Raw genomic sequence first — 144179 nt, forward strand, 5'->3', positions numbered from 1 at the left:
TGACCTGAACGTCCCCCTTCTCCTGCAGCTGCAGTTACCCCAGTGCCTCGCCGCTCCCCAGGACTTGGGCTTGGATTGGGGGTCTTTTGCATTCAGATTGGAATGACACCACTGGGTCCCCTGGAGCAAAAGTCATCATCAGTGTGGGAGAGCGACTAGACGGTACAGGGCAAAAGCATTTCAGTGACAACCAGGTTCCTCCAAGTCCCACCCCAGACATCACACCTTCAGTGGGGCTTCTCTGACTCTCTCCTCAGTGCGGCCACACCCTGTTCCCATCTTGAACTCCATCACTGGTTTCGTATTGTCATGTATTTTAATGCTCTATTGACTCATCTTATTTTCTCTCATAGATGCCTTCCCACAAGGCAGAAAATATTCTATTTATCTCTGTTTTGCTGCTTATATTTCAGTGTCTGGAAGATGTTAGGTTCTGGATAAATGTTTGAAGAATGAATGCAAGAACAGGAAGAGAAGAAGGCAGGAAGAGAGGCTGGGGGAAAGCCTATGAGAGATTTCTAAACAGAGAAATTTCTCAATAAATAGGAACTTTTATTTTTAGAAGACTAATGATTGGTATTGTTTGGGGAATTAATTATTTTTTTCTGATTAAACCAGCAGTTCTCTCATCGCTTAGTTTTGCCAAATGATGCACATTGAGAGATAAGAGGGTTCCGAGACCTAAAGTGGTATTTTTCAGAAGATATGACCCTGAACTTCAAGAGCGCTGGGCCGGCTTCAAGGCTGCCCGGAAATGTGGTCGGTTGAGTATCCGATTAGCCTGGGCTCTCCTTTTCATTTGTGAATATCTGGCAGGCTGCAGAGAAAGGGGAACTAAAAACATCCCCAGAAAGCTTGAGAACCTACTGGAAGTGGCAGCCCTGCAGCTCTGTATAGGCACTGGCTTTAAAATATTTGACATTATTTTCCCAGACGATCATCGTGGTTTGGCAGAGCGTCCCACCTCCGAGGTTGATGACTAAAGAAATGGATGATGTAAAATGCAGATGGTGGGAGCAGGGAAAGGGCGCTACTAACTTCTACGGACAGTGTGGTGTGGCAGAGAGAACCCTGAAAGTCGAGGCTTGTGCCCCATGTGGGATCTACGAGTGATTAGCTGTGGCCTTTTGTGCCCATCTCCTAAGGAAACTTAACCCTACTCTGTAATATCAAGGCTAAAATGAGAGGAGAGAGTTGCATACAAGATCTGTAGCATCTCTTCCAGCCTGGTTTTAGAATCCCAGAGAGCAGTCTCTCCTCTCCACGGGGATGGGTCCTAAATCCCCACCGATGTCCTAAACCACAATCAGTACTGAGCCCTCTGCACAAGCACTGTGATGGAGTAACTGTGGGTCCGATAGTTGTGACTGAGGGGTGGGTAGTGCACACAGCACTGATAACCTGGGCAAAGAGGCGATGCATCCCGGACAGGACAGGACAGGAGGAGAGAGACCTCCTCAGAGTGGTGTGCAGTTTTAGATTTAAGAATGATTTCTGGCATTTTCTGCTTATTATTTTCAGACCACAGATGACCACGGGTAACTGAAATGGTAGAAAGAGAAACCACGGATTAGGGAGTACTGCTGTATGCAAAATTTGTAGAGCTAAACCATAGAAAATGTGGGAAATAGCTGCAATTTATTTCTGAAAGCTGCTCAGTAGTCCCAGTGCACAATCCTCTTCTATTCCTGCAGGTTCTCCCTGTGTCTTTTGCCTCCTGCTCAAACTGTGGACTAAAGTTCCCATCGCGGGTTCCATCCAGACTAGCCCTCATTTAATGTTTCTTTCTCATGCTCCAAATTATCTCTCAGATCTCATTTTACCCCATGAAATCCCCTACTACCTCAGTTTACCTTATCTTAGTGAGGAACAGATGGTAGTTTGCAGTACAACAGGCAGGACTGGTCAGCAGTACTCTCAAGAAGAGTCCAATCTTCCGTAGAGACCATGTGAGGACTTGAATGGAAAGGAAAACCAGTGAAAATCAAGTGCAGATATTTGTCAGCACACTGTATTTGGAAATTTGGGGAATAGAAGTTTTCTGTGTCCCTTAAAATTTTGCCCCGCGTACCCATCACCTCTTGCATTGCTACACATTAGACTCAGGGAGAGACTCAAAATCAACTTCTCTGCCAAACTGCAATTCTCCCTTAGCTTCAGCAGTGAGCTCTCACAGGACTTGGGGCTCACTCCCTGGGGACCGACATTTCCTTCTTTAATAACTGAAGCTCAACCAACCAACCGCCGCACATCCAAGTTCCATGCCAGCCCCTCTCCCAGGACGTTTATTCTCTGTGTTTTAGATAAGCCTAAACCTGCCAAAACAGTAATCTTCTTGCTAATTAGTCAACTCATTTTCAGTTTTCAATGCACTTATTCATTAACTACTCTCCTCTCCCCCACGTCTCATTAGTGTGTTCAAGAAACGTGTCTTGGACTCAATTCCACCCTCTCGACATTTGGTGCATTAGCACATTCTCTCAACAAGCTTCGCAGGTGTCACAGATGACATTCTCTCTGTGGGAAGAGAACAGACCCTCGATAATCCGGGTACATTCTTTCTACTTCTTCACATATGATTTTATGAATAGGTTTCCTGAGAGTGGATTGAGTTGGTCATCACAGAGTCAGAAAGAGCTTTTTAATGCTTACATCTTACCACAACTATGAAATCTTTACTGGACTCCCGAAGGATAGACAGATTTATTCACTAGTGCCTCCGATTCCCAAATGCCTGCGTCTTTTTTAGAGCCATCACTAAGAAATTAAACAATCATGATTTAGTTCTGTGTTTCCTGTCAAGGTGCACAGCAAATGCCTTATGACTGATGTTCTAATTGGGTGGATCCCTGCCTTGAAGCCCCGCACCATTCACAGGATATTTTAGCAGTTTATCATGTCCAGATGGCATTAAGCGCACTTCGTCATAGGAGGAGGCTTTTCCGCTGCAGAGACCTAAGACTGTTCTCCTTGAAGTTGCTGCTGTCAAACTTCCAGTGGAGATGTTGACAGGACCTCAGTGACATTTCCTCATTATTGATTTGATGGGAACACCTGGGCTATGTCTATGGGACACAGAAATAGGTTGTAATTGATTTCTGATGAGCAGCATAGGTCTGGAAGATTATTGCTTATATTTAGGTTCATTAACTCATTCCTTCTCTGTGAATGAATTTTTATTATTAACCTTGCTCTGGAAGGGAATTCTCATCCTAAACCCATATAGCATTTAATGTTTTGACTAAGCAGGTTTTGTTAGGTTCTCTATTATTGCAATGTTGCTAGGTGATAATACATTTTCATAAATTCTTTGTTTGCATGAAATAACATTTCAGACACATGTAGCACTTCCAAATGTCCAGAAGTCTTGAAATGCTCTCATTCAGCATCTCGAAGAAAATCAGTCCAAAAATTTTTTGGCCTGTTAGAAGTCAACCAGCAGCGATACACCTAACACGGACTGAGGCAGGGCCTGTGCTGAGAGTACCTTACAGGTGTGATCTGGTGGAATACTATAACCTCATGGGAAAATCAATAATGGTAGAGATTATTTCAGAGATTGAGACATTGAAGCAGAGAGAGATTATTAAATGGCTTGCCCAAGAAACAAGCTATGGAGCCCACATCTGGGCAGAGTTCCGATTAACAACCTGGGTGTCCAATGATTACACCACATGAACTTTGCACAAGGCCAAATGCCCGATGAGCAAGGACAGAGTCATAACACACAACAGCTGGGCTGAAAGGACAGAGGTGTCTTTAACAAGCAGTGGGTTGTAGAGCCCACCAGTGGGGCATCCTCAGAAACAACTACATGATTTATATACACTGTATACACTTCTATACAATGTATCATAAACTATGTGAATCATATGTTAATTATATGTATTATTCCAAAGAAAGAAAGAAAGAAATGAACTAGTAAACCACAAAAAGATATGGAGGGAACATAAGTATATGTTACCAAGTAAAGGAAGCCCATTCAGAAGGACAAATTCTGTATTTTTTTCCAGAAATTCAACATTATGGAACTGGCAAAACTATGGGAATAATAACAAGAGCAGGAATTTCCAGGATTAGTGGAAAGGGAAGTATAAATAGGCAGAGTATAGAGAACTTTAAGGGCGGTGGATCTATTTCCATATAGAGTACATGTCGTCTAACATTGACCAGCTGCCCTGGAGTGAGCCCTTACGTAAGCCCTGGACTTCGGGTGGTACCCACGTGTCCATGGAGTACTCTCGGGTGCAGGATGTGGCTAGTGGAGGAGGCACACAAGTGCACATGTGGTGTAGGGGGTTCATGGGAAGACTGAATCTTCTGCTTAATTTTGCTGTGAACCTAAAACTGTCCTGAGAATTAGCCTTTTAATTTTTTTTAAAGGAACTTAGTACAGTGCTTAGTACTCAGCAAGGACTATATAGAAGTTTGTAAAATAAAAGACATTTTAGTAGTTAATACCAAAAGAGGGGAAAAGGCATCAGGATGAGGAGAACAAGAGAAACAACAAGAGATCTAAACCTAGAGGCAGGAGAGGAACCTGAGAGCAGGAGTATGGGCAGCCATGGGCGCATATGGTGGGCTGTCTGGTCCTTCCCCCGCCCTTTCCCCAGATGTTTTCATTATGCACAACTTGGTTGCCGCTGCTGGGACACTAGATTAAAGCGGAGCCTTTTCCACCTCATCTACCTCCTGTGCTCATAGCTCAGCTTTCCCCAGAGTAGGCAGAGGCATCCTGAACTCTTCCTGTCACCTCAGGAGGAACGCAGGTGACCTCCCAGCACCACCAGACACACACAGACTAGGGCTCTGCTCTCTCCAGTGATGTAGGGCCTGGGGGCGCCATCTCAAGTCCAGAGGGGTGAAGTCCCTGCAGCAGCTCCCTAGAGTTGCTGTAACAAAGTGCGGTTTCACCAACTGGCTGGCTCAGAGCTGGAGAAGTCTGTCCTCTCACTTTCTGGAGGCTGGAAATCCAAACAAGTAACCAGCAGGGCCATCCTCCCTGTGAAGTTCCAGGGAAGAGTCCTTCTCCACTGCTCCCTGGATTCTTTCTAGGTTCTTCTCAGCAATCCCTGGCCTTCCTTGACTCGCAGACTTGGGTGCCAATGTTTGCCTCCATCCTTGCCTTGTGTGTCTCTGTGTGTCTGTGTCTCTGTTTTCTTTCCTTACAAGGTCACCAGTCATATTGAATCATGACCTCATTTTAATGGGGTTACACCTGCTAAGCCAAATATAGTCACATAGGCCTTAGGGGTCAGGACTTCAACCTATTGGTGGTGGTGGGGGCTGCAGTAAGAGAGACTCAGTTCAACCTAAAAGAGTCCCATAGGGGTAACCTTGATCAGACTCTTCCCACAGTGGTTCTGGCTTCTGTAGTAGTCAGAGGAATAAGGAAAAGATAAATATAAGCCAAGTTCAAATATTGTTCTTGGGACTCACCTGCAAATAATCCTGCATCTTTGTTAGTGAGAAACTTGAATCAGTTACTTATTCTTCAGCAGGAAATTCGACCATTACATTGACGTGAGCCATGGTTTCTGTGGAGGTTAATTAACCTTTGTTAATTAGGTTTCAGCCTTACAGTTGGAGATTGTGATATAAAGTTACCTGTATCAATGTCAATCGTGCTGCCTTTAGATTTCCCTGGTTTAGAGAATCCTCTCAGCCATAAATTCTTTCCCTTGTTCATTGTCATCATCTTTCTCCTCTTGAGGTGTAGAAGAATGCTTTGAAAAGGAGTGTGCCTTTAACTACTCCTTAATTTTAACAAAGTGGAGAATAGCGTTTTGTTCAGCAAGCACTTTCATCGAAGGCTGCACAGTAGCAATTGTGGGAAGAAAGTTCTTTGACCTGTCATTTCATAAACACAGCTTCTGGATTTCATGCCAACCATTGCTCAAACAATGTTGCAAAAGGGGATGAGTCTGCTCACTGAGATTCACATGGGTTTGCACCTGTTCCGCTTGGAGACTGCAAATTATTTTATTTTTTCACCTAAACCAAGACTTTGACTTTTATTTCAAGATATCAATGTTTCAAATTTTAAAATAAGTTGACTGCTTCACCACCACAACAACAAAAAAATATATATATAGGCTTTTGACTTAAAAAGAGCACAAAAAACATTACCAGAATGACAAGAGGTTATCCTTTCCATCACTAGCTGTAGGATCTGTGAAAAGAGTTGATTGATAGTCCCTGTTAAGGTCTGTAAACAAGTCAAAATAACACCTGGTATTTTGCCAGGGGAATGTTAGAGTTCCTAAACAAGTCTGGATGGTGCCTGGCAAAATGCCAGAGGGAGTGGTTTGAGAAGTAACAAAAGCGAGCCATTAAGTGTGGAGATTCCCTATTGATTGACTGATGTATCTAGTTTATGCTAATTAAGATAAGCTGTGCAAAATGTATAAATAGCTCTGTTGCCCTACAATAAATGGCTCCTACTCCTGCTGTATCAATCTACAGAAGTTATTCGTCCACCCCCCGGCAAGTCCCCACTCCAATTCTTTACTCATGATATGTTGGGTGCAGAAATTTTAATTTTTGGCAAGTCTAATTTTCAGTCTTCTCATGTACAGCTTCTGAGTTTGAACCCAAACTAGAAAAGGGTTTTCCCATTCTTAGTTCATACAAATATTTCCTTGTTTTCATCTTGTACATAATGATCTCAATTCTGATGTTTTCATTTTTTGTTCTAGTTGGGATTGTTTAAGGAAAGAGGTAAAGATCCACCTTTAGTTTTTCCCTCCTGATGGGTGTTTGGAAAATGTATCGAAAGATTGTTCAATAAATACCCTTTCTCAGCTGATACCCAGTGGCTTCTTTTTATATAATAATTTCCCAAGTGTTTTTTTTTTTTTCTAGTTTGAATTCTGTTTCTAATTCATTAGCCTATGGCTGGCAGTTCAAATCCAGGTCGCCTCCTCATTTGGGGAGTAAAGTTTAATAGGAATAAAGCCAAATCCAATTGCTTCTGTATTTCCTATGGTTGCTTCTGTGACACAAAGAGTTGATAATTATGACAGAGACCATATGGCCCAGAAAGCTAAAAATACGGATCTGGGGCCTTTACATCAGCGGGGCGCTATTTCCATTCCAATGCATCCCTTAGTACCACATCGTTTTAGGAACCGTGGCTTTGTAATAAAATACCTGGTAGAGTTAGCCTTTTTCCATTCCTCTTCTTTCTTCTCAATTTTCTTGAATATTTTTGCTTGTGTGTGTGTGTGTGTGTGTGTGTGTATATATATATATATATATATATATATGTCAAGGCATCTTCTGGGTGCTGAGGATGCTCTTTCTCTCCCTGGCTGGCATGTTGGGACAAGTACTTTACTATATATATATAATCTATTATGTGTATATTCTTGTTGGCGTTATTTTGGGTGTATGGGGAATCACAGGCTATGTCTTTCAATTTGCTTACATTTGACCTTCCACAATATTTAAAAATTCTCTTCATATACATTTTTGCAAATTTATTATGATATCTATTTCTTATTTATTTGGTGTTTAAGTAGTATCTCTTCTTTCATTATCTCTTCTGCCTTGGTTTAATAAATAAGTGTTTTTATTGATTATCAATTTTATTTTTGGTTCCAGGCAACTTCTGAATTTTAAAAAATTCTTGAGCTTTTTGTTTGGTTACTGTTTTCATTAGGTTTTTGTCACTGCAGTCAAAAACAAAAACAAAAACAAAAGCAATAGAACAAGACAGAGAAGGAAAGGTTTATCTTTGCTCATGGTTTCAGAGGTTCAGTCCATGGTTGCAGACTCCATAGCTCTGGGTGCAGGGGGAGGCAGAGGGGTGTGGGGGTGTGGAGGAAAAAAGCATCTCAAGACGTGGAAAGGAGCAAGGGAAGAGAGAGAGAGAGAGAGAGAGAGAGAGAGAGAGAGAGAGAGAGAGAGAGAGAGAGAGAGAGAGAGCGCAAGCACACTCTCTGCCCACCAGACCACCAAGGCCAATATATAAATCTCAAAGACCCTCTCCCCCCTGCCGCCAGTGATCAATTTCTCCAGCTAGAGTTGCATCCAGTTAATCCACTCAAGTAAATTAACCCACCCGTTAGGTTATAGCTCTCATAATCTGATCATTTTACCTCTGAGATTCTTATATTTCTCACATATAAACTTTTGGGGGACAACAAACATCCAAACCAGTTACTACCAGGTACTACCTTGAATTTTTCATATTTCTAATTATTATCACAGTTAACTTGGCATATTATGTTAATAATTTTCTTAATCATATAATTATAACGTAGCATATTATATTATTTTTAATATTGTATTACTCCATCATAAGCAACTCTGTTTTTTTCCTCCTCATTTTCAACACTCATACCTACTTCCTTGTCCCTTTGTGTCGGCTACACTGTAAGCAGTCCAAAATAGGCATTAATAGTGATCTTGTTACTGAATTTTATGAAGATATTTCCCTCACTTATCCACAATTCTCACTATTTTAAAAATTTCTTTTGTTATTTTTTGTTTGTTTGTTTTCTTGGATAAGAATTTTTTTCTCAACAAAAATGAATGTCAACCCCAAAACAGGTGGAAGTTGATCTCTGCTGTTGGAGACCAGCCTGGCGTTGCCCTGGATCGCTGACTGTGAGGAGTAAGGCATCTTCTGGGTGCTGAGGATGCTCTTTCTCTCCCTGGTTGGCATGTTGGGACAAGTACTTTAGAAATGCTTGGTCCTGGTGCTATTTTGGGAAGTAGCTATTTGAAAACTTTTTTCCATTTTTCTATTTAACTGGTATGCTTTGGTATAGTTTCATTAATTTGCATTTTTTTACTCTAAAAAGTCATCAGTTTTGTTCAGGACCTGAAATGTACCTTGCTGGGGGTGATGAAAGTGATCTGATGATTCTTGTGATTTCCTCAATGTCCCTGGGTTTTGTGAATTTGTTTTTTCATACGTCTATTAGGTCAGCTGATGATTTTTATTCACTTTTTCTTACAGAATCAGCTCTTGGATTGATTTATTGGATTCCAGAATTTTGTCATCTTTAAAATGCATTGGTTTCTTCTTTCATTTTGTTTCCTTTGGTTTACCTTTTTATTTGTTCAGTAAATCTCCAGTTAGGTGATTAATTCAATTTTAGACAGTTAAATGTTCATCCAATGACTGGTTAATGTGGTTTGAGATATTTCCATTAAAGTAGTGGTCCCTCAACTGTGAAAAATAAAATGCATCAAACTGATGGTTGTCCCACAATTGATGGTGTCTTATAATCGAGGAAACCTTGACGAGCCCTATCAGGTAAAAGTGATATAAGCAGTTTAAGCAGTTGGTCCTATTGACTTCTTCTGTGCCAGGTAGGGCTGACCCAACCTGAAGAGAATGGAGGGCATCATGAGCCTGTGGCCTGGGCTAAAGGTACTGAGTAGGCAAGTGAGCATTCAGAATAAAAGCACTCCCCCCACCCCCGGAAGGTGTCAAAGAAGAGTTTTGAGTTATTGGTGTCAAAATCATATGCTGATCTTAGCATCCAGGAGAGCAGGACAGGAGGTAGGTAAGAGATGCAGTAAAGGAGAGCAGAGCGACAGACTTTAAGAAAACTACCAAGTCATTAAGTCAGAGTCAATAATTCAGAAACCAGGGAAACAACAGCAAGTGAGGTATGAAGAGTGGCATTTGAAATCTCCCCTCCCATGTATGTCCTTGGGTGAGAGAGAAGGCTGGCCCAGCCCTAGGCAGCTTACCCATGTTACAGAGCAGCTACATAGGGCCATATAAGGCCGACGCTCTGTCCCATTCCTCCTAACCCTGGCTACTGCTCTATTTCACCTCTGCTCTGTGTGGGAATTATTCCATATCTCTTTCCTGTCCTTCACTCTGAACCTTCTCTCTCTGTTAGTAGCCGGTTTCCTGTCCTCATTCTCTGTTTTGGAATAGAGATAGCTCCTGCATATTGACCATCTAATGTAGAATGACTTCTCCCCGTCCCAAGAGGCTGCACATGCAGATAGATTAATGGTTTTTAAACCCAGATTTATTTAGTTAACTATACCAGTTTTGTACACAGAAAAAATTAAACTGTTGGTATACAAAAATGAATATTCAGTTCCAGATAACTCCAATCATAAGACTTAAGTAAAACTCTACTCAAATCACGTATTACAAGTTAGTTAAAGGCAACAAATGAAATCTTAATCCTAAACTACATAAAAATGGGAGAAAGGGAGACAATTTATTTACAAAGTTTACTGCTAACCAAACTACATTTATAAAATACAATCATAAGAATTACAATTCTATCAATGTTCCATTGAGCAATTATATAACCACTTCACCACAGCAGTGAAACTGAATGAGGGAAAATTCACAACTTAAGAGAACATACCAAAAAATGGGCCTATAATCCAGATCAAAGAGATTTGTTAAATAGTGATGACAAATCTACATCCTAGAAATCAAATAGGATACAATTACAGGTAAAAAAATTCACATTTATATACCAGACATTTATGTAATAATATCCTAAGAATTATAATCTTTTCAGGCTGCCATTTGAGCTATTTTATTTTGCTTGAAAAGTATCAATAAACTCCAAAGAGAAAAAAAATGCAGAATATTTTAAAAGAAATGGTGGTTCAAGACACTAGGCAACTCAGTGAGACCCTGTCTATAAATAAAATACAAAATAGAGCTGGGGATATGGCTCAGTGGTCGAGTGCCTCTGAGTTCAATCCCTCCACAAACAAACAAACAAAAAAGAAAAAGAAAGAAAGAAAGAAATGATGGTTCTAAATTATTTCAGTGCGTTTGTTAACAATAACAAAACACTATAATTACACTACCTACAAACAGAATAAAATGAAAGTAGTTAACTTACAAGATTCACATTTAAATCCCCTATAATGAAGAAGCATTATCTTCAGAGATATAATCCTACCATGCTTCCATCCATCTGGGAGACAGATGAGTGAGGAAGGAGCCATAAGAGATGCAGTAAAGGAGAGCAGAGCCACAGACTTCAGGGGCATGATGGGGTTGAGCAAGGGTTTGGGCCTTGATTTTGAATGATGAAAAGATTTATTGAAAAGTTTTGAGCACTGTGATAATGTTCCAAGTAATTTTGGGGAGTCCATTGAACATTTAAATTATCAGAAATGAAATGGCTTGGTGAAAGGGTATGAACTTTTTTGAGCTATATTGTCAAGCTGTTCACCATATTAGTGGTATAAACAGCTTCACTGGAAACTTATAGCAGATTTATAAACAACAAAAGTGGGTGGGGGGCTGAAACATAGTCTTCTAATAAAAAAAATAGTAAATTTGGAATTCTATACCCAGCTGGAGTTTCACTAAAGACTATAGATAAAATAGAAAATGTTTTAGAGAAGCAAGTCTTGACCCTAAACAACCATCACTGAAATCTCCCAAAATATTCTTTAGAAAGGTGAATGAATCTTGAAATAGAGAATTACTAAATGTTGAGCAAAGAAATAATAAGTATGTGAGTCAATGAAAAGGAGCATCAACTACAGGATAATGTGGCAACAAAGAGGATGATAGTGATAATGGATAAGTTTGAGCTACACACCAAGCATTAATAACATATTTTATAACAATACTCTGAAGAATGCTGGGGATAGATAGGTTGGAGAATTGAAACTCAAGTATTCTAAAATTCTATGTTCTTCAGGCAGCTAATAGTATTGATTAAAATCAGAGTTTAAGAAGTTAAGTACGTGAAAATATTTAAGTAACCAGAAAAAAATAGAATAGCTAACTTCTAAAACTTGCAAAAATAAACAATCAAAAACCCTAAATAAACAAAGAAGAGTAACAAAAAAGATGGAAGGAAAAGAGAAAGACATAGCTTAGAAAGTCACATTAACAGAAAACCAAATAAGTTGATAGGAATGTATTTAAAACAGAGAAAATAGCACTTAAGAATGTCAACTTTAGAAATATTGCTGTGGACAATATTTCAATTCTTCGCTTTCATCAGAGTAGATAGACCACTGTATGATCATGAGATTACAATTGTATTCTCAGATAACATGCCCAGAGCCACAAATTATCAAGTTAATCATGGACCTAGTGCATCCTCAAGGATTTTTCCAATCCTTGATCATCTTTAATTCTTTCAATGCCCTTCATAACAGGGTGTTCTGTTAAGAGCTATGTCTCAGACCGTTTGTGGTATTGGATTTAAGAACTGAGAAGATAAATCTTGGTCCTCTCTCCACGGCTGCCTTTCTTTGACTCTCCTCTTTCTAATATTTTCTATTTTACTCAGCAAAGAGAAGTTGTGAAATTGTTTTTATTCTGGCTCAGGGTTTTCACTGGAAAAGCTCAGAGGAATTAGGTGAGGAAAGTTGGGAGTACCGAACAATTTTAAAAGGAAAAGGTCTCATCACACAGGAGAGGAGAATTGAAGTGAGAGTGATCTCATGGCACCCTCTCTCTCTTTTTGCCTCTGGTACCAAATGTCTGGGTGACCACTTTTGGTAGCACAAGCAGAGAATATATAGTTATATTTTCCTTCCAGTAGCTGAGTAATAAAATTTTTTTATTGTCATTTTTCAACTCATTTCTAAACTCCCATTCCTACAATTTTGAGACTACCAGGAGAGCAAGTTCATTTGCTACAGGGAAAGATTTTGGCAGAATGAGTAGAATTGCTTGTTGGCTTTGTGTCTTTGGAGGCCACCAATAACTAACTGTCCTTAGTCCATTATTGACTAAACCCTTTTGAAGGATGAACCTCTAAATATGGTTTATGATTAGGGTGAGCATACGTACTGGTTTGTTCAAGAGCATCTTAGTTTGGATGAAATTTTATGGTAGTGCAGCGCTATTGCCTCAATGGACTTAAATTGTTTTAAAATATTTTTTTAAATGTTTTCTCCGTTTTTTTTTTATTGTCAAATAAACTCTCAGTTTCAACTCTGAATCCCTACCCGCCAAAGACACTGTATTGATTGATTTTAGGTCAAATTCTATCATCTAAGTAATAAAAAGTCCCCACAAATCATAATGTATAGCCATTATTAAGAATGGTCACATCAAGAAATCCGTCTGTCCAGAGACACTCAACCATGTCAAGGAACACCTCTGAGAGGCACATGTGCCCAGGGGGAGTTGGAATTATTCCATGTAAGGCAAAAATGCCTTGAAAATGAATTTATTATCTTTCTTTTTATTTATGTAGCTCCAACATTAATTATTTACTCCATTTTCTCTATTTCAGTTAACAATGCCTAGTGATGCAGATTTACAACTGTTATTGACCTATGCTTTCCCTAGGCAGACATTAACACTGGCAGGCACACCCCAAGGGCCCTTGCTCCCCAGGGTCACTCCTCCCTCCTTCAAAGGAGCAGAACAAAGGGAGCCCTGTTCCCCGCCCCCACCTTTGACAGCTTCCTGGGAGACAGTTGTTTTCCTCTCAGTCCTTTACAGCTTGGCAAACTCCCGCTTTGGGCGCTGGGGCAGGGTTGGCATCTGCTTTGGAGATATTTCTGCAGCTAAGGACAGAAAAGACATCTGCTGTGAAAGGCAAGGCGCAGGTAAACTTGGGTTGCAGCCATCTGGGGAATAAATACAGACAGAGAATAACGGTGATGTCCTGTGTTTGGGGTCCCAGGTGTTCCTGCGTGGGTGAGGGTAACAAAGCCTCTCCCCATGGCCGCACTTTCTGTGTGGGTGGCTGCAATGACTCCTGGAACCTGGCCGTGCTGGGCAGGCAGACTGCTCACGCAGGGCTCAGGGCAGAAGCATCTGCAGGAGGGGGATGCTCTAGTCAGGCCTCTTGGCAGCGGGCCTGTTGCAAAGCGCTTATAAACACCTCCTTTCGCCCAGCTCCTTTCTGTCTGCCAGCATCTCATCCAGAAGAGCCCCTAAAGCTCACCTACTCTCACTTCCTTCCCTTTGCTCCTTTCAGATTTCCTCAAAGAATGGGTTGTTTCCTTGGACTTAGGGTGGGGCTTAGAAACAAAGCCACACTGCTGGTGGCACAGGCCTGTAATCCCGATGGCTCAGGAGGCTGAGGCAGGAGGATTGCAAGTCCCAAACCAACCTCAGTAACTTATCAAGGCTCTAAGCAACTTAGACCCTGTCTCAAAATAAGAAATAAAAAGGGTTGGGGATGTGGCTCAGTGATTAAGCACCCCAGGGTTCAATCCCTGGTACCAAAAATAAATAAATAAAAGAAAAAAGAAAAAAAAGCAATGTTTATTCTGATCTAATACAGAGAAAATCACACTTAAGAATGTCAACCTTTAGAAATATTGTTTTAGACAATACTTTCATACTTAGCTTTCATCAGAATTTATGGACGACTGTATGATCATAAGGTCATTGATATCTACTAATTCTATCACAGAGAACACTCCCAGTACCATGAGTTAGCAAGTTAACCTCGGACCCAATACATCTTCAAAGGTTTTTCTAATCCTTTATCTTCTTTGATTCTTACAAACCCCTCATAATAGGGTATTCTCGCGGTCAGGCTAGTCTGTGGAAATAATTCTACATCTAGAGCAAAGAAGAGGCAAAGGAAAGGTTCTCGTCTCTCAGTGCGATGAGCCAGATACTGTCACATCCACCCTCCCGGTTAAGCCTGACAGCCTTTCCTGGTGGTAGGAATCCTTAGTCCCAATTCATAGGCTGAGGAGTTGAGATGCAGACAGATTGGCTCATCCCCAAACCGGTAAATGACAAAGCAATGTTTTGACCCAGCCCTGTGATGATTCCGGAATCTGTTTTCTGATATTTCTACTGGAAAACACTCAGCGCACAGTGACTAACATTTAAGAAGCTTGTTTCTATTATCTATGTTCTTCATGTGACAGGAAGCTGAATCGGACAAGGAGAAAACCCAAGTTTACGGCTCTATTCAGCAGTTCAACAGCACACTCTTGTTTCGATATTTGAGATGGCCTTTGCCTATACAATAAAACTGCATTAAGTGTATGATTTTTATGAGTTTGACATACGCATGCATCTGTGATACCACCATCTCAACGTAATAGACATAACTATGACCTTTAAAAGTCTCCTTACGTCTCTCTCATTCCTTTCCTCCTCTTCCTATTCCTCCTCCTCTTTCTCCTCCTCATTCTTTTTTATGTAAGAAAATTTTGAAGTGGCAATGCCTGATTGTTAGCATTGGCTTGACATTGTACGGAAGATCACTAGAACTTCTTTACCTTCAGTCCCCAAGCCTCTGGCAACCCCTATTCTATTCTCTGCTTCTAAGAGTTTGACTATTTCATATTCCACATGTAAGTGGAATACACAAAGGTCAGCCTTTGTCCTTCTCTGGCTGGCCTAGTTCCCATAGCATAGTGTCCTCCATGTTTTAATGGTTTCTTCCCCCTCCCAAAGTCCTGGGTGTGTTTCTGCCGGTGGCCACAAAGAGATGCCCAAGAGCAGCAAGCCTGCCTTTGTAGGGTGTCTTAGTCCTGGTATTAAAAGAAAAACCACTGAGTTGCTGTTTGTTACAAATCTGGGCCTGTCCGTGACCTGCAGTTCTTAGATCGCTGGATCATAGTGCAGCGTCGGCAGGCAAAGGCTCAAGATGCGGAATTTCAGGAGATCCCATATAAGAGCCACACACAGTGTCTAGGGTGGACTAGGCGCCCCATAGATGTGAGCTTTCCTTTTCCTCCTCCTTCCCCTTCCCTGCACCTCCCCAGCTCCACCACCAGTCTTTCTCACTGATTCTCCACTTGTTGTTGACTTTCATAGCGTCAAATATTTCCTAGGAACAAAATTACAGAAATTTCAGAGCATGGAAAATACCACCAACCAACCCTAGACTCAAACAGGGCTGGCCCCTCTGAGCCCTGTGAGCACCAGTAAAGCTTCCCCCGAAGCCTGGGTACCGTCCTGAAGCAGAGTCGCGGACCTCAGGACCTGATCTCAGTTCAAACACCCAGCATGCCGGGAAGTTCTGCATTCCCGAGTGACAGCTTCCTTCTCTATAAAGCGAGCTCAATACCTACTTTGCAGGAGCTGCCAAGGATCAACTGAAAGAGGCCCTGAAAGCATCCCCCATAGTTCTTTGCATCTTCTAAGCATCGATGGACTCTATTTAAAACACGGCTTTTGGTAGGGAGGGTGAGGGGCAAGATATAACCTTGACCTCAGAGTAGTACTAAATTCTGGTGACCTCTGTTTCCCTGAGGGAGGACAAGCATTCCCTGGCTCAGTAGGGTGGCCCCCTCAGCCAGGACAGCTGCAGGCTCAGAAAGAAAACATTCCCCAGAGCCTGGGGAGGGAGACAGGAGAGCGCTCCTCTGTGGACTGTGCTCGCCTTTGGGACCACGACCAACCCAGAGCTGCTTCCCAGGAAAATTCGCTGATGAGAAAAACTCCTGGTTGGACCAATTGACCCTAAAGGGCTTAACTTAATATAAATATGCAGAACATGCGTGTGTGTGTGTGTGTGTGTGTGTGTGTGTGTGTACATGTGAGGGGAAGGGAAGGGCAAAGGATTCCGGGACATCATTACCTCTCTATTGTGTAAGTCATGAGCCACAGATACATAGCAGAATCCCTGAAGAAAACCACATTCTTCTAAGTGTGTGTGTGTGTGTGGGGGGAAGGTACCACGAACAGGAAATTTTAGAAAGGCTGTTGATGATCTTGGAGAGATGGTAAGTTTGGTTTATGCCCAATACCTACCAAAGCATAGAAGCTTGATAGCTTGGCTGGGGATTCCATCTTGCTTCTCCCAGGGCCTTCAGTAGAGCCAGGATTTCCTGCACACAGGGCGACAGCTAGACATGACCTGGACCTGGGAGTCGGCTTCCTCGGGTTTGCCTTGCTGCCTGCAGGCCTGTGGAACCTTGCTGTTTGGACAGGGGAAGCCCTGCTGCTTGGACAGAAGTTTTTCCCAGGGTAGCCTCACACCAGCCCTCACACAGCACCCAGGGCCAGGAACCCTACCTGGAACGCTGTCCCCGCAGGTCCAGGGTCTCACTCACTCCGTGGCTCAATCAGCTCTCAGGTGAAGTGTAGCCTCTTTAGAATCTTCCCGGGGCTCTCCGTTCTAGAGGGTACAACGCAGCCTGCCGATCACACTCCCATTGTCTTCTTTTTAGAATATTTGCAAATTGCTGGTCTCCCCTTCCCTAGAATGCGAGCTCCAGGAGAAGAGAAACTTGGCCTTTCCCCCGCTTTCATCCGCTTGGGATGGCTGTCCTGCAACGGCAGGTACTCCACCAACGCCTGCCGAACATGAGAGCAAATCTTAGGCTTCCCTGCACCATAGACCCAAAGGGCTCTAGACTTAACTTTTAAAGAGAAAAGGAGAAAAAAACAACAACAAAAACACCTGAATTAAAGAATATGCTTAAAAATGGGATGCGTGTTTGAAACTTCTGCAAGGGAGACATAATTAAAGTGTTCTACTCTCTCCCGACCTCTAAGAGAAAAATCAGCATGATGGAGAAAAGTGCATAATAGGAAAGATGACAAGCTTTAAAATGTTTGCTTCATGCAAATTGCAAAATCTAGTTAGGATTCATGCATGGAAAAAAAAAACACTTTTTTTTCTGACTTGTTAGAATTGACATCAGTTTAAATGCTTCAGACACATAAAGCTTTAATGTTGAATGTGGACTTAATGTAGCAAGGATTTACTGGGCACTTGTGCAGGGCTGGTGACCTTCCTAGGCAATGGGGTGACAATGATAAACAAAAGGAACCCCTACTGATCCCTTCTTGCTGTTCCCAGCCTAGATGGCAGCAGAGACAAGCAAGGGGTGTGCACAACCTGCTGTGACCAGAGGTACCAGGACAGACGGGGCTTAGGAAAGCACAGCGGTGGTGGTGCTGTGGCTTTGTGATAAATACAGCCACAAAATATTGCAGTGCAGGAAAATTTCATACTCTTTAAAGATATGCTTTCTAAAGTAGTAGAAGCTGATGGATTAAAAAAAAAAAACAGAAATCAAATTTAACAATGGGCTTGAGCAGGTGCCAGGAGTCTATCAGCAGCGTTCACTGAGGACCTCCTCTGCACCAGACCCTCCCGGGTACTGTCAGTTGGTCCTCAGGCAGCTCCCAGCTCACATTGTGCTGGGCCCGTGAAGGTGTTCCAGAGGAACTGGGGCTGCTCTCTGTCTTCCCAGCCTGTCAGTCTCAGGGATCCACCCCAAAGCACTTCAGCACCATCAGACTGCAATACCTCCCCCCACTGAAAGGCAGACATTTTGATAAAACCCTTCCAAGGGGCTGAAATGGGAAGAGAATCTGTCAGATAACTCAAGGGCCACCCCCAGCCTCTGGGAATTGACTCCAAATCCTCTGGGTGTCTGTGTGCCCTCTGGGTTCGCTGCAGCGGACATCTTCCTTTTCAGAAGCCCTTCATCTCCCCCTGCTTTGCATGCAACTCCTGGATGCGGCCCAAGCCCTACTGAGACGGGTGGGAATGGTTTGATTTATGACAGTGGAGAAAAAGGCTTTCAGTTAGTTTTTGAATCAGAAGCATCTTGTAACTCCAAAATAAATGGTGATGGGAAGCGCGGCCTCTGCCAAGCGCCCTGCGTCAGATTGAGTTACAGCTTCGGGTTTAAAGGGAATGTAGCAGAACTGAGTGCTCACTAGGAAATGTGCTCCTTGCTCGCTCAGGGAGCTACGAGATTGAATTCTTCAAAAAATGTTTACTCTTTTCTCCTTTCTGCTCTCTTTGCTCAAACCTGGTCTCTTCCTGGAGTCCCCCTTCCTGTCTTTATGGTCGTGACTCAAGCAATGTCCAGGAGAACACTGCCTTGGGGATGAGGTGAAGTCATTACTCTCCTGGCACAGCCTGTCTGACCAGTGACCCTGCAGATCTTCCTAGCAGTGCCTGGGGTGTGTGTGTGTGTGTGTGTGTGTGTGTGTGTGTGTGTGTGTGTGTGTTGGGGCAGGAGTCGGGGGACAGCAGAGCAAGGATACCACACTCCTGGTGACCATGACAGAACCAGACTGCATCTTGGGAGACCCCTGGAGGGACATAGCCCTCCCACAGCACCCAGTGCCAGGACCCTCCATCTCTGCCTTCCAAAGTCCATAAATGACTTTCTGATTGTGGTACATCCAATGATCCAAGAGAAAGAGGCTGTGTTCCCAGGCTGCGTTCTCAGAACCAGAAGCCAGTGTTTCACACATCCACACCAGGCTGGCAGCGTCGGGCACTGAGAACACCTCAGCCCAAGAAACAGGACACATCCGTGGATCTGGCGAGGATGTCAACACAATGCCCAGCCTCATCAAGAAGAGACTGGAGATGTTTGGGCCATGGCACTAAAGCCCTGAAATCAACATTATAGGAAGAAACTCCCAGAGAGCTTTCCAAAGACGGGTATATGTGTAGGACTTTTGATATAAAGTAGCCCTTAGGAATGTCCTTATTTCTAAAGGGCCCCAGATTCTTCTTCATTATTATTATTATTATTTAGTCAGGGTGAATTATTATAGGTATTTAATGGGTGAAGACAGCAGTAGTGGAAATAAATGGCGAACATCTCCTTTCTTTACACATCTACCCTCCTCTGTTGCCACTGTCGCTGATGCAGGAGAATGGACGCCATCGCGAATCTACACCAGGAAGTCTGTTGAGAGGCGTGACCTCATGTGATCACCACAGGGACACCGACGAAGGGCACGTATTATGGCTTACATTTTACAGAGGAGGGAAGCGTGCAGAGGTCACGTGACTGACCCACGTTCTCACAGCTGGTGAATCGTAGATCCCCTCCTCACAGGCTTTGTGAGTGCAAAGAACTCGCTCCGTGACATTATCCCATCGGAAGCAGCCAGGAGAACTGGAGTCTTCGGCTTTCCTTCCAGCCAGGGTTTCCCAGGCCTCCCTGTGACCTCTAGTTTGGGACTGGGCGCTCCCAGCTTCCCCAGTGCCACTCCTGGACTTATCCTATATGCAGTGTATGGCCTTTCTTAAAATATGAACCTATGTACCAAACAGACGCCACCCAACGAATACCAGACCAAGATAGAATCTTTAATTTCGCCCTTAAAAATTCCTCTTGAAAGGATGATGGATCTCACTGCCAAGTGGGGCTACATCTCCTCCCCTGGGGTCCTGGCTGCTGTGATCCAGCCTTCCTTCTTCCTGTCCTCTCTAGGAGCGGGATGAGGCGGCCGTGGGACCCTGCAGTGTTGAGGCTTTCCTTTCACACCTTCCTTAAACTGTCTGGCCACCGTGGCCTACCTGAGAGCACTTGGCAGCTACAGCCTCAGGAGCCAGGAGTCTCCTGACTTCAGTCAAGTCTTTTTCTTTTCCATTTGTTCAGGAGCTCAGTTTCCTGATGGCCTCTGGCTTTTTTCTGCCAGCATTGCTGGCCTTGAGGTTTCCAGATGCTTCCACTGGCCTTGCTTATTGAGGCAAACGGTTAATGCTGCTAGTCCCCTGCTCTTACCACTGGACTCCAATTCTGTGGCAGGAACAACGTCTTAGCTTTGTAGTTCTGGGGCCTGGTGTGGGGGGTGGGTGTGAGCGCTTGGTAAAACCAGGAGGAAGGAGGGAGGGGGGAGGGAGGAAGGAAGGAAGGGAATGATCATAGTAGCCTCCGTACCTGCAGTTTCAATTTCTTGGTTTCAATTACCTACAGTCCAAGAATACATTATAGTACAGCATCATATTTTGGGAGAGATCATATTCACACAACTCTTATTACAGTGTATCGGTATATATGTTTTGTTTTGTTATTAGTTACTGTTCTTGATCGCTCTGTGTGCCTCATTTATAAATTACACTTTGTCACAGGTACATATGGAGAGTACAGGGAAAACCACAGTCTCTCCAGGGTTTGGGTGATCTGCAAGCCCGGACATCCTCTGAGAGTCAGGACGTACTCCCCAGGGATTGGGCAGCTACTGTATTCTCCCTGTGGTTATTATTTGGTTTGGTTTGGGGTTTATATGGTTTGCTTTCTGCTGAGGGCATCTGAAGCAGAGAGATAATCAGTGGAGGGGATGGAATCTTCCATCTTACCTCTGGACCCCTCCTGAACTCCTCCCAGGGTGGTGATTTAATGGGGAATCAGGAGCACTGATTCAGAGGCAGATGGCTGACCTTCCAAGGCCCAAGACTGCTACTCCGTGTGTCACTGATGCGGGTTTATTAACCTCTCTCATCCTTAGCTCCATCAACTGTAAAGTAGAGAAAAACGAAAGTATCTTTCTCACGAGAGTTTAACGAGCAGTAAATGAGTAAACAGGTGAAGCACAAGCAGAGAAAGAACCGCTCCACTACCTGTGTTGTCAGGAGATGGCAAGAGGCAGCAAAAACTTCGGGCCTGCCTCTAGGAAGAACTTCCCTGCATTGGCTGAATTTGTGTGGCCTTCTTTGTACTAAGCATCATGCTAAGATTATGGAAGAGACCTAATCACAACGGGAATGACACAGAATTTACAGTCACTCCCTTGTATCCATAGGGCATATATCCCAAGACCCCCAGTGGATGCCTGCCACTGAGATGGTGCCAAACCCTGTAGAGACGACACTTTATCTAAGCTGTGAATAAGAGATTCACAACAATAACAATTATAAAACAGTCATCATCACAGTAGGCCGCAGTCAAAGCTCTGAGAATGAGGTTGAGATAAATCTTAATATTTTGAGACCTCAGTCAACTGAAGGTAATTGGAATTGCAGAAGGAAAACGGGAAAGAGCACCTGTTGCACATCGATAATTACACACCCCGTCGTTGTTGGTGCCAAGGGAGGGCCAGTGCTGCAGAGGAGAGCAAGGCGGGCCGGAACGGGTCTACCTAGGTCGGCAGCCAGGGAGAGAAGGCTGTCTACGTGCCACAGCTGGTGACACGCCAGGCTGGGAGGCCTCCTGATCTGCCTGAACCTGGTGGCCCTTTCCTTCCCTTTCTGTCCCAGTTTCCCTGTGGCCCTTCAAAGATCAGCGCCTCAGAGTGGGGGAAGGTGATCTTCACGGACGTCATTATCAGACTCTCCCAAATGGCTGTTCCAGCACGCGCTTCTCCAAGGCATCTCTGTACATGGAAGACTTACGCCATGGCCTGGTTTTGCAGAAGTAGGCAGAGCTGGGCAGAAGCAAGCCGGTGGAATTCCCTGGGAGCCGAAGGGACCCATCCCTGGGAGACACAGGGGAGCAGGCTCTGCAGTCTGCATGAAGGCGCAGAGCCTGCACCTCCGGGTCATCTGTGGGAGCTCGTCCTCTCTTGTGCTCAGGGGTCCGTGGTGGGGGGCCATCTGGGTTGCCCAAAGGCATGAGAATTCTGCAGATTTCTCTGTTGACTGTGGCTATTTACAAAAGAGCTTCAATTTCTTCCCTCTTGGTATAAAACCTGTGCAAAACTATGAAGCAGTTTCTTGGATTCTTCCCTAATGTTTATATTTATTTGGAGTGTGTAATATCTGATTATTACCTTTTTTTCTTCTTGGGATATTATTACAAATCGACCTTTGTATTTTCTCACTTTGAGCACACGTTTTTTCTGTTTCTGAATTAGAATTGCTATGTTATTGCATATTTTGTGAGTAGAACTCATTTAAAAATCTTTGTAGCCTCTGGCAATGTGAGACCTTTTGGTATTTCTGGATCTTTATATGAACAAGATGTCAAATTCTTGATTTCATTAAATCATTTAAGGACTGGGAATGGTTGCCTCTGTGAATAATAGTAAAGATCTGGTCTTCTTTAAAAAGGAAAGACAGACAGTGATAAGAACCAGAAATTATTCATACAAACTTTTCCATGAGACTTCTGTTTTCTTCCATGTTTGAGCCTTGCCAAGGATTCTCTCCAAGATTGTGCTCCAAGAGAACTGGGCTTCTTTTGTATCACTTTCCCGACAACTGTGTGTGCTAATACGTATGATACGTAAAATGCTATACGGAATATATTTATTTCAGGAAGGAGCTCTCTGTTTTATTACCTATATATAAAAATATCATACTATATTGTATAATAAAATATTACCAGGTATATTATGCAACATATATATATATTATATTGGTACATGTGGTATGTAAATTTACTCTATAATATGTATTATAATGTACTCTAGTAAAATAGCATTAATCACTGATAATACAGTTAATGTACATATAAAATTTAATATATTAAGTAAGTGAAGTGTTTTCTTTTTGAAAGGGAAAATTCGAACTGCCAGGCAGATACTCTGAATTAATCAGTAATCTTTCACTTGCTTTTCAATTCCTAGACAATTGACATGTGTGCCCATGTGAAAAGTACCGAGTCAGGGACTGATCTAGGCAAACAACCTAATTCACAAAAAAGATGCATTTTATAATACTATCTACCAGAGGGGAAGAGACGGCTGCAGGCACAGCTAACCCTCAGGGCTTTACCAAATACCATTTGACCACACACCGCCCCTCAGAACCCCACCACGTGTAATCTGTTCTCCCCAACCTTACTGCCTCTGTCTGTCCCAGAGCAAACCCTCTGGGAGGCCACTGTTTAGGGCAACCAACAGTGACCTCAGATGACAAAGGCTCCCATGCAACAGGTTTTCAAGGTCATTTACAAGTGTGTCCTGTTTGCAGCAACCAGCTGGGTCTCCCTCCTTCAGGGCGTTATTTTTCTCATGGTGTTTGGGGTGGTGAGTTTCTGAAGAGCAGAGAGTGAATCTCCTTTGAGTACTGCTTCCCACACCCCTCAGCCAGGAAGCTCAGAAACAGTCTTGAATGAATGAGCTGAGGAGAATGGAACAAAGTGTCAAGGAAGGCCACTGGGTTGTCATGGGCCACCTGAGCACCACTCTGTGAAAAGAAGCATGTCTTCTGGGTCTGTCCAGTGGGCAAGCCCCAGCGCAGAACACTGAGCTGGGACCTGAGTTGTTCGCTCTCTCTGGAGGACATTATTGTAATTAGTGAAGTTTGCTGTTCTTCTCTCCTCCTCTTATTCCTTCTAATCCTTCTCCTTCTCCTTCTCCATCTCCTCCTCCTCCTCCTCCTCCTCCTCCTTCTCCTCCTCCTCCTCCTTCCTCTCTCTCTCTCTCTCTCTCTCTCTCTCTCTCTCTCTCTCTCTCTCTCTTTCTCTCTCTCTCTCTCTCCTCCAGCTCACCATGAAACCTAGGATCCACAATTCTATTTTTTACAGATCAACAATGAATTTTTTTTTATTCTAACTACGCTCCGAATATTGCTCACACACTTTGACTAAAAGTTACTCCTTGTTCATCTGAATTTAAATCTAAATGAGCATCTTTTACTTTCATTTGCTAAATCTGGTAACCCACTCTTTCTACTTTTCTTAGTACCTTTAAAAATAGGGAAAAATAAAATTCCATAGAGCCCTTCCAGCCTTCGGCTCTATTATCAAAGCCCCAAATCTACTATATTATTAAAAGTTTGGCGGAAAAGAAAACACACATTTTGAATGAAATTGGTTTATAGAGTAAGAGGTAATCTATCCCTCATATTCCTACATCCTGCTGGATAATCTTCCATATTAAGAAAGAACTGTAGACCGGTGCAGGAGAAGCAGGACAGCGTGTTCTGGGGAGTAAAAAGTGGCACCCACTTTATAGGAACACGGAAAGAAATCTGACAGGGAGAACGCTCCCTCGAGTTCATTCTCTCCCCAGACACACTGGAACGGGAGGGCAACGGGTGCATGTTGCATTTTAATAAAGCTGAAAAAAATAAGAAATCCTGTGCAGGTCACCCTTAGGATGCTATTTAATGTTTTCTTTTCTCTTTCCCATTACAATAACCACCTCATTTTGTGGGGGTGGGTACCAGGGATTGAACTCAGAGGCACTTGATCCCTGAGCCACATCCCCAGCCCTATTTTGTATTTTACTTAGAGACAGGGTCTCACCATCCTCGCCATCCTCCTGCCTCCGCCTCCAGGGTCACTGGGATTATAGGTGTGCACCACTGCGCCTGGCACAACCTCATCTTAATATGAGAAAAACTGAAACTATAAACAGTCCTTACCTTTCATGTTTGTTATTTAGCTTTTAACAAGGTACGCATTTCCAGAATGCTGTCTAACTTTGGACAGACAGAGAGCAGCATTTTAAGCTTTCTATCTGGCAGACAGAGCCGAAATGATGTTGGAGCCAGAAATCCAAGGCCCCCAGCTGAGTATTGCTGTGTGAACTTGAACGCACCCACGGGCCTCTCTGATCCCTACAATGGAGCAGGCACGAGGTCTCTAAGTTTCCTTTTCTGCTCACAGTCCTGTGATTCCAAGATGACTCAGAAATATCAGAGGCGGTCTCGTCATGAAATTCTCTCTTCCCCAAGTCTGGATGGACTGGCTTTCTCCCTGACCAACGCTGTGGCTGTCCCTTTGCTCTGTGGAGTCAACAGTAGGGAAAGTTCTGTGGAGAGGCCTGAAATAGCATCAGCCAGGAGGCCGACATGGAGTCGCGGCTCCACGGGTCTGGAGGCTGCCAGAAGCTTGTCAGCAAGTCACCAGCAGGACATGGGAAGGGACCAGTGCTCTCGGCTACGGTTCAGACTTGTGACTTGTGTTATTACCTTCCCCAGAGACCCGGCCAACGAGGACGTCCTCAGAGACCCCCCAGGAAACCAAGTCTCTGGCTGGAGCAAAAAATGCTCCTGGGGCCACCAGCCAATTAACTGCTCGTGTGCTGACTGGGCTGAGGTGGGGGCGCTGGGCAGCACTTCCCGTTCCGATGGCGGCTCCCAAGTCTCCTTGAAGAGCCCTGAGACTGGGCCACCGCGTCCGCTGCGTGCTGCGGAGTCACAGGTGGGCACCACCCCAAATCTCCAAGGGGATAGAGTCCTAGACTTTGAAAACTGGCTTGAGCCTTTGAAGGCCACTGTAGTGTGTCCATATTCTGGCCCTTGAGATCACTGCACTAAACATGTGACAAATCAGGTGCTCGGTGCAGTACTAGGTCAAGAAGAATGCGACACCTTAGCCACGGGTCCCTAGGAATAGGAGTTCCAGATTTGTCCACGGCCGGACATAAACCCCCCGGAAATAAAGGAGGTTGTAGCTCTCTCTGATGGCACCTTATTCCTTCTTAATCTGGTTGGTTCAGTAAAAATCCTAAGTGGAATAATTATCTATTGAAATAACAGATTTATATTTTACCCTGAATTCATCTGACTGCAGATCTTAAAAGTGCCCTTACACAAAGAGATTTCTTCTTACCCTGAAATCCAGCCTGTGAAGTGCTCTGAGATAAGGGTTGTCATTTCCATTAGGAGATTTAAAAAAAAGTTCACATGTTCAAACATACGCCATCTGCATCATAAATGACAAGGCTGCCGCATTTAGGAATGCCGCGGCTGTGACCGCAGTTAAACGAGGAGAAGAATAGAGCCCTTCTTTCCCACAGAGCGTGCACTTTACCCGGGATTTTTACTCACTCCATCAGTTCATTTGGAGTCTACTAAGAGATACTCAATAGCTAGGCTCTGCCCAACTTTGCAGCAGGCATTGGACACATGAAGGTGCCTGAGGGAGTCCCCTGAGGGGGTTGTTGCCCTGAGAGGTTGGGGGTGGGGGGGTCACACAGGAACAGACAGAGGAACACAGGGCCCTGGACAGAAGCTACAGATCACCGTGGCTTTGAAAACCAGAGAAACCTTCTACACAAGCTGGGTGGGGATGAGATAAAGAGATGGTGCTTTTGAGAAGGGGGGATTAATTATTTGAAGTGGTGGTAATATTTCTACTTACCAGAAGGGAACAGCCAAGCTGAGAAAGTCACGTGGGTGCTTCTTACAAAGAGCAGAGTCGCCGCTCGAATCCATTTCAGACCCAGCTCCTGTTCTTTTCTACCGTAACAGATTGTTCTCACTTTCTCCTTTCTCTAAAAAACATCACCCATGCCATGAACGCCATCATCCTATTCAAGGGGGAGTACATTTCTTTTTTTTTCTTTTTTTTTTTTATTGGTTGTTCAAAACCTTACAAAGCTCTTGACATATCATATTTCGAACATTAGTTTCAAGTGAGTTATGAACTCCCATTTTTACCCCAAATACAGATTGCAGAATCACATAGGTTACACATTCACATTTTTACATAATGCCATACTAGTGACTGTTGTATTCTGCTACCTTTCCTATCCTCTACTATCCCCCTCCCCCCATCTTCTCTTTCTATCCCATCTACTGTAATTCATTTCTCTCCTTATTTTTTCTTCCAATTCCCCTCACAACCTCTTTTATGTAGTTTTTTATAACAATGAGGGTCTCTTTCCATTTCCATGCAATTCCCCTTTTCTCTCTCTTTCCCTCCCATCTCGTGCCTCTGTTTAATGTCAATCTTTTCTTCCTGCTCTTCCTGGGAGTACATTTCTTTCCTCTTAACCTCCCTCTGCCGTAAGCTCCCTCATCCTGACAGCATTCTCCAGATGGAAACACCTCCCTCGTCCAGCAGATTTCATAATCTGAGCATCTACGGCGTTCGCTCTTCTCTCTAGGCCACCCGCAAATGACACCCTGCGAAGCGCTGCTGCTGGAGACAGCAGGCACGAGTCTGAAAACAGAAGGGACTTAATATTAACTAACCCAGCCTTTGAGGAGCCAGGCCACCTAAATGTGGAGAGTCAGGAGGTCACGGCTAAAAATCCAGGTCCTGCTGTGCCGGACCTCAGGGGTTTTTAGGAGACATGGGGAAACAGGACCAAATAAAAGGAATCTGGAGGGTTGCATGTTCTGGATCCTCTTGGCCATGACTGTGAGGATCAAAGGTGAAAAAATAAAGCTCCCCCGACGTGTTGGTGAACCAGATGGGTGGCAAGAGCTCCCCAGGAAGGCCCAGAAACTGGGAGTCTTTAGAAGCCATCTTGACCTGTCACATGGCTAACAGAACAAGGCGTGGACGAATCAGGCCACCTTGTTGTCAGCTTTTTCTCTGCCATGACAAGAAGAATAATTTTAGAGGAGGAAAAGTTGATCTGGGGCTCACAGTTGCAGAGGTCTCAGTCCATAGACAGCCGACTCCATTCCTCTGGACTCAGGTGAGGAAGAGTGTGGTGGAGAGAAGCAGCTCACATGTTGATCAGAAAGCGGAGAGAGAGTCCACTCTCCAGATACAAAATATATACTCCAAAGGCAACCCCCTCTGCCCACCTCCTCCAGCCACACCCTACTCGCCTGCAGTCACCACTCAGTAAATCCCATCAGGGGATGCATTCGCTGATTGGGTTAAGGCTCTCACAACCCAATCATTTATCCTCTAAATCTTTTTGCATGGCTCACACATGAGCTTTTGGAGGACACCTCACATCCAAACCATACCATATATGCAGGCAAGAATGTTCTGAGCAGAAGTGTACAAATACAGCTGCTCTAGAATTCACAAGGAAATAGGGTGTCGTTTACAAAGAGCAGAATTTATGCAGGGGTGGTGAAGGGAGAGGGTGGGTGGACACACCTGCGCTCTTGGAGGGATTCCTATTGGTTGGAGAGCAATGGGGTCTGAACTGAAGACAGACCCAGTGACTCTGGGAACCACCCGTGTGTGGATTTCTCCAATGTTGAAGAAAAGGGGGGATTCGATTTAGTATCTCATTTTCACTAGCAGCCCTTGGTTTGCCAATGAGATCAAAGATTTTTTAAGTTCAGTTGTTTCTCCGTATGTATTATGCTTATTTTTTATGAATGGCTTGCCATATATCTTGCCAGTTTTTATGTTGGAGTTTTGTTTATGGTGGAATCTGAAGTTTTGTTGTTTGCTTTTAAACTTTTTAATTTTTATCTTATTTTAAATTGACAATAGTTGTATATATCTGAGAAGTACAATATGATGTTTCAATAAATGTGAATGCTATGGAATGATCAAGCCCTAATAATTAGCATGCCCCTCACCTTAAATATTATTTTTTTTGGTAGTGACAGTGCTTAAAATACCCTGTTAACTATTATAAATTTTTAAAATTTTTTTTTACACAAAGGGAGCACAACTTTTTCTTTCTCTGGTTGTACATGATGTAGAGTCACACCATTCCTGCAATCATACCCACACACAGGGATAATTATGTCCATCTCATTTCTACCATCTTCCCCCCATACACTCCTCCCCACCTCGCTTCCCTCCCTTCCAAAGTCCCTCCATTCTTCTCTTGCCCCCTGCCCATTATGGATCAGATACCTCCACTTATCAGAGAAAACATTTGGCTTGGTTTTGGGGGGATTGACTTACATTGCTTAGCATGATATTCTCCAACTCTGCCCATTTACCTGAAAATGCCCTAATTTCATTATTCTTTAAGGCTGAGTAATATTCCATTGTGTGTTTGTGTGTGTGTGTGTGTGTGTGTGTTAACTACTTTTAAATGTACAACACATTATTATTAATTATGGTCATTGCACTGTGCAATGAAACACCAGAACATTTTTCTACTATCTAAATTTGAACCTGTGGGTTGAAGTCACCCCTTTCCCTACTCACCTCTGCCTGTCTCTGGTGACCATCATTCTACTCTCTCCTTGTATGAATTTGTATTTATTTTTTTAATGAAGAATATTTATCTGTTTGCCTGTTAAAATATAACCAACATCTTTTCCCATGGGGATATAGCTCTTCCGTCGTACATTCAGTTAATTAGCTGCTCCAATGCCATTATGAACTAAGCCTTTCTTTCCCACACTATTTTAACAGTTATAATGTCATACTGAAGGGAAATGTTTTCTATATATATTTGTTTATTTTCCAGGAATATCTTGTCTTTCCAATACATACTTAGTTTTCTAAATAAGTTTTATATATTTTCTAAACAATCAGATTTGATTAGAGTTGTATTTATAAATTAACTTGGGAAAATCATCTTTCTGTCTTGACCCTTAATATCCAAATGCTCATTACTTACATAGTATTTTCCTTTTCTTTTATGATCATTGGCCATTTTAGGTCTTGCACATCTTTTGTTGTTTATTAGTGGTATGTAATATTTTTTGTATTATCAAAAGATGCAAATGTATACAATTGGCTTAATTACTTTTTCCTGAAATACTTTCTGCAGAGTTTTCAAAGAAGTTTATGGTGTGGTAAACAGAAAAGTTACTCCTGTCAATAGAAACTCTTAGAATTTTCCTTTTCCTTTTTTATTGTTAATCATCACTGTAATATTCTAGATGTGGGGTTTCCTTTAACTTTTTGCAACCTTTTGAGCCTTTATAAGCTAAGATCTTTTGTCTTTCTTAAATTATGAAGCATTACTGATCATTATTTTTAAAATTATTTTTTCCTCCCTATTTTTTCTCTCTCTCTTTCTGAAAACCCCTAGTACATAGACAGACACTTGGGCTTCTAATCTTCAAAAAAATTAACTTTGAGGCTGTGTTTTCCAGATCTTCACTTCTCCCCAACGCTTTTGAGGAGACTTCTTGCCCTGAACCTCCAAATTACCAAGTCCTTCTTTGACTTTACCCATAAAGCAATGCATCTAATCTGAGGTCTTAATTCAATACTTTAAATATTAATACCCAATGTTTCTACTTAGTTTTTTTTTTATAACTCTTCTTGCCTGATTTTTCTTACCAATATTCTGACTTATATGCTTACAGATATATATTATGCTTCTTCTTAATGATTAATAATTTCATTCTTAACTATGGTACCACCATATTTTGTTGTCATCTGATTATTTTTTAATGCCAACTAAGCACATTGAGTGTCCATTTTACCTCAGTGACTTCAGCTCTCTTGCCTGCAGGTATTCTGGGGCAGAGAATAAGGCCTTCGCATGCACTGCTTCTGCTGCGTCTGGTAGGAGAGGTACACACTGGGACAGGGAGCCAGAGGATCACCGGATGGACGTGACCACTGTCTCAGGCATTTCATTATTCAAAGACCCGTCTCTCCTGGGTCTCATTTCCCAACTGTGAAGGACAGAGGAAGACCGAGGGTGGAGGGCAACTCAGAGATGGACCGGCCCTCCAGCTCCTGTTCCCATCCTCACTCCTGACACCAGCCTGCCTTTGCACTCTGCTTCTCGGTGTCCTGGGCTGACGCTGTCAGGTTTCTCTCCTGAGTGAGGAGGAGGCGAGGCAGGAGTCCTTGCCCGAAGTGGAAACAAGAATGAAAAGCCGGAACCTTGGCTCAAGCCCAGACTTGGTTTTCTGGTCCACCCCAGGCTGCTGCCACTGTCTCCACAGACGACTTTGTCCTCCCGGAAGTTTTCTTAAAGTCGTGTTTTCGTTTTCCACACTATTCTGCTATCTTCTTGGGACCCCAATACCTTTTACATTTAATTATTGCTGATTTATAGCATTACTGATTTTTGGAATACTTATTTTGTAAGATGCACCCTTCCAATGACCCCTTTCCATGGCTCTCCTCATTTTTTCTTCCTCCACGGTATTTCACATTGGTAGTACACATTTTTCTTAATTAATAAACTTCATTTTTAGAGCAGTTTATGATTATAGAAAATTGAGCAGATAGTACACCTTTAAGAATTTTTTTTTCATACTTTGCATACCAGTCATTCATTAGCTATTTATTTGGAAAATATTATCTCCCAGTCTTTGTTTTTGTTTTTAATTTTAAAATTATTTTAGCAGCAAGCCTGTGCGACCAAGTGGGTACATTTCTCTCCTTCAATTATTCAGAAGACCAGAACTCTTGAAAATGTAAGTGGGGAAAAAAGTATATTTTATATACTGAATACATAATGTTAATATCTGTTAAGAGTAGAAATTCTGGATTCAGAAAAATAATGTATGTGTAAAGTAAACAACTTTTCATTGGCATTAAAAAAAATAAAAATTCTTTTAGCAGTGCCTTTTGCAGAGCAGATATTTTCAATTGTAATGAGGCCCACATGATCAGTTTTTTCCTTCATAGAACATGCTTGTGCCTCTTACATAAATAGGCCCTGTGTATTGATGAAAATGCTCCCAGTTGTTGCCCATTCCATCAGGCTAGGACGGTTATCCCCAAGCCAACAGACACTAAGCTCAAATTCTTACACATCCAGTTGCTTTAAATATGGTCAAATAAACAGTTTTCTAGAGCACGCCTACTATGCGTTCTCCATGAAACTGTATCCAATATTTGTTAGATATAAACGAGACAAAAACTGCAGCTATGCAAGGCCACCTCTGCTGATCTTTGGAGCTCTCTCCCTCAGGGACTCCTCACCTCTCTGCTAGGTTGACTCCTCTCAAGGGTCCCCTTCCCTCTCCAAGAGGCCCCTCCCTTTTCCTAAGGCATGGTGGCCTGTGCCTCTGTCTCTGAAAGGTCTTTTGCTGTGAGGCATTTCCCCTAAGAGCTGTCCAGTAGAGCTTGCCTGCACATCACTGCTTCTTACAGACCCGCGTCTTCCTTGATCTACCCGCTATCCTGAAGTTGATCAATGCTCATCTGAAATATCATTGCTGAGCCCAACATCACCGAGGTTATCTTCTATGTTATCTTCTAGAAGTATAGTTTTGCATTTTATGCTTTTATCTGTGACCCATCATTTTGTGAAAGTCGTAGGGCCTGCATCTAGATTTGCTTTGGGGGTTATTTTACACCTGCTTATTCCATGATAGGGATCATCTGGGCGGTAACTGTAGGCAGGAGGGTATGGCTGGAGGAGGTGGGTCCCTGGAGGCATGCCTTTGGGGTACATAATTTGTCCTTGTTGAGCAGAGCTTTCTCTCTACTTCCTGGTGCCATGTCCTGAGCTGCTCTTCTCTATCCTGATATTCTGCATTACCACAGGCCCCAAGGAATGGAGCCAGCCATCTATGGACTGAGACCTCGGAAACTGTGAAACCCAAAATAAACTCTGCCTCCTCTAAAATTGATCTTGTCAGGTCTTTTGGGTGTGGATTTACTTCTGGGTTTTCTCTTGCAATGCGCTGATTTCACTGTTCTTTTTACCAATACTACGATGCTGTCTCGATCATTGTAGCTTTGCTGGAGGTTTTGAAATAGGGTAGTGTCAGTCCTCTGACTGTTATTCTTCCATGTAGGATTCCCTCTTCTGGGTCTTTTGCTCTTTGCACAGAAACTTAGAATCAGTTTATTGATATCCACAAAACAACTTGCTGACATTGCAGTATACTTGTATCAGCAATCTCTCTCTCTCTCTCTATATATATATATGTGTGTGTGTGTGTGTGTGTGTGTGTGTGTGTGTGTGTGTGTGTGGTGGTCTTGAGGACTGAACCTGCCTCATGTATGCCAGCAGATGCTCTACCACCGAGCCACATCCCCAGCCATCTCAAAACATCAAGTATCACTGTTCTAGTTGGACCGAATAGTTTCCCAGTTAATTCTCTTGGGTTTTCCTGTCTCCTCCTTTCTCAGGTTACCAGTTCTCACTTCCACGTTGTTGTATTGGCTAGTGCCTTCAGAGTAACATTAAATACGAGTTGCTGTAGGCTTTCTCTGTTGCTGCTCATCTTCTATTGGATAATGAGCTTATTACTTCACATGTGAGTTTGACATTGCCACACATTCCAGGCAGACATTTCCATCCTGTTTTGTCAATAGCTTTCTTTCTGTACTTTCTTCTTTTTAAAATTGATTTCGTTCTTTATTCTATGGTACTGGGGATCGAACCCAGGGCCTCATGCATGCCAGGCAGGCACTCTACCACTGAGCCATCGCCGTATCCCCAGCCCCATCTTTCTGTGCTTTCGTGGAATAATTTCTTTTTTTTCAATCTCATCAAATAGATGTCTTTTATCAAGTACTGTTTTTGCATCCTCAAAATGACTGATGGATCGATGCTGTCATATGAACATAAACATATGTCAGCTTCTCAATCTTGAACTCTCCTTGAGTTCCTAGTTCAAGTTTTTCTTAAATTTATCTGGGGAAGCTGTTATTGTAGTGTACTCAGGATTTGACTTAATGTCTTTCTTCTTTCACACACACACACACACACACACACACACACACTGAGGATTGAACTCAGGAGCACTCAACCACTAAGCCACATCCCAGCCCTATTTTTATATTTAGAGACAGTGTCTCACTGAGTTACTAAGCACCTTGCCACTGCTGAGGCTGGCTCTGAACTCATGATCCTCCTGCCTCAGCCTTCTGAGCCGCTGGAATTACAGGCGTGTGCCACTGTACCCAGCTTCTTCTTTAATATTTTATACTTATATTCATAAATGAGATTGGCTGAAGTTTTTTTAATAATCTTTGCCTTTCTATATATCCTCAGTTTAAATAGAACAATTATCTCTTCCTTGATAGGTTGAAAATGTAGTCTTTAAACCTCTCTGAATTGTTGCTTTCATAGGGATTTATTCTCTAATATAAATCTTCCAATTTGTTCTTGGATGAATGTCTATTAAGGGTTTTTAAAAATGAGTTTATATTCAATTGTATACATTTCACCTATATCAATGACATTTAAAACTGGAACAAGATACAGAATTTCACATGGTTTAGAAAATCTCCCCTATTCTCTCTTTATTTCCCCTTTCTTAACTTTCTATTGTTGCTTTGCCTCTTCCTGATTTAGATTTCTCAAGGCTCAGGTTTTGAATTTGCTTTCAGTCAAATTTTTTTATTTTTTCCTTTTATATTTTTCTAAGTCTTTCCTCCTGTATCTCTAGATTCTTTTTTCATTTATTTTCATTTCTTTATAAGAATGCATAGGTCATTTGCATTTATTACCTTATGTCTAGTAAGGAAAGCACCAAATGCTGTAGCTTTTTCCTGAACACAACTTATCCATAGCATTCAATTTTTGATATGAAATATTCTCATTGTGATTAATTTCTTTCCCAAAATATGGGAGAGAAGTACACTCTTTTCAGAAAAATAAAAAGAACAAAACAAAAATTACCTGTAGTTCCACAATATATGATATCTTTTATTTAGATTCAACAATTTTTTTATTAATTTCTGTATGTCAAGACCAGTAATAATCAAAGTTAAAAGGTAAACTGGGAATACTAGTACCCTTCATATAAAAACAGCACCTGTAAAGCTTTAGGAAAACATAAAAGACTCTAATAGAAGAGGCAGGTGCTTATTCAGGTGCTTCCCAAATGAAAAAGCAGCAGGCCCCAAACCATATTTTAAAAAAATCAATTTGGGGGCTGGGGATGTGGTTCAAGCGGTAGCGCGCTCGCCTAGCGTGCATGCGGCCCGGGTTCGATCCTCAGCACCACATACAAACGAAGATGTTGTGTCCGCCGAGAACTAAGAATAAATAAATAAATGTTAAAATTCTCTCTCTCTCTCTCTCTGTCCCCCCCCCTCTCTCTCTCTCACTCTCTCTTTAAAAAAAAATCAATTTGACTTAGAAAACAAAGAAATGTAAATTAAAGCTACAGTGAGAAATTTTTTTGGGGGGGGCCTTTAAATTAGCAAAGTGTTTTTCCTTCAACTATAACTGCAAAGCTAGCAAAATTGGAGGAAATAGACTCTTTTATTTTTGATAAAATTAAAAATGGGAGGGCTAGGTCTGGAGCTCAGGGGTAGGGCTTTGGTCGGCATGGGTGAGTCCCTGGGTTCTATCCCCAGCCCTGCAAGAAATTAAAAAAGAAAACCTTAAACATGGTTATACTCTAAGAATATAACTAAAAATTCACCAAAGATTTAACTAAAAAAAATGTTTGCCACATATCTAAGATATGCGTCTTATTTGCCTTTGAGAAAACGTATGGATATATCTATTATGGGTAATTTCCCTTCTCCCCTTTATCTTGCTTTTTTATTGCAAAGTTTAGGAAAAAGCAGAGATTAGGACACATTAAATTTACCCTCATTATCTTCCTTCTCAGATTGGGTAATCAGATGGTCACCATGGCTAGGTCCCCCAGGCACATTTAGAAGAGTGGAGACAGCACAAATCCATCAGAAGGAGGTGAGCGTCTGAACACTGGGAGTATGCAGATCCAAGAGCAGGTAACTGTTTGGGAAAGTGCACCTTCATTTGAATTTCTAAGAAATCATACCAAAATTCTCTCCCTACCAGTTGTCAACAGTAATAACATTTTTACAGGACAGTTGTGTAAGAGTCAGCACAAAGATGCTGATTGTGACACAATTCAGTAATCTTACATTTCCCCCATTTTGCTTGTACTCACACTTGTGCAAGTTCTCAGCACAGTTTCACCATTTATGCTTACGTATCCTCAACCAGTTAAAACACTCACCGTCCACCAAGAGGACCTTGTGGTCTTCTTCAGATCAACAGCCACCTCCCTCCTGCCCCCGACTTGCCCCCAGTCCCAGGAGCAGGGAAACCACCAATCTGTTCTTCTTTTCTAAAATGTTGTCATTTCAAAAACACTTTACAAATGCAATCACACAAGATGTGACTTTGTTTGGATTGGTGCCCCCTCCACCCAGCACAGTTCTCTGGAGATTCTCCAAATTGTCTTGTGTCTCAAAATTCATTCCTTTTTTTTTTTATTGCTGAGTAGGGAGGGTTCCACGGTGTGGACATACCACAGTTTGTTTCACAGTTACCTGTTGAAGGGCCTCTGGACTGATTCCGTTTTTTTGGCTGTTGTAAACCCACTGCTGTGAACATTGGTGTGCAGGTTTTGTGTAATCATTACTTCATTTCTCTGGAATCGATGCCCAAGGCTGTCATTTCTGGGTCATACGGTCATTGTATTTTTAGTCTTTTAGGAAACTGCCAAACTGTTTTCCCGAGGCTGTACCACTCTACATTCCCATCCATGATATGCAAGTGGACTGGCTCTTCCATGTCCTCACTAGCATCTGGAGTCCTCACTTTCTTATTTTAACCATTCTGATGGGTATGCAATGTCATACCCATAGTAAACTCAGCAATAAAAGAATACAAATTCATGACATTTGCAGGTAAATGGATGGAGTTGGAGAAGATAATGCTAAGTGAAGTTAACCAATCCCCAAAAAACAAATGGCAAATGTTTTCTGTGATTCATAGTGGGTTGGGGAGAGGGAGCATGGGAGGAATTCTAGATAGGGCAGAGAAGTGGGAGGGGAAGGGAGGGGGCAGGGGGTTAGCAATGATGGTGGAATGTGATGTACATCATTATCCAAAGTACATTATGAAGACATGAATTGGTGTGAACATACATGATGTACAGAGATATGAAAAATTGTGCTCTATATGTGTAATAAGAATTGTGATGCATTCCACTGTCATGTATTTAAAAAATAAAAGCAATTTTTTATTAAAAGAATAGAACTTTGGAGTGACCTGCACAATATGAAGATTTACTGTGCAGCTACAGTAATCAGATAATCAAGCCACTGTGGTGTAATGGAGGGACAGACACATAGGTCAGTAGAACAGAACATGCAGAGTTCAGACCCATGAGAACATGCTCAACTAACATTTTACATATATCAGAAGCGGATTAATGGAGAAAGGATAGAGAAACTGTTTAATAAACAGCACTGGAGTAAATGAGCATCCAAAGTTGTGCTAGCTCGCTTTCCATTACTGTGACAAAAATACCAGAGAAAATCAACTTAAGGGAGGAAAAGCTGATTTTGGCTCGTGGTTTCAGTTCATGGTCCCTTGGCTCCATTGTTACTGGGCCTGTGGTAAGAAGAAAACATTGGGGGCAGGGGTAGGCACTTGGTGGAGCAAAGTTAATTACTTCATGGTGGCCAGAAAGCAGAGAGAGAGAGAGAGAGAGAGAGAGAGAGAGAGAGAGAGAGAGAGAGAGAGATGGGGGGGGAGAGTGGAATGGAGAAGGAGGAAAAACTGGGGGACAAAACAACCCCTTAAGGGAAACTCCCAATGATCCACTTCCTCCAAGTAGGCTCCATCTCCTGGTTCCCACCATCTCCCAATAGCCCATCGTGCTGTAATCCACAAATGCAGTGGTTTGTTGTGAGGTCAGACCTTATAACCTGATCACCTCCAAGGCTCACCTTGGAACACAGTTGCTTTGGAGACCCATTTTTTTTTTTTTTTTTTTTTTTTTTTTTTTTTTTTACATATGAGAGGTTGGGGATATTTCAGGTCCAAACTATAACAAAAGACAAATGACATGAACCACAACCTCAACCCAAGGCTTTATAGAAACATTCACAACAAATGAATTAGGGACAAACTGGAAAATGTGAAACTATAAAAATCTTAGGAAAAATAGAATAAATTACTTGGAATCTAAGACTAACTAAAAGACTTTAGACTTGGTACAAAAAGCACAATCCATATGAGGAAAAATTGATAAGCCAGACTTTATAAAAATTTATTTATTTATTTTTTGCCAAGCAAAACCATAGGAAAAGGATGAAAAGATTAGCTACATCCTGAGAGAAAATATTTGCAAACTATATATTCAAAAAAGGACTATCAATCAGAACATATTTTTAAAAAAATCTTCCAAAATCAGCAATTAAAACCCCAAAACCAATCCAATTAGAAAATGAGAAAAACACATGAATACTGACCAAAATATACAAAGAAAGTTTTTACTTGGATACCATCCAATTTATTGATTCTTGGTTTTAATTCTTGCACTACAGGAGTCTTATTAAGGAAGGTGGGGCCTAATCCCACATGATGGAGATTAGGGCCTACTTTTTCTTCTATAAGACGCAGAGTCTCTGGTTTAATTCCTAGGTCCTTGATCCATTTTGAGTTAAGTTTTGTGCATGGTGAGATATAGGGGTTTAATTTCATTTTGTTGCATAGGGATTTCCAGGTTTCCCAGTACCATTTATTGAAGAGGCTATCTTTTATCCAGTGCATGTTTTTGGCACCTTTGTCTAATATAAGATAATTGTAATTTTGTGGGTTAGTCTCTGTGTCCTCTTCTCTGTACCATTGGTCAACCTGCCTGTTTTGGTGACAATCCCAGGCTGTGTTTGTTACTGTTGCTCTGTAGTATAGTTGAAGGTCTGGTATAGCAATACCACCTGCTTCACTCTTCCTGCTTAGGATTGCTTTAGCTATCCTGGGTCTCTTATATTTCCAGATGAATTTCATGATTGTTTTTTCTATTTCTATGAGGAATTCCATTGTGATTTTGATGGGAATTGCATTAAATCTGTATAGTGCTTTTGGAAGTATGGTCATTTTGATAATATTAATTCTACTTACCCAGGAGCAACGTAGATCTTTCCATCTACTAAGGTCTTCTTTGATTTCTTTCTTTAGGGTTCTGTAGTTTTCTTTGTATAGATCTTTCACCTCTTTCGTTGATTCGCCAGTATCTTATTTATTTATTTATTTATTTTTGAGAATATTGTGAATGGGGTAGTTTTCCTCATTTTCTTCTCAAAAATTTGTCACTGATATACAGAAATGCCTTTGATTTATGGGTGTTGATTTTATATCCTGCTACTTTGCTGAATTTATTTACTAGTTCTAGAAATTTTCTGGTGGAGCTTTTTGGGTCTTCTAGGTATAGAATCATATCATCAGCAAGTAAAGCTAAATTACGTTCTTCTTTTCCTATACATATCCCTTTAATTTCTTTCATCTGTCTAATTGCTCTGGCCAGTGTTTCAAGAACTATGCTGAATACAAGTGGTGAAAGAGGGCATCCCTGTCTTGTTGCAGATTTTAGAGGGAATGCCTTCATTTGTTCTCCATTTAGAATGGTGTTGGTGTGGGGCTTTGCGTAGATAGCCTTTAAGATCTGGAGATCTATTCCTGTTATCCCCAGTTTTTCTAGTGTTTTGAACCTGAAGTGGTGCTGTATTTTGTCAACTGCTTTTTCTGCGTCTATTGTGGTGATCATATGATTCTTATTTTTGAGTATATTGATGTAATGAATTCCATTTATTGATTTCCATATGTTGAACCAACCTTGCATGCCTAGAATAAATCCAATTTGATCATGGTGAGCGATCTTTTGGATATGTTTTTGTATTTGATTTGCCAGAATTTTATTGAGAATTTTTGCATCTATGTTCATTAGAGATATGGGTCTGAAGTTTTCTTTCTTTGATGTGTCTTTGTCCAGTTTTGGAATCAGGGTGATGTTGGTTGGCCTTATAGAATGAGTTTGGAAGTGCTCCTTCTTTTTCTCTTTCCTGAAATAAATTGAAGAGTATTGGTATTAGTTCTTCTTTAAAGGTCTTGTAGAACTCAGCTGTGTATCCATCCGGTCCTGGCCTTTTCTTGGTTGGTAGTCTTTTGATGGCTTCTTCTGTTTCCTCACTTGATATTGGTCTGTTTAAGTTGTGTATATCTTTCTGACTCAATCTGGGCAGATCATATGACTTAAGAAATTTTTCGATGCCTTCCAAATCTTCTATTTTATTGGAGTATAAGGTTTAACAATAATTTCTAATTATCTTCTGTATTTCTGAAGTGTCTATTGTGATATTGCCTTTTCATCACGTATGCTGGTAATTTGAATTCACTCTCTCCTTCTCTTCGTTAGTGTGGCTAAAGGTCAGTCCATTTTATTTATTTTTTAAGAGAACCAACTTTTAGCTTTGTCAATTTTTTCCAGTTGTTTCTTTTGTTCTGATTTCCTTGATTTCCTCTCTAATTTTAATTATTTCTTGCCTTCTACTGCTTTTGCTGCTGATTTGTTCTGTTTCTAGGGCTTTGAGCTGTAGTGTGAGGTCATTCATTTGTTGAGTTTTCTTCTTTTAAGGAATGAACTCCATGCAATGAGTTTTCCTCTTAGTACAGCTTTCATAGTGTCCCAGAGATTTCGATATGTTGTATCTATGCTCTCATTTACCTCTGAGAATTTTTTAATCTCCCCCTTGATGTCTTCTGTCACCCATTGTTCATTCAGTAGCATATTGTTGAGTCTCCATGTGATGAAAACATTTTTATTTTTTATTTTGTCATTGATTTCCAATTTCATTTCATTATGATCTGGTAAAATGCATGGTATTTGCTAAGAGTTGCTTTGTGGCATAGTATAATGCTCTATTTTAGAGAAGAATCCATGTGCTGCTGAGAAGAAAGTGTATCTGTTTGATGCCGGTCGAAATAGTCTATATATGTCAGTTAAGTCCAAGTTATTAATTGTGTTATTGTGCTCTGCAGTTTCTTTATTCAACTTTTGTTTGGAAGATGTACCCAGTTTTGAGAGAGGTGTGTTAAGGTCACCCGAGATTATTGTGTTGTGGTCAATTTGACTCTTGAACTTGAGAAGAGTTTGATTGATGAACACAGTGGCACCATTGTTTGGGGCATATCTATTGATGCTTGTTATGTCTTGTTGGTGTCTGGTTCCCTTGAGCAGTATCTGAATTCCATCTTTATCCTTTTTGATTAACTTTGGCTTGAAGTCTGCTTTGTGTGCTATGAGCATGGAAACCCCTGCTTGCTAGTGCATGTGAGGGGTATGATTTTTCCCAACCTTTCCCCTTCAGTCTGTGTATGTCTTTTCCTAACAGATGAGTCTCCTATAGGCAGCATTTTGTTGAGGATGAGCTCTCTATGTGCCTCTTATGTCCCATCACAAGAGTAATTTCATTTAGCGTGATTCAACTCTGTTTTTTCAAGGTTGCTTACTTCAAGGAACAAAGTAGGTAACACACAAAGTTCTTGATATTGGGATGAGAAGACTGGTTGTGCAATCTGGAAATTGGGTGGGCATTTCTGGAGGACATCAGGACTTTGATGAAATGGCAAATCCAGAACCCTTGGAGATGTTCACAATGGTTCTTGAGATTGTTGCTGCTCTGGTCCAGAATTAGGAGGTCCATTAACCCATAATAAAGTAATATCAAAGTGGGGAATTTTAAAGCAAGTTTTTGGAGTTTTTAATTATAGGATCAATTTTTATCTATTTTCTAGAAATTTAAATAAAAACTAAGTAAAACTTTCAATAGAAGTTTCTTTATTGAAATAGCAATGGGGCTAGGGTCATGGGTCAGTGGAAGCACACTTGCCTGGCATGTGTGAGGCATTGGGTTCGATTCTCAGCACTGCATATGAATAAATAAATAAATAAATAAATAAATAAATGTCTATTAGCAACAAAAAACAAAAATAAATAAATAAAATTAATAGCAAGTTGTATCTGCTGCTCTGGAATATTTCTTAGCACTGAGACGTTTAATGTATGGTACAAATAAATGGTTAGATTTTCGGCAAATCTTTTTATGCTTTTATTAAAGAACACTGACACCAACTTGTCTCTTTGACTTGTGGGTTGTCAACAGTTTTCTGGAATCCTAACCGCTGCTGTCACCTGCCTTTCCAAGATGAGAAAACATAGTTATATGAGTTTATCTGTTCATCAACATAAACTTTCTTGGACCTATTTCACTCTAGCTTGAGGTATAAAGCCTATTGGTGTCTGTAGAAGCTGCTGGGCTGGGATACTCTTCCTTCTTTGATTTTCTTTTGATCATTAATCTGGAAATCCCTCCAAACACTGAAAAGTTTTTTGTAGTTACAAATGAGATGATCCCTTTTCCAAAAAATTTTACTAAAAGGATACTATGAAAAATGTATTTCAGGAGCAAAATGTTGGGATAATATTAGTTATATTACCTTTTTACCCACAAAGTTGCAAGTTTTTAATTAGTATAATCTATAAATTGCTATAGCTACCTTGATTCATGTCTGGGCATAATACCACTAAAGCATTAAACCCATCCAGGGTAAAGAACTTGTTTTGAAAGTAGGGGGAAAAAAACCCAAAAACCAGAATCAAGTCATTCAAGAGCCAAAGGAGTCACAGTATTTTGATAAGAGCCACGAGAGTGAGTTAGCATATGGAGGACAGACTTTCAGTAAGTTAGGGATGTTAAGGTATGGAATGAATTGGTAACTGCAGTCAGAATGATCAATACAACTTTCTTTATGACAGCAAATTGGACTCATTTGTAGGAAACCATGATTTCAGGGGTGCTTTGCAGGTCACAGTGCTCTAAAAGGCTTCTTCATGAATATTGAAAATCCCAGGGTGTCAGGGCGGCCAGTCCAGGTGCAGGAGCAGCCCGCCCTGCAGGGGCAGGTCACCAACGCTGAGGGCGGAGTCACCCAAGGGGGGCAGCGGAAAGTCCAGGGAAGGAGCAGAGGCCCCCAGGGGTGACTGCGCCCCTGGCAGCGAGTCCCTGGTGGAAGGCCAGGCCAGGCCAGGGCTCTGCGTTACCAGGCAGAAGGCGACGTTGGCGCGAGCCCCGCAGCGCCCCGAATTCCGAGGCTTAGGTCACAATCGACCCCGCCGCGCTCCAGGCCCTTCCGTGGAGAGAGGTGGAGAGAGGTGGATGGTGAGAGGAGCGGGTTTTGCAGCAGCTCAGAGGTTGCAGCGATGTCGTCCTGGTTTAGGGGCCTCAGCTCCGGCTGGGGCCACTCCTTGGGTCGGGTGGGGGACAGCTTGGCTTCCCTCACCGGCCATATCTCCAGCTTGGCCAGGGACGCGTTTCTGGACGATTTAGAAGAGGTAGAAGCAGGTTTACCTCATTGTGGGAGAAAGGAAATTGAAGCTCCCCAATCTCCATTCACATCAACGGATGGAAGACTTACAAAGGATTGTGCTGATCCGGAAGAAAAGCAGGAAGAAGCATCAGGGCTTCCCATAAAGCTTCCCTCTGCACGTTACCGACATCAACTGCAACAGAGAGGGACAGAAGCCAGCCAACCTAAAGCAAGACAGATGGTACTAGAGGATCACCTGTGGAGACGGCAGTCACCTGCCCCATCAGTACACTCCGGAGCTGGAGATATACCAATAACCACTGCACCGGCTCCATCCAGCTGTGGAATCAGTGGTCAGTTTTCACCTCTTCCTGATGGAGACATGCACTTTAGCGACGTCATTTCATCACAACATGAAATAAAGAGCTTGTCGATCGAAGTTTCGAGACTTGAATCTGAAGTCGGCCCCTGGAAGCATATTGGTCAAGCACAAGGAACACGTAATTCTGATCCAAATGAAATCTGCAAACTCCAAAATACTATTAAGGTACTTGAAGAAAACCAAAGCCAGGACATAAATAATCATCAACATGAAATGCCAGTTTTGCAGAAGGCACATCAAGAGAAACTGGCAGAGGAAAGTTCCCAGCATCGAGAGGAATTATGTGACTACGAAGAACGAATTGAAGAACTTGAAAATCAGTCACAACAAGGTGACTCAGGGGTTAGAGCCTGTGAGACGCAAAAAACTATTCAGGTTCTACCATCTGAAAATGCCGAGTCGATGAAAGAGATACAAGAACTTGAGGATCAAACAAAAGACATCAATAAAAAATTATCTTCTGCAGAAAATGACGGAAACGTCTCGAACAGAGAACAAGAGCAGCTCCGTGTGGAAAAGGGACAAATCATTGAGCAGTGTGAGAACTTGCAACTGGAATGTAGTAAATCGCAGGCTTCTGTGATGGAGCAGAGTGATACTGTGGCCAAAAAGGGAAAAATTCTTCCACTGAGTTCATTGGTGGAAGAAGTGCTCAGGCTGCAACAAGCCCTGTCCGATGCTGAAAAGGAAATAATGAGACTGAATGGTTTAAACCGGGATAACCATCTGGCTGAAGACAATCTGAAACTGAATCAGCGTGTCCAAGTTTTAGAAAAAGAGAAGTCATTATTGAGTCAAGAGATGAAAGAACTTCAGATATCACTGTCAACATTGAGCTGTGAATATGAAGTAATTAAAAGTACAGCTTCAACAGACGTGAATTTGTGTGTACAATTCCATAACTTAAAACTTAACTTGGAGTCGAAGGAGCAAGAACTGAATCAAAGTATTAATGAAAAGAAAATGCTGATAGCTGAGTTGGAAGAACTGGACACTCAGAACCAGGAAGCGACAAAGCACATCGTTTTGATAAAAGACGAGCTAGCCAAACAACGATATGAAGGAGACCTTGTCATCAAGAAATTGAAACAACTCAATCAAGAGAAGGATTTTGAAATCGCAAGCCTCAAAAAGAGGATTGAGCAAATGGCTGCTGATCAAAAAGAAACTAAGGAACTTTTGGCATCTGGTTTAGAAGAACCGGAGCAATTGATACGACGTAGAAGTGAGAAAAAAGTGTTTATTGACAAACTCAAAGAACAAAGTTCAGAACTCCAAAAGAATTTAGATAAGTTTTCTCGGGTCTTAAGAGAAAATGGAACCTTAAGGCAAACCATAGAAGAAAAGGACAGAAGGATTGAATCCATGAAAGAAGAAGGAAATCATCTGCAAGAAGAATTGGAAAGACTTAGGGAACAGCAGCACAGAGCTGTCCTTGTGGCTGAGCCTGAAACCCTCGATAGTATCACAGAACTAGAATGTGAGGTATCTCAACTGAATATCGTCAATAATCATCTGGTAGAGGAAATTAAACATCAGCAGAAGATAATTGAAGATCAAAGACAGGGTAAAATGCGCCTACTTCAGTCTTTACAGGAGCAGAAGAAGGAAATGAATGAATTGAAATACCAATATGAGCAGATGAATGCTGCGCATGCCCAGTTATTTTTAGTAAAAGATGAGGAAATTAAGAATTTGCAGAAAACCATTGGACAAATAAAAGCCCAGTTGCCTGGAGACAGATACAACACTCAAACAGAGAATTCCGATGTTCTTCGAGAACCGAAAGTTAAAGAAAGCCTTACTGTAGAAAATGGAGGTGAAAAAGACAACTTATTGAAATCTGAAAATGAGACGTCAGTGAAAGGAATCAAAGAAGAACTTGAGATTAAACTTCTAAAAGAACAGGAGCGAATATTCATTTTAGAAATGGACATTTCTAAACTCAAAGCGGAAAATGAAAACATAACAGAAACATACAAAGCAAAGGAAATGGAGTGCCAAGCATTGCAGGAGACCAACATGAGGTTCTCTGTCATGTTGCAAGAAAAAGACTTGCAGCTGGAGACTGAGTTCAAGAAAGAACAGAAGGAAAAGGCAGAAAAAGTCGAAGGAGAAGCATTATTATTACTACAGGATGAAGCAAATGTTGTGTGGGATTCAGCACCCAGACAGTCAGATCTCAAGGAAGAACAGACTGGAGAACCCACAAAACAAAGTGAGCTCCTGCAAGAAATGCTGGACGATACACCAAAGCAATTGACGAACATGACCAGCAGCACAGAAGGAAAAGTGGATAAAGGCCTCCTGAGAAACCTTTTTATCGGTCATTTCCGCACACCCCAAAGGAAGCGTCCTGAAGTGCTACGGTTAATTGGAAGGATCCTGGACATTGAAAAGGGGGAAATGGAGGAGTTGTTGAAAGAAGATTGCGGAGGTGTTACCAAGTGGATGCCTGGTTGGCTTGGAGGAGGACCCAAATCTGTCCCCAGCACACCTTTGATACCAAGTCAGCAATGTGTGCGGAGGAGTTCTTTTTCAGAACTTTTTATTAAGTTTCTGGAAAGGGAATCTCATCCAGCTTTTCCACCACCCAAACTTTCTGCTCCTGCCATGGAACTCTAGATTCACCAAGAAGAAGAAAGCAAGGTGCAAAGGTGCCGGGAAGTGGTAAAGAGGCAGCAGAATTCAGAGCCACTTACTCACCTAGCTGGACTGGGACTTAGTGGACCTGGGCATCTTCTCTGGAACCCTTCGCAGATGTCATGCCCACCTTTACACCATTGCCACTGTCCCCAGACCATCCTGCCAGGGTTGTACTAAAGGACCTTTTAAAGCCATAAGCGACTCTCAAGCCAGTGATGATGTAGCAGTTTACTGAAGCCATAACTCAGTACTTTTTGAGAGTGACCTTTTGGAAAAAGTGTCATGTATTTGTAGACAAAAAGAGAAAGAAAAAAGCTGATGTATGTAGCTACTAGGTATTTGTCTTCCCTCTTTCTCTTTCTTCTTTCTTTCTTTCTTTCTTTCTTTCTTTCTTTCTTTCTTTCTTTCTTTCTTTCTTTCTTTCTTTCTTTCTTTATTTCTTCCTTTATTTCCTTCTTTCTTTCTTTCTTTCTATCTTTCTTTTTTTTGCTTTAGCGCTTAAAAAATCTAATTTGTTTTGTTTGATGTAGCACTTTTTGTTTATAAAATTTTGTTTTGATGTTATGACGTAATCCTCAACAATAACCAATTCTAATGTACTTTGTGAGCAACTGTACAGTGCACCACTAGTGAGCCATTAGCTCCAACCTCTTTTTTTATGATTGTATTTGTTACATTTAATTTTATGAAGATAAAATGACACACTTAATTAACAGAAAGGAAGAAAAATCCAACTCATGAGAGAAAGACCTATATAGCTCAGAATTCAGAGTGTATAAAAACAAAATATAATGTTGCCCAAAGTTGTGACTTCTTGAGTTTAGAAAAGAAAACCCTTGAACAACTACTAAAAAAAAGTGACAGTGGGAAGGCCTGAACATGAAGTTTCGTGGATAAATTCTGAGAAATTTTAATGCAAATACTATGACACCCATCCATTTTACTTATTTTCATTTCTGTAAAAAAAAAATCACTTTACATTAATTCACCTTTCTAGATGTTAATGTCCAGAAAGAAGACCATTTTTATAAGTCAAACTGAACACATTTTCAATGGAAAAGTTAATTTGCAAGGATGTGTCATTAAATATCGGGACCGTTTATCTACGTACTTTTTGGGCTCTAAAATAATGCTTATAAATACATTTTTAAAATCATTTGATCACAAAACAGCGGGGAGGAGAAATCAGGAGAAATAAAATCATATAATGTTTTAAAAGCTGAAATCCTTAGAAAAACATTTTTCATTTTTGTAAATTAAGGTAAAAGATAAATCAAAGTTTTTAGCTGAAGTTAGGAGAAGTCAGAGAAGAGAAAAAGCAGATTATATAAGAAACACTTCTCTGACACCTGTAATTTCTAAAACCATTAAGAACATTTTTAATAAAATTAATTTAAATAAAATTTAATAAAAATTAAATGATAATTCAGTAAAAATTGATTTAATTTAAATTTATTTTTAATGAATATTATTTAATTTGAATTTATTTCATTAACATTATTAACCTAATAAATTTAATTTATATTAAACTATGATCTAAGTTTTATTCAAAATTTATTAAATTTTATTTAAATGAATTTAATACAATTTAATAATATTAGTTTAATTCACATAGAATTTAATATAAATCAAATTATTTAATATTAATGAAATAATTTACAAATAAATTTTAATAAAATTAAATTAATTTTAATAGAAATGTTCTTAATGGTTTTAGAAATTACAGATGTCAGAAATATTTGCTATATAATCTACTTTTTCCTCTTATCTGATTTCATCTAACTTAAGCTAGAAACTTTTGATTTATCTTTTAGCTTAATTTACAAAAATAAAAAGGGAAGACAAGATACCTAGTAGCTATATATATCAGCTTTTACTTTTCTTTCTTTTATTTTTTTCTGTTTCAACTTTTTATTCATTTAATTTTCAAGCTCTTTTAGGATAGGGACATGGGATTTACCTTTTAAGTCTCCAGCAATCAGAAAAGAAAAGAAAGTACTAGCTTTGGCTTTTTAATGTAGTGCCAAAAATGGGACCTGAAACTAACATTAACCATCTTTAGAAGACTTTGTATAAAAAAGGCTGAAAATTATGGAACCCAGGACACTTATGGCTTTAATTTTGCCCTGAGAGGTGGACAGTCCCCTACGACTCTGCGAATGTGGTTCTCTGAGACTTCGTCCTGCCCATTGGTTGATGTGACCACCACCAGCCCAGCCGTGAGACACACCTGCATGCTAAACATCAGTGAAATCACTTCCTTGCACCAGCACCAGCTGCTTACAATTGAAGAAGATTCTTTCATTTTTCACAAGTCCATTCTAAAAAAATCCTAACTTGACACTTAATTGAATCTGTTTTAAGTAAATTCTAGTAACAGAACTAATCCATGGTAGTGAATAACAATTCACATTTAAAAGTCATCGCTAAAATATATACTATTTTAAAGTTTGTATTGGTGAGATACTGTAAAAAGATGGTCTTTGCAAAGTCTGAGACCCGGATTCACACAGAGCATTTCCAGAATTATAAACAAATCAAAATTTCCATAATCACATGATGAAACTTAATGTGTATTGGCTAAATAGTCTTTATTCCATCCTTTAGTTCTTATGAGAAACTTTTACCCTATTCATCAAGTTTTAATGATCTTTGTAATAATGTAACTATTTTAACATCCCAAAAAGAAAATACTATTCTTTTGAAAATTGAGACAAGCAATAGAATATGATTGGAAATAATTTATATGACATCTTACTTGTATGAATATAGATTAACAGATTTAAAAATGTTTCTGAAAAATAAAATTTTCCTTGTTCTACAGCTGCTTTGTTCTTAATTAATTATTTGACCCAAGGCAATTATGGCTTTAAATTACATGACCCAAGAAGCAGTTGAGAATAGGAGATACTCCAGTCTAGTTTTAGACATAGTCCATACTCATGTTCCCAATATATTTAATGATGGCATTTAAAACAGGGATGTGAGAATCTTAAAATCCCTTTCTCATTTTTGCCATGGTGTCAACTGAAACTATTTGTAGTAACCTCTGGAAGATGTGGGAAATGTTCAGTCATTTGATGTATGAGCCCTGCCCTTGGAGTGTCTGGGGCTGGGGCTTCTAGATCCCAGAAAAGTCTTTGAATTCATAAACAGTCTGAAAAAAACTTATTCACATATGCATAAAATGTATTAAATCAGCATCAGTTTGCAGGAACCAGAGCAGAGCAAAAGTGGTTATTGAAGAGTTCGGGCTGAAATACTCAGAACTGGAGAATATTGTGAACTTGTGGTCTATTGCCATGTTTTCTTATCTGAACTTCCTTTGGATTAAACTTGCCTATTTTAGCCACCAAAACAAATATTTAAGTTGTCCAACCAATTCCTTGGGAAATGAAATCCTTTTGTCTTAATGACTTTTAAGCACATATCAGAGCTTAGTTCACTAGATTTTTTGTGTTAGGAAGGCACATTTGTGTTATGAAGGTACCATTGCTATCAGATGCCCCAGACATGTCTGGGCCTCGGTAGGTATCTCTGAGCACACGTCTGATGAGTGCACACAGTGTGTATGTTGGAATTTGGTCTATGGATGAGGGCATCAACATGGTCAGTTGGTGGCCACTTAGTGGGAATATCCCCCCAAACCCATTTGATGTTACTTGGGGACAGGGCAGAAAGGATTATAAAATATGGAGTCATTTCGTGGTTGAGGATCACTGTCTTATCTTGGTGGCTGGCTCTCATTGAGTTCAGAGATGGGAAGCCTGTGGCCCTACTGTGAGAAGCATTGGTGTGGTGAACCTTGGTGGTTTTGAGCAGCTGAGGAGAGAAAAAGGAAGGTTGAAACTGAAAACGCTGGAGTAAACACAAGGCGACTTTCAGTTGGGGGTGAGCGTGCAGGACCGCCATAACAAATTACCAGGGGTGGGTGGCCTAAAGCACAGGATTTATTTATTCTCACAGTCCTGGAGGCTGGTTTGTCCTGGGCTTCTTTTCCTGCTGTGTATGTGGCTGCCTTCTGTTTTTGTCTGCATGTCTTTCCTCTTTGCATGTGTGATTCCTAGTCACTGCTTCTTAGAAGGCCACCAGTCATTCTGGATTCTGGCTCCCTTCCCTTAATGTTTTAGGGATCCCATTTCTAAATACAGCCATATCCTGAGTTACTAGAAGTTGGGAATCTCAACATGAGCTTTAGAGGGACAGGGACATCAAATAGAGAAGGGGAGAGGGCTCAGGGCTACTTTGGAAGAGGCAAAAGCCTCTAGAGAAAGGCTGATCAAAGAAACTGAACCTGAGCACAGTTTCTGCAGGTTTTCCAGCCAGAGAAATGGAAGTCCAGCAGGCACCAGAAGTGAGAAATGGTCAGAGCAGGTTGTCTCTACAACACATAGTTCAGACTCCTCTTTCCGGCCTTTCAGACTCCTGCATATAAAGCCGTTTCCCTCCATGTTCTCTCTTTGTTCCTGACAAATTTTCCCCAAATCTAAGCAACGTGACCAATACTGAAATATACAGTTATCTCTCTCTCACACACACACACACACACATATATGCTATTTATGATTTTTATACATACTAATGTTACTATATAACATATATATGACATACTAATATTGCATATTAATTACATATAGTATAATATAATTATTGAAACATAGTATCATGTATGTGCTAACACCAATACCATTTCTGTCTCCTTTTCTTTACCTCCCTCTGATCCTACTGACCTCTTTTCTTCCTCTAGGCACCATTTCCAGTGTGATCAGTGCATTCTCTCTTTCCCATTTCTCTCTTGATTAGCCATTATAAACAAGCCCAAGAGACAAATCCACAAAGCACAGAGGGAAAGAAATGAGACTTAAAACCTTCTACCCTTCTTCCCCCTATTGTAAGAGGCAGAGCAGATGTCGTTCGCTATTATTGATAAACACCTTTTTCACGACTGTTTGTGAATGTTTGTGCCTGATGGTGACTTGGTTGGTAAATCTTCCCTTGGGAGAGTCTGTCTCGGGATATAATCAAACTTATAACGACTTAAAAACTTAAAAGCTGTTCCTGTGTTCAAAGAAAAATACAGCTGCACTCGCTCCTCATTTGACTTTTTGGAAGAGGAAAATCTTAACATTAAGTGAAAATAGTTTAAGGAGGAGAAGAATGCTTTGAGTTCCAACTATTGCTTTCTTTTAAAATTTTTATTAATGTACCAATTATTTTGTCGCCACATGTAAATGAAAGACTTTGAGTAATAGTTTCATCACCTTGCTCGGGCTCTCTCCAAAATCAAAAATCACTTAGCAGTATCTTCTCCAAAGCCATCCATTTACCTGCAAAAGCCATGGTTTTGTTCTTTTTTAATGCTGAGTCAAATTCCACTGTGTATATATGCCACATTGCTTTTGTATCCATTCATCCACTGAAGGGCATCTAGGTGGCTCCACAGTTTAGCTATTGTGAAGTGTGCAGCTATAAACATGGATGTGTCTGTGTCCCTGTAGTATGCTGTTTTTAAGTCCTTTGGGTACAGCCCAAGGAGAAGAAAAGCTGGGTCAAAGGGTGGTTCCATATCCAGTTTTCCAAGGAATCTCCATACTGCTTTCCAAATTGGCCACACCAATTTGTACTCCCACCAGCAACGTATGAGTGTGCCTTTTCCCCCACATCCTCACCCACACTTACTGTTGTTTGTCTCCATAATAGCTGCCATTCTGACTGGAGTGAGATGATATATTAGAGTGGTTTTGATTTACATTTCTCTGATTGCTATAGATAATGAGCATTTTTTAATATATTTGTTGATTGATTGTAGATCCTCTTCTGAGAAGTGTCTGTTCAGGTCCTTGGCCCATTTGTTGATTGGGTTATTATTATATATATATATATATATATATATATATATATATATATATATATATATATTTTTTTTTTTTTTTTGGTGTTTAGCTTTTTGAGTTCTTTGTATACCCTAGAGATTAGTGCTCTATCTGATGTGTGGGAGGTAAAAGTTTGCTCCCAGGATGTAGGCTCTCTGTTCACCTCACAGATTGTTTCTTTTACTGAAAAGAATCTTTTCACTTGGATTCCATCCCATTTATTGATTCTTGGTTTTAATTCTTGCGCTATGGGAGTTTTATTAAGGAAGTTGGGGCCTAATCCCACATGATGGAGATTAGGGCCTACTTTTTCTTCTATTAGACACAGAGTCTCTGGTTTAATTCCTAGGTCCTTGATCCATTTTGAGTTAAGTTTGTGCATGGTGAGAGATAGGGGTTTAATTTCATTTTGTTGCATAGGGATTTCAGGTTTCCCAGCACCATTTGTTGAAGAGGCTATCTTTTCTCCAGTGCATGTTTTTGGCACCTTTGTCTAATGTAAGATAATTGTAATTTTGTGGGTTAGTCTCTGTGTCCTCTTCTCTGTACCATTGGTCAACCTGCCTGTTTTGGTGACAATCCCAGGCTGTGTTTGTTACTGTTGCTCTGTAGTATAATTGGAGGTCTGGTATAGCAATACCACCTGCTTCACTCTTCCTGCTTAGGATTGCTTTAGCTATCCTGGGTCTCTTAGTTTTCCAGATGAATTTCATGATTGCTTTTTCTATTTCTATGAGGAATTCCATTGTGATTCTGATGGGAATTGCATTAAATCTGTATAGTGCTTTTGGAAGTATGGTCATTTTGATAATATTAATTCTGCTTACCCAGGAGCAACGTAGATCTTTCCATCTACTAAGGTCTTCTTTGATTTCTTTCTTTAGGGTTCTGTAGTTTTCTTTGTATACATCTTTCACCTCTTTCCTTGATTTGCGAGTATCTTATTTATTTATTTATTTATTTATTTTTGAGAATATTGTGAATGGGGTAGTTTTCCTCATTTTCTTCTCAGAGAAATTGTCACTGATATACAGAAAGGCCTTTGATTTATGGGTATTGATTTTATATCCTGCTACTTTGCTGAATTCATTTACTAGTTCTAGAAATTTTCTGGTGGAGCTTTTTGGGTCTTCTAGGTATAGAATCATAACATCGGCAAGTAAAGCTAAATTACGTTCTTCTTTTCCTATACATATTCCTTTAATTTCTTTCGTCTGTCTAATTGCTCTGGCCAGTGTTTCAAGAACTATGCTGAATAGAAGTGGTGAAAAAGGGCATCCCTGTCTTGTTGCAGATTTTAGAGGGAATGCCTTCATTTGTTCTCCATTTAGAATGGTGTTGGTGTGGGGCTTTGCGTAGATAGCCTTTAAGATCTGGAGATCTATTCCTGTTATCCCCAGTTTTTCTGGTGTTTTGAACCTGAAGTGGTGCTGTATTTTGTCAAATGGTTTTTCTGCGTCTATTGCGGTGATCATATGATTCTTATTTTTGAGTATATTGATGTAATGAATTGCATTTATTGATTTCCATATGTTGAACCAACCTTGCATCCCTAGGATAAATCCAATTTGATCGTGGTGAGCGATCTTTTGGATATGTTTTTGTATTTGATTTGCCAGAATTTTATTGAGAATTTTTGCATCTATGTTCATTAGAGATATGGGTCTGAAGTTTTCTTTCTTTGATGTGTCTTTGTCCAGTTTTGGAATCAGGGTGATGTTGGTTGGCCTTATAGAATGAGTTTGGAAGTGCTCCTTCTTTTTCTCTTTCCTGAAATAAATTGAAGAGTATTGGTATTAGTTCTTCTTTAAAGGTCTTGTAGAACTCAGCTGTGTATCCATCCGGTCCTGGCCTTTTCTTGGTTGGTCGTCTTTTGATGGCTTCTTCTGTTTCCTCACTTGATATTGGTCTGTTTAAGTTGTGTATATCTTTCTGACTCAATCTGGGCAGATCATATGACTTAAGAAATTTTTCGATGCCTTCCAAATCTTCTATTTTATTGGAGTATAAGGTTTAACAATAATTTCTAATTATCTTCTGTATTTCTGAAGTGTCTATTGTGATATTGCCTTTTCATCACGTATGCTGGTAATTTGAATTCGCTCTCTCCTTCTCTTCGTTAGTGTGGCTAAAGGTCAGTCCATTTTATTTATTTTTTAAGAGAACCAACTTTTAGCTTTGTAAATTTTTTTCAGTTGTTTCTTTTGTTCTGATTTCCTTGATTTCCTCTCTAATTTTAATTATTTCTTGCCTTCTACTGCCTTTGCTGCTGATTTGTTCTGTTTCTAGGGCTTTGAGCTGTAGTGTGAGGTCATTCGTTTGTTGAGTTTTCTTCTTTTAAGGAATGAACTCCATGCAATGAGTTTTCCTCTTAGTACAGCTTTCGTAGTGTCCCAGAGATTTCGATATGTTGTATCTATGCTCTCATTTACCTCTGAGAATTTTTTAATCTCCCCCTTGATGTCTTCTGTCACCCATTGTTCATTCAGTAGCATATTGTTGAGTCTCCATGTGATGAAAACATTTTTATTTTTTATTTTGTCATTGATTTCCAATTTCATTTCATTATGATCTGGTAAAATGCATGGTATTTGCTAAGAGTTGCTTTGTGGCATAGTATAATGCTCTATTTTAGAGAAGAATCCATGTGCTGCTGAGAAGAAAGTGTATCTGTTTGATGCCGGTCGAAATAGTCTATATATGTCAGTTAAGTCCAAGTTATTAATTGTGTTATTGTGCTCTGCAGTTTCTTTATTCAACTTTTGTTTGGAAGATGTACCCAGTTTTGAGAGAGGTGTGTTAAGGTCACCCGAGATTATTGTGTTGTGGTCAATTTGACTCTTGAACTTGAGAAGAGTTTGATTGATGAACACAGTGGCACCATTGTTTGGGGCATATCTATTGATGCTTGTTATGTCTTGTTGGTGTCTGGTTCCCTTGAGCAGTATCTGAATTCCATCTTTATCCTTTTTGATTAACTTTGGCTTGAAGTCTGCTTTGTGTGCTATGAGCATGGAAACCCCTGCTTGCTAGTGCATGTGAGGGGTATGATTTTTCCCAACCTTTCCCCTTCAGTCTGTGTATGTCTTTTCCTAACAGATGAGTCTCCTATAGGCAGCATTTTGTTGAGGATGAGCTCTCTATGTGCCTCTTATGTCCCATCACAAGAGTAATTTCATTTAGCGTGATTCAACTCTGTTTTTTCAAGGTTGCTTACTTCAAGGAACAAAGTAGGTAACACACAAAGTTCTTGATATTGGGATGAGAAGACTGGTTGTGCAATCTGGAAATTGGGTGGGCATTTCTGGAGGACATCAGGACTTTGATGAAATGGCAAATCCAGAACCCTTGGAGATGTTCACAATGGTTCTTGAGATTGTTGCTGCTCTGGTCCAGAATTAGGAGGTCCATTAACCCATAATAAAGTAATATCAAAGTGGGGAATTTTAAAGCAAGTTTTTGGAGTTTTTAATTATAGGATCAATTTTTATCTATTTTCTAGAAATTTAAATAAAAACTAAGTAAAACTTTCAATAGAAGTTTCTTTATTGAAATAGCAATGGGGCTAGGGTCATGGGTCAGTGGAAGCACACTTGCCTGGCATGTGTGAGGCATTGGGTTCGATTCTCAGCACTGCATATGAATAAATAAATAAATAAATAAATAAATAAATGTCTATTAGCAACAAAAAACAAAAATAAATAAATAAAATTAATAGCAAGTTGTATCTGCTGCTCTGGAATATTTCTTAGCACTGAGACGTTTAATGTATGGTACAAATAAATGGTTAGATTTTCGGCAAATCTTTTTATGCTTTTATTAAAGAACACTGACACCAACTTGTCTCTTTGACTTGTGGGTTGTCAACAGTTTTCTGGAATCCTAACCGCTGCTGTCACCTGCCTTTCCAAGATGAGAAAACATAGTTATATGAGTTTATCTGTTCATCAACATAAACTTTCTTGGACCTATTTCACTCTAGCTTGAGGTATAAAGCCTATTGGTGTCTGTAGAAGCTGCTGGGCTGGGATACTCTTCCTTCTTTGATTTTCTTTTGATCATTAATCTGGAAATTCCTCCAAACACTGAAAAGTTTTTTGTAGTTACAAATGAGATGATCCCTTTTCCAAAAAATTTTACTAAAAGGATACTATGAAAAATGTATTTCAGGAGCAAAATGTTGGGATAATATTAGTTATATTACCTTTTTACCCACAAAGTTGCAAGTTTTTAATTAGTATAATCTATAAATTGCTATAGCTACCTTGATTCATGTCTGGGCATAATACCACTAAAGCATTAAACCCATCCAGGGTAAAGAACTTGTTTTGAAAGTAGGGGGAAAAAAACCCAAAAACCAGAATCAAGTCATTCAAGAGCCAAAGGAGTCACAGTATTTTGATAAGAGCCACGAGAGTGAGTTAGCATATGGAGGACAGACTTTCAGTAAGTTAGGGATGTTAAGGTATGGAATGAATTGGTAACTGCAGTCAGAATGATCAATACAACTTTCTTTATGACAGCAAATTGGACTCATTTGTAGGAAACCATGATTTCAGGGGTGCTTTGCAGGTCACAGTGCTCTAAAAGGCTTCTTCATGAATATTGAAAATCCCAGGGTGTCAGGGCGGCCAGTCCAGGTGCAGGAGCAGCCCGCCCTGCAGGGGCAGGTCACCAACGCTGAGGGCGGAGTCACCCAAGGGGGGCAGCGGAAAGTCCAGGGAAGGAGCAGAGGCCCCCAGGGGTGACTGCGCCCCTGGCAGCGAGTCCCTGGTGGAAGGCCAGGCCAGGCCAGGGCTCTGCGTTACCAGGCAGAAGGCGACGTTGGCGCGAGCCCCGCAGCGCCCCGAATTCCGAGGCTTAGGTCACAATCGACCCCGCCGCGCTCCAGGCCCTTCCGTGGAGAGAGGTGGAGAGAGGTGGATGGTGAGAGGAGCGGGTTTTGCAGCAGCTCAGAGGTTGCAGCGATGTCGTCCTGGTTTAGGGGCCTCAGCTCCGGCTGGGGCCACTCCTTGGGTCGGGTGGGGGACAGCTTGGCTTCCCTCACCGGCCATATCTCCAGCTTGGCCAGGGACGCGTTTCTGGACGATTTAGAAGAGGTAGAAGCAGGTTTACCTCATTGTGGGAGAAAGGAAATTGAAGCTCCCCAATCTCCATTCACATCAACGGATGGAAGACTTACAAAGGATTGTGCTGATCCGGAAGAAAAGCAGGAAGAAGCATCAGGGCTTCCCATAAAGCTTCCCTCTGCACGTTACCGACATCAACTGCAACAGAGAGGGACAGAAGCCAGCCAACCTAAAGCAAGACAGATGGTACTAGAGGATCACCTGTGGAGACGGCAGTCACCTGCCCCATCAGTACACTCCGGAGCTGGAGATATACCAATAACCACTGCACCGGCTCCATCCAGCTGTGGAATCAGTGGTCAGTTTTCACCTCTTCCTGATGGAGACATGCACTTTAGCGACGTCATTTCATCACAACATGAAATAAAGAGCTTGTCGATCGAAGTTTCGAGACTTGAATCTGAAGTCGGCCCCTGGAAGCATATTGGTCAAGCACAAGGAACACGTAATTCTGATCCAAATGAAATCTGCAAACTCCAAAATACTATTAAGGTACTTGAAGAAAACCAAAGCCAGGACATAAATAATCATCAACATGAAATGCCAGTTTTGCAGAAGGCACATCAAGAGAAACTGGCAGAGGAAAGTTCCCAGCATCGAGAGGAATTATGTGACTACGAAGAACGAATTGAAGAACTTGAAAATCAGTCACAACAAGGTGACTCAGGGGTTAGAGCCTGTGAGACGCAAAAAACTATTCAGGTTCTACCATCTGAAAATGCCGAGTCGATGAAAGAGATACAAGAACTTGAGGATCAAACAAAAGACATCAATAAAAAATTATCTTCTGCAGAAAATGACGGAAACGTCTCGAACAGAGAACAAGAGCAGCTCCGTGTGGAAAAGGGACAAATCATTGAGCAGTGTGAGAACTTGCAACTGGAATGTAGTAAATCGCAGGCTTCTGTGATGGAGCAGAGTGATACTGTGGCCAAAAAGGGAAAAATTCTTCCACTGAGTTCATTGGTGGAAGAAGTGCTCAGGCTGCAACAAGCCCTGTCCGATGCTGAAAAGGAAATAATGAGACTGAATGGTTTAAACCGGGATAACCATCTGGCTGAAGACAATCTGAAACTGAATCAGCGTGTCCAAGTTTTAGAAAAAGAGAAGTCATTATTGAGTCAAGAGATGAAAGAACTTCAGATATCACTGTCAACATTGAGCTGTGAATATGAAGTAATTAAAAGTACAGCTTCAACAGACGTGAATTTGTGTGTACAATTCCATAACTTAAAACTTAACTTGGAGTCGAAGGAGCAAGAACTGAATCAAAGTATTAATGAAAAGAAAATGCTGATAGCTGAGTTGGAAGAACTGGACACTCAGAACCAGGAAGCGACAAAGCACATCGTTTTGATAAAAGACGAGCTAGCCAAACAACGATATGAAGGAGACCTTGTCATCAAGAAATTGAAACAACTCAATCAAGAGAAGGATTTTGAAATCGCAAGCCTCAAAAAGAGGATTGAGCAAATGGCTGCTGATCAAAAAGAAACTAAGGAACTTTTGGCATCTGGTTTAGAAGAACCGGAGCAATTGATACGACGTAGAAGTGAGAAAAAAGTGTTTATTGACAAACTCAAAGAACAAAGTTCAGAACTCCAAAAGAATTTAGATAAGTTTTCTCGGGTCTTAAGAGAAAATGGAACCTTAAGGCAAACCATAGAAGAAAAGGACAGAAGGATTGAATCCATGAAAGAAGAAGGAAATCATCTGCAAGAAGAATTGGAAAGACTTAGGGAACAGCAGCACAGAGCTGTCCTTGTGGCTGAGCCTGAAACCCTCGATAGTATCACAGAACTAGAATGTGAGGTATCTCAACTGAATATCGTCAATAATCATCTGGTAGAGGAAATTAAACATCAGCAGAAGATAATTGAAGATCAAAGACAGGGTAAAATGCGCCTACTTCAGTCTTTACAGGAGCAGAAGAAGGAAATGAATGAATTGAAATACCAATATGAGCAGATGAATGCTGCGCATGCCCAGTTATTTTTAGTAAAAGATGAGGAAATTAAGAATTTGCAGAAAACCATTGGACAAATAAAAGCCCAGTTGCCTGGAGACAGATACAACACTCAAACAGAGAATTCCGATGTTCTTCGAGAACCGAAAGTTAAAGAAAGCCTTACTGTAGAAAATGGAGGTGAAAAAGACAACTTATTGAAATCTGAAAATGAGACGTCAGTGAAAGGAATCAAAGAAGAACTTGAGATTAAACTTCTAAAAGAACAGGAGCGAATATTCATTTTAGAAATGGACATTTCTAAACTCAAAGCGGAAAATGAAAACATAACAGAAACATACAAAGCAAAGGAAATGGAGTGCCAAGCATTGCAGGAGACCAACATGAGGTTCTCTGTCATGTTGCAAGAAAAAGACTTGCAGCTGGAGACTGAGTTCAAGAAAGAACAGAAGGAAAAGGCAGAAAAAGTCGAAGGAGAAGCATTATTATTACTACAGGATGAAGCAAATGTTGTGTGGGATTCAGCACCCAGACAGTCAGATCTCAAGGAAGAACAGACTGGAGAACCCACAAAACAAAGTGAGCTCCTGCAAGAAATGCTGGACGATACACCAAAGCAATTGACGAACATGACCAGCAGCACAGAAGGAAAAGTGGATAAAGGCCTCCTGAGAAACCTTTTTATCGGTCATTTCCGCACACCCCAAAGGAAGCGTCCTGAAGTGCTACGGTTAATTGGAAGGATCCTGGACATTGAAAAGGGGGAAATGGAGGAGTTGTTGAAAGAAGATTGCGGAGGTGTTACCAAGTGGATGCCTGGTTGGCTTGGAGGAGGACCCAAATCTGTCCCCAGCACACCTTTGATACCAAGTCAGCAATGTGTGCGGAGGAGTTCTTTTTCAGAACTTTTTATTAAGTTTCTGGAAAGGGAATCTCATCCAGCTTTTCCACCACCCAAACTTTCTGCTCCTGCCATGGAACTCTAGATTCACCAAGAAGAAGAAAGTAAGGTGCAAAGGTGCCGGGAAGTGGTAAAGAGGCAGCAGAATTCAGAGCCACTTACTCACCTAGCTGGACTGGGACTTAGTGGACCTGGGCATCTTCTCTGGAACCCTTCGCAGATGTCATGCCCACCTTTACACCATTGCCACTGTCCCCAGACCATCCTGCCAGGGTTGTACTAAAGGACCTTTTAAAGCCATAAGCGACTCTCAAGCCAGTGATGATGTAGCAGTTTACTGAAGCCATAACTCAGTACTTTTTGAGAGTGACCTTTTGGAAAAAGTGTCATGTATTTGTAGACAAAAAGAGAAAGAAAAAAGCTGATGTATGTAGCTACTAGGTATTTGTCTTCCCTCTTTCTCTTTCTTCTTTCTTTCTTTCTTTCTTTCTTTCTTTATTTCTTCCTTTATTTCCTTCTTTCTTTCTTTCTATCTTTCTTTTTTTTGCTTTAGCGCTTAAAAAATCTAATTTGTTTTGTTTGATGTAGCACTTTTTGTTTATAAAATTTTGTTTTGATGTTATGACGTAATCCTCAACAATAACCAATTCTAATGTACTTTGTGAGCAACTGTACAGTGCACCACTAGTGAGCCATTAGCTCCAACCTCTTTTTTTATGATTGTATTTGTTACATTTAATTTTATGAAGATAAAATGACACACTTAATTAACAGAAAGGAAGAAAAATCCAACTCATGAGAGAAAGACCTATATAGCTCAGAATTCAGAGTGTATAAAAACAAAATATAATGTTGCCCAAAGTTGTGACTTCTTGAGTTTAGAAAAGAAAACCCTTGAACAACTACTAAAAAAAAGTGACAGTGGGAAGGCCTGAACATGAAGTTTCGTGGATAAATTCTGAGAAATTTTAATGCAAATACTATGACACCCATCCATTTTACTTATTTTCATTTCTGTAAAAAAAAAATCACTTTACATTAATTCACCTTTCTAGATGTTAATGTCCAGAAAGAAGACCATTTTTATAAGTCAAACTGAACACATTTTCAATGGAAAAGTTAATTTGCAAGGATGTGTCATTAAATATCGGGACCGTTTATCTACGTACTTTTTGGGCTCTAAAATAATGCTTATAAATACATTTTTAAAATCATTTGATCACAAAACAGCGGGGAGGAGAAATCAGGAGAAATAAAATCATATAATGTTTTAAAAGCTGAAATCCTTAGAAAAACATTTTTCATTTTTGTAAATTAAGGTAAAAGATAAATCAAAGTTTTTAGCTGAAGTTAGGAGAAGTCAGAGAAGAGAAAAAGCAGATTATATAAGAAACACTTCTCTGACACCTGTAATTTCTAAAACCATTAAGAACATTTTTAATAAAATTAATTTAAATAAAATTTAATAAAAATTAAATGATAATTCAGTAAAAATTGATTTAATTTAAATTTATTTTTAATGAATATTATTTAATTTGAATTTATTTCATTAACATTATTAACCTAATAAATTTAATTTATATTAAACTATGATCTAAGTTTTATTCAAAATTTATTAAATTTTATTTAAATGAATTTAATACAATTTAATAATATTAGTTTAATTCACATAGAATTTAATATAAATCAAATTATTTAATATTAATGAAATAATTTACAAATAAATTTTAATAAAATTAAATTAATTTTAATAGAAATGTTCTTAATGGTTTTAGAAATTACAGATGTCAGAAATATTTGCTATATAATCTACTTTTTCCTCTTATCTGATTTCATCTAACTTAAGCTAGAAACTTTTGATTTATCTTTTAGCTTAATTTACAAAAATAAAAAGGGAAGACAAGATACCTAGTAGCTATATATATCAGCTTTTACTTTTCTTTCTTTTATTTTTTTCTGTTTCAACTTTTTATTCATTTAATTTTCAAGCTCTTTTAGGATAGGGACATGGGATTTACCTTTTAAGTCTCCAGCAATCAGAAAAGAAAAGAAAGTACTAGCTTTGGCTTTTTAATGTAGTGCCAAAAATGGGACCTGAAACTAACATTAACCATCTTTAGAAGACTTTGTATAAAAAAGGCTGAAAATTATGGAACCCAGGACACTTATGGCTTTAATTTTGCCCTGAGAGGTGGACAGTCCCCTACGACTCTGCGAATGTGGTTCTCTGAGACTTCGTCCTGCCCATTGGTTGATGTGACCACCACCAGCCCAGCCGTGAGACACACCTGCATGCTAAACATCAGTGAAATCACTTCCTTGCACCAGCACCAGCTGCTTACAATTGAAGAAGATTCTTTCATTTTTCACAAGTCCATTCTAAAAAAATCCTAACTTGACACTTAATTGAATCTGTTTTAAGTAAATTCTAGTAACAGAACTAATCCATGGTAGTGAATAACAATTCACATTTAAAAGTCATCGCTAAAATATATACTATTTTAAAGTTTGTATTGGTGAGATACTGTAAAAAGATGGTCTTTGCAAAGTCTGAGACCCGGATTCACACAGAGCATTTCCAGAATTATAAACAAATCAAAATTTCCATAATCACATGATGAAACTTAATGTGTATTGGCTAAATAGTCTTTATTCCATCCTTTAGTTCTTATGAGAAACTTTTACCCTATTCATCAAGTTTTAATGATCTTTGTAATAATGTAACTATTTTAACATCCCAAAAAGAAAATACTATTCTTTTGAAAATTGAGACAAGCAATAGAATATGATTGGAAATAATTTATATGACATCTTACTTGTATGAATATAGATTAACAGATTTAAAAATGTTTCTGAAAAATAAAATTTTCCTTGTTCTACAGCTGCTTTGTTCTTAATTAATTATTTGACCCAAGGCAATTATGGCTTTAAATTACATGACCCAAGAAGCAGTTGAGAATAGGAGATACTCCAGTCTAGTTTTAGACATAGTCCATACTTATGTTCCCAATATATTTAATGATGGCATTTAAAACAGGGATGTGAGAATCTTAAAATCCCTTTCTCATTTTTGCCATGGTGTCAACTGAAACTATTTGTAGCTACCTCTGGAAGATGTGGGAAATGTTCAGTCATTTGATGTATGAGCCCTGCCCTTGGAGTGTCTGGGGCTGGGGCTTCTAGATCCCAGAAAAGTCTTTGAATTCATAAACAGTCTGAAAAAAACTTATTCACATACGCATAAAATGTATTAAATCAGCATCAGTTTGCAGGAACCAGAGCAGAGCAAAAGTGGTTATTGAAGAGTTCGGGCTGAAATACTCAGAACTGGAGAATATTGTGAAATTGTGGTCTATTGCCATGTTTTCTTATCTGAACTTCCTTTGGATTAAACTTGCCTATTTTAGCCACCAAAACAAATATTTAAGTTGTCCAACCAATTCCTTGGGAAATGAAATCCTTTTGTCTTAATGACTTTTAAGCACATATCAGAGCTTAGTTCACTAGATTTTTTGTGTTAGGAAGGCACATTTGTGTTATGAAGGTACCATTGCTATCAGATGCCCCAGACATGTCTGGGCCTCGGTAGGTATCTCTGAGCACACGTCTGATGAGTGCACACAGTGTGTATGTTGGAATTTGGTCTATGGATGAGGGCATCAACATGGTCAGCTGGTGGCCACTTAGTGGGAATATCCCCCCAAACCCATTTGATGTTACTTGGGGACAGGGCAGAAAGGATTATAAAATATGGAGTCATTTCGTGGTTGAGGATCACTGTCTTATCTTGGTGGCTGGCTCTCATTGAGTTCAGACATGGGAAGTCTGTGGCCCTACTGTGAGAAGCATTGGTGTGGTGAACCTTGGTGGTTTTGAGCAGCTGAGGAGAGAAAAAGGAAGGTTGAAACTGAAAACGCTGGAGTAAACACAAGTCGACTTTCAGTTGGGGGTGAGCGTGCAGGACCGCCATAACAAATTACCAGGGGTGGGTGGCCTAAAGCACAGGATTTATTTATTCTCACAGTCCTGGAGGCTGGTTTGTCCTGGGCTTCTTTTCCTGCTGTGTATGTGGCTGCCTTCTGTTTTTGTCTGCATGTCTTTCCTCTTTGCATGTGTGATTCCTAGTCACTGCTTCTTAGAAGGCCACCAGTCATTCTGGATTCTGGCTCCCTTCCCTTAATGTTTTAGGGATCCCATTTCTAAATACAGCCATATCCTGAGTTACTAGAAGTTGGGAATCTCAACATGAGCTTTAGAGGGACAGGGACATCAAATAGAGAAGGGGAGAGGGCTCAGGGCTACTTTGGAAGAGGCAAAAGCCTCTAGAGAAAGGCTGATCAAAGAAACTGAACCTGAGCACAGTTTCTGCAGGTTTTCCAGCCAGAGAAATGGAAGTCCAGCAGGCACCAGAAGTGAGAAATGGTCAGAGCAGGTTGTCTCTACAACACATAGTTCAGACTCCTCTTTCCGGCCTTTCAGACTCCTGCATATAAAGCCGTTTCCCTCCATGTTCTCTCTTTGTTCCTGACAAATTTTCCCCAAATCTAAGCAACGTGACCAATACTGAAATATACAGTTATCTCTCTCTCACACACACACACACACACATATATGCTATTTATGATTTTTATACATACTAATGTTACTATATAACATATATATGACATACTAATATTGCATATTAATTACATATAGTATAATATAATTATTGAAACATAGTATCATGTATGTGCTAACACCAATACCATTTCTGTCTCCTTTTCTTTACCTCCCTCTGATCCTACTGACCTCTTTTCTTCCTCTAGGCACCATTTCCAGTGTGATCAGTGCATTCTCTCTTTCCCATTTCTCTCTTGATTAGCCATTATAAACAAGCCCAAGAGACAAATCCACAAAGCACAGAGGGAAAGAAATGAGACTTAAAACCTTCTACCCTTCTTCCCCCTATTGTAAGAGGCAGAGCAGATGTCGTTCGCTATTATTGATAAACACCTTTTTCACGACTGTTTGTGAATGTTTGTGCCTGATGGTGACTTGGTTGGTAAATCTTCCCTTGGGAGAGTCTGTCTCGGGATATAATCAAACTTATAACGACTTAAAAACTTAAAAGCTGTTCCTGTGTTCAAAGAAAAATACAGCTGCACTCGCTCCTCATTTGACTTTTTGGAAGAGGAAAATCTTAACATTAAGTGAAAATAGTTTAAGGAGGAGAAGAATGCTTTGAGTTCCAACTATTGCTTTCTTTTAAAATTTTTATTAATGTACCAATTATTTTGTCGCCACATGTAAATGAAAGACTTTGAGTAATAGTTTCATCACCTTGCTCGGGCTCTCTCCAAAATCAAAAATCACTTAGCAGTATCTTCTCCAAAGCCATCCATTTACCTGCAAAAGCCATGGTTTTGTTCTTTTTTAATGCTGAGTCAAATTCCACTGTGTATATATGCCACATTGCTTTTGTATCCATTCATCCACTGAAGGGCATCTAGGTGGCTCCACAGTTTAGCTATTGTGAAGTGTGCAGCTATAAACATGGATGTGTCTGTGTCCCTGTAGTATGCTGTTTTTAAGTCCTTTGGGTACAGCCCAAGGAGAAGAAAAGCTGGGTCAAAGGGTGGTTCCATATCCAGTTTTCCAAGGAATCTCCATACTGCTTTCCAAATTGGCCACACCAATTTGTACTCCCACCAGCAACGTATGAGTGTGCCTTTTCCCCCACATCCTCACCCACACTTACTGTTGTTTGTCTCCATAATAGCTGCCATTCTGACTGGAGTGAGATGATATATTAGAGTGGTTTTGATTTACATTTCTCTGATTGCTATAGATAATGAGCATTTTTTAATATATTTGTTGATTGATTGTAGATCCTCTTCTGAGAAGTGTCTGTTCAGGTCCTTGGCCCATTTGTTGATTGGGTTATTATTATATATATATATATATATATATATATATTTTTTTTTTTTTTTGGTGTTTAGCTTTTTGAGTTCTTTGTATACCCTAGAGATTAGTGCTCTATCTGATGTGTGGGAGGTAAAAGTTTGCTCCCAGGATGTAGGCTCTCTGTTCACCTCACAGATTGTTTCTTTTACTGAAAAGAATCTTTTCACTTGGATTCCATCCCATTTATTGATTCTTGGTTTTAATTCTTGCGCTATGGGAGTTTTATTAAGGAAGTTGGGGCCTAATCCCACATGATGGAGATTAGGGCCTACTTTTTCTTCTATTAGACACAGAGTCTCTGGTTTAATTCCTAGGTCCTTGATCCATTTTGAGTTAAGTTTGTGCATGGTGAGAGATAGGGGTTTAATTTCATTTTGTTGCATAGGGATTTCAGGTTTCCCAGCACCATTTGTTGAAGAGGCTATCTTTTCTCCAGTGCATGTTTTTGGCACCTTTGTCTAATGTAAGATAATTGTAATTTTGTGGGTTAGTCTCTGTGTCCTCTTCTCTGTACCATTGGTCAACCTGCCTGTTTTGGTGACAATCCCAGGCTGTGTTTGTTACTGTTGCTCTGTAGTATAGTTGGAGGTCTGGTATAGCAATACCACCTGCTTCACTCTTCCTGCTTAGGATTGCTTTAGCTATCCTGGGTCTCTTAGTTTTCCAGATGAATTTCATGATTGCTTTTTCTATTTCTATGAGGAATTCCATTGTGATTCTGATGGGAATTGCATTAAATCTGTATAGTGCTTTTGGAAGTATGGTCATTTTGATAATATTAATTCTGCTTACCCAGGAGCAACGTAGATCTTTCCATCTACTAAGGTCTTCTTTGATTTCTTTCTTTAGGGTTCTGTAGTTTTCTTTGTATACATCTTTCACCTCTTTCCTTGATTTGCGAGTATCTTATTTATTTATTTATTTATTTATTTTTGAGAATATTGTGAATGGGGTAGTTTTCCTCATTTTCTTCTCAGAGAAATTGTCACTGATATACAGAAAGGCCTTTGATTTATGGGTATTGATTTTATATCCTGCTACTTTGCTGAATTCATTTACTAGTTCTAGAAATTTTCTGGTGGAGCTTTTTGGGTCTTCTAGGTATAGAATCATAACATCGGCAAGTAAAGCTAAATTACGTTCTTCTTTTCCTATACATATTCCTTTAATTTCTTTCGTCTGTCTAATTGCTCTGGCCAGTGTTTCAAGAACTATGCTGAATAGAAGTGGTGAAAAAGGGCATCCCTGTCTTGTTGCAGATTTTAGAGGGAATGCCTTCATTTGTTCTCCATTTAGAATGGTGTTGGTGTGGGGCTTTGCGTAGATAGCCTTTAAGATCTGGAGATCTATTCCTGTTATCCCCAGTTTTTCTGGTGTTTTGAACCTGAAGTGGTGCTGTATTTTGTCAAATGGTTTTTCTGCGTCTATTGCGGTGATCATATGATTCTTATTTTTGAGTATATTGATGTAATGAATTGCATTTATTGATTTCCATATGTTGAACCAACCTTGCATCCCTAGGATAAATCCAATTTGATCGTGGTGAGCGATCTTTTGGATATGTTTTTGTATTTGATTTGCCAGAATTTTATTGAGAATTTTTGCATCTATGTTCATTAGAGATATGGGTCTGAAGTTTTCTTTCTTTGATGTGTCTTTGTCCAGTTTTGGAATCAGGGTGATGTTGGTTGGCCTTATAGAATGAGTTTGGAAGTGCTCCTTCTTTTTCTCTTTCCTGAAATAAATTGAAGAGTATTGGTATTAGTTCTTCTTTAAAGGTCTTGTAGAACTCAGCTGTGTATCCATCCGGTCCTGGCCTTTTCTTGGTTGGTCGTCTTTTGATGGCTTCTTCTGTTTCCTCACTTGATATTGGTCTGTTTAAGTTGTGTATATCTTTCTGACTCAATCTGGGCAGATCATATGACTTAAGAAATTTTTCGATGCCTTCCAAATCTTCTATTTTATTGGAGTATAAGGTTTAACAATAATTTCTAATTATCTTCTGTATTTCTGAAGTGTCTATTGTGATATTGCCTTTTCATCACGTATGCTGGTAATTTGAATTCGCTCTCTCCTTCTCTTCGTTAGTGTGGCTAAAGGTCAGTCCATTTTATTTATTTTTTAAGAGAACCAACTTTTAGCTTTGTAAATTTTTTTCAGTTGTTTCTTTTGTTCTGATTTCCTTGATTTCCTCTCTAATTTTAATTATTTCTTGCCTTCTACTGCCTTTGCTGCTGATTTGTTCTGTTTCTAGGGCTTTGAGCTGTAGTGTGAGGTCATTCGTTTGTTGAGTTTTCTTCTTTTAAGGAATGAACTCCATGCAATGAGTTTTCCTCTTAGTACAGCTTTCGTAGTGTCCCAGAGATTTCGATATGTTGTATCTATGCTCTCATTTACCTCTGAGAATTTTTTAATCTCCCCCTTGATGTCTTCTGTCACCCATTATTCATTCAGTAGCATATTGTTGCGTCTCCATAGGATGAAAACATTTTTATTTTTTATTTTGTCATTGATTTCCAATTTCATTTCATTATGATCTGGTAAAATGCATGGTATTTGCTAAGAGTTGCTTTGTGGCATAGTATAATGCTCTATTTTAGAGAAGAATCCATGTGCTGCTGAGAAGAAAGTGTATCTGTTTGATGCCGGTCGAAATAGTCTATATATGTCAGTTAAGTCCAAGTTATTAATTGTGTTATTGTGCTCTGCAGTTTCTTTATTCAACTTTTGTTTGGAAGATGTACCCAGTTTTGAGAGAGGTGTGTTAAGGTCACCCGAGATTATTGTGTTGTGGTCAATTTGACTCTTGAACTTGAGAAGAGTTTGATTGATGAACACAGTGGCACCATTGTTTGGGGCATATCTATTGATGCTTGTTATGTCTTGTTGGTGTCTGGTTCCCTTGAGCAGTATCTGAATTCCATCTTTATCCTTTTTGATTAACTTTGGCTTGAAGTCTGCTTTGTGTGCTATGAGCATGGAAACCCCTGCTTGCTAGTGCATGTGAGGGGTATGATTTTTCCCAACCTTTCCCCTTCAGTCTGTGTATGTCTTTTCCTAACAGATGAGTCTCCTATAGGCAGCATTTTGTTGAGGATGAGCTCTCTATGTGCCTCTTATGTCCCATCACAAGAGTAATTTCATTTAGCGTGATTCAACTCTGTTTTTTCAAGGTTGCTTACTTCAAGGAACAAAGTAGGTAACACACAAAGTTCTTGATATTGGGATGAGAAGACTGGTTGTGCAATCTGGAAATTGGGTGGGCATTTCTGGAGGACATCAGGACTTTGATGAAATGGCAAATCCAGAACCCTTGAAGATGTTCACAATGGTTCTTGAGATTGTTGCTGCTCTGGTCCAGAATTAGGAGGTCCATTAACCCATAATAAAGTAATATCAAAGTGGGGAATTTTAAAGCAAGTTTTTGGAGTTTTTAATTATAGGATCAATTTTTATCTATTTTCTAGAAATTTAAATAAAAACTAAGTAAAACTTTCAATAGAAGTTTCTTTATTGAAATAGCAATGGGGCTAGGGTCATGGGTCAGTGGAAGCACACTTGCCTGGCATGTGTGAGGCATTGGGTTCGATTCTCAGCACTGCATATGAATAAATAAATAAATAAATAAATAAATAAATAAATGTCTATTAGCAACAAAAAACAAAAATAAATAAATAAAATTAATAGCAAGTTGTATCTGCTGCTCTGGAATATTTCTTAGCACTGAGACGTTTAATGTATGGTACAAATAAATGGTTAGATTTTCGGCAAATCTTTTTATGCTTTTATTAAAGAACACTGACACCAACTTGTCTCTTTGACTTGTGGGTTGTCAACAGTTTTCTGGAATCCTAACCGCTGCTGTCACCTGCCTTTCCAAGATGAGAAAACATAGTTATATGAGTTTATCTGTTCATCAACATAAACTTTCTTGGACCTATTTCACTCTAGCTTGAGGTATAAAGCCTATTGGTGTCTGTAGAAGCTGCTGGGCTGGGATACTCTTCCTTCTTTGATTTTCTTTTGATCATTAATCTGGAAATTCCTCCAAACACTGAAAAGTTTTTTGTAGTTACAAATGAGATGATCCCTTTTCCAAAAAATTTTACTAAAAGGATACTATGAAAAATGTATTTCAGGAGCAAAATGTTGGGATAATATTAGTTATATTACCTTTTTACCCACAAAGTTGCAAGTTTTTAATTAGTATAATCTATAAATTGCTATAGCTACCTTGATTCATGTCTGGGCATAATACCATTAAAGCATTAAACCCATCCAGGGTAAAGAACTTGTTTTGAAAGTAGGGGGGGAAAAAAACCAAAAACCAGAATCAAGTCATTCAAGAGCCAAAGGAGTCACAGTATTTTGATAAGAGCCACGAGAGTGAGTTAGCATATGGAGGACAGACTTTCAGTAAGTTAGGGATGTTAAGGTATGGAATGAATTGGTAACTGCAGTCAGAATGATCAATACAACTTTCTTTATGACAGCAAATTGGACTCATTTGTAGGAAACCATGATTTCAGGGGTGCTTTGCAGGTCACAGTGCTCTAAAAGGCTTCTTCATGAATATTGAAAATCCCAGGGTGTCAGGGCGGCCAGTCCAGGTGCAGGAGCAGCCCGCCCTGCAGGGGCAGGTCACCAACGCTGAGGGCGGAGTCACCCAAGGGGGGCAGCGGAAAGTCCAGGGAAGGAGCAGAGGCCCCCAGGGGTGACTGCGCCCCTGGCAGCGAGTCCCTGGTGGAAGGCCAGGCCAGGCCAGGGCTCTGCGTTACCAGGCAGAAGGCGACGTTGGCGCGAGCCCCGCAGCGCCCCGAATTCCGAGGCTTAGGTCACAATCGACCCCGCCGCGCTCCAGGCCCTTCCGTGGAGAGAGGTGGAGAGAGGTGGATGGTGAGAGGAGCGGGTTTTGCAGCAGCTCAGAGGTTGCAGCGATGTCGTCCTGGTTTAGGGGCCTCAGCTCCGGCTGGGGCCACTCCTTGGGTCGGGTGGGGGACAGCTTGGCTTCCCTCACCGGCCATATCTCCAGCTTGGCCAGGGACGCGTTTCTGGACGATTTAGAAGAGGTAGAAGCAGGTTTACCTCATTGTGGGAGAAAGGAAATTGAAGCTCCCCAATCTCCATTCACATCAACGGATGGAAGACTTACAAAGGATTGTGCTGATCCGGAAGAAAAGCAGGAAGAAGCATCAGGGCTTCCCATAAAGCTTCCCTCTGCACGTTACCGACATCAACTGCAACAGAGAGGGACAGAAGCCAGCCAACCTAAAGCAAGACAGATGGTACTAGAGGATCACCTGTGGAGACGGCAGTCACCTGCCCCATCAGTACACTCCGGAGCTGGAGATATACCAATAACCACTGCACCGGCTCCATCCAGCTGTGGAATCAGTGGTCAGTTTTCACCTCTTCCTGATGGAGACATGCACTTTAGCGACGTCATTTCATCACAACATGAAATAAAGAGCTTGTCGATCGAAGTTTCGAGACTTGAATCTGAAGTCGGCCCCTGGAAGCATATTGGTCAAGCACAAGGAACACGTAATTCTGATCCAAATGAAATCTGCAAACTCCAAAATACTATTAAGGTACTTGAAGAAAACCAAAGCCAGGACATAAATAATCATCAACATGAAATGCCAGTTTTGCAGAAGGCACATCAAGAGAAACTGGCAGAGGAAAGTTCCCAGCATCGAGAGGAATTATGTGACTACGAAGAACGAATTGAAGAACTTGAAAATCAGTCACAACAAGGTGACTCAGGGGTTAGAGCCTGTGAGACGCAAAAAACTATTCAGGTTCTACCATCTGAAAATGCCGAGTCGATGAAAGAGATACAAGAACTTGAGGATCAAACAAAAGACATCAATAAAAAATTATCTTCTGCAGAAAATGACGGAAACGTCTCGAACAGAGAACAAGAGCAGCTCCGTGTGGAAAAGGGACAAATCATTGAGCAGTGTGAGAACTTGCAACTGGAATGTAGTAAATCGCAGGCTTCTGTGATGGAGCAGAGTGATACTGTGGCCAAAAAGGGAAAAATTCTTCCACTGAGTTCATTGGTGGAAGAAGTGCTCAGGCTGCAACAAGCCCTGTCCGATGCTGAAAAGGAAATAATGAGACTGAATGGTTTAAACCGGGATAACCATCTGGCTGAAGACAATCTGAAACTGAATCAGCGTGTCCAAGTTTTAGAAAAAGAGAAGTCATTATTGAGTCAAGAGATGAAAGAACTTCAGATATCACTGTCAACATTGAGCTGTGAATATGAAGTAATTAAAAGTACAGCTTCAACAGACGTGAATTTGTGTGTACAATTCCATAACTTAAAACTTAACTTGGAGTCGAAGGAGCAAGAACTGAATCAAAGTATTAATGAAAAGAAAATGCTGATAGCTGAGTTGGAAGAACTGGACACTCAGAACCAGGAAGCGACAAAGCACATCGTTTTGATAAAAGACGAGCTAGCCAAACAACGATATGAAGGAGACCTTGTCATCAAGAAATTGAAACAACTCAATCAAGAGAAGGATTTTGAAATCGCAAGCCTCAAAAAGAGGATTGAGCAAATGGCTGCTGATCAAAAAGAAACTAAGGAACTTTTGGCATCTGGTTTAGAAGAACCGGAGCAATTGATACGACGTAGAAGTGAGAAAAAAGTGTTTATTGACAAACTCAAAGAACAAAGTTCAGAACTCCAAAAGAATTTAGATAAGTTTTCTCGGGTCTTAAGAGAAAATGGAACCTTAAGGCAAACCATAGAAGAAAAGGACAGAAGGATTGAATCCATGAAAGAAGAAGGAAATCATCTGCAAGAAGAATTGGAAAGACTTAGGGAACAGCAGCACAGAGCTGTCCTTGTGGCTGAGCCTGAAACCCTCGATAGTATCACAGAACTAGAATGTGAGGTATCTCAACTGAATATCGTCAATAATCATCTGGTAGAGGAAATTAAACATCAGCAGAAGATAATTGAAGATCAAAGACAGGGTAAAATGCGCCTACTTCAGTCTTTACAGGAGCAGAAGAAGGAAATGAATGAATTGAAATACCAATATGAGCAGATGAATGCTGCGCATGCCCAGTTATTTTTAGTAAAAGATGAGGAAATTAAGAATTTGCAGAAAACCATTGGACAAATAAAAGCCCAGTTGCCTGGAGACAGATACAACACTCAAACAGAGAATTCCGATGTTCTTCGAGAACCGAAAGTTAAAGAAAGCCTTACTGTAGAAAATGGAGGTGAAAAAGACAACTTATTGAAATCTGAAAATGAGGCGTCAGTGAAAGGAATCAAAGAAGAACCTGAGATTAAACTTCTAAAAGAACAGGAGCGAATATTCATTTTAGAAATGGACATTTCTAAACTCAAAGCGGAAAATGAAAACATAACAGAAACATACAAAGCAAAGGAAATGGAGTGCCAAGCATTGCAGGAGACCAACATGAGGTTCTCTGTCATGTTGCAAGAAAAAGACTTGCAGCTGGAGACTGAGTTCAAGAAAGAACAGAAGGAAAAGGCAGAAAAAGTCGAAGGAGAAGCATTATTATTACTACAGGATGAAGCAAATGTTGTGTGGGATTCAGCACCCAGACAGTCAGATCTCAAGGAAGAACAGACTGGAGAACCCACAAAACAAAGTGAGCTCCTGCAAGAAATGCTGGACGATACACCAAAGCAATTGACGAACATGACCAGCAGCACAGAAGGAAAAGTGGATAAAGGCCTCCTGAGAAACCTTTTTATCGGTCATTTCCGCACACCCCAAAGGAAGCGTCCTGAAGTGCTACGGTTAATTGGAAGGATCCTGGACATTGAAAAGGGGGAAATGGAGGAGTTGTTGAAAGAAGATTGCGGAGGTGTTACCAAGTGGATGCCTGGTTGGCTTGGAGGAGGACCCAAATCTGTCCCCAGCACACCTTTGATACCAAGTCAGCAATGTGTGCGGAGGAGTTCTTTTTCAGAACTTTTTATTAAGTTTCTGGAAAGGGAATCTCATCCAGCTTTTCCACCACCCAAACTTTCTGCTCCTGCCATGGAACTCTAGATTCACCAAGAAGAAGAAAGTAAGGTGCAAAGGTGCCGGGAAGTGGTAAAGAGGCAGCAGAATTCAGAGCCACTTACTCACCTAGCTGGACTGGGACTTAGTGGACCTGGGCATCTTCTCTGGAACCCTTCGCAGATGTCATGCCCACCTTTACACCATTGCCACTGTCCCCAGACCATCCTGCCAGGGTTGTACTAAAGGACCTTTTAAAGCCATAAGCGACTCTCAAGCCAGTGATGATGTAGCAGTTTACTGAAGCCATAACTCAGTACTTTTTGAGAGTGACCTTTTGGAAAAAGTGTCATGTATTTGTAGACAAAAAGAGAAAGAAAAAAGCTGATGTATGTAGCTACTAGGTATTTGTCTTCCCTCTTTCTCTTTCTTCTTTCTTTCTTTCTTTCTTTCTTTCTTTATTTCTTCCTTTATTTCCTTCTTTCTTTCTTTCTATCTTTCTTTTTTTTGCTTTAGCGCTTAAAAAATCTAATTTGTTTTGTTTGATGTAGCACTTTTTGTTTATAAAATTTTGTTTTGATGTTATGACGTAATCCTCAACAATAACCAATTCTAATGTACTTTGTGAGCAACTGTACAGTGCACCACTAGTGAGCCATTAGCTCCAACCTCTTTTTTTATGATTGTATTTGTTACATTTAATTTTATGAAGATAAAATGACACACTTAATTAACAGAAAGGAAGAAAAATCCAACTCATGAGAGAAAGACCTATATAGCTCAGAATTCAGAGTGTATAAAAACAAAATATAATGTTGCCCAAAGTTGTGACTTCTTGAGTTTAGAAAAGAAAACCCTTGAACAACTACTAAAAAAAAGTGACAGTGGGAAGGCCTGAACATGAAGTTTCGTGGATAAATTCTGAGAAATTTTAATGCAAATACTATGACACCCATCCATTTTACTTATTTTCATTTCTGTAAAAAAAAAATCACTTTACATTAATTCACCTTTCTAGATGTTAATGTCCAGAAAGAAGACCATTTTTATAAGTCAAACTGAACACATTTTCAATGGAAAAGTTAATTTGCAAGGATGTGTCATTAAATATCGGGACCGTTTATCTACGTACTTTTTGGGCTCTAAAATAATGCTTATAAATACATTTTTAAAATCATTTGATCACAAAACAGCGGGGAGGAGAAATCAGGAGAAATAAAATCATATAATGTTTTAAAAGCTGAAATCCTTAGAAAAACATTTTTCATTTTTGTAAATTAAGGTAAAAGATAAATCAAAGTTTTTAGCTGAAGTTAGGAGAAGTCAGAGAAGAGAAAAAGCAGATTATATAAGAAACACTTCTCTGACACCTGTAATTTCTAAAACCATTAAGAACATTTTTAATAAAATTAATTTAAATAAAATTTAATAAAAATTAAATGATAATTCAGTAAAAATTGATTTAATTTAAATTTATTTTTAATGAATATTATTTAATTTGAATTTATTTCATTAACATTATTAACCTAATAAATTTAATTTATATTAAACTATGATCTAAGTTTTATTCAAAATTTATTAAATTTTATTTAAATGAATTTAATACAATTTAATAATATTAGTTTAATTCACATAGAATTTAATATAAATCAAATTATTTAATATTAATGAAATAATTTACAAATAAATTTTAATAAAATTAAATTAATTTTAATAGAAATGTTCTTAATGGTTTTAGAAATTACAGATGTCAGAAATATTTGCTATATAATCTACTTTTTCCTCTTATCTGATTTCATCTAACTTAAGCTAGAAACTTTTGATTTATCTTTTAGCTTAATTTACAAAAATAAAAAGGGAAGACAAGATACCTAGTAGCTATATATATCAGCTTTTACTTTTCTTTCTTTTATTTTTTTCTGTTTCAACTTTTTATTCATTTAATTTTCAAGCTCTTTTAGGATAGGGACATGGGATTTACCTTTTAAGTCTCCAGCAATCAGAAAAGAAAAGAAAGTACTAGCTTTGGCTTTTTAATGTAGTGCCAAAAATGGGACCTGAAACTAACATTAACCATCTTTAGAAGACTTTGTATAAAAAAGGCTGAAAATTATGGAACCCAGGACACTTATGGCTTTAATTTTGCCCTGAGAGGTGGACAGTCCCCTAAGACTCTGCGAATGTGGTTCTCTGAGACTTCGTCCTGCCCATTGGTTGATGTGACCACCACCAGCCCAGCCGTGAGACACACCTGCATGCTAAACATCAGTGAAATCACTTCCTTGCACCAGCACCAGCTGCTTACAATTGAAGAAGATTCTTTCATTTTTCACAAGTCCATTCTAAAAAAATCCTAACTTGACACTTAATTGAATCTGTTTTAAGTAAATTCTAGTAACAGAACTAATCCATGGTAGTGAATAACAATTCACATTTAAAAGTCATCGCTAAAATATATACTATTTTAAAGTTTGTATTGGTGAGATACTGTAAAAAGATGGTCTTTGCAAAGTCTGAGACCCGGATTCACACAGAGCATTTCCAGAATTATAAACAAATCAAAATTTCCATAATCACATGATGAAACTTAATGTGTATTGGCTAAATAGTCTTTATTCCATCCTTTAGTTCTTATGAGAAACTTTTACCCTATTCATCAAGTTTTAATGATCTTTGTAATAATGTAACTATTTTAACATCCCAAAAAGAAAATACTATTCTTTTGAAAATTGAGACAAGCAATAGAATATGATTGGAAATAATTTATATGACATCTTACTTGTATGAATATAGATTAACAGATTTAAAAATGTTTCTGAAAAATAAAATTTTCCTTGTTCTACAGCTGCTTTGTTCTTAATTAATTATTTGACCCAAGGCAATTATGGCTTTAAATTACATGACCCAAGAAGCAGTTGAGAATAGGAGATACTCCAGTCTAGTTTTAGACATAGTCCATACTTATGTTCCCAATATATTTAATGATGGCATTTAAAACAGGGATGTGAGAATCTTAAAATCCCTTTCTCATTTTTGCCATGGTGTCAACTGAAACTATTTGTAGCTACCTCTGGAAGATGTGGGAAATGTTCAGTCATTTGATGTATGAGCCCTGCCCTTGGAGTGTCTGGGGCTGGGGCTTCTAGATCCCAGAAAAGTCTTTGAATTCATAAACAGTCTGAAAAAAACTTATTCACATACGCATAAAATGTATTAAATCAGCATCAGTTTGCAGGAACCAGAGCAGAGCAAAAGTGGTTATTGAAGAGTTCGGGCTGAAATACTCAGAACTGGAGAATATTGTGAAATTGTGGTCTATTGCCATGTTTTCTTATCTGAACTTCCTTTGGATTAAACTTGCCTATTTTAGCCACCAAAACAAATATTTAAGTTGTCCAACCAATTCCTTGGGAAATGAAATCCTTTTGTCTTAATGACTTTTAAGCACATATCAGAGCTTAGTTCACTAGATTTTTTGTGTTAGGAAGGCACATTTGTGTTATGAAGGTACCATTGCTATCAGATGCCCCAGACATGTCTGGGCCTCGGTAGGTATCTCTGAGCACACGTCTGATGAGTGCACACAGTGTGTATGTTGGAATTTGGTCTATGGATGAGGGCATCAACATGGTCAGCTGGTGGCCACTTAGTGGGAATATCCCCCCAAACCCATTTGATGTTACTTGGGGACAGGGCAGAAAGGATTATAAAATATGGAGTCATTTCGTGGTTGAGGATCACTGTCTTATCTTGGTGGCTGGCTCTCATTGAGTTCAGACATGGGAAGTCTGTGGCCCTACTGTGAGAAGCATTGGTGTGGTGAACCTTGGTGGTTTTGAGCAGCTGAGGAGAGAAAAAGGAAGGTTGAAACTGAAAACGCTGGAGTAAACACAAGTCGACTTTCAGTTGGGGGTGAGCGTGCAGGACCGCCATAACAAATTACCAGGGGTGGGTGGCCTAAAGCACAGGATTTATTTATTCTCACAGTCCTGGAGGCTGGTTTGTCCTGGGCTTCTTTTCCTGCTGTGTATGTGGCTGCCTTCTGTTTTTGTCTGCATGTCTTTCCTCTTTGCATGTGTGATTCCTAGTCACTGCTTCTTAGAAGGCCACCAGTCATTCTGGATTCTGGCTCCCTTCCCTTAATGTTTTAGGGATCCCATTTCTAAATACAGCCATATCCTGAGTTACTAGAAGTTGGGAATCTCAACATGAGCTTTAGAGGGACAGGGACATCAAATAGAGAAGGGGAGAGGGCTCAGGGCTACTTTGGAAGAGGCAAAAGCCTCTAGAGAAAGGCTGATCAAAGAAACTGAACCTGAGCACAGTTTCTGCAGGTTTTCCAGCCAGAGAAATGGAAGTCCAGCAGGCACCAGAAGTGAGAAATGGTCAGAGCAGGTTGTCTCTACAACACATAGTTCAGACTCCTCTTTCCGGCCTTTCAGACTCCTGCATATAAAGCCGTTTCCCTCCATGTTCTCTCTTTGTTCCTGACAAATTTTCCCCAAATCTAAGCAACGTGACCAATACTGAAATATACAGTTATCTCTCTCTCACACACACACACACACACATATATGCTATTTATGATTTTTATACATACTAATGTTACTATATAACATATATATGACATACTAATATTGCATATTAATTACATATAGTATAATATAATTATTGAAACATAGTATCATGTATGTGCTAACACCAATACCATTTCTGTCTCCTTTTCTTTACCTCCCTCTGATCCTACTGACCTCTTTTCTTCCTCTAGGCACCATTTCCAGTGTGATCAGTGCATTCTCTCTTTCCCATTTCTCTCTTGATTAGCCATTATAAACAAGCCCAAGAGACAAATCCACAAAGCACAGAGGGAAAGAAATGAGACTTAAAACCTTCTACCCTTCTTCCCCCTATTGTAAGAGGCAGAGCAGATGTCGTTCGCTATTATTGATAAACACCTTTTTCACGACTGTTTGTGAATGTTTGTGCCTGATGGTGACTTGGTTGGTAAATCTTCCCTTGGGAGAGTCTGTCTCGGGATATAATCAAACTTATAACGACTTAAAAACTTAAAAGCTGTTCCTGTGTTCAAAGAAAAATACAGCTGCACTCGCTCCTCATTTGACTTTTTGGAAGAGGAAAATCTTAACATTAAGTGAAAATAGTTTAAGGAGGAGAAGAATGCTTTGAGTTCCAACTATTGCTTTCTTTTAAAATTTTTATTAATGTACCAATTATTTTGTCGCCACATGTAAATGAAAGACTTTGAGTAATAGTTTCATCACCTTGCTCGGGCTCTCTCCAAAATCAAAAATCACTTAGCAGTATCTTCTCCAAAGCCATCCATTTACCTGCAAAAGCCATGGTTTTGTTCTTTTTTAATGCTGAGTCAAATTCCACTGTGTATATATGCCACATTGCTTTTGTATCCATTCATCCACTGAAGGGCATCTAGGTGGCTCCACAGTTTAGCTATTGTGAAGTGTGCAGCTATAAACATGGATGTGTCTGTGTCCCTGTAGTATGCTGTTTTTAAGTCCTTTGGGTACAGCCCAAGGAGAAGAAAAGCTGGGTCAAAGGGTGGTTCCATATCCAGTTTTCCAAGGAATCTCCATACTGCTTTCCAAATTGGCCACACCAATTTGTACTCCCACCAGCAACGTATGAGTGTGCCTTTTCCCCCACATCCTCACCCACACTTACTGTTGTTTGTCTCCATAATAGCTGCCATTCTGACTGGAGTGAGATGATATATTAGAGTGGTTTTGATTTACATTTCTCTGATTGCTATAGATAATGAGCATTTTTTAATATATTTGTTGATTGATTGTAGATCCTCTTCTGAGAAGTGTCTGTTCAGGTCCTTGGCCCATTTGTTGATTGGGTTATTATTATATATATATATATATATATATATATATATATATATTTTTTTTTTGGTGTTTAGCTTTTTGAGTTCTTTGTATACCCTAGAGATTAGTGCTCTATCTGATGTGTGGGAGGTAAAAGTTTGCTCCCAGGATGTAGGCTCTCTGTTCACCTCACAGATTGTTTCTTTTACTGAAAAGAATCTTTTCACTTGGATTCCATCCCATTTATTGATTCTTGGTTTTAATTCTTGCGCTATGGGAGTTTTATTAAGGAAGTTGGGGCCTAATCCCACATGATGGAGATTAGGGCCTACTTTTTCTTCTATTAGACACAGAGTCTCTGGTTTAATTCCTAGGTCCTTGATCCATTTTGAGTTAAGTTTGTGCATGGTGAGAGATAGGGGTTTAATTTCATTTTGTTGCATAGGGATTTCAGGTTTCCCAGCACCATTTGTTGAAGAGGCTATCTTTTCTCCAGTGCATGTTTTTGGCACCTTTGTCTAATGTAAGATAATTGTAATTTTGTGGGTTAGTCTCTGTGTCCTCTTCTCTGTACCATTGGTCAACCTGCCTGTTTTGGTGACAATCCCAGGCTGTGTTTGTTACTGTTGCTCTGTAGTATAGTTGGAGGTCTGGTATAGCAATACCACCTGCTTCACTCTTCCTGCTTAGGATTGCTTTAGCTATCCTGGGTCTCTTAGTTTTCCAGATGAATTTCATGATTGCTTTTTCTATTTCTATGAGGAATTCCATTGTGATTCTGATGGGAATTGCATTAAATCTGTATAGTGCTTTTGGAAGTATGGTCATTTTGATAATATTAATTCTGCTTACCCAGGAGCAACGTAGATCTTTCCATCTACTAAGGTCTTCTTTGATTTCTTTCTTTAGGGTTCTGTAGTTTTCTTTGTATACATCTTTCACCTCTTTCCTTGATTTGCGAGTATCTTATTTATTTATTTATTTATTTATTTTTGAGAATATTGTGAATGGGGTAGTTTTCATTTTCTTCTCAGAGAAATTGTCACTGATATACAGAAAGGCCTTTGATTTATGGGTATTGATTTTATATCCTGCTACTTTGCTGAATTCATTTACTAGTTCTAGAAATTTTCTGGTGGAGCTTTTTGGGTCTTCTAGGTATAGAATCATAACATCGGCAAGTAAAGCTAAATTACGTTCTTCTTTTCCTATACATATTCCTTTAATTTCTTTCGTCTGTCTAATTGCTCTGGCCAGTGTTTCAAGAACTATGCTGAATAGAAGTGGTGAAAAAGGGCATCCCTGTCTTGTTGCAGATTTTAGAGGGAATGCCTTCATTTGTTCTCCATTTAGAATGGTGTTGGTGTGGGGCTTTGCGTAGATAGCCTTTAAGATCTGGAGATCTATTCCTGTTATCCCCAGTTTTTCTGGTGTTTTGAACCTGAAGTGGTGCTGTATTTTGTCAAATGGTTTTTCTGCGTCTATTGCGGTGATCATATGATTCTTATTTTTGAGTATATTGATGTAATGAATTGCATTTATTGATTTCCATATGTTGAACCAACCTTGCATCCCTAGGATAAATCCAATTTGATCGTGGTGAGCGATCTTTTGGATATGTTTTTGTATTTGATTTGCCAGAATTTTATTGAGAATTTTTGCATCTATGTTCATTAGAGATATGGGTCTGAAGTTTTCTTTCTTTGATGTGTCTTTGTCCAGTTTTGGAATCAGGGTGATGTTGGTTGGCCTTATAGAATGAGTTTGGAAGTGCTCCTTCTTTTTCTCTTTCCTGAAATAAATTGAAGAGTATTGGTATTAGTTCTTCTTTAAAGGTCTTGTAGAACTCAGCTGTGTATCCATCCGGTCCTGGCCTTTTCTTGGTTGGTCGTCTTTTGATGGCTTCTTCTGTTTCCTCACTTGATATTGGTCTGTTTAAGTTGTGTATATCTTTCTGACTCAATCTGGGCAGATCATATGACTTAAGAAATTTTTCGATGCCTTCCAAATCTTCTATTTTATTGGAGTATAAGGTTTAACAATAATTTCTAATTATCTTCTGTATTTCTGAAGTGTCTATTGTGATATTGCCTTTTCATCACGTATGCTGGTAATTTGAATTCGCTCTCTCCTTCTCTTCGTTAGTGTGGCTAAAGGTCAGTCCATTTTATTTATTTTTTAAGAGAACCAACTTTTAGCTTTGTAAATTTTTTTCAGTTGTTTCTTTTGTTCTGATTTCCTTGATTTCCTCTCTAATTTTAATTATTTCTTGCCTTCTACTGCCTTTGCTGCTGATTTGTTCTGTTTCTAGGGCTTTGAGCTGTAGTGTGAGGTCATTCGTTTGTTGAGTTTTCTTCTTTTAAGGAATGAACTCCATGCAATGAGTTTTCCTCTTAGTACAGCTTTCGTAGTGTCCCAGAGATTTCGATATGTTGTATCTATGCTCTCATTTACCTCTGAGAATTTTTTAATCTCCCCCTTGATGTCTTCTGTCACCCATTATTCATTCAGTAGCATATTGTTGCGTCTCCATAGGATGAAAACATTTTTATTTTTTATTTTGTCATTGATTTCCAATTTCATTTCATTATGATCTGGTAAAATGCATGGTATTTGCTAAGAGTTGCTTTGTGGCATAGTATAATGCTCTATTTTAGAGAAGAATCCATGTGCTGCTGAGAAGAAAGTGTATCTGTTTGATGCCGGTCGAAATAGTCTATATATGTCAGTTAAGTCCAAGTTATTAATTGTGTTATTGTGCTCTGCAGTTTCTTTATTCAACTTTTGTTTGGAAGATGTACCCAGTTTTGAGAGAGGTGTGTTAAGGTCACCCGAGATTATTGTGTTGTGGTCAATTTGACTCTTGAACTTGAGAAGAGTTTGATTGATGAACACAGTGGCACCATTGTTTGGGGCATATCTATTGATGCTTGTTATGTCTTGTTGGTGTCTGGTTCCCTTGAGCAGTATCTGAATTCCATCTTTATCCTTTTTGATTAACTTTGGCTTGAAGTCTGCTTTGTGTGCTATGAGCATGGAAACCCCTGCTTGCTAGTGCATGTGAGGGGTATGATTTTTCCCAACCTTTCCCCTTCAGTCTGTGTATGTCTTTTCCTAACAGATGAGTCTCCTATAGGCAGCATTTTGTTGAGGATGAGCTCTCTATGTGCCTCTTATGTCCCATCACAAGAGTAATTTCATTTAGCGTGATTCAACTCTGTTTTTTCAAGGTTGCTTACTTCAAGGAACAAAGTAGGTAACACACAAAGTTCTTGATATTGGGATGAGAAGACTGGTTGTGCAATCTGGAAATTGGGTGGGCATTTCTGGAGGACATCAGGACTTTGATGAAATGGCAAATCCAGAACCCTTGAAGATGTTCACAATGGTTCTTGAGATTGTTGCTGCTCTGGTCCAGAATTAGGAGGTCCATTAACCCATAATAAAGTAATATCAAAGTGGGGAATTTTAAAGCAAGTTTTTGGAGTTTTTAATTATAGGATCAATTTTTATCTATTTTCTAGAAATTTAAATAAAAACTAAGTAAAACTTTCAATAGAAGTTTCTTTATTGAAATAGCAATGGGGCTAGGGTCATGGGTCAGTGGAAGCACACTTGCCTGGCATGTGTGAGGCATTGGGTTCGATTCTCAGCACTGCATATGAATAAATAAATAAATAAATAAATAAATAAATAAATGTCTATTAGCAACAAAAAACAAAAATAAATAAATAAAATTAATAGCAAGTTGTATCTGCTGCTCTGGAATATTTCTTAGCACTGAGACGTTTAATGTATGGTACAAATAAATGGTTAGATTTTCGGCAAATCTTTTTATGCTTTTATTAAAGAACACTGACACCAACTTGTCTCTTTGACTTGTGGGTTGTCAACAGTTTTCTGGAATCCTAACCGCTGCTGTCACCTGCCTTTCCAAGATGAGAAAACATAGTTATATGAGTTTATCTGTTCATCAACATAAACTTTCTTGGACCTATTTCACTCTAGCTTGAGGTATAAAGCCTATTGGTGTCTGTAGAAGCTGCTGGGCTGGGATACTCTTCCTTCTTTGATTTTCTTTTGATCATTAATCTGGAAATTCCTCCAAACACTGAAAAGTTTTTTGTAGTTACAAATGAGATGATCCCTTTTCCAAAAAATTTTACTAAAAGGATACTATGAAAAATGTATTTCAGGAGCAAAATGTTGGGATAATATTAGTTATATTACCTTTTTACCCACAAAGTTGCAAGTTTTTAATTAGTATAATCTATAAATTGCTATAGCTACCTTGATTCATGTCTGGGCATAATACCATTAAAGCATTAAACCCATCCAGGGTAAAGAACTTGTTTTGAAAGTAGGGGGGGAAAAAAACCAAAAACCAGAATCAAGTCATTCAAGAGCCAAAGGAGTCACAGTATTTTGATAAGAGCCACGAGAGTGAGTTAGCATATGGAGGACAGACTTTCAGTAAGTTAGGGATGTTAAGGTATGGAATGAATTGGTAACTGCAGTCAGAATGATCAATACAACTTTCTTTATGACAGCAAATTGGACTCATTTGTAGGAAACCATGATTTCAGGGGTGCTTTGCAGGTCACAGTGCTCTAAAAGGCTTCTTCATGAATATTGAAAATCCCAGGGTGTCAGGGCGGCCAGTCCAGGTGCAGGAGCAGCCCGCCCTGCAGGGGCAGGTCACCAACGCTGAGGGCGGAGTCACCCAAGGGGGGCAGCGGAAAGTCCAGGGAAGGAGCAGAGGCCCCCAGGGGTGACTGCGCCCCTGGCAGCGAGTCCCTGGTGGAAGGCCAGGCCAGGCCAGGGCTCTGCGTTACCAGGCAGAAGGCGACGTTGGCGCGAGCCCCGCAGCGCCCCGAATTCCGAGGCTTAGGTCACAATCGACCCCGCCGCGCTCCAGGCCCTTCCGTGGAGAGAGGTGGAGAGAGGTGGATGGTGAGAGGAGCGGGTTTTGCAGCAGCTCAGAGGTTGCAGCGATGTCGTCCTGGTTTAGGGGCCTCAGCTCCGGCTGGGGCCACTCCTTGGGTCGGGTGGGGGACAGCTTGGCTTCCCTCACCGGCCATATCTCCAGCTTGGCCAGGGACGCGTTTCTGGACGATTTAGAAGAGGTAGAAGCAGGTTTACCTCATTGTGGGAGAAAGGAAATTGAAGCTCCCCAATCTCCATTCACATCAACGGATGGAAGACTTACAAAGGATTGTGCTGATCCGGAAGAAAAGCAGGAAGAAGCATCAGGGCTTCCCATAAAGCTTCCCTCTGCACGTTACCGACATCAACTGCAACAGAGAGGGACAGAAGCCAGCCAACCTAAAGCAAGACAGATGGTACTAGAGGATCACCTGTGGAGACGGCAGTCACCTGCCCCATCAGTACACTCCGGAGCTGGAGATATACCAATAACCACTGCACCGGCTCCATCCAGCTGTGGAATCAGTGGTCAGTTTTCACCTCTTCCTGATGGAGACATGCACTTTAGCGACGTCATTTCATCACAACATGAAATAAAGAGCTTGTCGATCGAAGTTTCGAGACTTGAATCTGAAGTCGGCCCCTGGAAGCATATTGGTCAAGCACAAGGAACACGTAATTCTGATCCAAATGAAATCTGCAAACTCCAAAATACTATTAAGGTACTTGAAGAAAACCAAAGCCAGGACATAAATAATCATCAACATGAAATGCCAGTTTTGCAGAAGGCACATCAAGAGAAACTGGCAGAGGAAAGTTCCCAGCATCGAGAGGAATTATGTGACTACGAAGAACGAATTGAAGAACTTGAAAATCAGTCACAACAAGGTGACTCAGGGGTTAGAGCCTGTGAGACGCAAAAAACTATTCAGGTTCTACCATCTGAAAATGCCGAGTCGATGAAAGAGATACAAGAACTTGAGGATCAAACAAAAGACATCAATAAAAAATTATCTTCTGCAGAAAATGACGGAAACGTCTCGAACAGAGAACAAGAGCAGCTCCGTGTGGAAAAGGGACAAATCATTGAGCAGTGTGAGAACTTGCAACTGGAATGTAGTAAATCGCAGGCTTCTGTGATGGAGCAGAGTGATACTGTGGCCAAAAAGGGAAAAATTCTTCCACTGAGTTCATTGGTGGAAGAAGTGCTCAGGCTGCAACAAGCCCTGTCCGATGCTGAAAAGGAAATAATGAGACTGAATGGTTTAAACCGGGATAACCATCTGGCTGAAGACAATCTGAAACTGAATCAGCGTGTCCAAGTTTTAGAAAAAGAGAAGTCATTATTGAGTCAAGAGATGAAAGAACTTCAGATATCACTGTCAACATTGAGCTGTGAATATGAAGTAATTAAAAGTACAGCTTCAACAGACGTGAATTTGTGTGTACAATTCCATAACTTAAAACTTAACTTGGAGTCGAAGGAGCAAGAACTGAATCAAAGTATTAATGAAAAGAAAATGCTGATAGCTGAGTTGGAAGAACTGGACACTCAGAACCAGGAAGCGACAAAGCACATCGTTTTGATAAAAGACGAGCTAGCCAAACAACGATATGAAGGAGACCTTGTCATCAAGAAATTGAAACAACTCAATCAAGAGAAGGATTTTGAAATCGCAAGCCTCAAAAAGAGGATTGAGCAAATGGCTGCTGATCAAAAAGAAACTAAGGAACTTTTGGCATCTGGTTTAGAAGAACCGGAGCAATTGATACGACGTAGAAGTGAGAAAAAAGTGTTTATTGACAAACTCAAAGAACAAAGTTCAGAACTCCAAAAGAATTTAGATAAGTTTTCTCGGGTCTTAAGAGAAAATGGAACCTTAAGGCAAACCATAGAAGAAAAGGACAGAAGGATTGAATCCATGAAAGAAGAAGGAAATCATCTGCAAGAAGAATTGGAAAGACTTAGGGAACAGCAGCACAGAGCTGTCCTTGTGGCTGAGCCTGAAACCCTCGATAGTATCACAGAACTAGAATGTGAGGTATCTCAACTGAATATCGTCAATAATCATCTGGTAGAGGAAATTAAACATCAGCAGAAGATAATTGAAGATCAAAGACAGGGTAAAATGCGCCTACTTCAGTCTTTACAGGAGCAGAAGAAGGAAATGAATGAATTGAAATACCAATATGAGCAGATGAATGCTGCGCATGCCCAGTTATTTTTAGTAAAAGATGAGGAAATTAAGAATTTGCAGAAAACCATTGGACAAATAAAAGCCCAGTTGCCTGGAGACAGATACAACACTCAAACAGAGAATTCCGATGTTCTTCGAGAACCGAAAGTTAAAGAAAGCCTTACTGTAGAAAATGGAGGTGAAAAAGACAACTTATTGAAATCTGAAAATGAGGCGTCAGTGAAAGGAATCAAAGAAGAACCTGAGATTAAACTTCTAAAAGAACAGGAGCGAATATTCATTTTAGAAATGGACATTTCTAAACTCAAAGCGGAAAATGAAAACATAACAGAAACATACAAAGCAAAGGAAATGGAGTGCCAAGCATTGCAGGAGACCAACATGAGGTTCTCTGTCATGTTGCAAGAAAAAGACTTGCAGCTGGAGACTGAGTTCAAGAAAGAACAGAAGGAAAAGGCAGAAAAAGTCGAAGGAGAAGCATTATTATTACTACAGGATGAAGCAAATGTTGTGTGGGATTCAGCACCCAGACAGTCAGATCTCAAGGAAGAACAGACTGGAGAACCCACAAAACAAAGTGAGCTCCTGCAAGAAATGCTGGACGATACACCAAAGCAATTGACGAACATGACCAGCAGCACAGAAGGAAAAGTGGATAAAGGCCTCCTGAGAAACCTTTTTATCGGTCATTTCCGCACACCCCAAAGGAAGCGTCCTGAAGTGCTACGGTTAATTGGAAGGATCCTGGACATTGAAAAGGGGGAAATGGAGGAGTTGTTGAAAGAAGATTGCGGAGGTGTTACCAAGTGGATGCCTGGTTGGCTTGGAGGAGGACCCAAATCTGTCCCCAGCACACCTTTGATACCAAGTCAGCAATGTGTGCGGAGGAGTTCTTTTTCAGAACTTTTTATTAAGTTTCTGGAAAGGGAATCTCATCCAGCTTTTCCACCACCCAAACTTTCTGCTCCTGCCATGGAACTCTAGATTCACCAAGAAGAAGAAAGCAAGGTGCAAAGGTGCCGGGAAGTGGTAAAGAGGCAGCAGAATTCAGAGCCACTTACTCACCTAGCTGGACTGGGACTTAGTGGACCTGGGCATCTTCTCTGGAACCCTTCGCAGATGTCATGCCCACCTTTACACCATTGCCACTGTCCCCAGACCATCCTGCCAGGGTTGTACTAAAGGACCTTTTAAAGCCATAAGCGACTCTCAAGCCAGTGATGATGTAGCAGTTTACTGAAGCCATAACTCAGTACTTTTTGAGAGTGACCTTTTGGAAAAAGTGTCATGTATTTGTAGACAAAAGGAGAAAGAAAAAAGCTGATGTATGTAGCTACTAGGTATTTGTCTTCCCTCTTTCTCTTTCTTCTTTCTTTCTTTCTTTCTTTCTTTCTTTCTTTCTTTCTTTCTTCCTTTATTTCCTTCCTTCTTTCTTTCTATCTTTCTTTTTTTTGCTTTAGCGCTTAAAAAATCTAATTTGTTTTGTTTGATGTAGCACTTTTTGTTTATAAAATTTTGTTTTGATGTTATGACGTAATCCTCAACAATAACCAATTCTAATGTACTTTGTGAGCAACTGTACAGTGCACCACTAGTGAGCCATTAGCTCCAACCTCTTTTTTTATGATTGTATTTGTTACATTTAATTTTATGAAGATAAAATGACACACTTAATTAACAGAAAGGAAGAAAAATCCAACTCATGAGAGAAAGACCTATATAGCTCAGAATTCAGAGTGTATAAAAACAAAATATAATGTTGCCCAAAGTTGTGACTTCTTGAGTTTAGAAAAGAAAACCCTTGAACAACTACTAAAAAAAAGTGACAGTGGGAAGGCCTGAACATGAAGTTTCGTGGATAAATTCTGAGAAATTTTAATGCAAATACTATGACACCCATCCATTTTACTTATTTTCATTTCTGTAAAAAAAAAATCACTTTACATTAATTCACCTTTCTAGATGTTAATGTCCAGAAAGAAGACCATTTTTATAAGTCAAACTGAACACATTTTCAATGGAAAAGTTAATTTGCAAGGATGTGTCATTAAATATCGGGACCGTTTATCTACGTACTTTTTGGGCTCTAAAATAATGCTTATAAACACATTTTTAAAATCATTTGATCACAAAACAGCGGGGAGGAGAAATCAGGAGAAATTAAAATCATATAATGTTTTAAAAGCTGAAATCCTTAGAAAAATATTTTTCATTTTTGTAAATTAAGGTAAAAGATAAATCAAAGTTTTTAGCTGAAGTTAGGAGAAGTCAGAGAAGAGAAAAAGCAGATTATATAAGAAACACTTCTCTGACACCTGTAATTTCTAAAACCATTAAGAACATTTTTAATAAAATTAATTTAAATAAAATTTAATAAAAATTAAATGATAATTCAGTAAAAATTGATTTAATTTAAATTTATTTTTAATGAATATTATTTAATTTGAATTTATTTCATTAACATTATTAACCTAATAAATTTAATTTATATTAAACTATGATCTAAGTTTTATTCAAAATTTATTAAATTTTATTTAAATGAATTTAATACAATTTAATAATATTAGTTTAATTCACATAGAATTTAATATAAATCAAATTATTTAATATTAATGAAATAATTTACAAATAAATTTTAATAAAATTAAATTAATTTTAATAGAAATGTTCTTAATGGTTTTAGAAATTACAGATGTCAGAAATATTTGCTATATAATCTACTTTTTCCTCTTATCTGATTTCATCTAACTTAAGCTAGAAACTTTTGATTTATCTTTTAGCTTAATTTACAAAAATAAAAAGGGAAGACAAGATACCTAGTAGCTATATATATCAGCTTTTACTTTTCTTTCTTTTATTTTTTTCTGTTTCAACTTTTTATTCATTTAATTTTCAAGCTCTTTTAGGATAGGGACATGGGATTTACCTTTTAAGTCTCCAGCAATCAGAAAAGAAAAGAAAGTACTAGCTTTGGCTTTTTAATGTAGTGCCAAAAATGGGACCTGAAACTAACATTAACCATCTTTAGAAGACTTTGTATAAAAAAGGCTGAAAATTATGGAACCCAGGACACTTATGGCTTTAAATTCGCCCTGAGAGGTGGACAGTCCCCTACGACTCTGCGAATGTGGTTCTCTGAGACTTCGTCCTGCCCATTGGTTGATGTGACCACCACCAGCCCAGCCGTGAGACACACCTGCATGCTAAACATCAGTGAAATCACTTCCTTGCACCAGCACCAGCTGCTTACAATTGAAGAAGAGTCTTTCATTTTTCACAAGTCCATTCTAAAAAAAATCCTAACTTGACACTTAATTGAATCTGTTTTAAGTAAATTCTAGTAACAGAACTAATCCATGGTAGTGAATAACAATTCACATTTAAAAGTCATCGCTAAAATATATACTATTTTAAAGTTTGTATTGGTGAGATACTGTAAAAAGATGGTCTTTGCAACGACTGAGAACCAGATTCACACAGAGCATTTCCAGAATTATAAACAAATCAAAATTTCCATAATCACATGATGAAACTTAATGTGTATTGGCTAAATAGTCTTTATTCCATCCTTTAGTTCTTATGAGAAACTTTTACCCTATTCATCAAGTTTTAATGATCTTTGTAATAATGTAACTATTTTAACATCCCAAAAAGAAAATACTATTCTTTTGAAAATTGAGACAAGCAATAGAATATGATTGGAAATAATTTATATGACATCTTACTTGTATGAATATAGATTAACAGATTTAAAAATGTTTCTGAAAAATAAAATTTTCCTTGTTCTACAGCTGCTTTGTTCTTAATTAATTATTTGACCCAAGGCAATTATGGCTTTAAATTACATGACCCAAGAAGCAGTTGAGAATAGGAGATACTCCAGTCTAGTTTTAGACATAGTCCATACTCATGTTCCCAATATATTTAATGATGGCATTTAAAACAGGGATGTGAGAATCTTAAAATCCCTTTCTCATTTTTGCCATGGTGTCAACTGAAACTATTTGTAGTAACCTCTGGAAGATGTGGGAAATGTTCAGTCATTTGATGTATGAGCCCTGCCCTTGGAGTGTCTGGGGCTGGGGCTTCTAGATCCCAGAAAAGTCTTTGAATTCATAAACAGTCTGAAAAAAACTTATTCACATATGCATAAAATGTATTAAATCAGCATCAGTTTGCAGGAACCAGAGCAGAGCAAAAGTGGTTATTGAAGAGTTCGGGCTGAAATACTCAGAACTGGAGAATATTGTGAACTTGTGGTCTATTGCCATGTTTTCTTATCTGAACTTCCTTTGGATTAAACTTGCCTATTTTAGCCACCAAAACAAATATTTAAGTTGTCCAACCAATTCCTTGGGAAATGAAATCCTTTTGTCTTAATGACTTTTAAGCACATATCAGAGCTTAGTTCACTAGATTTTTTGTGTTAGGAAGGCACATTTGTGTTATGAAGGTACCATTGCTATCAGATGCCCCAGACATGTCTGGGCCTCGGTAGGTATCTCTGAGCACACGTCTGATGAGTGCACACAGTGTGTATGTTGGAATTTGGTCTATGGATGAGGGCATCAACATGGTCAGTTGGTGGCCACTTAGTGGGAATATCCCCCCAAACCCATTTGATGTTACTTGGGGACAGGGCAGAAAGGATTATAAAATATGGAGTCATTTCGTGGTTGAGGATCACTGTCTTATCTTGGTGGCTGGCTCTCATTGAGTTCAGAGATGGGAAGCCTGTGGCCCTACTGTGAGAAGCATTGGTGTGGTGAACCTTGGTGGTTTTGAGCAGCTGAGGAGAGAAAAAGGAAGGTTGAAACTGAAAACGCTGGAGTAAACACAAGGCGACTTTCAGTTGGGGGTGAGCGTGCAGGACCGCCATAACAAATTACCAGGGGTGGGTGGCCTAAAGCACAGGATTTATTTATTCTCACAGTCCTGGAGGCTGGTTTGTCCTGGGCTTCTTTTCCTGCTGTGTATGTGGCTGCCTTCTGTTTTTGTCTGCATGTCTTTCCTCTTTGCATGTGTGATTCCTAGTCACTGCTTCTTAGAAGGCCACCAGTCATTCTGGATTCTGGCTCCCTTCCCTTAATGTTTTAGGGATCCCATTTCTAAATACAGCCATATCCTGAGTTACTAGAAGTTGGGAATCTCAACATGAGCTTTAGAGGGACAGGGACATCAAATAGAGAAGGGGAGAGGGCTCAGGGCTACTTTGGAAGAGGCAAAAGCCTCTAGAGAAAGGCTGATCAAAGAAACTGAACCTGAGCACAGTTTCTGCAGGTTTTCCAGCCAGAGAAATGGAAGTCCAGCAGGCACCAGAAGTGAGAAATGGTCAGAGCAGGTTGTCTCTACAACACATAGTTCAGACTCCTCTTTCCGGCCTTTCAGACTCCTGCATATAAAGCCGTTTCCCTCCATGTTCTCTCTTTGTTCCTGACAAATTTTCCCCAAATCTAAGCAACGTGACCAATACTGAAATATACAGTTATCTCTCTCTCACACACACACACACACACATATATGCTATTTATGATTTTTATACATACTAATGTTACTATATAACATATATATGACATACTAATATTGCATATTAATTACATATAGTATAATATAATTATTGAAACATAGTATCATGTATGTGCTAACACCAATACCATTTCTGTCTCCTTTTCTTTACCTCCCTCTGATCCTACTGACCTCTTTTCTTCCTCTAGGCACCATTTCCAGTGTGATCAGTGCATTCTCTCTTTCCCATTTCTCTCTTGATTAGCCATTATAAACAAGCCCAAGAGACAAATCCACAAAGCACAGAGGGAAAGAAATGAGACTTAAAACCTTCTACCCTTCTTCCCCCTATTGTAAGAGGCAGAGCAGATGTCGTTCGCTATTATTGATAAACACCTTTTTCACGACTGTTTGTGAATGTTTGTGCCTGATGGTGACTTGGTTGGTAAATCTTCCCTTGGGAGAGTCTGTCTCGGGATATAATCAAACTTATAACGACTTAAAAACTTAAAAGCTGTTCCTGTGTTCAAAGAAAAATACAGCTGCACTCGCTCCTCATTTGACTTTTTGGAAGAGGAAAATCTTAACATTAAGTGAAAATAGTTTAAGGAGGAGAAGAATGCTTTGAGTTCCAACTATTGCTTTCTTTTAAAATTTTTATTAATGTACCAATTATTTTGTCGCCACATGTAAATGAAAGACTTTGAGTAATAGTTTCATCACCTTGCTCGGGCTCTCTCCAAAATCAAAAATCACTTAGCAGTATCTTCTCCAAAGCCATCCATTTACCTGCAAAAGCCATGGTTTTGTTCTTTTTTAATGCTGAGTCAAATTCCACTGTGTATATATGCCACATTGCTTTTGTATCCATTCATCCACTGAAGGGCATCTAGGTGGCTCCACAGTTTAGCTATTGTGAAGTGTGCAGCTATAAACATGGATGTGTCTGTGTCCCTGTAGTATGCTGTTTTTAAGTCCTTTGGGTACAGCCCAAGGAGAAGAAAAGCTGGGTCAAAGGGTGGTTCCATATCCAGTTTTCCAAGGAATCTCCATACTGCTTTCCAAATTGGCCACACCAATTTGTACTCCCACCAGCAACGTATGAGTGTGCCTTTTCCCCCACATCCTCACCCACACTTACTGTTGTTTGTCTCCATAATAGCTGCCATTCTGACTGGAGTGAGATGATATATTAGAGTGGTTTTGATTTACATTTCTCTGATTGCTATAGATAATGAGCATTTTTTAATATATTTGTTGATTGATTGTAGATCCTCTTCTGAGAAGTGTCTGTTCAGGTCCTTGGCCCATTTGTTGATTGGGTTATTATTATATATATATATATATATATATATATATATATATATATATTTTTTTTTGGTGTTTAGCTTTTTGAGTTCTTTGTATACCCTAGAGATTAGTGCTCTATCTGATGTGTGGGAGGTAAAAGTTTGCTCCCAGGATGTAGGCTCTCTGTTCACCTCACAGATTGTTTCTTTTACTGAAAAGAATCTTTTCACTTGGATTCCATCCCATTTATTGATTCTTGGTTTTAATTCTTGCGCTATGGGAGTTTTATTAAGGAAGTTGGGGCCTAATCCCACATGATGGAGATTAGGGCCTACTTTTTCTTCTATTAGACACAGAGTCTCTGGTTTAATTCCTAGGTCCTTGATCCATTTTGAGTTAAGTTTGTGCATGGTGAGAGATAGGGGTTTAATTTCATTTTGTTGCATAGGGATTTCAGGTTTCCCAGCACCATTTGTTGAAGAGGCTATCTTTTCTCCAGTGCATGTTTTTGGCACCTTTGTCTAATGTAAGATAATTGTAATTTTGTGGGTTAGTCTCTGTGTCCTCTTCTCTGTACCATTGGTCAACCTGCCTGTTTTGGTGACAATCCCAGGCTGTGTTTGTTACTGTTGCTCTGTAGTATAGTTGGAGGTCTGGTATAGCAATACCACCTGCTTCACTCTTCCTGCTTAGGATTGCTTTAGCTATCCTGGGTCTCTTAGTTTTCCAGATGAATTTCATGATTGCTTTTTCTATTTCTATGAGGAATTCCATTGTGATTCTGATGGGAATTGCATTAAATCTGTATAGTGCTTTTGGAAGTATGGTCATTTTGATAATATTAATTCTGCTTACCCAGGAGCAACGTAGATCTTTCCATCTACTAAGGTCTTCTTTGATTTCTTTCTTTAGGGTTCTGTAGTTTTCTTTGTATACATCTTTCACCTCTTTCCTTGATTTGCGAGTATCTTATTTATTTATTTATTTATTTATTTTTGAGAATATTGTGAATGGGGTAGTTTTCCTCATTTTCTTCTCAGAGAAATTGTCACTGATATACAGAAAGGCCTTTGATTTATGGGTATTGATTTTATATCCTGCTACTTTGCTGAATTCATTTACTAGTTCTAGAAATTTTCTGGTGGAGCTTTTTGGGTCTTCTAGGTATAGAATCATAACATCGGCAAGTAAAGCTAAATTACGTTCTTCTTTTCCTATACATATTCCTTTAATTTCTTTCGTCTGTCTAATTGCTCTGGCCAGTGTTTCAAGAACTATGCTGAATAGAAGTGGTGAAAAAGGGCATCCCTGTCTTGTTGCAGATTTTAGAGGGAATGCCTTCATTTGTTCTCCATTTAGAATGGTGTTGGTGTGGGGCTTTGCGTAGATAGCCTTTAAGATCTGGAGATCTATTCCTGTTATCCCCAGTTTTTCTGGTGTTTTGAACCTGAAGTGGTGCTGTATTTTGTCAAATGGTTTTTCTGCGTCTATTGCGGTGATCATATGATTCTTATTTTTGAGTATATTGATGTAATGAATTGCATTTATTGATTTCCATATGTTGAACCAACCTTGCATCCCTAGGATAAATCCAATTTGATCGTGGTGAGCGATCTTTTGGATATGTTTTTGTATTTGATTTGCCAGAATTTTATTGAGAATTTTTGCATCTATGTTCATTAGAGATATGGGTCTGAAGTTTTCTTTCTTTGATGTGTCTTTGTCCAGTTTTGGAATCAGGGTGATGTTGGTTGGCCTTATAGAATGAGTTTGGAAGTGCTCCTTCTTTTTCTCTTTCCTGAAATAAATTGAAGAGTATTGGTATTAGTTCTTCTTTAAAGGTCTTGTAGAACTCAGCTGTGTATCCATCCGGTCCTGGCCTTTTCTTGGTTGGTCGTCTTTTGATGGCTTCTTCTGTTTCCTCACTTGATATTGGTCTGTTTAAGTTGTGTATATCTTTCTGACTCAATCTGGGCAGATCATATGACTTAAGAAATTTTTCGATGCCTTCCAAATCTTCTATTTTATTGGAGTATAAGGTTTAACAATAATTTCTAATTATCTTCTGTATTTCTGAAGTGTCTATTGTGATATTGCCTTTTCATCACGTATGCTGGTAATTTGAATTCGCTCTCTCCTTCTCTTCGTTAGTGTGGCTAAAGGTCAGTCCATTTTATTTATTTTTTAAGAGAACCAACTTTTAGCTTTGTAAATTTTTTTCAGTTGTTTCTTTTGTTCTGATTTCCTTGATTTCCTCTCTAATTTTAATTATTTCTTGCCTTCTACTGCCTTTGCTGCTGATTTGTTCTGTTTCTAGGGCTTTGAGCTGTAGTGTGAGGTCATTCGTTTGTTGAGTTTTCTTCTTTTAAGGAATGAACTCCATGCAATGAGTTTTCCTCTTAGTACAGCTTTCGTAGTGTCCCAGAGATTTCGATATGTTGTATCTATGCTCTCATTTACCTCTGAGAATTTTTTAATCTCCCCCTTGATGTCTTCTGTCACCCATTGTTCATTCAGTAGCATATTGTTGAGTCTCCATGTGATGAAAACATTTTTATTTTTTATTTTGTCATTGATTTCCAATTTCATTTCATTATGATCTGGTAAAATGCATGGTATTTGCTAAGAGTTGCTTTGTGGCATAGTATAATGCTCTATTTTAGAGAAGAATCCATGTGCTGCTGAGAAGAAAGTGTATCTGTTTGATGCCGGTCGAAATAGTCTATATATGTCAGTTAAGTCCAAGTTATTAATTGTGTTATTGTGCTCTGCAGTTTCTTTATTCAACTTTTGTTTGGAAGATGTACCCAGTTTTGAGAGAGGTGTGTTAAGGTCACCCGAGATTATTGTGTTGTGGTCAATTTGACTCTTGAACTTGAGAAGAGTTTGATTGATGAACACAGTGGCACCATTGTTTGGGGCATATCTATTGATGCTTGTTATGTCTTGTTGGTGTCTGGTTCCCTTGAGCAGTATCTGAATTCCATCTTTATCCTTTTTGATTAACTTTGGCTTGAAGTCTGCTTTGTGTGCTATGAGCATGGAAACCCCTGCTTGCTAGTGCATGTGAGGGGTATGATTTTTCCCAACCTTTCCCCTTCAGTCTGTGTATGTCTTTTCCTAACAGATGAGTCTCCTATAGGCAGCATTTTGTTGAGGATGAGCTCTCTATGTGCCTCTTATGTCCCATCACAAGAGTAATTTCATTTAGCGTGATTCAACTCTGTTTTTTCAAGGTTGCTTACTTCAAGGAACAAAGTAGGTAACACACAAAGTTCTTGATATTGGGATGAGAAGACTGGTTGTGCAATCTGGAAATTGGGTGGGCATTTCTGGAGGACATCAGGACTTTGATGAAATGGCAAATCCAGAACCCTTGGAGATGTTCACAATGGTTCTTGAGATTGTTGCTGCTCTGGTCCAGAATTAGGAGGTCCATTAACCCATAATAAAGTAATATCAAAGTGGGGAATTTTAAAGCAAGTTTTTGGAGTTTTTAATTATAGGATCAATTTTTATCTATTTTCTAGAAATTTAAATAAAAACTAAGTAAAACTTTCAATAGAAGTTTCTTTATTGAAATAGCAATGGGGCTAGGGTCATGGGTCAGTGGAAGCACACTTGCCTGGCATGTGTGAGGCATTGGGTTCGATTCTCAGCACTGCATATGAATAAATAAATAAATAAATAAATAAATGTCTATTAGCAACAAAAAACAAAAATAAATAAATAAAATTAATAGCAAGTTGTATCTGCTGCTCTGGAATATTTCTTAGCACTGAGACGTTTAATGTATGGTACAAATAAATGGTTAGATTTTCGGCAAATCTTTTTATGCTTTTATTAAAGAACACTGACACCAACTTGTCTCTTTGACTTGTGGGTTGTCAACAGTTTTCTGGAATCCTAACCGCTGCTGTCACCTGCCTTTCCAAGATGAGAAAACATAGTTATATGAGTTTATCTGTTCATCAACATAAACTTTCTTGGACCTATTTCACTCTAGCTTGAGGTATAAAGCCTATTGGTGTCTGTAGAAGCTGCTGGGCTGGGATACTCTTCCTTCTTTGATTTTCTTTTGATCATTAATCTGGAAATCCCTCCAAACACTGAAAAGTTTTTTGTAGTTACAAATGAGATGATCCCTTTTCCAAAAAATTTTACTAAAAGGATACTATGAAAAATGTATTTCAGGAGCAAAATGTTGGGATAATATTAGTTATATTACCTTTTTACCCACAAAGTTGCAAGTTTTTAATTAGTATAATCTATAAATTGCTATAGCTACCTTGATTCATGTCTGGGCATAATACCATTAAAGCATTAAACCCATCCAGGGTAAAGAACTTGTTTTGAAAGTAGGGGGGGAAAAAAACCAAAAACCAGAATCAAGTCATTCAAGAGCCAAAGGAGTCACAGTATTTTGATAAGAGCCACGAGAGTGAGTTAGCATATGGAGGACAGACTTTCAGTAAGTTAGGGATGTTAAGGTATGGAATGAATTGGTAACTGCAGTCAGAATGATCAATACAACTTTCTTTATGACAGCAAATTGGACTCATTTGTAGGAAACCATGATTTCAGGGGTGCTTTGCAGGTCACAGTGCTCTAAAAGGCTTCTTCATGAATATTGAAAATCCCAGGGTGTCAGGGCGGCCAGTCCAGGTGCAGGAGCAGCCCGCCCTGCAGGGGCAGGTCACCAACGCTGAGGGCGGAGTCACCCAAGGGGGGCAGCGGAAAGTCCAGGGAAGGAGCAGAGGCCCCCAGGGGTGACTGCGCCCCTGGCAGCGAGTCCCTGGTGGAAGGCCAGGCCAGGCCAGGGCTCTGCGTTACCAGGCAGAAGGCGACGTTGGCGCGAGCCCCGCAGCGCCCCGAATTCCGAGGCTTAGGTCACAATCGACCCCGCCGCGCTCCAGGCCCTTCCGTGGAGAGAGGTGGAGAGAGGTGGATGGTGAGAGGAGCGGGTTTTGCAGCAGCTCAGAGGTTGCAGCGATGTCGTCCTGGTTTAGGGGCCTCAGCTCCGGCTGGGGCCACTCCTTGGGTCGGGTGGGGGACAGCTTGGCTTCCCTCACCGGCCATATCTCCAGCTTGGCCAGGGACGCGTTTCTGGACGATTTAGAAGAGGTAGAAGCAGGTTTACCTCATTGTGGGAGAAAGGAAATTGAAGCTCCCCAATCTCCATTCACATCAACGGATGGAAGACTTACAAAGGATTGTGCTGATCCGGAAGAAAAGCAGGAAGAAGCATCAGGGCTTCCCATAAAGCTTCCCTCTGCACGTTACCGACATCAACTGCAACAGAGAGGGACAGAAGCCAGCCAACCTAAAGCAAGACAGATGGTACTAGAGGATCACCTGTGGAGACGGCAGTCACCTGCCCCATCAGTACACTCCGGAGCTGGAGATATACCAATAACCACTGCACCGGCTCCATCCAGCTGTGGAATCAGTGGTCAGTTTTCACCTCTTCCTGATGGAGACATGCACTTTAGCGACGTCATTTCATCACAACATGAAATAAAGAGCTTGTCGATCGAAGTTTCGAGACTTGAATCTGAAGTCGGCCCCTGGAAGCATATTGGTCAAGCACAAGGAACACGTAATTCTGATCCAAATGAAATCTGCAAACTCCAAAATACTATTAAGGTACTTGAAGAAAACCAAAGCCAGGACATAAATAATCATCAACATGAAATGCCAGTTTTGCAGAAGGCACATCAAGAGAAACTGGCAGAGGAAAGTTCCCAGCATCGAGAGGAATTATGTGACTACGAAGAACGAATTGAAGAACTTGAAAATCAGTCACAACAAGGTGACTCAGGGGTTAGAGCCTGTGAGACGCAAAAAACTATTCAGGTTCTACCATCTGAAAATGCCGAGTCGATGAAAGAGATACAAGAACTTGAGGATCAAACAAAAGACATCAATAAAAAATTATCTTCTGCAGAAAATGACGGAAACGTCTCGAACAGAGAACAAGAGCAGCTCCGTGTGGAAAAGGGACAAATCATTGAGCAGTGTGAGAACTTGCAACTGGAATGTAGTAAATCGCAGGCTTCTGTGATGGAGCAGAGTGATACTGTGGCCAAAAAGGGAAAAATTCTTCCACTGAGTTCATTGGTGGAAGAAGTGCTCAGGCTGCAACAAGCCCTGTCCGATGCTGAAAAGGAAATAATGAGACTGAATGGTTTAAACCGGGATAACCATCTGGCTGAAGACAATCTGAAACTGAATCAGCGTGTCCAAGTTTTAGAAAAAGAGAAGTCATTATTGAGTCAAGAGATGAAAGAACTTCAGATATCACTGTCAACATTGAGCTGTGAATATGAAGTAATTAAAAGTACAGCTTCAACAGACGTGAATTTGTGTGTACAATTCCATAACTTAAAACTTAACTTGGAGTCGAAGGAGCAAGAACTGAATCAAAGTATTAATGAAAAGAAAATGCTGATAGCTGAGTTGGAAGAACTGGACACTCAGAACCAGGAAGCGACAAAGCACATCGTTTTGATAAAAGACGAGCTAGCCAAACAACGATATGAAGGAGACCTTGTCATCAAGAAATTGAAACAACTCAATCAAGAGAAGGATTTTGAAATCGCAAGCCTCAAAAAGAGGATTGAGCAAATGGCTGCTGATCAAAAAGAAACTAAGGAACTTTTGGCATCTGGTTTAGAAGAACCGGAGCAATTGATACGACGTAGAAGTGAGAAAAAAGTGTTTATTGACAAACTCAAAGAACAAAGTTCAGAACTCCAAAAGAATTTAGATAAGTTTTCTCGGGTCTTAAGAGAAAATGGAACCTTAAGGCAAACCATAGAAGAAAAGGACAGAAGGATTGAATCCATGAAAGAAGAAGGAAATCATCTGCAAGAAGAATTGGAAAGACTTAGGGAACAGCAGCACAGAGCTGTCCTTGTGGCTGAGCCTGAAACCCTCGATAGTATCACAGAACTAGAATGTGAGGTATCTCAACTGAATATCGTCAATAATCATCTGGTAGAGGAAATTAAACATCAGCAGAAGATAATTGAAGATCAAAGACAGGGTAAAATGCGCCTACTTCAGTCTTTACAGGAGCAGAAGAAGGAAATGAATGAATTGAAATACCAATATGAGCAGATGAATGCTGCGCATGCCCAGTTATTTTTAGTAAAAGATGAGGAAATTAAGAATTTGCAGAAAACCATTGGACAAATAAAAGCCCAGTTGCCTGGAGACAGATACAACACTCAAACAGAGAATTCCGATGTTCTTCGAGAACCGAAAGTTAAAGAAAGCCTTACTGTAGAAAATGGAGGTGAAAAAGACAACTTATTGAAATCTGAAAATGAGGCGTCAGTGAAAGGAATCAAAGAAGAACCTGAGATTAAACTTCTAAAAGAACAGGAGCGAATATTCATTTTAGAAATGGACATTTCTAAACTCAAAGCGGAAAATGAAAACATAACAGAAACATACAAAGCAAAGGAAATGGAGTGCCAAGCATTGCAGGAGACCAACATGAGGTTCTCTGTCATGTTGCAAGAAAAAGACTTGCAGCTGGAGACTGAGTTCAAGAAAGAACAGAAGGAAAAGGCAGAAAAAGTCGAAGGAGAAGCATTATTATTACTACAGGATGAAGCAAATGTTGTGTGGGATTCAGCACCCAGACAGTCAGATCTCAAGGAAGAACAGACTGGAGAACCCACAAAACAAAGTGAGCTCCTGCAAGAAATGCTGGACGATACACCAAAGCAATTGACGAACATGACCAGCAGCACAGAAGGAAAAGTGGATAAAGGCCTCCTGAGAAACCTTTTTATCGGTCATTTCCGCACACCCCAAAGGAAGCGTCCTGAAGTGCTACGGTTAATTGGAAGGATCCTGGACATTGAAAAGGGGGAAATGGAGGAGTTGTTGAAAGAAGATTGCGGAGGTGTTACCAAGTGGATGCCTGGTTGGCTTGGAGGAGGACCCAAATCTGTCCCCAGCACACCTTTGATACCAAGTCAGCAATGTGTGCGGAGGAGTTCTTTTTCAGAACTTTTTATTAAGTTTCTGGAAAGGGAATCTCATCCAGCTTTTCCACCACCCAAACTTTCTGCTCCTGCCATGGAACTCTAGATTCACCAAGAAGAAGAAAGCAAGGTGCAAAGGTGCCGGGAAGTGGTAAAGAGGCAGCAGAATTCAGAGCCACTTACTCACCTAGCTGGACTGGGACTTAGTGGACCTGGGCATCTTCTCTGGAACCCTTCGCAGATGTCATGCCCACCTTTACACCATTGCCACTGTCCCCAGACCATCCTGCCAGGGTTGTACTAAAGGACCTTTTAAAGCCATAAGCGACTCTCAAGCCAGTGATGATGTAGCAGTTTACTGAAGCCATAACTCAGTACTTTTTGAGAGTGACCTTTTGGAAAAAGTGTCATGTATTTGTAGACAAAAGGAGAAAGAAAAAAGCTGATGTATGTAGCTACTAGGTATTTGTCTTCCCTCTTTCTCTTTCTTCTTTCTTTCTTTCTTTCTTTCTTTCTTTCTTCCTTTATTTCCTTCTTTCTTTCTTTCTATCTTTCTTTTTTTTGCTTTAGCGCTTAAAAAATCTAATTTGTTTTGTTTGATGTAGCACTTTTTGTTTATAAAATTTTGTTTTGATGTTATGACGTAATCCTCAACAATAACCAATTCTAATGTACTTTGTGAGCAACTGTACAGTGCACCACTAGTGAGCCATTAGCTCCAACCTCTTTTTTTATGATTGTATTTGTTACATTTAATTTTATGAAGATAAAATGACACACTTAATTAACAGAAAGGAAGAAAAATCCAACTCATGAGAGAAAGACCTATATAGCTCAGAATTCAGAGTGTATAAAAACAAAATATAATGTTGCCCAAAGTTGTGACTTCTTGAGTTTAGAAAAGAAAACCCTTGAACAACTACTAAAAAAAAGTGACAGTGGGAAGGCCTGAACATGAAGTTTCGTGGATAAATTCTGAGAAATTTTAATGCAAATACTATGACACCCATCCATTTTACTTATTTTCATTTCTGTAAAAAAAAAATCACTTTACATTAATTCACCTTTCTAGATGTTAATGTCCAGAAAGAAGACCATTTTTATAAGTCAAACTGAACACATTTTCAATGGAAAAGTTAATTTGCAAGGATGTGTCATTAAATATCGGGACCGTTTATCTACGTACTTTTTGGGCTCTAAAATAATGCTTATAAACACATTTTTAAAATCATTTGATCACAAAACAGCGGGGAGGAGAAATCAGGAGAAATTAAAATCATATAATGTTTTAAAAGCTGAAATCCTTAGAAAAACATTTTTCATTTTTGTAAATTAAGGTAAAAGATAAATCAAAGTTTTTAGCTGAAGTTAGGAGAAGTCAGAGAAGAGAAAAAGCAGATTATATAAGAAACACTTCTCTGACACCTGTAATTTCTAAAACCATTAAGAACATTTTTAATAAAATTAATTTAAATAAAATTTAATAAAAATTAAATGATAATTCAGTAAAAATTGATTTAATTTAAATTTATTTTTAATGAATATTATTTAATTTGAATTTATTTCATTAACATTATTAACCTAATAAATTTAATTTATATTAAACTATGATCTAAGTTTTATTCAAAATTTATTAAATTTTATTTAAATGAATTTAATACAATTTAATAATATTAGTTTAATTCACATAGAATTTAATATAAATCAAATTATTTAATATTAATGAAATAATTTACAAATAAATTTTAATAAAATTAAATTAATTTTAATAGAAATGTTCTTAATGGTTTTAGAAATTACAGATGTCAGAAATATTTGCTATATAATCTACTTTTTCCTCTTATCTGATTTCATCTAACTTAAGCTAGAAACTTTTGATTTATCTTTTAGCTTAATTTACAAAAATAAAAAGGGAAGACAAGATACCTAGTAGCTATATATATCAGCTTTTACTTTTCTTTCTTTTATTTTTTTCTGTTTCAACTTTTTATTCATTTAATTTTCAAGCTCTTTTAGGATAGGGACATGGGATTTACCTTTTAAGTCTCCAGCAATCAGAAAAGAAAAGAAAGTACTAGCTTTGGCTTTTTAATGTAGTGCCAAAAATGGGACCTGAAACTAACATTAACCATCTTTAGAAGACTTTGTATAAAAAAGGCTGAAAATTATGGAACCCAGGACACTTATGGCTTTAAATTCGCCCTGAGAGGTGGACAGTCCCCTACGACTCTGCGAATGTGGTTCTCTGAGACTTCGTCCTGCCCATTGGTTGATGTGACCACCACCAGCCCAGCCGTGAGACACACCTGCATGCTAAACATCAGTGAAATCACTTCCTTGCACCAGCACCAGCTGCTTACAATTGAAGAAGAGTCTTTCATTTTTCACAAGTCCATTCTAAAAAAAATCCTAACTTGACACTTAATTGAATCTGTTTTAAGTAAATTCTAGTAACAGAACTAATCCATGGTAGTGAATAACAATTCACATTTAAAAGTCATCGCTAAAATATATACTATTTTAAAGTTTGTATTGGTGAGATACTGTAAAAAGATGGTCTTTGCAACGACTGAGAACCAGATTCACACAGAGCATTTCCAGAATTATAAACAAATCAAAATTTCCATAATCACATGATGAAACTTAATGTGTATTGGCTAAATAGTCTTTATTCCATCCTTTAGTTCTTATGAGAAACTTTTACCCTATTCATCAAGTTTTAATGATCTTTGTAATAATGTAACTATTTTAACATCCCAAAAAGAAAATACTATTCTTTTGAAAATTGAGACAAGCAATAGAATATGATTGGAAATAATTTATATGACATCTTACTTGTATGAATATAGATTAACAGATTTAAAAATGTTTCTGAAAAATAAAATTTTCCTTGTTCTACAGCTGCTTTGTTCTTAATTAATTATTTGACCCAAGGCAATTATGGCTTTAAATTACATGACCCAAGAAGCAGTTGAGAATAGGAGATACTCCAGTCTAGTTTTAGACATAGTCCATACTCATGTTCCCAATATATTTAATGATGGCATTTAAAACAGGGATGTGAGAATCTTAAAATCCCTTTCTCATTTTTGCCATGGTGTCAACTGAAACTATTTGTAGTAACCTCTGGAAGATGTGGGAAATGTTCAGTCATTTGATGTATGAGCCCTGCCCTTGGAGTGTCTGGGGCTGGGGCTTCTAGATCCCAGAAAAGTCTTTGAATTCATAAACAGTCTGAAAAAAACTTATTCACATATGCATAAAATGTATTAAATCAGCATCAGTTTGCAGGAACCAGAGCAGAGCAAAAGTGGTTATTGAAGAGTTCGGGCTGAAATACTCAGAACTGGAGAATATTGTGAACTTGTGGTCTATTGCCATGTTTTCTTATCTGAACTTCCTTTGGATTAAACTTGCCTATTTTAGCCACCAAAACAAATATTTAAGTTGTCCAACCAATTCCTTGGGAAATGAAATCCTTTTGTCTTAATGACTTTTAAGCACATATCAGAGCTTAGTTCACTAGATTTTTTGTGTTAGGAAGGCACATTTGTGTTATGAAGGTACCATTGCTATCAGATGCCCCAGACATGTCTGGGCCTCGGTAGGTATCTCTGAGCACACGTCTGATGAGTGCACACAGTGTGTATGTTGGAATTTGGTCTATGGATGAGGGCATCAACATGGTCAGTTGGTGGCCACTTAGTGGGAATATCCCCCCAAACCCATTTGATGTTACTTGGGGACAGGGCAGAAAGGATTATAAAATATGGAGTCATTTCGTGGTTGAGGATCACTGTCTTATCTTGGTGGCTGGCTCTCATTGAGTTCAGAGATGGGAAGCCTGTGGCCCTACTGTGAGAAGCATTGGTGTGGTGAACCTTGGTGGTTTTGAGCAGCTGAGGAGAGAAAAAGGAAGGTTGAAACTGAAAACGCTGGAGTAAACACAAGGCGACTTTCAGTTGGGGGTGAGCGTGCAGGACCGCCATAACAAATTACCAGGGGTGGGTGGCCTAAAGCACAGGATTTATTTATTCTCACAGTCCTGGAGGCTGGTTTGTCCTGGGCTTCTTTTCCTGCTGTGTATGTGGCTGCCTTCTGTTTTTGTCTGCATGTCTTTCCTCTTTGCATGTGTGATTCCTAGTCACTGCTTCTTAGAAGGCCACCAGTCATTCTGGATTCTGGCTCCCTTCCCTTAATGTTTTAGGGATCCCATTTCTAAATACAGCCATATCCTGAGTTACTAGAAGTTGGGAATCTCAACATGAGCTTTAGAGGGACAGGGACATCAAATAGAGAAGGGGAGAGGGCTCAGGGCTACTTTGGAAGAGGCAAAAGCCTCTAGAGAAAGGCTGATCAAAGAAACTGAACCTGAGCACAGTTTCTGCAGGTTTTCCAGCCAGAGAAATGGAAGTCCAGCAGGCACCAGAAGTGAGAAATGGTCAGAGCAGGTTGTCTCTACAACACATAGTTCAGACTCCTCTTTCCGGCCTTTCAGACTCCTGCATATAAAGCCGTTTCCCTCCATGTTCTCTCTTTGTTCCTGACAAATTTTCCCCAAATCTAAGCAACGTGACCAATACTGAAATATACAGTTATCTCTCTCTCACACACACACACACACACACATATATGCTATTTATGATTTTTATACATACTAATGTTACTATATAACATATATATGACATACTAATATTGCATATTAATTACATATAGTATAATATAATTATTGAAACATAGTATCATGTATGTGCTAACACCAATACCATTTCTGTCTCCTTTTCTTTACCTCCCTCTGATCCTACTGACCTCTTTTCTTCCTCTAGGCACCATTTCCAGTGTGATCAGTGCATTCTCTCTTTCCCATTTCTCTCTTGATTAGCCATTATAAACAAGCCCAAGAGACAAATCCACAAAGCACAGAGGGAAAGAAATGAGACTTAAAACCTTCTACCCTTCTTCCCCCTATTGTAAGAGGCAGAGCAGATGTCGTTCGCTATTATTGATAAACACCTTTTTCACGACTGTTTGTGAATGTTTGTGCCTGATGGTGACTTGGTTGGTAAATCTTCCCTTGGGAGAGTCTGTCTCGGGATATAATCAAACTTATAACGACTTAAAAACTTAAAAGCTGTTCCTGTGTTCAAAGAAAAATACAGCTGCACTCGCTCCTCATTTGACTTTTTGGAAGAGGAAAATCTTAACATTAAGTGAAAATAGTTTAAGGAGGAGAAGAATGCTTTGAGTTCCAACTATTGCTTTCTTTTAAAATTTTTATTAATGTACCAATTATTTTGTCGCCACATGTAAATGAAAGACTTTGAGTAATAGTTTCATCACCTTGCTCGGGCTCTCTCCAAAATCAAAAATCACTTAGCAGTATCTTCTCCAAAGCCATCCATTTACCTGCAAAAGCCATGGTTTTGTTCTTTTTTAATGCTGAGTCAAATTCCACTGTGTATATATGCCACATTGCTTTTGTATCCATTCATCCACTGAAGGGCATCTAGGTGGCTCCACAGTTTAGCTATTGTGAAGTGTGCAGCTATAAACATGGATGTGTCTGTGTCCCTGTAGTATGCTGTTTTTAAGTCCTTTGGGTACAGCCCAAGGAGAAGAAAAGCTGGGTCAAAGGGTGGTTCCATATCCAGTTTTCCAAGGAATCTCCATACTGCTTTCCAAATTGGCCACACCAATTTGTACTCCCACCAGCAACGTATGAGTGTGCCTTTTCCCCCACATCCTCACCCACACTTACTGTTGTTTGTCTCCATAATAGCTGCCATTCTGACTGGAGTGAGATGATATATTAGAGTGGTTTTGATTTACATTTCTCTGATTGCTATAGATAATGAGCATTTTTTAATATATTTGTTGATTGATTGTAGATCCTCTTCTGAGAAGTGTCTGTTCAGGTCCTTGGCCCATTTGTTGATTGGGTTATTATTATATATATATATATATATATATATATATATATATATATATTTTTTTTTTGGTGTTTAGCTTTTTGAGTTCTTTGTATACCCTAGAGATTAGTGCTCTATCTGATGTGTGGGAGGTAAAAGTTTGCTCCCAGGATGTAGGCTCTCTGTTCACCTCACAGATTGTTTCTTTTACTGAAAAGAATCTTTTCACTTGGATTCCATCCCATTTATTGATTCTTGGTTTTAATTCTTGCGCTATGGGAGTTTTATTAAGGAAGTTGGGGCCTAATCCCACATGATGGAGATTAGGGCCTACTTTTTCTTCTATTAGACACAGAGTCTCTGGTTTAATTCCTAGGTCCTTGATCCATTTTGAGTTAAGTTTGTGCATGGTGAGAGATAGGGGTTTAATTTCATTTTGTTGCATAGGGATTTCAGGTTTCCCAGCACCATTTGTTGAAGAGGCTATCTTTTCTCCAGTGCATGTTTTTGGCACCTTTGTCTAATGTAAGATAATTGTAATTTTGTGGGTTAGTCTCTGTGTCCTCTTCTCTGTACCATTGGTCAACCTGCCTGTTTTGGTGACAATCCCAGGCTGTGTTTGTTACTGTTGCTCTGTAGTATAGTTGGAGGTCTGGTATAGCAATACCACCTGCTTCACTCTTCCTGCTTAGGATTGCTTTAGCTATCCTGGGTCTCTTAGTTTTCCAGATGAATTTCATGATTGCTTTTTCTATTTCTATGAGGAATTCCATTGTGATTCTGATGGGAATTGCATTAAATCTGTATAGTGCTTTTGGAAGTATGGTCATTTTGATAATATTAATTCTGCTTACCCAGGAGCAACGTAGATCTTTCCATCTACTAAGGTCTTCTTTGATTTCTTTCTTTAGGGTTCTGTAGTTTTCTTTGTATACATCTTTCACCTCTTTCCTTGATTTGCGAGTATCTTATTTATTTATTTATTTATTTATTTTTGAGAATATTGTGAATGGGGTAGTTTTCCTCATTTTCTTCTCAGAGAAATTGTCACTGATATACAGAAAGGCCTTTGATTTATGGGTATTGATTTTATATCCTGCTACTTTGCTGAATTCATTTACTAGTTCTAGAAATTTTCTGGTGGAGCTTTTTGGGTCTTCTAGGTATAGAATCATAACATCGGCAAGTAAAGCTAAATTACGTTCTTCTTTTCCTATACATATTCCTTTAATTTCTTTCGTCTGTCTAATTGCTCTGGCCAGTGTTTCAAGAACTATGCTGAATAGAAGTGGTGAAAAAGGGCATCCCTGTCTTGTTGCAGATTTTAGAGGGAATGCCTTCATTTGTTCTCCATTTAGAATGGTGTTGGTGTGGGGCTTTGCGTAGATAGCCTTTAAGATCTGGAGATCTATTCCTGTTATCCCCAGTTTTTCTGGTGTTTTGAACCTGAAGTGGTGCTGTATTTTGTCAAATGGTTTTTCTGCGTCTATTGCGGTGATCATATGATTCTTATTTTTGAGTATATTGATGTAATGAATTGCATTTATTGATTTCCATATGTTGAACCAACCTTGCATCCCTAGGATAAATCCAATTTGATCGTGGTGAGCGATCTTTTGGATATGTTTTTGTATTTGATTTGCCAGAATTTTATTGAGAATTTTTGCATCTATGTTCATTAGAGATATGGGTCTGAAGTTTTCTTTCTTTGATGTGTCTTTGTCCAGTTTTGGAATCAGGGTGATGTTGGTTGGCCTTATAGAATGAGTTTGGAAGTGCTCCTTCTTTTTCTCTTTCCTGAAATAAATTGAAGAGTATTGGTATTAGTTCTTCTTTAAAGGTCTTGTAGAACTCAGCTGTGTATCCATCCGGTCCTGGCCTTTTCTTGGTTGGTCGTCTTTTGATGGCTTCTTCTGTTTCCTCACTTGATATTGGTCTGTTTAAGTTGTGTATATCTTTCTGACTCAATCTGGGCAGATCATATGACTTAAGAAATTTTTCGATGCCTTCCAAATCTTCTATTTTATTGGAGTATAAGGTTTAACAATAATTTCTAATTATCTTCTGTATTTCTGAAGTGTCTATTGTGATATTGCCTTTTCATCACGTATGCTGGTAATTTGAATTCGCTCTCTCCTTCTCTTCGTTAGTGTGGCTAAAGGTCAGTCCATTTTATTTATTTTTTAAGAGAACCAACTTTTAGCTTTGTAAATTTTTTTCAGTTGTTTCTTTTGTTCTGATTTCCTTGATTTCCTCTCTAATTTTAATTATTTCTTGCCTTCTACTGCCTTTGCTGCTGATTTGTTCTGTTTCTAGGGCTTTGAGCTGTAGTGTGAGGTCATTCGTTTGTTGAGTTTTCTTCTTTTAAGGAATGAACTCCATGCAATGAGTTTTCCTCTTAGTACAGCTTTCGTAGTGTCCCAGAGATTTCGATATGTTGTATCTATGCTCTCATTTACCTCTGAGAATTTTTTAATCTCCCCCTTGATGTCTTCTGTCACCCATTGTTCATTCAGTAGCATATTGTTGAGTCTCCATGTGATGAAAACATTTTTATTTTTTATTTTGTCATTGATTTCCAATTTCATTTCATTATGATCTGGTAAAATGCATGGTATTTGCTAAGAGTTGCTTTGTGGCATAGTATAATGCTCTATTTTAGAGAAGAATCCATGTGCTGCTGAGAAGAAAGTGTATCTGTTTGATGCCGGTCGAAATAGTCTATATATGTCAGTTAAGTCCAAGTTATTAATTGTGTTATTGTGCTCTGCAGTTTCTTTATTCAACTTTTGTTTGGAAGATGTACCCAGTTTTGAGAGAGGTGTGTTAAGGTCACCCGAGATTATTGTGTTGTGGTCAATTTGACTCTTGAACTTGAGAAGAGTTTGATTGATGAACACAGTGGCACCATTGTTTGGGGCATATCTATTGATGCTTGTTATGTCTTGTTGGTGTCTGGTTCCCTTGAGCAGTATCTGAATTCCATCTTTATCCTTTTTGATTAACTTTGGCTTGAAGTCTGCTTTGTGTGCTATGAGCATGGAAACCCCTGCTTGCTAGTGCATGTGAGGGGTATGATTTTTCCCAACCTTTCCCCTTCAGTCTGTGTATGTCTTTTCCTAACAGATGAGTCTCCTATAGGCAGCATTTTGTTGAGGATGAGCTCTCTATGTGCCTCTTATGTCCCATCACAAGAGTAATTTCATTTAGCGTGATTCAACTCTGTTTTTTCAAGGTTGCTTACTTCAAGGAACAAAGTAGGTAACACACAAAGTTCTTGATATTGGGATGAGAAGACTGGTTGTGCAATCTGGAAATTGGGTGGGCATTTCTGGAGGACATCAGGACTTTGATGAAATGGCAAATCCAGAACCCTTGGAGATGTTCACAATGGTTCTTGAGATTGTTGCTGCTCTGGTCCAGAATTAGGAGGTCCATTAACCCATAATAAAGTAATATCAAAGTGGGGAATTTTAAAGCAAGTTTTTGGAGTTTTTAATTATAGGATCAATTTTTATCTATTTTCTAGAAATTTAAATAAAAACTAAGTAAAACTTTCAATAGAAGTTTCTTTATTGAAATAGCAATGGGGCTAGGGTCATGGGTCAGTGGAAGCACACTTGCCTGGCATGTGTGAGGCATTGGGTTCGATTCTCAGCACTGCATATGAATAAATAAATAAATAAATAAATAAATGTCTATTAGCAACAAAAAACAAAAATAAATAAATAAAATTAATAGCAAGTTGTATCTGCTGCTCTGGAATATTTCTTAGCACTGAGACGTTTAATGTATGGTACAAATAAATGGTTAGATTTTCGGCAAATCTTTTTATGCTTTTATTAAAGAACACTGACACCAACTTGTCTCTTTGACTTGTGGGTTGTCAACAGTTTTCTGGAATCCTAACCGCTGCTGTCACCTGCCTTTCCAAGATGAGAAAACATAGTTATATGAGTTTATCTGTTCATCAACATAAACTTTCTTGGACCTATTTCACTCTAGCTTGAGGTATAAAGCCTATTGGTGTCTGTAGAAGCTGCTGGGCTGGGATACTCTTCCTTCTTTGATTTTCTTTTGATCATTAATCTGGAAATCCCTCCAAACACTGAAAAGTTTTTTGTAGTTACAAATGAGATGATCCCTTTTCCAAAAAATTTTACTAAAAGGATACTATGAAAAATGTATTTCAGGAGCAAAATGTTGGGATAATATTAGTTATATTACCTTTTTACCCACAAAGTTGCAAGTTTTTAATTAGTATAATCTATAAATTGCTATAGCTACCTTGATTCATGTCTGGGCATAATACCATTAAAGCATTAAACCCATCCAGGGTAAAGAACTTGTTTTGAAAGTAGGGGGGGAAAAAAACCAAAAACCAGAATCAAGTCATTCAAGAGCCAAAGGAGTCACAGTATTTTGATAAGAGCCACGAGAGTGAGTTAGCATATGGAGGACAGACTTTCAGTAAGTTAGGGATGTTAAGGTATGGAATGAATTGGTAACTGCAGTCAGAATGATCAATACAACTTTCTTTATGACAGCAAATTGGACTCATTTGTAGGAAACCATGATTTCAGGGGTGCTTTGCAGGTCACAGTGCTCTAAAAGGCTTCTTCATGAATATTGAAAATCCCAGGGTGTCAGGGCGGCCAGTCCAGGTGCAGGAGCAGCCCGCCCTGCAGGGGCAGGTCACCAACGCTGAGGGCGGAGTCACCCAAGGGGGGCAGCGGAAAGTCCAGGGAAGGAGCAGAGGCCCCCAGGGGTGACTGCGCCCCTGGCAGCGAGTCCCTGGTGGAAGGCCAGGCCAGGCCAGGGCTCTGCGTTACCAGGCAGAAGGCGACGTTGGCGCGAGCCCCGCAGCGCCCCGAATTCCGAGGCTTAGGTCACAATCGACCCCGCCGCGCTCCAGGCCCTTCCGTGGAGAGAGGTGGAGAGAGGTGGATGGTGAGAGGAGCGGGTTTTGCAGCAGCTCAGAGGTTGCAGCGATGTCGTCCTGGTTTAGGGGCCTCAGCTCCGGCTGGGGCCACTCCTTGGGTCGGGTGGGGGACAGCTTGGCTTCCCTCACCGGCCATATCTCCAGCTTGGCCAGGGACGCGTTTCTGGACGATTTAGAAGAGGTAGAAGCAGGTTTACCTCATTGTGGGAGAAAGGAAATTGAAGCTCCCCAATCTCCATTCACATCAACGGATGGAAGACTTACAAAGGATTGTGCTGATCCGGAAGAAAAGCAGGAAGAAGCATCAGGGCTTCCCATAAAGCTTCCCTCTGCACGTTACCGACATCAACTGCAACAGAGAGGGACAGAAGCCAGCCAACCTAAAGCAAGACAGATGGTACTAGAGGATCACCTGTGGAGACGGCAGTCACCTGCCCCATCAGTACACTCCGGAGCTGGAGATATACCAATAACCACTGCACCGGCTCCATCCAGCTGTGGAATCAGTGGTCAGTTTTCACCTCTTCCTGATGGAGACATGCACTTTAGCGACGTCATTTCATCACAACATGAAATAAAGAGCTTGTCGATCGAAGTTTCGAGACTTGAATCTGAAGTCGGCCCCTGGAAGCATATTGGTCAAGCACAAGGAACACGTAATTCTGATCCAAATGAAATCTGCAAACTCCAAAATACTATTAAGGTACTTGAAGAAAACCAAAGCCAGGACATAAATAATCATCAACATGAAATGCCAGTTTTGCAGAAGGCACATCAAGAGAAACTGGCAGAGGAAAGTTCCCAGCATCGAGAGGAATTATGTGACTACGAAGAACGAATTGAAGAACTTGAAAATCAGTCACAACAAGGTGACTCAGGGGTTAGAGCCTGTGAGACGCAAAAAACTATTCAGGTTCTACCATCTGAAAATGCCGAGTCGATGAAAGAGATACAAGAACTTGAGGATCAAACAAAAGACATCAATAAAAAATTATCTTCTGCAGAAAATGACGGAAACGTCTCGAACAGAGAACAAGAGCAGCTCCGTGTGGAAAAGGGACAAATCATTGAGCAGTGTGAGAACTTGCAACTGGAATGTAGTAAATCGCAGGCTTCTGTGATGGAGCAGAGTGATACTGTGGCCAAAAAGGGAAAAATTCTTCCACTGAGTTCATTGGTGGAAGAAGTGCTCAGGCTGCAACAAGCCCTGTCCGATGCTGAAAAGGAAATAATGAGACTGAATGGTTTAAACCGGGATAACCATCTGGCTGAAGACAATCTGAAACTGAATCAGCGTGTCCAAGTTTTAGAAAAAGAGAAGTCATTATTGAGTCAAGAGATGAAAGAACTTCAGATATCACTGTCAACATTGAGCTGTGAATATGAAGTAATTAAAAGTACAGCTTCAACAGACGTGAATTTGTGTGTACAATTCCATAACTTAAAACTTAACTTGGAGTCGAAGGAGCAAGAACTGAATCAAAGTATTAATGAAAAGAAAATGCTGATAGCTGAGTTGGAAGAACTGGACACTCAGAACCAGGAAGCGACAAAGCACATCGTTTTGATAAAAGACGAGCTAGCCAAACAACGATATGAAGGAGACCTTGTCATCAAGAAATTGAAACAACTCAATCAAGAGAAGGATTTTGAAATCGCAAGCCTCAAAAAGAGGATTGAGCAAATGGCTGCTGATCAAAAAGAAACTAAGGAACTTTTGGCATCTGGTTTAGAAGAACCGGAGCAATTGATACGACGTAGAAGTGAGAAAAAAGTGTTTATTGACAAACTCAAAGAACAAAGTTCAGAACTCCAAAAGAATTTAGATAAGTTTTCTCGGGTCTTAAGAGAAAATGGAACCTTAAGGCAAACCATAGAAGAAAAGGACAGAAGGATTGAATCCATGAAAGAAGAAGGAAATCATCTGCAAGAAGAATTGGAAAGACTTAGGGAACAGCAGCACAGAGCTGTCCTTGTGGCTGAGCCTGAAACCCTCGATAGTATCACAGAACTAGAATGTGAGGTATCTCAACTGAATATCGTCAATAATCATCTGGTAGAGGAAATTAAACATCAGCAGAAGATAATTGAAGATCAAAGACAGGGTAAAATGCGCCTACTTCAGTCTTTACAGGAGCAGAAGAAGGAAATGAATGAATTGAAATACCAATATGAGCAGATGAATGCTGCGCATGCCCAGTTATTTTTAGTAAAAGATGAGGAAATTAAGAATTTGCAGAAAACCATTGGACAAATAAAAGCCCAGTTGCCTGGAGACAGATACAACACTCAAACAGAGAATTCCGATGTTCTTCGAGAACCGAAAGTTAAAGAAAGCCTTACTGTAGAAAATGGAGGTGAAAAAGACAACTTATTGAAATCTGAAAATGAGGCGTCAGTGAAAGGAATCAAAGAAGAACCTGAGATTAAACTTCTAAAAGAACAGGAGCGAATATTCATTTTAGAAATGGACATTTCTAAACTCAAAGCGGAAAATGAAAACATAACAGAAACATACAAAGCAAAGGAAATGGAGTGCCAAGCATTGCAGGAGACCAACATGAGGTTCTCTGTCATGTTGCAAGAAAAAGACTTGCAGCTGGAGACTGAGTTCAAGAAAGAACAGAAGGAAAAGGCAGAAAAAGTCGAAGGAGAAGCATTATTATTACTACAGGATGAAGCAAATGTTGTGTGGGATTCAGCACCCAGACAGTCAGATCTCAAGGAAGAACAGACTGGAGAACCCACAAAACAAAGTGAGCTCCTGCAAGAAATGCTGGACGATACACCAAAGCAATTGACGAACATGACCAGCAGCACAGAAGGAAAAGTGGATAAAGGCCTCCTGAGAAACCTTTTTATCGGTCATTTCCGCACACCCCAAAGGAAGCGTCCTGAAGTGCTACGGTTAATTGGAAGGATCCTGGACATTGAAAAGGGGGAAATGGAGGAGTTGTTGAAAGAAGATTGCGGAGGTGTTACCAAGTGGATGCCTGGTTGGCTTGGAGGAGGACCCAAATCTGTCCCCAGCACACCTTTGATACCAAGTCAGCAATGTGTGCGGAGGAGTTCTTTTTCAGAACTTTTTATTAAGTTTCTGGAAAGGGAATCTCATCCAGCTTTTCCACCACCCAAACTTTCTGCTCCTGCCATGGAACTCTAGATTCACCAAGAAGAAGAAAGCAAGGTGCAAAGGTGCCGGGAAGTGGTAAAGAGGCAGCAGAATTCAGAGCCACTTACTCACCTAGCTGGACTGGGACTTAGTGGACCTGGGCATCTTCTCTGGAACCCTTCGCAGATGTCATGCCCACCTTTACACCATTGCCACTGTCCCCAGACCATCCTGCCAGGGTTGTACTAAAGGACCTTTTAAAGCCATAAGCGACTCTCAAGCCAGTGATGATGTAGCAGTTTACTGAAGCCATAACTCAGTACTTTTTGAGAGTGACCTTTTGGAAAAAGTGTCATGTATTTGTAGACAAAAAGAGAAAGAAAAAAGCTGATGTATGTAGCTACTAGGTATTTGTCTTCCCTCTTTCTCTTTCTTCTTTCTTTCTTTCTTTCTTTCTTTCTTTCTTTCTTTCTTTCTTTCTTTCTTTCTTTCTTTCTTTATTTCTTCCTTTATTTCCTTCTTTCTTTCTTTCTTTCTATCTTTCTTTTTTTTGCTTTAGCGCTTAAAAAATCTAATTTGTTTTGTTTGATGTAGCACTTTTTGTTTATAAAATTTTGTTTTGATGTTATGACGTAATCCTCAACAATAACCAATTCTAATGTACTTTGTGAGCAACTGTACAGTGCACCACTAGTGAGCCATTAGCTCCAACCTCTTTTTTTATGATTGTATTTGTTACATTTAATTTTATGAAGATAAAATGACACACTTAATTAACAGAAAGGAAGAAAAATCCAACTCATGAGAGAAAGACCTATATAGCTCAGAATTCAGAGTGTATAAAAACAAAATATAATGTTGCCCAAAGTTGTGACTTCTTGAGTTTAGAAAAGAAAACCCTTGAACAACTACTAAAAAAAAGTGACAGTGGGAAGGCCTGAACATGAAGTTTCGTGGATAAATTCTGAGAAATTTTAATGCAAATACTATGACACCCATCCATTTTACTTATTTTCATTTCTGTAAAAAAAAAATCACTTTACATTAATTCACCTTTCTAGATGTTAATGTCCAGAAAGAAGACCATTTTTATAAGTCAAACTGAACACATTTTCAATGGAAAAGTTAATTTGCAAGGATGTGTCATTAAATATCGGGACCGTTTATCTACGTACTTTTTGGGCTCTAAAATAATGCTTATAAACACATTTTTAAAATCATTTGATCACAAAACAGCGGGGAGGAGAAATCAGGAGAAATTAAAATCATATAATGTTTTAAAAGCTGAAATCCTTAGAAAAACATTTTTCATTTTTGTAAATTAAGGTAAAAGATAAATCAAAGTTTTTAGCTGAAGTTAGGAGAAGTCAGAGAAGAGAAAAAGCAGATTATATAAGAAACACTTCTCTGACACCTGTAATTTCTAAAACCATTAAGAACATTTTTAATAAAATTAATTTAAATAAAATTTAATAAAAATTAAATGATAATTCAGTAAAAATTGATTTAATTTAAATTTATTTTTAATGAATATTATTTAATTTGAATTTATTTCATTAACATTATTAACCTAATAAATTTAATTTATATTAAACTATGATCTAAGTTTTATTCAAAATTTATTAAATTTTATTTAAATGAATTTAATACAATTTAATAATATTAGTTTAATTCACATAGAATTTAATATAAATCAAATTATTTAATATTAATGAAATAATTTACAAATAAATTTTAATAAAATTAAATTAATTTTAATAGAAATGTTCTTAATGGTTTTAGAAATTACAGATGTCAGAAATATTTGCTATATAATCTACTTTTTCCTCTTATCTGATTTCATCTAACTTAAGCTAGAAACTTTTGATTTATCTTTTAGCTTAATTTACAAAAATAAAAAGGGAAGACAAGATACCTAGTAGCTATATATATCAGCTTTTACTTTTCTTTCTTTTATTTTTTTCTGTTTCAACTTTTTATTCATTTAATTTTCAAGCTCTTTTAGGATAGGGACATGGGATTTACCTTTTAAGTCTCCAGCAATCAGAAAAGAAAAGAAAGTACTAGCTTTGGCTTTTTAATGTAGTGCCAAAAATGGGACCTGAAACTAACATTAACCATCTTTAGAAGACTTTGTATAAAAAAGGCTGAAAATTATGGAACCCAGGACACTTATGGCTTTAAATTCGCCCTGAGAGGTGGACAGTCCCCTACGACTCTGCGAATGTGGTTCTCTGAGACTTCGTCCTGCCCATTGGTTGATGTGACCACCACCAGCCCAGCCGTGAGACACACCTGCATGCTAAACATCAGTGAAATCACTTCCTTGCACCAGCACCAGCTGCTTACAATTGAAGAAGAGTCTTTCATTTTTCACAAGTCCATTCTAAAAAAAATCCTAACTTGACACTTAATTGAATCTGTTTTAAGTAAATTCTAGTAACAGAACTAATCCATGGTAGTGAATAACAATTCACATTTAAAAGTCATCGCTAAAATATATACTATTTTAAAGTTTGTATTGGTGAGATACTGTAAAAAGATGGTCTTTGCAACGACTGAGAACCAGATTCACACAGAGCATTTCCAGAATTATAAACAAATCAAAATTTCCATAATCACATGATGAAACTTAATGTGTATTGGCTAAATAGTCTTTATTCCATCCTTTAGTTCTTATGAGAAACTTTTACCCTATTCATCAAGTTTTAATGATCTTTGTAATAATGTAACTATTTTAACATCCCAAAAAGAAAATACTATTCTTTTGAAAATTGAGACAAGCAATAGAATATGATTGGAAATAATTTATATGACATCTTACTTGTATGAATATAGATTAACAGATTTAAAAATGTTTCTGAAAAATAAAATTTTCCTTGTTCTACAGCTGCTTTGTTCTTAATTAATTATTTGACCCAAGGCAATTATGGCTTTAAATTACATGACCCAAGAAGCAGTTGAGAATAGGAGATACTCCAGTCTAGTTTTAGACATAGTCCATACTCATGTTCCCAATATATTTAATGATGGCATTTAAAACAGGGATGTGAGAATCTTAAAATCCCTTTCTCATTTTTGCCATGGTGTCAACTGAAACTATTTGTAGTAACCTCTGGAAGATGTGGGAAATGTTCAGTCATTTGATGTATGAGCCCTGCCCTTGGAGTGTCTGGGGCTGGGGCTTCTAGATCCCAGAAAAGTCTTTGAATTCATAAACAGTCTGAAAAAAACTTATTCACATATGCATAAAATGTATTAAATCAGCATCAGTTTGCAGGAACCAGAGCAGAGCAAAAGTGGTTATTGAAGAGTTCGGGCTGAAATACTCAGAACTGGAGAATATTGTGAACTTGTGGTCTATTGCCATGTTTTCTTATCTGAACTTCCTTTGGATTAAACTTGCCTATTTTAGCCACCAAAACAAATATTTAAGTTGTCCAACCAATTCCTTGGGAAATGAAATCCTTTTGTCTTAATGACTTTTAAGCACATATCAGAGCTTAGTTCACTAGATTTTTTGTGTTAGGAAGGCACATTTGTGTTATGAAGGTACCATTGCTATCAGATGCCCCAGACATGTCTGGGCCTCGGTAGGTATCTCTGAGCACACGTCTGATGAGTGCACACAGTGTGTATGTTGGAATTTGGTCTATGGATGAGGGCATCAACATGGTCAGTTGGTGGCCACTTAGTGGGAATATCCCCCCAAACCCATTTGATGTTACTTGGGGACAGGGCAGAAAGGATTATAAAATATGGAGTCATTTCGTGGTTGAGGATCACTGTCTTATCTTGGTGGCTGGCTCTCATTGAGTTCAGAGATGGGAAGCCTGTGGCCCTACTGTGAGAAGCATTGGTGTGGTGAACCTTGGTGGTTTTGAGCAGCTGAGGAGAGAAAAAGGAAGGTTGAAACTGAAAACGCTGGAGTAAACACAAGGCGACTTTCAGTTGGGGGTGAGCGTGCAGGACCGCCATAACAAATTACCAGGGGTGGGTGGCCTAAAGCACAGGATTTATTTATTCTCACAGTCCTGGAGGCTGGTTTGTCCTGGGCTTCTTTTCCTGCTGTGTATGTGGCTGCCTTCTGTTTTTGTCTGCATGTCTTTCCTCTTTGCATGTGTGATTCCTAGTCACTGCTTCTTAGAAGGCCACCAGTCATTCTGGATTCTGGCTCCCTTCCCTTAATGTTTTAGGGATCCCATTTCTAAATACAGCCATATCCTGAGTTACTAGAAGTTGGGAATCTCAACATGAGCTTTAGAGGGACAGGGACATCAAATAGAGAAGGGGAGAGGGCTCAGGGCTACTTTGGAAGAGGCAAAAGCCTCTAGAGAAAGGCTGATCAAAGAAACTGAACCTGAGCACAGTTTCTGCAGGTTTTCCAGCCAGAGAAATGGAAGTCCAGCAGGCACCAGAAGTGAGAAATGGTCAGAGCAGGTTGTCTCTACAACACATAGTTCAGACTCCTCTTTCCGGCCTTTCAGACTCCTGCATATAAAGCCGTTTCCCTCCATGTTCTCTCTTTGTTCCTGACAAATTTTCCCCAAATCTAAGCAACGTGACCAATACTGAAATATACAGTTATCTCTCTCTCACACACACACACACACACATATATGCTATTTATGATTTTTATACATACTAATGTTACTATATAACATATATATGACATACTAATATTGCATATTAATTACATATAGTATAATATAATTATTGAAACATAGTATCATGTATGTGCTAACACCAATACCATTTCTGTCTCCTTTTCTTTACCTCCCTCTGATCCTACTGACCTCTTTTCTTCCTCTAGGCACCATTTCCAGTGTGATCAGTGCATTCTCTCTTTCCCATTTCTCTCTTGATTAGCCATTATAAACAAGCCCAAGAGACAAATCCACAAAGCACAGAGGGAAAGAAATGAGACTTAAAACCTTCTACCCTTCTTCCCCCTATTGTAAGAGGCAGAGCAGATGTCGTTCGCTATTATTGATAAACACCTTTTTCACGACTGTTTGTGAATGTTTGTGCCTGATGGTGACTTGGTTGGTAAATCTTCCCTTGGGAGAGTCTGTCTCGGGATATAATCAAACTTATAACGACTTAAAAACTTAAAAGCTGTTCCTGTGTTCAAAGAAAAATACAGCTGCACTCGCTCCTCATTTGACTTTTTGGAAGAGGAAAATCTTAACATTAAGTGAAAATAGTTTAAGGAGGAGAAGAATGCTTTGAGTTCCAACTATTGCTTTCTTTTAAAATTTTTATTAATGTACCAATTATTTTGTCGCCACATGTAAATGAAAGACTTTGAGTAATAGTTTCATCACCTTGCTCGGGCTCTCTCCAAAATCAAAAATCACTTAGCAGTATCTTCTCCAAAGCCATCCATTTACCTGCAAAAGCCATGGTTTTGTTCTTTTTTAATGCTGAGTCAAATTCCACTGTGTATATATGCCACATTGCTTTTGTATCCATTCATCCACTGAAGGGCATCTAGGTGGCTCCACAGTTTAGCTATTGTGAAGTGTGCAGCTATAAACATGGATGTGTCTGTGTCCCTGTAGTATGCTGTTTTTAAGTCCTTTGGGTACAGCCCAAGGAGAAGAAAAGCTGGGTCAAAGGGTGGTTCCATATCCAGTTTTCCAAGGAATCTCCATACTGCTTTCCAAATTGGCCACACCAATTTGTACTCCCACCAGCAACGTATGAGTGTGCCTTTTCCCCCACATCCTCACCCACACTTACTGTTGTTTGTCTCCATAATAGCTGCCATTCTGACTGGAGTGAGATGATATATTAGAGTGGTTTTGATTTACATTTCTCTGATTGCTATAGATAATGAGCATTTTTTAATATATTTGTTGATTGATTGTAGATCCTCTTCTGAGAAGTGTCTGTTCAGGTCCTTGGCCCATTTGTTGATTGGGTTATTATTATATATATATTTTTTTTTTTTTGGTGTTTAGCTTTTTGAGTTCTTTGTATACCCTAGAGATTAGTCCTCTATCTGATGTGTGGGAGGTAAAAGTTTGCTCCCAGGATGTAGGCTCTCTGTTCACCTCACAGATTGTTTCTTTTACTGAAAAGAATGTTTTCACTTGGATTCCGTCCCATTTATTGATTCTTGGTTTTAATTCTTGTGCTATGGGAGTTTTATTAAGGAAGTTGGGGCCTAATCCCACATGATGGAGATTAGGGCCTACTTTTTCTTCTATTAGACTCAAAGTCTCTGGTTTAATTCCTAGGTCCTTGATCCATTTTGAGTTAAGTTTGTGCATGGTGAGAGATAGGGGTTTAATTTCATTTTGTTGCATAGGGATTTCAGGTTTCCCAGCACCATTTGTTGAAGAGGCTATCTTTTCTCCAGTGCGTGTTTTTGGCACCTTTGTCTAATATAAGATAATTGTAATTTTGTGGGTTAGTCTCTGTGTCCTCTTTTCTATTGCTCAACCTGCCTGTTTTGGTGCCAATACCAGGCTGTGTTTTTTACTGTTGCTCTGTAGTATAGTTGAATGTCTGGTATAGCAATACCACCTGCTTCACTTTTCCTGCTTAGGATTGCTTTAGCTATCCTGGGTCTCTTATTTTTCCAGATGAATTTCATGATTGCCTTTTCTATTTCTATGAGGAATTCCCTTGTGATTTTGATGGAAATTGCATTAAATCTGTATAGTGCTTTTGGAAGTATGTTCATTTTGATAATATTAATTCTGCTTATCCAAGAGCAAGGTACATCTTTCCATCTTCTAGGGTCTTCTTTGATTTCTTTCTTTAGGGTTCTGTAGTTTTCATTGTATAGATTTTTCACCTCTTTCATTAAGTTGATTCCCAAGTATTTTTTTTTTTTAGGCTATTGTAAATATGGTAGTTTTCCTCATTTCCCTCTCAGAGAATTTGTCACTGATATATAGAAATTCCTTTGATTTATGGGTGTTGATTTTAAAGCCTGCTACTTTGCTGAATTCATTTACTAGTTCTAGAAGTTTTCTGGTGGAGCCTTTTGGGTCTTCTAGGTATAGAATCATATTGTTAGCAAATAGTGCTAATTTAAGTTCTTCTTTTCCTATGCATATCCCTTTAATTTCTTTCATCTGTCTAGTTGCTCTGGCCAGTGTTTCAACAACTATGTTAAATAGAAGTGGTGAAAGAGGACATCCTTGTATTGTTCCAGATTTTAGAGGGAATGCCTTCAATTTTTCTCCATTTATAATAATGTTGGCCTGGGGCTTAGCATAGATATCTTTTATGATGTTGAGATGTTCCTGTTATCCCTAGTTTTTCTAGTGTCTTGAACATGAAAGGGTACTGTATTTTGTCAAATGCTTTTTCTGCATCTATTGAGATGATCATATGATTCTTTTTTTAATATTTTTTTATTGGTTGTTCACAACATTACAAAGCTCTTGACATATCATATTTCATACATTAGATTCAAGTGGGTTATGAACTCCCAATTTTTACCCCAACTGCAGATTACAGAATCACGTCGGTTACACATCCACAATTTTACATAATGCCCAATTAGTAACTGTTGTATTCTGCTACCTTTCCTATCCCCTCCATCCCCCCTCCCCTCCCCTCCCATCTTCTCTCTCTACCCCATCTACTGTAATTCATTTCTCTCCTTGTTTATTTTCCCATTCCTCTCACAACCTCTTATATATAATTTTGTATAACAATGAGGGTCTCCCTCCATTTCCATACAATTTCCCTTTTCTCTCCCTTTCCCTCCCATCTCATGTCTCTGTTAATCTTTTCTTCCTGCTCTTCCTCTCTGCTCTGTTCTTAGTAGCTCTCATTATATCAAAGAAGACATTGATATGATTCTTATCTTTGAGTCTATTGATGTGATGAATTACGTTTATTGATTTTCTTATGTTGAACCAACCTTGCATACCTGGGATGAATCCCACTTGATCATGGTGCATAATCTTTTTGATATGCTTTTGTATTCGATTTGACAGAATTTCATTGAAAATTTTTGCATCTATGTTCTTTAGACATATTGGTCTAAAGTTTTCTTTCTTTGATGTATCTTTGCCTGGTTTTGGAATCACGGTGATTCTGGCCTCATAGAATGAGTTTGGAAATGCTCCCTCTTTTTCTCTTTCCTGAAATAAATTGAAGAGTAATGGTGTTAGTTCCTCTTTAAAGGTCTTGTAGCACTCGGCTGTGTATCCATCTGGTCCTGGGCTTTTCTTGGTTGGTATGCTTTTGATGGTATCTTCTATTTCCTCACTTGATATTGGTCTGTTTAAATTGTGTATATCTTCCTGATTCAGTCTGGGCAAGTTGTATCACTTAAGAAATTTGTCGATGCCTTCAATATCTTCTATTTTATTGAAGTATAAGTTTTCAAAATAATTTCTAATTATGTATGTAGTGTCTGTTGTGGTATTACTTTGTCATCACGTATATTGGTGATTTGAGTTCTCTCCTTCTCTTCATTATTGCAGCTAAGGGTCTGTCAATTTTATTTATTTTTTCAAAGAACCAACTTTTTGTTTTTTCAATTTTTTCCATTGTTTCTTTTGTTTCGATTTCATTAATTTCAGCTCTAATTTTAATTATTTCTTGCATTCTACTGCTTTTGCTGTTGATTTGTTTTTCTTTTTCTAGGGCTTTGAGATGTAAAGTTAGGTCATTTATTTGTTTACTTTTTCTTCTTTTTAGGAATGAACTCCATTCAATGAACTTTCCTTTTAGAACTACTTTCATAGTGTCCAGGAGATTTTGATATGTGATATGTTGTATCTAAGTTCTCATTTTTCTCTTAGAATTTTTTTTCTCCTCTTTGATGTCTTCTACAACCCATTGTTCATTCAGTAACATATTGTTTAGTCTCCAGGTGTTGAAATAATTTTATTTTTTATTTTGTCATTGATTTCCAATTTTATTCCATTATGATCTGATAAATTACATGGTGGTATATCTACTTTTTTGTATTTTCTAAGAGTTGCTTTGTGGCATAGTATATGGTCTATTTTAGAGAATGATCTATGTGCTGCTGAGAAGACAGTGTATCCACTTGATGCAGGTTGAAATATTCTATATAAGTAACTTAAGTCTAAGTTATTGATTATATTATTGAGATCTACAGTTTCTTTATTCAACTTTTGTTTTGAAGATCTATCCAGTGGTGAGAGAGGTGTGTTAAGGTCACCCGAGATTATTGTGTTGTGGTCAATTTGACTCTTGAACTTGAGAAGAGTTTGTTTGATGAACACAGCTGCACCATTGTTTGGGGCATATCTATTGATGATTGTTCTGTCTTGTTGGTGTCTGGTTCCCTTGAGCAGTATGTGAATTCCACCTTTATCCCTTTTGATTAACTTTGTCTTGAAGTCTACTTTATTTGATACGAAGATGGAAACCCCTGCTTGCTTCCATAGTCCATGTGGGTGGTATGATTTTTCCCAACCTTTCATCTTTAGTCTGTGTATGTCTTTTCCCATCAGATTAGTCTCCTGGAGGCAGCATATTGTAGGGTCTTTTTAAAATCCAATCTGCTAGCCTATGACTTTTGATTGGTGAGTTTAAGCCATTAGCATTCAGGGTTACTATTGAGACATGGTTTGCATTCCCAACCCTATTTGTTTATTTTTGTTATTTAACTTGACTTGATTTTCTTCTTTGATTAGTGACTCTGCTCAGGCGCTCTCCAAGTCTTGCGTGGGCTGGAACTTGGGCTTTGGGTCCTGCTCCAACCCCGGGCGTCCTACTCCAACGCTGAGGCCCGGAGCCTCCTGTGGGGGTCACAGGGTTGGAGATTTCTGTGGAGAGCAGCTGGACAGGGTCCTCTAACACTCTCAGAGGTGGAGAGGTCCCACGAGGTGAGATCTGTGGGTGCAGTGCCCAGGGCACAAGGCGGCTCCCTCCCTTCCCACCACCATGTTTTCTTCTCGCCCCAATGTTCCATTCTTCTTTGACAAGTTTGTCTTAGCTGTTCTAAAGTCCGAATTTTTTTCATACAAATTTTAGAATAAGCGTTTTTATATCTACAAACAACAACAATAACAAGACTCAACCCCACCCAAGCTTTGAATCAATATTGTTTCTTTGACTAGCATATGTATACTGTTTTGTTGATACCTAAGTACTTTCTTTTCTTTGCAGCAATTGTAAGTGGTGTTGTGATTTTAATTTCAGTGGCTGTATGTTCATTGCGGGGATTAGAAATGCAATCAACTTGGTCAGCTCAATTTGTATTCTGAGACCTGCTGAATTCACTCATTGGTTCCAGAACTTTTTTTGGTGGGGGGTAGAATTCTTGGGTTTTTCTATGTGGACAGTCATGTCATCTTCAAATAGAGAAAGTTTTATTCCTTCCTTTCCAATTGTATTCCTTTCATTTCTTTGTTTTACCTTATTTCAGTAGCTAGATTTTCTAATACTTTCTTGAATAAAAATGTTGGGAAATTCTTGCCTCATTCCTGATATTAGCAGGAAAGCATTCAGTCTTTCACCATTAAGTATTCTGTTAGCTGTGGGTTTTTTCTAAGTGTTCTTTATCTAGTTGAGGTAGTTCCCCTTTATTTCTCATTTGCTGAAAATTTTTATCATAAAAGAGTGTTGGATTTTGTCAAATACCTTTTCTGCATCAATTAATATAATTTTTAAAAATTTTATATTGTACAGTAGATGTTGATTGGTTTTGTATATTGAACCAGCCTTGCGTACCTGGAATAAATACCATTAGTTCATGATATATTAGTCAGCTTTCCACTGCTGTGACAAAACACCTAAGAACATCAATTTAGAGGGTGAAAGATATATTTTGGCTCAGGGTTTAGAGGTTTTAGTATGTGATCAGCTGGCTCCACTGTTTCAAGGTCATGGTAAGACAGTACATTATGGCAGAAGGATGTGGTAGAGCAAAGCTGTTTATTTGAGAGTGGGGGAAGGAATGCACAGAGGAGCAAGGGAGTGCAGGTATAAAACAAATGGCACTCCCCCCAGTAACCTACCTCTTTTAATTTCTACCATCTTCCAATATTACTACCAGCTGAGGACCAAGCCTAGAATACATGAGCCTTTGGGGGACATTCCAGATAAAAACTATAAAACATGGTATGTGCTTCTTTAATACATTGTTGGGTTCAGTTGGCTATCAGCCAACTGAGAAATATTTTGACCAATATTTTTGTAACTTAGATCATAGGAGACATTACTCTGTATTTTTGCTTTTTATACTATGTGGGTTGGGTATAAGGCTGATAATAATGTAATTTAATAAATCGGGAAGTCTTCATCGCTCTCTTATTTTCTGGAAGATGCTATGTAAAATTGATGGTATCTCTTTAAATATTTGATGAATTCTCCAATGAAATTATGAAGGCCTGGAGGTTTCTTTTTTGAAAGGTTTTAGTTAGATTTAATTTGTTTGATGGCTATGTTATGCTCAAATTCAGGACCCCCCAAAGACCACCAGAGACCAAGATCAATGTAAGCAGCAAAGAGGTGTTTATTGCGAGCTAGCTCCATCCTCCATGTGCACACAGCAACTGGTGACACTGAGAGGCCCGAGTCCAGGGTTTGCAGCAGTTTTATACATTCTTTGGAGAAGGCAGGGACCCCCACATTCATCATAGCATCTCTTAGCAAATCATCACACACCGTGGGAAAATCATACAACTCTAAAATACGATTAGCGTACCAAGTGGTGGGAGAGAATCTGGAAAGAATGATTGGTTAGTTCAAGGGGCTGATGCACTTAAAATTGATTGATTCAAACCATGAGGATGTCACAAGGGGGCTTTGTGCCAAGCTGCAGGGCTTCTAGTTTAGATATTGGTCACCACATCTAGGTGGGGGCCATCTGGAATCAGATATTTCGATATCTTGGCCTATCTTAGGTGATCACCATCCAGAACTGTTTCCACAGAGCTTTTCTGTGGTATTTCCTGACTTTAGGACTGCAGTAGGTCAGGGGTTGAGTTTCAGAGCAAAATGAAGTCCCAAGTAAAATGAGGTTGCTTAGGTCTTTCAGCTATAGGATTATTTACTTTAGCTATTTTGTCTTGGCTGTGTTTTAGTAATGTAAAATTGGAGAAATTGATTAATTTCATTTATTAAATTTATGAGTATAAAAGTCACTTGTAATATTCTTTTTAAAAATTTTTTTCTAGTTGTAGGTGGACAGCATGCCTTTATTTTTAATTTTTATTTTTACGTGGTGCTAAGGATCAAACCCAGTGCCTCACATGGGCCAGGTAACTGCTCTGCCACGAAGCTACAGCCCCAGCCCCATGTAATGTTTATTTTTTTTATCGTTAATACTACAGGATCTGAAGGACATCTTTTTATTTATTATATTAGTGATTTGGGTTTTCTCTTTTTAAATATTTATTCATCTTGCTAGAGATCCATTAATCATATAGATTTTTTCAATTATATGTATTCTTTTTAAGAACCAAGTTTTTTTCCTGTTTTCAATTTCATCTCCTTGGTCTTACCTTTAGTAATTTTTTCTTTAATTTTGTTTTAATAATTTTTAGTAATTTTTTCTTTAATTTTTCTTTTATAGTTTCTAGGGTAGGAATTTAGGATATTGACTTAAGATCTTCTCTCCTTTCTAATGAAAGCACTTAATGTAATAAATATCCCTGTTGGTGCTGCTTTTCTTGTGTCTCACATATGTTGATATTCTGTATTTGCGCCTTTGTTTGGTTCTATTTTTTTTTTGGTCCCTGTGCGATGTCCACTGTGACCCATAGACTCTTGAGAAGTCCTTTACACATACGAAGGGAAGACTGGAGTTTTGTGTCTTTTTTTTTTTTAAGAGAGAGAGAGAGAGAATTTTTTCATAATTATTTTTTAGTTATCGGCGGACACAACATCTTTGTTTGTATGTGGTGCTGAGGATCGAACCCGGGCCACACGCATGCCAGGCGAGCGCGCTACCGCTTGAGCCACATCCCCAGCCCAAGACTGGAGTTTTTGTGAAGAACAGTCTTTGACCCATCTTTGCTTCTCTTTGTTTCTTTCTCCTCCATGCCGCAGCTTTCTTTTTATCTTTTCCTCTCTGTCTGCAGAATTTCCCTGAGTCATTATTTTAGGGTAGGTTTGCTAGCAACAAATTCGCTTAGGTTGGTTGATTGGTTGGTTTTTACCTGAAAATATTTTTATTTTCCCTTAATCCTTGAAGGATAATTTCATGATGCATAGGATTTTTATCTGAGAGGTTTTTTTTAAATTTTTTTTTAAATTTTAATTACTTCCAAGATATTGTGCCTCTGCTTTCTGGCTTCCATGGTTTGGAACCAGAAACCCACTGTCATTTGAATTGGTGTTCCCCCATAATTAATGTGTCATTTCTCTGTCTGAGTTCAGATTTTACTTTATCTGTAGTGTTCAAAATTTTAATCAGGATGTGTGTGATATAGAATCTTTGGATTTATTATGTTCGGAGTTTTTCGGATCTGTGTGTGTGTGTGTGTGTGTGTGTGTGTGTGTGTGTGTGTTTCACCAAATTTATGAAGTTTTCAACCATTTATTCTTCAAACACTCTTTTAGTCAGCCCTTTATCCTATGACTCAAATGGTAAAGAACTGAACCTTTTGTTATTGTCCCGATGGTCCTCGGGGCTCTGTGGAAGTATTTTTCTCAGTGTACTTTCTGTACGTGGTTGAGGCAGGAGGAATTCTATTGGTCTGTCCTTAAGCTCACTTATTCTATCCTGTCTCCTCCGCTCTGCTATTGAGCCCATCTACTAAGGTTTTAAATTATAAGTCATTTTTTTGTGTTGCATTATTTCTATTGGGCTCTTTTTTTATACTTCCATATTTCTTTGCTAAGATTGTCTGCTTTTCCATTTGTTTCAAGGGACTTTGTAATTGGTGTTTAAAATACTTTTATGTTGGATGTTTTAAAAACTTTGTCAGAAGGAGGGGTCGTGCCTCCGTCGTTGGTGCTTGCCTAACATGCACGGGGCCCTGGGTTTGACCCCCAGCATCCAAAAGGAAGAACTGGTGGGGGGACCTTGTCAGATCAGTCCAACATCCATTTCATCCCGTGCTGGACTCAGCACGTTTCCTTCCTTATTCAGTTTGTGTGTGTGTGTGTGTGTGTGTGTGTGTGTGTGTGTGTGTTTTCCTGCAACGGATCCTAGTGCATCAGGACATTTTATCTAATAAGTCAGGATGATAAGTCTCCCTGTCTGGAGACTTATCATCCTGACTTATTAGATAAAATTCCAGTCCTGCCTACTTTTGTGGGTGATGCCTAAAGTCCCCAGGGGGGAAAGTAACTCTTAAACCTGTTGAAGGGGGTCCAAGAGTCCTTTTGTGCGGTTGCATTCTTCTGGCTGATTCCAATTGCCCATTCTCTTATCCTCTGGACAGTGGGCCTGACCACTGGTTATGACCTGACTGAGTCCCTCTTATGATGCCACCTGCTGATCCTTCCAGGATTAATTTTCTGTAGGTTTAGGCACACTCATGGCTAGTGTTGGTTTAAGAAGCAATTCTGAGATTTAGATAGAGAGAAAGCATTTTACCCCCAAGATTATGATTCATGAGGTTTTCCTTCAGGTGAACACAAGAAAACCAATGCTAAATATTAATACAGACCTATGTCTGTCTTCTGAAGACAATGTATTTAAAGCATATTGCAGAATTCACACCGGTCTTAAAGAACTTCAATTAACATTTTATATTAAAGTTATGTCCACCTGCCCCAAATGTGCATGTCAGTGATGACATGCCCTGTCCATCTCCCCTTGCTTCTCCCACCTGGGATTAATTGTGGGTGGCTTTGGCTCAGCACTGTGTGATTCATTCCAGGCTACAGGTTTCAGAGACAAAGCCTCTCCCTCTCTCTGTTTTCAGCCCTCATGGAGATCCCATTTATCAGACTTCTTTATTGATTTTTTTATTTGGAGATGTGACTCAACATGTGTAAGACAGCCAAATAAATTAATGATCATCATCTTCTTTGTACAGATCTATATTTCCAGAACCTGTGTGTACATATGGAATATGTAATTCTGTGATAGATAAAAATGTTTAGTATTTACAAGTGTCTCAACACCCAAAACATGCATACCCAAGCACATATTTTCTATCTTATTGGCTTTAATGAATTTCTAAATGAGAATTCTCCTTTTGATACCCCTTCAATTTTAAATTTAGTGTGCATGATTGTTATGGTACTTAGTATTTGTGCACAGACTATTTGGATATTTTATATTTGTATCAATTAATATTTTGTTCCTTTTATAACTCAGCTTTATAAAATATCTTCATTTTGCAGATGTGCAAGCTGAAGCAAAGGTTAGAACTTATTTTTTTCTAAGGTCAAACAGTTAACTTGCAGCAGCCTTGAGACCAGAATACAGATCTCCTGACTCCAGGTTCTTTGCAGTAAACATCAATTCCTCTGTGACTAAAGGCCAAACACAGGATGAAAGAGAACACAGGCAGAATACACAAGAAGTTATTCTGTGCTGCTTTCAGAGGTGTGATCTGTTCCCAGGAAGCACTTTTAATTATGAACCTGGTGTTTAATTTACTGATCTGTGTCTCGTCTATGATTAAACATTACTCAGCCTTGGCTGATTAATTCTGGTATGAATCAGATATGTTCATCATTGGTTAAAATTCACGCTTTAGCCATTTCTATGTGAACAGTTCTTACCACACACAGCCTGCATACGGAGGCTATTTATTGGTAGGTAATTTTTTTAAATGGTCACACATGGAATTACCATCTATAAATTGCTAAACAGGAACAGAATGATGACTACAAAGAAAATGATGTCACGGTCATTATATGCCCATCAATCAGACTTTCGTTCAGAATCTTGTACAGAATGGGAAATTAAATTCAGGGCTTAATTTTTCATGTGCTTACAGATTTAAACAGAAAATGTGGTTCCACTTCCTATTAACAACCAAATTTTCTTTGTTTATTTTTATCTTCTTTGTTAAGCCGTAGTCACGTCGTTCTAAAAAATCGTCTACTCACGAGGTTTTAAGATAATTGAGTCTATTTGTTTCTTCTCCCCTGATGCATTAATATCTTCTTTCCATGGTGTGTTAGAAAATATATGACAGAGGAGGCAGCCCGATGCTTGTCATAGCTGCACCCTTACTGATGCAGAAAATCTGGCATTTAGAGAGAACGAAACAACGGCAACACTTTGTCTGCCCTTCTCGAATCCCCTGTGGTTCATCACTAGCTTGCAGCCTCTGAGAGAGACAGCCTTCAGGAAGCAGCGAGCAGGGATGAGGGGATGCTCAGGTGTGAATAAAATGGTGATATCAAAGAAAATTGATTTTCCCCGTCCAGCTCAAGTCTGGGGAGGTGGCTGTGCCTGTCACTGATAGCTATGAGCCAGGCCCTGATTCGTGAATCACAATCCTGACCCACCCCCGGAATGGGGCAGCCCTGCCACAGGTTGCCATGGAGCCGAGCCTGCCTACTGCCGCAGAGCCTTGTGAGTGCTTTGTGTGCTTGTGTGCTCCCTGAGGGATGCGCTGGGCCGGGGACCATGACTTGCTTCCCATTGTTATGCCATCTAGCATAGGGCTGGCACATATGAGCCCTTAGTGGATGTCTGTTCACTAGAAGGTTGAATATAGCATAAAATTCGAGCTTATTTATAACTTTTGAAATCAGTTTTATCGAGGCGTAATTGACATATACAAAACCCGCGTGTATTTGATGTATGCAATTTGGTGAGTTTGGACGTAAGCAGACCCCCAGGATACCGCCACCACAATCAAGCTAACAACCATCTCCATCCCTCCAAAACGTTTCTTCGGCAGCCACCTTTTGAAATATGTATACCAAGAAAAAACTTACAGGCAGACATTAATCTGTGAGCCTTTATTGCTATGTTTTGCAAAGCTACTTCTCATTACCTTTTCCTGTCTATCTTTCATCCCTCTTAACAAATGTTGTACCAACCAATCATATTTGAAATAAATTAAGTGGGGTGGGGGACGGGGAAAGGATGAATACAGAGAAAACACTGACTGGGGAAATCTCTCATTCTCCAAAAGCAATGAACATGCACCCTGAAATTCACATTTTCTTTCATCAGGTGACCCTCATACTGAGTGACAGTTTTTTGGAAAGAAGGAAGAACTTGAGCATGAATGGCAGTTGCATGACAGTGTTTTTCTTAAAAACAATTCTGATCCGGGACTGGGAGTGTAGCTCACTGGTAGAGCACTTACCTAGCATGCTCCAGGCCCCAGGGTGCCTGCCTCAGCCACACACATGTGAGTGCGCACACACAGACACAGACACACACTCACAATTACAACCAGCTGTAGGAGATGTGTAAACTAACTGCTTTCGAGTCTTAATGTTGGCACCATGGGGTCACATTCTGGCAGGGGCTTCTTTTCTCATGGAAAGTGGGTGTGGACGGGGAAGTAGACCCTCCATGAGGTCTAGGACTGAGGCAAAAACTTCCCCTTGGGTTGTGCTTGTGTGGCGAGAAGGGGCTGAGTTGAGTCTGGGGCCGATGCGGGACTGAAGAGTACAGCTGTGTTTCACATCTGGCTTGCACAGTCCCTGAAGGTCCATGACTGCTGCTGGAGAGCCAGTGCAGGCTCCCTCCGTGCATCTCCTAGATGTGTTTGGAACCACTGGCACATGCTCAGAGACTCCGCACTTTCTGTTCCCTGCACCTAGAATGTTCTGCCTCCAGGTACCCACATGCCTGGCTCCTGTACTTCATTCCTTTCTCAGCTCAAATATCACCTTCTATTAAGGTCTGCTCTGACTGCGGGGCTTTCCCTGACGCCCCGTTCATTGCTCTCTGACCTGCTTACTGGGTTTTCATTCTTTTTCATGGTATTTGTCAGTACGTGACATTCTATGTATTGTACACGTTTGTTCTCTGCCACACTGAAGTGGAAGCTCCATAAGGGTAGGGAGTAAGTCTACACTGCAGGCCAAATCCCCATAGGAGTTTGTCGAGTGTTTGGGGATCCACTTTCCTCCCCATGGCTTACCCAAGTTTTGTCTTTGAGACCCTCTTAGGTGCGATGCTAGTCATAGAAGCACCATACCAGAACCTCCTGAAGTAATGGAAGCCAGGGGACCGTCGGGCTGAGCACCCTCCCTCTCACCATCTCTCACCTGCCCCTGGAGACTCAGACTGTTTCTCTCTACCCTCACACGTCCTGCACTCACTGTTTCCACGGGCATCCTGCTCATCTTCCTCAGACATTAAAGACTGTCCCAGTCTCTGTGTCACGTGGATTTCAGCCTTCAAAAGTAACATTCTCAAAGTGGCCTCTAACAGTGCCCGTGTCAAACTTCTTAAGTAATTGAGTTAATGAGTGGCAACTGGCTCTCCTCCAGAGAATGAGCCACTTATCGCTGACCAGACCTGGGATGCTCTGGGGATTCCACCAGCTAAGAGCTGTCCTCTGGTCTGTGTCAGGGCAGGGAGAGCCACATTCACTTGTCAGAGTTAGACAACGTACATGTCTTTATACAGTTTCCAACCTAATGTGAACCAGACAACCAAATAAACGCAATAGTTTCATTCTGACCAGTCTGATCCCCTGGATTAGTTTTGTTTTTTTTTTTAATGGTGCCAATGAAGAATGTGATCCCAAAACCATCTGTAAACACCCTTCTTTTTGATCCTGAACTGTATCACACAGTGATAGGCAGCCATGGTTTATGCTGGCTTTGTGCCTCTGACCTGGAACTTTTTGTTGTTGTTGTTGTTATTTAACAATAATCGCCTCACTTGGCATTTGGAATACTGACTCAACTGTTTTAGTACTCCCTAGGCAATACATATTTAAATTAATTTAAAAACTCAGACTGAGTTGGGCTCGGAAAAGCAGAACACCTAAAATGCCAATAAGCAGATATTTATTTACACCTTTATTACTATAGAGCTTTGCAAACTGTTTAGTTTTCTAGTGAGGGAGTTAGCCAAAGAGTTAGAATAATGCCTGGTAAATAGTAGGCTTGTGGTAAGTTTTTCAATAATTCGTGAATATGTTTCTAAAGCATTCTGATCAATGGGAAATATATTGGAGACATAGAAAATCTCTAGCTATTGTTAAACAAAAGATGAGAACAAGAAATGCAAAAGATTTAATATTAAAAAATGAAGGAATCTTAGAGGTCTGTTGACATCCTCAGTGAAGTAGGGGGAATTAATTTGCATGACTTAGTTAGGGAACTGGAGATGGGTTACATGATCCTGCCCAGAGAGAAGAGGAGCAAGACGCAGAGGGGTCTCCCTTCTTCGTGGTAGAAAGAGAAACACACTTCTTCTCGGAACTTCTCATCTTGCAGATGCTGCCCAGGACCAGATCTGCCAGAAGAGACCAGAAGCCCTGGGAAGGAAAGGGGCACGGAGCATCCTTGAGAAGCCATCCATCCTGAGACCATGCAGTCCACTGGGCTGAATCAGCCTGGATGGGGTGCTGGCCAGCCAACAGCAACCGGAGGAAACGCACCTTGGAGGGCAGAGCTGGTGCCCATCCTCAGGCAGAAAGACTCCACTCAGGTGAGACCACCAAGAAGATGGTACTGGGTGACAAAGGAGTGTGTGGGACAGGGAGGAGCCACAGAGAGGACACCAACTGGGGCCTGTGGGTGGCAAGTTAGCTAGCAACTGAGGGCAGGAAGGAAGCCTCCTGGGCGTCCTTGGGTGCCTGGCCCTGGGTGGAGTGGTAGAGGACTGTCTTCGTCATTAGGGCTGCCCTATCAGAATGCTGTCAACTGGCAGCTTGAACGACACTCGGATTCCTCACTGTTCTAGAGGCTGGAAATGCAAGATCAAGACATTGACAGATCTGGCTCCTGCTTAGGGCTCTTTTCATGGTTTGCAGAGACTTCTCCCCACGTCTGCACATGGAAGAGGGAGGAAGCTCTCGTTGATGTCTCTTTCTCTCCTTTCAAAGGCACTAATTAAAACCTTACCTCCAAATATCACCTTCTTGGGGACTAGATCTTTGACCTATGGGTTTGGAGGGGGGAACACAAATATTAAGCCCAGAAAGGGATTAAAAGAGAAGAATTAGAATTCCCCTAAGTGAGGGTTCAGAGATGGGTATCTTGGTCCTGTTTGATTTTCCCTGGGCAGAGCTTTGGGTGTCAAATGATGTGTGAAGTGGTGACTCTGCATATGGCCCTCTGGTCCCCATGTCCCCTGGAGCTTCAGATGAAACATTGCACCCATCTGGATGGACTGATATTGAAGGGTTGTGGCCTCGGGGTGGAATCCACTCCCTCGTGTGGCATTAACTGGTGCAACCAAAGAGACCAGCTCCTGCTCTCATGAAGCTCTGCTCTAGAGGGGAGACGGAGAGTAGGTAAGTACCTTCACAAATGAACAAGACATTGCTGCAGAGTGGCACATGCCAGGAGGTAGAGCAAAATGGATACTCGATGGAGTGACCAGGTTGAGGCAAAGGGATCTACTGTCGACCAGTGGTACAAGGCAGATCAGGGAAGGTGGTGTTGGAACTGAATCTAATGAACCAAAGGATTCGGGCCTGTCAAGATCTGGAGACAGAGCACTCCAGGCAGGTACCACAAAGCATTCCAGGGAAGGTCAAGTTGACTGTGATTGAGAAACAGAGAAGGCAGGTGTGCCTGGAGCCCAAGAGCAAGGGCAGGAGTTGAATCAAATTCTTTTAACCTGTCTCCATCTCTTACCACCTGTTATGGCCTGAATGTTTCTGTCTCCCCAAAATTCCTATGTCAAAGCCTTACCCTCCAAGTAGGAGGAAATGAGACCTTTGGGAGGTATTTAGGGCTAGTTAAGGTCATCGTGGTGAGGCCCTTATGATAGAATTAGTGCCCTTTTAAGTGGCCATGGGTCCGGCACCATCCCTCTGCTGTGTAAAGGCACAGCAAGAAGACAGCTATCTGCCAGACAGGAGGAGAACCCTGGCCAGACACTGAATCTGCCAGCCTCCCGGTCTCAAATTTCCCATTAATGCTTGCTGTTTAAGTCACCCCGTCTGTGGCATATTATTATAGCAGCCTGAGCAGACTAAGATATCATTTGAGAAACTTTGGCAAATTAGTGATTGTCACACCTGTGAAGGGAAAATCTACAAGTATCCATATCATAATTTACTGGGATAATTAAATGAAATTATGTCTTTAAACTATTCAGTACAACACCTGAGACATGCTTAATGCTAATACATTTTGTTATTCTTGAATTCTGCGGAAACAAATGTGAGTGATGACAAAACCCACTAAAATCTTTTGGGGAGTTATTTTGTCTTGATTTGCGTTAGCAGAATCACGCCTGGTGGTATCCCACAGGGTGGAAAGGAGAGGCAGCATGAGTCACAAGGTCATTAGAATGTAAGACCACAGCTGTGGCTTTGGCAGTGGGGATGCAGATAAAGTGCCAAGAATGACTCTGGAGAAGGCCCAACCAGAAAGACGATGTATTGGAAATGACTGCATTAGAAACTATCTGAACAAGGAGAAAAGCTGAGGGAAGGTTGTGTGTTTCTCACTGCCTCTTACTGATTTCAATCTGATGCACAGTTACGTGAAATAGTAGCAGTTTTGTTTGTTTCTTTTCATCAGTGATTTGAGTTTTCATCTAGTGGAAGAAAAATAGAAGCTGCTGGCATTATATGGGAGAAGGAAGCAGCAAGTGTAGGGGCAAAGATGTCACTTACCAATAGTATTTCTGTATGCATTGGTGGGCTCTCTCTCTCTCTCTCTCTCTCTCTCTCTCTCTCTCTCTCTCTCTCTCTCTGTGTGTGTGTGTGTGTGTGTGTGTGTGTGTGTATTTACAATCAGAAGGCCCATATTTTAGAGAAAAATATTTTTTCTGGCATAGTGTACTTTGTTGTTCAGACATTCATCTAAAAATCTTTTAGGAGCTCTTCCAGTGAGCTCTGAAAGCAGAATGAGGCACCATCCTCAGGGCTGTAATGTAAGAGAAGTTTCTAGGAGCAGCACAGAGATCCAACTCCAACTCTGCAGGCCAACTCAGGGCTAAGCACTAGCCATTGAAGGTAGACAGTCCAGACTGCCCTTGCCAAAGACATAGCAAGCAATTTACGAAGACTGACCTTCTTGTTGAAAGCAAGTAAAATCCCTGGCTAGCCTCATCAATGCTATGGCATTGATGCCGTAGCAGGAAAGGCTCTCCAGGTTCAATTTAAGTGAAGGGAACTACCTTAAGAGGCACAGAGGACTGAAATGACTTTGGTTCCAAGGTATTTGCTGAACAAGACGACCTTGAGATGAACACACACACACACACACACACACACACACACACACACACACACAGGCACTGGATCAGTGGGAAAAAGTCCTTAATCCATAGAACGAGTATCTCAAAGGACATATCCTTAAGGTGAAGGATAACCAGAGAGAAGAACAGCAATATAGGTAGATGGGTAAATAGCAATCATACATTTATCTGGGCTTAGTGGGGATAGACAAACATTTGTTGTTGTTGTTTAATAGCAATTTGTCTTTGAGCAAATGAAGTACCTGTTCTAACAAAGAGAGCGGGTATTTAAAGGAGGTTGGGGATGATGTCAAAGCATAGAGATTCTTCGTTTCCGTGCAGGCATGGGTCTTTTAGCAAGCAAAATCCAGCCTTCCTTGGACACATTTTCAGTGCCGAAATTGGTCACATGCCACAGTTCCCTCCAACGGAGCATGCACAAAGCTCCTGTCCATGTTGGTCCATCCTTTCTGCCTTTGAACTGAGCCAGGCTGGTGCTGACCAGACAGACCTGTGTGGAGATGGAGAGTCTCCATCAATCCAAGTCTCTGGAGGTAGAGACAACCTACACATCTGCCCTGTGATGCTAAAAAGCACCAAGCTTCTACTGTGCTTAGCCATGGACAGTGGGGTCTGTGGAGAATTCAGCCTTGCCCACCCCAACTACACTGAGCTGTCTTCTGCAGCGTACAGTCCTGTGGATGCTGCAGCCCTGAATCTCCAGGAGGATGGAGGGAAGGAGGGGAGTGACAGGTCAGGAGAAAGATACAGGGAAGGGGGAAAACCAACCAACTTCCTTGTTATTTTTATTTTACCATCAATGACTATGAAATCCATGTTGTGACAAAGAACAAAGCAAGTGATTCCTGGTCCCCATAATCCCAGGACGTTATGAATACTCCACGGGGCCCTTCCTCATGCCACCTTCATGCCCTGAAGAATGTACCTTCTCTCTTGACTTTTATATAATCACCCTCTTGTTTTTTTGTCATAGTTTTGAAAATATATGCATACACCTCAAGAAGATTGTTAAAGCATTTAATTTTACAATAAACAATATGTAATTTTACATAAATAGAATCATTTTGCACATGCTCTTCTGTGATTATTGTGCTCCATATGATTTTTGTGAAATCCATGCCTGTGGATGCATGTGTTTTTCAATTTCAAGTTTACTGTTAATTTGTATTCTATTGTGTGAATATTCTCAAATTTACATATTTTTGTTTATTTTATTATTTTTTTTACAATGCTGGGGATCAAATCCAAGGCCTCATGCATACTATGCTGGGCTCCCAGTTATACCACTGAACTTTATCTTTAGCCCTAAAATTTACATACTTTAATTGATAGGCATTTGAACTCTTTCCAGTTTTTGCTATTGTGGACAATATAATTATGCAATATTGTTACACACAGTCTTGTACATGCATCCTGGTGTATAAAAGCATGTACGTCTTTTTTGAGAATTTGTACCTATTGACAAACCTTTCCTTTCCCTCAGTGACATTTTTGAGAAATGTCTATTCAGCTTTAGCTCATTTTAAAATGAGTTATTTGTTTGTGTTCCTTACATTTTCTGCATATTGACTCCTGTCAGATGCATAGTTTGCACATACTTTCTTCCACTCAGTAGGCTGTGTCTTTGGTCTGCTGATTGTTTCCATTGCTGTGCAGAGATTTTTATTTGATGTAATGCCACTTGTGAATTTTTGGTTTCATTGCCTGTACTTTGGGATCGTATCCCAAAAAATCTTTGCCTATGCCAAAGCCCTGAAGCATTCCCTTACATTTTCTTCTAGTAGTTTCATGTCTTACAGTTCAGTTTTTAATCTGTTTTGAGTCGATTGCTGTATGTGGTGAGAGGTCAGTCTGGTTCCATTCTTCTGCCTGTCTCGACAGTGTTAGCTATTGAAGAGACTGTCCTTTTCCCATTGTGTGCTCTTGGCTCCCTTGTCAAAAACAATTGACAAAATATTGTCAAAAATCAATGCATGAAGTTATTTCTGTTCTATCTCATTGATCTGTGTGTCTGCTTTTATGCAAATACCATGCTGTTTTGGTAACTAGAACTTCATAGTATACTTTGAAATCAGGAAGGTTATCCCTCCAGATTTGTTCTTATTGTCCCAGGTTGCTTTGCTAGTTTTGTGATTTCATAAGAATTCCAAGATTTAGCAAACTTTTTAAATTTTTGCATTATTTATTTGTTTTTTATTGTAACTGATATATAAAAATCGAACATATGATGGGATATCATGTGATGTTTTCAATATATGATAAATTACATAATGCTCATATTCTGAGTAATGTTTAGAGTAGCACAGCACTTACCAGAGTTTGGGGAGAGTGGAGAGGAGGAGAGATGCGAGAGGTTATGGTTTCTTAGGAGAAAGACATTCTGGGTTTCTACTGCACAGTAGAATGACTATAGATAATGAACTATTTATTTTGTAAAAATCTAGAAGAAAGGATTTTAAATGCTTTCACCATATGAAAATGATAAATGTCTAAGGAGATAGGTTTATCCTGACTTGTACAAACCTTTCTGCTATAAGGACTTTAAAATATAAATAAGGTTCTATTGTCCTTTGCTTACTGTATACCAGTGTCTTCCTCTTGTTCAAAACATCTTTACGTATCAAATAGACCTTTCGCTGCCATACCTGGGCATGTGCTGATTTCTCCACTGGAGGCTCCATTTCTCTTCTTTTGTCCACCATATGTCTCTGGCATCCTCCAGGGAGCTACTTAAACTGCGCCCTTTCCGTAACAGACGTGGTAGCACTTTCACGGACCTTGAGCCAGGTCGCTGAGGCTGGGTACATGCCCTTCTCCAAGGTGAATCAGTGACTACTTGTGAACAAAAGTGGAGTCCATCGCCCTTTCGAAAACTCCTACCCGGCTCTGCTCCCTGACTTTAAAATGTGCAAGCAGTGTTTGGAAGAGGGGAAGAGTACTTATGATGGCCAAGTGACACAGAAGAGTGCAGTCAGCTCAGGTAGCAGAGGGACATTGAGTGTGCTGGGGATGAAGGAGGCTGGTAGCTTCCAGCTGCAAGGCCTGATGTGAGACAGGAAGCCGGAAGTGTTCCTCTTGAATAGCACAGAGGCATGGACCTGCCAGCCGATGGCAATGGCGGGAATGAGGCAGGCAGGTGCCCCTGGGCAGTCCACACCCCTGCTGTGCCACTTCCTCCTTGGCCTCTGGTCCCCAGCCTGGGCCTAGGCACCTCCTGAGCTTTCCAAGCTTCCCTCTGCTTTCAGTAAAGGCTTCATCTCAAGTGAGTCATTTACCTCATTATTCAATGTTTTTCTTTGCAACTGGAATGTTCCTCATCTTGTTCCTCCTAGGAATTCTTATTCAATTTATACGTTTATACATGTAAATACTTCATATGCTTCACATATAAAATACTTTAATATGTTTGCACATAAAATTGCTTTGACATAAATCCACTAATGTGATTATATCAAATAAGCATTTTAGTGCATTTTTATAACAAATTTGATTCTTCCTACAACTGCTTTCCCATGCATACATAAGCTGATAGCTTCACAAACACACCCACAGAGAAACACATGTGTAGGGTCTTTGTCATTTGTTTTACAAAAAATGGGATCTTATTATACACACTTCACTGACGATGCTTTTCTCTCTCTTGCAAGCTGAAAACACTAGCAAGTTAAGTGATAGAATTTTTCTTTTAGTAGATGGACACAATACCTTTATTTTATTTTTATGTGATGCTGGGGATGGAACCCAGAGCCTCACATGTGCTAGGCCAGCACTCTACCACTGAGCTATAGCCCCAGCCCAAGTGAGATAATTCTAAATCGTTCTGTGTTGCTTGCCAATGGTACAGCTCCTGGTTTGCATGTAGTGTGGATGGTGTTGTTCATCATTTTCTGGCTATTTCCAGTTTATTATCACGTCAATGAAATAAACATTCTTTTGTGTATTCATGCCTAGGAGACAAGCCCCAAAGCAGGGTTGGTGGGTGAAAGCACCTGTGCCATTGTAACTGTCACAGGAAGGAGCCAGACTGCTATCCAAAAGACGGGAGCACGGCATTAGTCTGGGCCTGGGTAGGAGGACTGCCACTTGGCTGAAATCTTCACAGCAGTAGACATCACATCCTAGCTCCTTCTTGTGGCCTTGCTACCTGCCCGGGGTGTATAGCAAGATGTCTTTGAACTCTGGCATCTTTTCACATGGTGCTCTTTCTTATTTGATTTGCACACCTGTGTGTTACTGTTCCCATCCTGATTTCCGATTTTGTTTCCCTTCGTAATCTTTCCAGGTGTGTGGCTGGCTGACTGGTCCACTGACACGGCCTCTGTGAGGCCAGTCCCTGTGCTGTGAGGATTCCCGTTTTCACAGCCTGAGCTGCCTCGTTGTGCGAGTCTCTCCCTGGAGAGGGTGAGCCTCCTCCGTGCTCCAGCAGAAAAGCTCCAGGCAGGCGGCCTGGGTGGTCCCCCCCCACCCCGCCCCATGGAGTCCAACCCACCTTTGGAAACGTGAACCAGCCTGCAAATAAAACACTCCCTGGGGACCATGGGATTTGAGGATGACAGATGTGACTCTGGGCGGTCTGGAAGGACTCTCGGAGAGGGTGGTGTGTCTCTGGCTGATTAGTCAGTGTTAGCCCTCTCCCTTCTAATCTACTGCAGCCAGCTGCACTCAATTGGGAACACAGCCAACTGGTGTGGAGGTGTTGGCTGATACACTGTCATGCTGTGCGGCCACTGAGACCCAGCCTTCCCCTGGCGCCTTTTGATGAGTTAGAATCGTGTGCAGTGCTTGATCCCCTCGTCACCACGATGACAAAAATCGAGAGAGCTCAGCTCTGCTTTATGACTAACACCATCTGAGTTTCCAGGGAGGGGGTGCTTGAAGGTTCATGCCTACTGAGAATTCCTGCTCCCAGCCACCTCCCCAAAGCATCCAGCTGCCCACCTCCTCCTCAGTCAGCAGCAGCTGAGACCACAGACTACTAACCCTTTGCTCCAAGATAATTTGTTGCAAAGAAATCTCTCTGCTTCCTGTTTCAAAACAGTAAGCTCCTTGATGCCCAAATAGTTCCACTACCTGCAGACAGGGAAGCAGAAGAGACCATCCTTGTGTGTCTGACAGGGAGTAGCGAGGGCTAAGATTTCATGCTATTCAGCCCAGTTCACCAAAGCAAGAGACCTAAGGTTCAGGTAGGAGACCAAGGAGTGACAAGGGTGCAGGTCACCTGGAGAGGCCCCTCTGCACAGCCCTCAGCGGCCAGTGCAGGATTCTATGTCTCAGTGGATGAAGGACTGCGAGATGGGTCACATTCGATATGACTAACACAACTGACTAGTTATGCATGTCATCTAACCACATTAAGGTATTCAGTAGGTGCCACTAGCAGGTTGTGTTGGAGAAAAGCAAACTCATTTTAATAGCAATGCTGGCAAAACTAGATTTGCAAAGTAATCTGATGTATATCCACCAACACAATGTACATACCTACATGAATGCCTGTCCTGTAGTTTGGAGATGTTTTGTATCCCAAAGGTTCAAGTGCTGAAACCCTGGTCGCTGAGGGGTGATTCTGAAGTGGTGTAGCCTTTAAGGCATGATTAGACCATGGAGGCACCCCCCTCAGAAGGAGCAGGTTGTTTTGAAGAGCCAGCTGCGGCTTGCCCCCCTGCCAGCTCTCTCACTCCTCTCTTACCCATGAGCTCCGCCACATGCACCCACTCAGCTCCATGCGTTGCTATCTGCCATGAGATGGTCCAGTGGCTGATTCCAGCACCATGAACCTGTACCTCCAGAACTGTGAGCTAAATAAAACTTTTTTCTTACTGTATGACCCAATATCAGGTATTCTGTTATAGCAACACAAAGCAGACTGAGATGCCGTGTATGTGTGTGAGACTTTCCTACAGCAAAGACAAATGGTTTTAAATGATCACTTTTTGGAAGATCCACACCACTGGTGTTCTTCAATGATGAAAATATTTCAAGAAATAGAGGCTACCTTTGTATCCTCATCTTTTATTCTATGTGGTTTGCTGCTTAGCATGCCATGCACCCGTGTGCCTCCTTCCAGGGACCAGCAAATGGTACCAAGTGCCATCACATTGGAGTGTTTCCTTTTGGAGTCCACGCTCCAGTCCTCGGCCACGCCTCAGGGTCTAGACAGAGCAGCGCTCCAGCGCGTCAGCCTGGGCTTGAGAGCTGCCATGTTGATGCCTTCAAAG

The 144179-nt window shown here is 39.7% G+C and overlaps 3 protein-coding genes and 1 non-coding gene across 4 annotated transcripts; 3 read left to right on the plus strand and 1 right to left on the minus strand.

Annotated features, from left to right (window-relative positions):
• Positions 1–33447: 33447 nt before the first annotated feature.
• On the minus strand, positions 33448–33511 carry Trnaa-ggc (transfer RNA alanine (anticodon GGC)). The gene has a single exon. It is a non-coding gene; the product is annotated as a tRNA-Ala (tRNA).
• Positions 33512–43061: 9550 nt separating this feature from the next.
• LOC144370655 (thyroid receptor-interacting protein 11-like) lies at positions 43062–60368 on the plus strand. The gene is given in 4 exon segments (XM_078031370.1): positions 43062–46008; positions 56642–56784; positions 56881–60265; positions 60268–60368. Coding segments are annotated over 4 exon segments (6576 nt in total).
• A 10577-nt stretch (positions 60369–70945) lies between these two features.
• LOC144370656 (thyroid receptor-interacting protein 11-like) lies at positions 70946–88186 on the plus strand. The gene is given in 6 exon segments (XM_078031371.1): positions 70946–73892; positions 84460–84602; positions 84699–87960; positions 87963–88035; positions 88037–88083; positions 88086–88186. Coding segments are annotated over 6 exon segments (6573 nt in total).
• Positions 88187–98771: 10585 nt separating this feature from the next.
• Positions 98772–116011, plus strand: LOC144370657 (thyroid receptor-interacting protein 11-like). Its single transcript, XM_078031372.1, is given in 6 exon segments — positions 98772–101718; positions 112285–112427; positions 112524–115785; positions 115788–115860; positions 115862–115908; positions 115911–116011. Coding segments are annotated over 6 exon segments (6573 nt in total).
• The last annotated feature ends 28168 nt before the right edge of the window (positions 116012–144179 follow it).

Source organism: Ictidomys tridecemlineatus, chromosome 14, assembly GCF_052094955.1.
Source record: "Ictidomys tridecemlineatus isolate mIctTri1 chromosome 14, mIctTri1.hap1, whole genome shotgun sequence".
Taxonomy (NCBI): Eukaryota; Metazoa; Chordata; class Mammalia; order Rodentia; family Sciuridae; genus Ictidomys; species Ictidomys tridecemlineatus.